This window comes from Entelurus aequoreus, linkage group LG27, assembly GCF_033978785.1.
Source record: "Entelurus aequoreus isolate RoL-2023_Sb linkage group LG27, RoL_Eaeq_v1.1, whole genome shotgun sequence".
Taxonomy (NCBI): Eukaryota; Metazoa; Chordata; class Actinopteri; order Syngnathiformes; family Syngnathidae; genus Entelurus; species Entelurus aequoreus.
Genome location: NC_084757.1, coordinates 27,312,040 through 27,422,039, shown reverse-complemented (window position 1 = coordinate 27,422,039; position 110,000 = coordinate 27,312,040). Strand labels below are relative to the sequence as shown.

The following is a 110,000-nucleotide window of genomic DNA, read 5'->3' as shown; positions in this document are numbered from 1 at the left end:
ACAAGATAAGAAAGGGATAACATTTGGAGATTCTTCATCTTTGCATTAGTTTTATTTTTTTCCAAGAAAATCTTGAAATATATGATTGAATGTGATTTTGGTTTTAATCTGTAACATCATTTCTTACATTTCGAAAACATTAACCTATTTCATATTTCATTAATTGCTAATTATATCACAAACTTTAAAAAATAACTGCAGCTTCTTGCGATTCGGATTTGACAGTTAATTGGAAAGCCCTAATATCTAATTATTATTATATATAATTATTATTATATATAATATTTAATTTATATTTCATATTTGTTATTTATTTTAATTTTACTTTTATTATATATTGACCATAATAAATGTGGTATAAATGGTCTGTATTTGTCTTGTGATTTGTCTTAAATAATAACAATAGTAATAATATTTTTGACTGACAAAAATTGCCAATAAGAAATTAATGGTATCGGTATCGATGAAAAGGCAAGATAAAGTATCGGTATCGTATCGAATCCTAAAAGTGTGGTATCGCCCATCCCTAGCTCATAGTGATGTTACTAGTAGTTGACTGGGAGGTGTTTATTATCATTTGGGGAGAGTCCGCTGCCTGATGCTCACCTGCTAAACACCTATCTGCTCCACGCTGAAGCGCTGACTACATGCGCTCTGAATACACACTGCTGATTGGCTGGTAACGTTTTGAATACGCACTGCTGATTGGCTGATAACGCTTTGTATAACGCTTTGTGTGTACCAATCAGATGGTTGTGTGGGTGGGACAATGCTGCGTGCTGAGACAGAGGCAGCCGCAGAAGGAGCGAAGCAGCTTGTTAAGACTTTAGCAGCTAAAGTTAGCTTTAGCTTAGCAACTCGTTCGGTACACCCCCGTACCGAACCAAAAGCCCCGTACCGAAACGGTTCAATACAAAGCACGTACCGTTACACCCCTAGCAGATACAAATGACACATTCATGTTTTTGTGTAATGATGACAACGTATACTCGCGCGGACGATTGACTAGTTGATGGTTTTCTTTTCAAATGCTCGTTCATAGCCGTTGTGCTGCCTATGCTATGATAGGCCATTTACGCTCGACACAGTGTGCATACAACAACATTATTAGGCCGTGTATTGAAATACTCCCACACTTTTGACCACTTTTGGCGTGATTTTTTCCCCCTCGCTCGCACAGTCTGCTTTGCGCTCCGCCATGACGGTAGTGTGACGTAAATATGCGACGCGTCGACGCACAAAAACGGCGTCGACGTATTTACGTAACCGATGACGTCGACTACGTCGACGCGTCGTTTCAGCCTTAATATTATTGCACAGAATTTGAAGAAATTATCAAATATGGCTTCGGGGTGCAGGTTGCAGCAATGCAACTAATGAAGGTGTCAGCCTGCATACATATCCAAATTATGGGAATGTGAGAAAAGTATGGACCTCTCCAATCAAATTGACTCGCACAAAAATGGGACAAACCAAGCAAGAGGAGTGTAATTTGCATTTTAAAGATTGTGACTCTGACGAAGATGAAGTTTGGATGAAGCTAAATGAGATCCCAAAAGTCAAGAGCACCCTTGGGGGGAGAAAGTCTAAATTACTGTTGGACCTCTGAGACTTACCGTATTTTCCGGACCATAGGGCGCACCGGATTATAAGGCGCACTGCCGATTAATGGTCTATTTTTTCATATATAAGGCATACCGGATTATAGGGCACATTAAAGGAGTCATATTTTTTTTTTCTAAATTGAAACACTTCTTTGTGGTCTACATCAGTGGTCCCCAACCACCGGTCCGTGGATCGATTGGTACCGGGCCGCACAAGAAATTAAAAAATATATATACATATATACTGTATTTTTTTATTTTATTAATTTTTTGTAATTTATTTTCATTAAATCAACATAAAAAACACAAGATACACTTACAATTAGTGCACCAACCCAATAAACCTCCCTCCTCATTCACACTCATTCGCACAAAAGGTTTGTTTCTTTCTGTTATTAATATTTCTGGTTCCTACATTGTATATCAATACAGATCAATACAGTCTGCAGGGATACAGTCCGTAAACACACATGATTGTATTTGTTTATGCCAACCCCACCCGCAGTTACAAAAAGGTTGTGGACCACTGGTCTACATAACATGTAATGGTGGTTCTTCGGTCAAAATGTTGCATAGATTATGTTTTACAGATTATCTTCAAGCCGCTTTCTGACAGTCGATTCCGGATGCGCCGTTTTGTGGGCGGTCTTATTTACGTGGCTCACCTTCGACAGCGTCTTCTCCCCGCCATCTTTGTTGTAGCGGTGTAGCGTGCAAGGACGGGTGTGGAAGAATTGTCAAAAGATGGAGCTAACTGTTTTAATGACATTCAGACTTTACTTCAATCAATAACGGAGCAGCATCTCCTCATACGGAAACAACAACATCGGAAATGTGTCTCGTGAAAAAACGTCCGGCTGGAACTCTCTAATAACTAAAGTTCCTTGGTGAATAATGTAAACTCACTACACCGGTATGTTTTAGCGCTTTCATGACGAGTTACTGACAGATATAAGTAAGAACTTTACACTACTTTATATTAGAAATTGGCAACAGCGGAGGATGAATGTCACATAACAAGAACATAGAGAAAAAGAAGAAGTTTATCGACTACGGTTTCGGCACAGACTACAAATACGGGAACGCGCAATTTTTCAGGATTTATGCAGATCCCAAATACAGATCAGCAAGTACTAGAAGGTAAGAAAAGTTGCTTTTTGCATAATATTGCGAAACAAAACGCCAGATAAGGTCTTACCTTACGCACACACCATAATAATACTCGTATGTTGAAGCACATACAACGGAGCAACCTACATGCATCTCTTATGTGTGACTGCCATCTACTGGTCACACTTATCATTACATCATGTACCAAATAAAATTGCTTCGAGGTGGGAAAGCTCAACAAAACGTATTCCTTACATTAGGCGCACCAGGTTATAAGGCGCACTGTCGAGTTTTGAGGGAAAAAAAGGGATTTTAAGTGCGCCTTATAGTCCGGAAAATACGGTAATTGCAATTGGTGAATTCTACAAACCTGATTCTCAAATCAGGTTTACCGCTCTGTTTTTGTTCAATGTGGTCCTAATTATGTTTGGATGCAGGTCTTATTTATTTCATACTTACAATAGAACATGTGCCGATAAAAATTAAAAAAAATTAAAAAGCAGGTTCGCCACTTTGGACATAATTGCACGATTGGGTGTCAAACGTACGGCCCGAGTTTGCTAAGTATAAAAATTAACCTGAACATTTTGAATGAAGGAAACCGCTGTTCTAAATAAGTCCACTGGATGTCGCAATAGCAATTCTTTGTATCTTTGTAGATGATGCTACATATGCACAAAATAAACCACATGATGTTAGTACATCAGTCGAGGAAAATGAGCAAACTACGTAAATAACATCCTGTAATTTGATTTTGACATTATGTTTTTATCTTGATAGATTGAAAATTAACACCAACGAGTTGACTGATGAACATTATAACATAATTTATTCAGAAAATATAACTACAAATAAGGATAGAATACTACTAACCGCAACATGTAAGTGTAAAACAGCCTCAACATTATAATTTGTACAATTTCAGAAATTGATTGTTCTATTTTTAAACAAAGAAAAGAACCTGAAGTTGTCTTTATTTTTAAGTTATCGTGCCGTGATTTTACCAGTCCGGCCCACTTGGGAGTAGATTTTTCTCCATGTGGCGCCCGATCTAAAATGAGTTTGACACCCCTGCTCTAAGACTATGGAGTTGCAACAAAAAAGCCAGAAATAACATTTCCTATCTTACTAGTCAGTCAATTACAATGCCGGGATGTCTTGTGAACCAAAAATATTCCATATCCGGTCTGTGAGACCTCTACATGTCGTCCCATCCAGATGTCTCTTCCATTCCCCTGGGAGGCGCGTTGGTTTATGGAAACAATTTTCAGACTCTCTGAAATGGTGCCGAGATTTCCCCGATAAAATAATGAGGCAGTTTGTAGCTCAAAGGGCCCCATTTCATGCTATTATTTAATGCCACACAACGGTCTGATGTGGGCTACACGCCGCGTTCTTTCTCAGAAGAACAGCACGCATCACATACAGTAAACACACAGTCAATTGTACTGTTGCACAACAGAATGCCATCCAACATAATAGCTGGAGAGAGATGATGAGCCAAAGCATACCATTTGTCATACACAATGTTACGGCAAGGATAGGGATGAAAAGAAAAGGGTTGGATGATAAATATTGTGAAAAAGGTTATTGTACCGTTTCCAAATACATTTATTGTGTTTACCTTTAAGCCTGGATGAGCGCCTGAGAGTCAAAAGTTGTTTACTCGCTGCCTCGAAATGTACAAACCCCGTTTCCATATGAGTTGGGAAATTGTGTTAGATGTAAATATAAACGTAATATAATGATTTGCAAATCCTTTTCAACTCATACTCAATTGAATGCACTACAAAGACAAGATATTTGATGTTCAAACTCATAAACTTTTTTTTTTTTTGCAAATAATAATTAACTTAGAATTTCATGGCTGCAACACGTGCCAAAGTAGTTGGGAAAGGGCATGTTCACCACTGTGTTACATGGCCTTTCCTTTTAACAACACTCAGTAAACGTTTGGGAACTGAGGAGACACATTTTTGAAGCTTCTCAGGTGGAATTCTTTCCCATTCTTGCTTGATGTACAGCTTAAGTTGTTCAACAGTCCGGGGGTCTCCGTTGTGGTATTTTAGGCTTCATAATGCGCCACACATTTTCAATGGGAGACAGGTCTGGACTACAGGCAGGCCAGTCTAGTACCCGCACTATTTTACTATGAAGCCACGTTGGTGTAACACGTGGCTTGACATTGTCTTGCTGAAATAAGCAGGGGCGTCCATAGTAACGTTGCTTGGATGGCAACATATGTTGCTCCAAAACCTGTATGTACCTTTCAGCATTAATGGCGCCTTCACAGATGTGTAAGTTACCCATGTCTTGGGCACTAAAACACCCCCATACCATCACAGATGCTGGTTTTTCAACTTTGCGACTATAACAATCCGGATGGTTCTTTTCCTCTTTGGTCCGGAGGACACAACGTCCACAGTTTCCAAAAACAATTTGAAATGTGGACTCGTCAGACCACAGAACACTTTTCCACTTTGTATCAGTCCATCTTAGATGAGTTCAGGCCCAGCGAAGCAGACAGCGTTTCTGGGTGTTGTTGATAAACGGTTTTCGCCTCACATAGGAGAGTTTTAACTTGCACTTACAGATGTAGCGACCAACTGTAGTTACTGACAGTGGGTTTCTGAAGTGTTCCTGAGCCCATGTGGTGATATCCTTTACACACTGATGTCGCTTGTTGATGCAGTACAGCCTGAGGGATCGAAGGTCACGGGCTTAGCTGCTTACGTGCAGTGATTTCTCCAGATTCTCTGAACCTTTTAATGATATTACGGACCGTAGATGGTGAAATCCCTAAATTCCTTGCAATAGCTGGTTGAGAAAGGTTTTTCTTAAACTGTTCAACAATGTGCTCACGCATTTGTTGACTAAGTGGTGACCCTCGCCCCATCCTTGTTTGTGAATGACTGAGCATTTCATGGAATCTACTTTTATACCCAATCATGGCACCCACCTGTTCCCAATTTGCCTGTTCACCTGTGGGATGTTCCAAATAAGTGTTTGATGAGCATTTCTCAACTTTATCAGTATATATTGCCACCTTTCCCAACTTCTTTGTCACGTGTTGCTGGCATCAAATTCTAAAGTTAATCATTATAAGTTTATCAGTTTGAACATCAAATATGTTGTCTTTGTAGCATATTCAACTGAATATGGGTTGAAAATGATTTGCAAATCATTGTATTCCGTTTATATTTACATCTAACACAATTTCCCAACTCATATGGAAACGGGGTCCGAAGAAGAACTAGAAAATTCCAGCGGAAAATTTTGATGGGCCTGCTATCTGTGCCCTGGACCTCTGGCCGGGGTTCGCCGGAAGCCGCCGTACCTATTAGATGGTGCCGAGTGTCTGAATCCGGGAGTTTTTGGTGTCACTGTACAAAATGAGCCACAGAGCTAGCCTAAAACAGTAGCATGTTTACACAAAAATGATAACACGTAGCATGTGTGCTAACGATAGCATGATAACAGTTGGCATGCTTCATATACCAAGTTATACGACTCAAAGGTATATGGCTACGGAAATAGAAAAAAAAAAAGTATAATCAGAAGAAAAAGTTAGCATGCTTAAGTTAGCTTACTAGCATGCTATCGTTTGCATGCTAACAGGTAACAAGTGTCACATACCAAGTTTAATGACCCTGGGTGAAACGGTTGCAAAACTAGCTAAAAAAGTTAGCATGCTAATGTTAGCATGCTAGCAAGCTAACGTGAGCATAATAATAGTGACTCTAAGGCAGTGGTCCTTAACCTTGTTGGAGGTACCGAACCCCACCAGTTTCATATGCGCATTCACCGAATCCTTCTTTAGTGAAAAATAAATGTAAAAAATGTTTCACTTTCGTCACTTGATTGACATTCACGGCACCCGAGGGTCTTCTGAGATGACGCTGGCTGCTGCCAGCTCATTATTAAGAAAAAATTACTGACGGGAAGGCGAGAAACACTTTTTATTTCAACAGACTCTGGCGCCGTACCTGTCGTCAAAACTCCAAAGACCGACTGCACAGTTGCACAATAAAAGCCCTGCTTCATCCTGCCTGCGCTAACAAAATAAGAGTCTCAGAAAGCTGGCGTGCACAAGCTAGCAAGCTACGGAGTTTTCCGCCAATGTATTTCTTGTAAAGTGTATACAAAGGAGTACGGAAGCTGGACAAATAAGATGCCAAAAACCAACCACTTTCATGTGGTATTGGACAGAAAGGAGGACTTTTTTTCTCCTGCATTTGAAAATGCGGACGTTATCAGCACCATTGTCTGATTACTATCAATGCAAGTCATCAGAATCAGGTAATACACCAACTTATATTCTTGTCTTCATGAAATAAAGGAATCTATATGTATTAAACATGCTTGTATTATCATTAAACACCTTTAACTTGTTAACAATATTAACTATATGTTTTAAACATGCTTGTATTATCATTAAACACCTTTAACTTGTTAACAATATTAACTATATGTTTTAAACATGCTTGTATTATCTTTAAACACCTTTAACTTGTTAACAATTTTAACTATATGTGTTAAACATGCTTGTATTATCTTTAAACACCTTTAACGTGTTAACAATATTAACTATATGTGTTAAACATGCTTGTATTATCATTAAACACCTTTAACTTGTTAACAATATTAACTATATGTGTTAAACATGCTTTTATTATCATTAAACACCTTTAACTTATTAACAATATTAACTATATGTGTTAAACATGCTTGTATTATTTTTAAACACCTTTAACTTGTTAACAATATTAACTATATGTGTTAAACATGCTTGTATTATCATTAAACACCTTTAACTTGTTAACAATATTAACTATATGTTTTTAAACATGCTTGTATTATCTTTAAACACCTTTAACTTGTTAACAATTTTAACTATATGTGTTAAACATGCTTGTATTATCTTTAAACACCTTTAACTTGTTAACAATATTAACTATATGTGTTAAACATGCTTGTATTATCATTAAACACCTTTAACTTGTTAACAATATTAACTATATGTGTTAAACATGCTTGTATTATCTTTAAACACCTTTAACTTGTTAACAATATTAACTATATGTGTTAAAAATGCTTGTATTATCTTTAAACACCTTTAACTTGTTAACAATATTAACTATATGTGTTAAACATGCTTGTATTATCATTAAACACCTTTAACTTATTAACAATATTAACTATATGTGTTAAACATGCTTGTATTATCTTTAAACACCTTTAACTTGTTAACAATATTAACTATATGTGTTAAACATGCTTGTATTATCTTTGAACACCTTTAACTTATTAACAATATTAACTATATGTATTAAACATGCTTGTATTATCATTAAACACCTTTAACTTGTTAACAATATTAACTTTGTGTTAAACATGCTTGCATTATCTTTAAACACCTTTAACTTGTTAACAATATTAACTATATGTATTAAACATTCATGTATTATCATTAAACACCTTTAATTTATTAACAATATTAACTATATGTGTTAAACATGCTTGCATTATCATTAAACACCTTTAACTTGTTTACAAAAAACATATATTTCATAAATAAGTAAATTAAATTATATATATGAATGAGGTAGATCCCCACAACTGATCAATTGAAAAGTAGCTCGCCTGCAGAAACAGTGTGGGCACCCTGTGCTATACAATACAATCACAACAACTTTTTGGTAAATAAATAAATAAATAATAAATGGGTTATACTTGTATAGCGCTTTTCTACCTTCAAGGTACTCAAAGCGCTTTGACAGTATTTCCACATTCACCCATTCACACACACATTCACACACTGATGGAGGGAGCTGCCATGCAAGGCGCTACCAGCACCCATCAGGAGCAAGGGTGAAGTGTCTTGCCCAAGGACACGACGGACGTGACTAGGATGGTAGAAGGTGGGGATCGAACCCCAGTAACCAGCAACCCTCCGATTGCTGGCACGGCCACTCTACCAACTTCGCCACGCCGTCCCCAAACGTACAGTGGTACCTCAACTTAGAAGGGAACTGCACGAGTTTTGCCTATCGTTCACAATCATGAAAGACAAAAAAAAAAAGTCAATAAACGTGAATAAAAGTCCACTTACAGCGCAGCCATTGGAAGTCCTCTATTGCGCTTATAAAACACAATAGATAACAAGCCAAAACCGCCAACAATACTCCATTTATATTTCGTCAATTGAATATCAACCAAGTTTTAGTGATTTGTTATTATAAGCGCTAACGCAGACACACTATGTATTTATTTATTTATTTTTTGTCCTGTCCAGCTACTCAGGCAAATCATATAGTTGATGTAGATGCCCATATCGGCTGTACAAATTTACTTTACAAAAGAGAAGTGTGGGATACTTCTCTTATTGCCTTATTTGTATTAGACTTAATTAAATGGAGACAACAACAACAGCAAACACAACAATACAACAACAACATCAGCACAATAAGATATGTACAAATATGATGGTAAAAGTGATAACAAAGAAGCAATTCAGTACAGAAAACAACAGAAACAATGACCTTACTAGGACTACAAATGAACAATAAGAAATATCACTATTGATAATGAATGACAATAAGTACCTCTTTATCAACAATACAATTGTTCAAATGCAACAATACATATAATGATAACTTGAAATACAAAAGAATGGAGGGAAGAAAGAGAAGCCAACTATATAACCTTGTAGATTGTTATAGTAACCAAAAGATTAAGCCTTTGTCACCCCAGACCCCCCACCAACATACTTAGGGGACGGCGTGCATCCTTGGCCGAGAGTGACCGTGCCCAACCTGAGGGTTCCTGGTTCGATCGCCACCTTCTACAACCTCGTCACATCCGTTGTGTCCTTGAGCAAGACACTTCACCCTTGCTCCTGATGGGTTGTGGCCTTGCATGGCAGCCATCAGTGTGTGAATGTGGAAATAGTGTCAAAGCGCTTTGAGTACCTTGAAGGTAGAAAAGGGCTCTGTATACAAGTATAACCCATTTACCATATGTTTGTTTGATGAAACGTGATTATATGCATGACAGACGTGATCACAAGCTCGCAAGACATCATCGACTGATAAGCTGCTTCCTCGCTTACTTTCCTGTGGAAGTTTATTGTAGATCAAAAAACATGCACCTAACCTGGATAGTAGAAGGATTAGGACGTAACCCAACAAGTTGGTACAGTTTGACAGTCAATTTAGACTCAAAAATAGCGAAGAACGACATGAAACGACGGGTGAATTATTGGCCATTTTTCATCTAAACGGTACCATAACAAGATTCTATCAGTCGACATCCTAATGACAGCAGACATTGTACAGTATGTGATGTCTCATTATGTTTGTTGGCACTCATGAAGTCTACAGTGAGTTGTAATGCTTAAAATAAGCAAAATACGTCATATCAATGGTATAATAAATGTGCCTTTTACTACATTACATATATACTTACATCATGTACTGTATATAAAACCTTAAAGGAGGTGTTTGGATGTTCTTAAGGGCTTTTATAGGCAGAATAAAGCGATCCACATAGGCTGCATTGAAAGTGGACTTTGGATTGAATTTATTTACTATTTAGAATGCATCAAAACAAGAAAAAATATGTGTTCTTGTCTTACATAAGGATTGTGAATGATAGGCACACAAAAAAAAAAAAAGTGCAGTTCCTCATTAAGAGTGTTTTAAGACAATAGCTGTCTCTCAGCTAACTGTTATGCTTGAAGTTGCAAGCACTAAAAGTCACTTTTCTTATGTTTTGCATGAAAGTACGCATTGTTGAAATATTTGTCATATGAAATGCCTTTACAGTAACACGTTGATAACAAATTGGTACGAGAATGCACAGATGTAATGTTTTAGAGAAAAAACGGACTCAAGACATTGCAACTATCTAGCAACATATTGAAAAATTCAGGCATTTAACACATATTACAGCCAAAGTTCAATCCCGTGCTGTGGATTCCTGGGGCCGTACTTATCAAGCTTCTTAGAATTACTCCTAAGAAGTCTGCTAAGAGTTGACTTAAGAGTAAATAAATTCTTCGCTGAAAGCTGCACTTAAAAGTTAGTTATCAAGCGTCTTACTCACACTTTCAGCGAAGTGTAGGACTGAATCTTAAGTGTCACACTCAGAGCTGAATTACGACATTACTATGTGCCGTAAACGGAATTTTAGGTGACGTCATTTCTGTGTCCATAGAAATGACCAATCACGGAAGGGAATCCCTTGTCTAAGAATAAAGAAATATATTGGAAATATTTAAGTGGACAATGGGAGTGTATATTTTGACAATAAACTACAAAATAATACAAAACAAACTAGTCCCCGCCGGCACTCACGCTACCGCTCCCTCTCTTCTATCGCCCACACACTCACTGACGTCACTCACCTCACGGCCACACACGTACGCTACTGTCATAACATTTTCTTTCCAATTCATTAATTAGGCAACTAATTTGAAACTGGTGTGGGTGGCTCCATATATACTAGCCCACTGCAGCCACATGCAGAAATCAACAAGGAATCGAAAAGTATTAAATCTGTGACAAAAATAATATCCGCTCTGTCTAAACGATACCGTTTGATCAGCTGCTCATCATCAAAAAAAAACAACAACATTGTTCCGTTCCCTGAACGTCCGCGCACGTCTCTCTCGCCTCAGTGCCATCCCCTGCTGGCAACTCCTAACCACTTAAGACACCTCTGAAGGTCTCTTAAATATCGTGGAGAGTAGGAGTGATTCTTAGACTTAAGAACGTTGATAAAAAGCTTTTATTCTTAAGTTTGAGAGTAGGACTAAATTTCGCAAATTCTCAGGACTTAAGTGTAAAATGGCACTCTAAGAAGCTTGATAAGTACGGCCCCTGATGTTTTGCTAGTAAACAGGAGTAAGCAAGTCTAGAAGTGTACAAATGACTAACGTGCATTGTCGATCGTTTACTGCACTTTACTGTGTTTTCACACAAGCAGCAGGCATATAGCACTTTTTATGGGCATCTCAGAAACATGCATCGACAATAGAACCCACATTTTCTATTTCTATTTTCAATGCCCTTTTGAGAGCTGGCTGTAGATGTGAAGAAGAATATGCTAGAAAATGCCTATTGCAAAAAGCTTATTTCACATAGGAAATAAGGTAAAAATAGGAAATGGGAAAAACGCATTAATTGAATTTGTTTTATCAGCCCCTTAAGCTATAAAGTTGTAAAAGGATGTTGCTGAATAGACGATATGTCTATTTATTTTTTTCTTCTAACACACGTAAAACGGAGGCGCAAGCACCAGTCCTTTCTCAGAGCCATGTGCGTAACTGTACATGTTGCAGTTTATAAATAAAGATTTATTTTTAAAAAAATTTAAAAAAATAAAATAAAATATTTAAAAAATAGAATTAAAAAAATATTGCCTCTGCGCATGCGCATAGCATAGATCCAACGAATCGATGACTAAATTAATCGCCAACTATTTTTATAATCGATTTTAATCGATTTAATCGATTAGTTGTTGCAGCCCTAGCGTGATGGTGTTATTGAGGAAAAAAACGCTCAAAACATTGTAACTTTTGCAGTGCATTTACTTGTGCGTCTACATGTGCAAAGCTTTGCAGTCAGTTAACATCTAAATGTCCTCCAATAAAAACACAAGATTGCTCTTTTCTTGTGTTTTAGTCAAGTTATTGACAAAAGGTAAAGATGGAAGCCTATAAGGAACGAGCAGCTACACAACAGCTAAGCACACAAGCTAAACATACGTAATAATTGAAATTACAGCATTAAAAGGGACAAGCTGTGGAAAATCGATGGATGGATCGATGTGTCGAATGCGAATAAGCGTTCTAATTCTTCGCCAAAAAAAGACAGTACAAAATAAATAGATGACGAATGAGCAGAAAACAGGCAAAAATAATATGTTTTAGTAACTCACTTCAATGTTCCATCACTCCTGCCTCCGACTGCTCGCCCACATGGGAGCAGATGTCAACACAAAGGTCCAACAAACTGCGAGAGCCAAAATGCTTGCCCTCTTCTATCTTAATCTTCTGTGTGCGATAATTCAATTCAGAAAATGTGGTCTTTGATTGCACAAAATCCTTGAAATTGCCACAAATGCGGCAAGACTGAGACCTACCACAATTGCAGCCATGTTAACTTCTGTCAGCACTGCAGCGCGTGTGACGTCATGACTAGAGATGTCCGATAATGGCTTTTTTGCCGATATTCTGATATTGTCCAACTCTTAATTACCGATTCCGATATCAACCGATACCAATATATACAGTGGAATTAACACTTAAACGTGTGGACAATGCTGAAGAAACAAGTCCATGTCAGAAAACCAACAAATTTAGATGAACTGCACCAATTTTGTCAAGAGGAGTGGTCAAAAATTCAACCAGAAGCTTGTGGATGGCTACTAAAAGCGCCTTATTGCAGTGAAACTTGCCAAGGGACATGTAAGCAAATATTAACATTGCTGTATGTATACTTTTGACCCAGCAGATTTGGTCACATTTTCAGTAGATCCATAATAAATTCATAAAAGAACCAAACTTCATGAATATTTTTTGTAACCAACAAGTATGTGCTCCAATCACTCTATCACAAAAACATAAGAGTGGTAGAAATGATTGGAAACTCAAGACAGCCATGACATTATGTCCTTCACGAGTGTATGTAACCTTTTGACCACGACTGTATATCGAGATATAGATCGACTTTAAGGAAAAATATATTGAGATATACTTTTTTGTCCATATCGCCTGCAGCCCTAGCATGCAACAACCCTTGAGGAGGCTTGAACGTGCATACACACAAAAAGCTCCTTTGGCCCAGTGCTATCCACGTGTTGCCCAACTCCATGGGGCTGTAAAGCTGTCACATAAACAATTCTGCTAATAGAAGGGGAAAGAAGAAGACAGAAGGGGGGGGGGGGGGGGGCAATCAGCTGGTTCAAGGGCAAAGTCAGGAGACAGAGCAAGTAGTGGAGCTTTACTTAGCAAAATGACATCAGGGGATGGATGCCCTACACCAGGGGTGTCAAATGTACGCCCCACGGGCCGGATCAGGCCCGCGAACAGGTTTTATCCGGCCCGCGGGATGAGTTTGCTAAGTATAAAAATGAGCCAAAATTTTGGAACGAAAGAAACAGCTGTTCTAAATGTGTCCACTGGATGTCGCAATAGCAATTCTTTGTATCTTTGTAGATTACGCTACATATATATGTTAAATGTATTTTTCACACAACTTCGTCTCAAAATTAGCTAGCAAGGTAACTATCTTACAGACTAGCGATCTCATCCTCCAGATAAAAAAAGCAAGGTCCACTTCGCCAAATGAGCAAGGTATTCATGTCTTTAACAAGATTAAGGTGAAATGTTCCCACACTTTACGTTTTCTGCTGCTGATTCGCTTATGTCCGGAAAAACACGAGTGATGACGTCACCGACTATCAAATCAAATCAAATCAACTTTATTTATAAAGCACATTTAAAATTTACCACAGGGGTAGCCAGAGTGCTGTACAATGGGCAGGTTAAAAGATAATACGAGAACCGAGCAAACACAACACAACACAAACAGAACACGATAAAAAATAAATAAATAAAATAAATAAAACATTTTTAAAAAAAACAACAACAACATAAAAACATAAAAACAGGTTCACAGCAGGTGTATTATGGGGCGCCATTGCAGGATGGATATCACTCAGTGTTAAAAGCCATGGAATAAAAGTATGTTTTTAAGAGAGATTTAAAAACAGGAAGAGAGGAGGCTTGTCTAACACTAAGAGGTAGGTCGTTCCAGAGCTTGGGAGCAGCAGCGGCGAAAGCTCTGTCACCTCTAAGCTTCAGCCTTGTGTCTGGGACCGTCAGTAGCAGCTGATCGGCTGATCTTAGGGATCAGGTGGGGCAGTAAGGCTGAAGGAGGTCGGAGAGATATGTTGGCGCGAGGTTGTTTAGACATTTAAAAACAAATAAAAGGAGTTTAAAATTGATTCGGTAACGCACAGGGAGCCAGTGAAGGGACGCTAATATAGGGGTGACTATTGTCCAAATTAATTTCTCAGCAACACATTTTATCGTTGATATTTTTTTCATGTTAAAAGTGCATTTTTAATGTTATCATGTGCATTTACAAGGCGGAAAAAAAAGGTTAGGCAACTACAATAAATTGTTTATTTCAACAATTTTCACCAAAATACGCATTTACCATGAATTGATAACTTAAACAAGTTGAAAAACTTATTCGGGTGTTACCATTCAGTGGTCAATTGTACGGAATATGTACTGTACTGTGCAATCTACTAATAAAAGTTTCAATCAATCAATCAATCAATGAGTTTGCTAAGTATAAAAATGAGCCCAAATATTTGAATGAAAGAAACAGCTGATCTAAATGCGTCCACTAGATGTCGCAATAGCAATTCTTTGTATCTTGGTAGATTACGCTACATATGTAAAAAAAAAAAAAAAACACATGTTAATGCACCAGTCGACGAAAATGAGCAAGCTACATAAATAACATCCTGTAATTTGATTTTGATATATTTTTATCTTGATAAGATTGAAAATTAACACCAATGATTTGACTGATGAACATGATGAATTCAGAAAGTATAAATAACGACAAAGATAGAATACTATTAACTAATACTAACTACTGCAGTTTCTCTTGTTATATTCTTATTTTCACTGTTATATTTGTATTCTTATTGTGGCTTTTTTATTTTTATTCTTATTGTAACATTTTCTCATTTTATTTCCATTTATACCCCCGTTATTTACTTTTTAAATTCGATCTCAACTCTGTACACTACTGCTGGAATTCTAATTTCCCTGAGGGAACTCTCCTGAAGGAATCAATAAAGTACTATCTGTCTATTAACCGCAACATTTAAGTGTAAAAAAACAACAACAACAACATTATGATTCGTCCATTTTCAGAATGTGCTTGTTCTATTTTTAAACAAATAAGACAATATGAAGTTGTCTTTATTTTTAAGTTATCATGATGTGATTTTACCAGTCCGGCCCACTTGGGAGTAGATGTTCCTCCATGTGGCCCCCCCGGTCTAAAATGACTTTGACACCCCTGCCCTACACCGACCCCTGCATGCAAGTTTGTTTACCAAAAACACATTTGCCATTTCTTCTGTCGGTTTACCTTGCAGGGAATGAAGTTTGAAACAGGCCATAAATTACATAAGCTGCAATCAAAGCGCCAACCTCTGACCTTGCCTGACCACCACCTGATTTCTTTTACGACACCCACTGCACACGCAACGACGCTATCAGCGAGAGAGCTGCTGGTTAAAGTCCGGCGAGAGGACGCCATGGCCGGGGAACACTCCTCCGCGAAGTACCCCCCGTTCGCCCGCCCCCTCTTCCAAGAAGAACAAAAGTGTAAATGTGAAAGGCGTACTTACTTAAGTGCACGTACGGATCATTGCCGTCCATAACGGTGCTATTTGGGGCTTCGTGGCTGTCCTGTCGAGTCGGCGGTGCTCGGCATCCCACCACATTCCTCTCCCCGGGGCCGGACTGAGAGTGTGTGCGAGGCGGCTCTAACGCCCGGGGGGCCCGGCCGTGGCGGAGGAGGAGGGGCCGGTCAAAAAGCAGCTTCTCCCAATGACGACGGTGTTCCGTGTCAAGCTCCAACACGATCCGCACCGAACGTCTCTCCCGTTTTTATTTTTTTTTTACTGTCTTTTTTTTTTTTTTTTTTTTTTTTTTTTTGCGTAACGTGTTGGCCTACTTTCCTGTAAGACAGACACAAGAATGTTTTCAAGACAAAAAAAAATTACAATAATTTCCCTTTTTCCAACCAGGCAGCTGACAATGCAGGGATCTGAAGTATAGAGAGGACAACGTGATTATTTAAAACAATGCACTTTTTATGTCCACGTGTTTCATGGGTCGACGTTGTACTATCGACCCGGATATTAAACTTTTTAAGCAAATTATATATTTAAAAAAAAAAAAAATTTCAACTGAAATTATGTTTTTATGACATATTCCTCAATGTAATTGCATTTCTAATTTTATTTTTTTTTTAAATACATTTATTGTGAAATGCTTCTTTTATTTATTTATTTTTCATTTTCTTTCATCATGTGAAGTGAAGTGAATTACATTTATATAGCGCTTTTTCTCAAGTGACTCAAAGCGCTTTACATTGTGAAACCCAATATCTAAGTTACATTTAAAGCAGTGTGGGTGGCACTGGGAGCAGGTGGGTAAAGTGTCTTGCCCAAGGACACAGCGGCAATGACTAGGATGGCAGTAGCGGGGATCGAACCTGGAACCCTCAAGTTGCTGGCACGGCCGCTCTACCAACCGAGCTATACCGCCCCATTATCATAACAATAAAGTCCAAAATACTCTACGGCAGTGGTCCCCAACCACCGGTCCGTGGATCAATTGGCACAGGGCCGCACAAGAAAGAAAAATAAAATAAAAAAATGTTTTATTTTTTTATTAAATCAACATAAAAAACACAAGATACACTTACAATTAGTGCACCAACCCAAAAAACCTCCCTCCCCCATTTACAGTCATTCACACAAACCTTGTTCCTTTCTGTTATCAATATTTCTGGTTCCTACATTGTATGTCAATATAGATCATTACAGTCTGCAGGGATACAGTCCGTAAGCACGCATGATTGTATTTTTGAATGACAAAAAATATACATATATATATATATATATATATTTTTTTTTTTTTTTTTTTTTTTTTAATCACTCCCCCCCAGTTGTAGTCTTTGGTATGACTCGGCCAGGGTTTGAACTCACGACCTACCGATCTCAGGGTGGACACTATAACCACAAGGCCACTGGGTAGGTTTTAAAACTTCCTCACTAATTTGATGAAGAATATGTTATGTACAGGGGGAAGGCGACGACACAGAGAACAGGGGCGTCGTTAAAGCTCTATATTTAGTTATCATATATGCACAATACATAATAATAATCAGGAATGAAGTGTGACTAAATCCAGGAGTGTATGGTGTGCGACTATGTGTAGGAATTAATGAGTGTTACCAGGAGTGTTGAGTGAGAGGTGAGGAAGTCCAAGGGGAGGGGACAAGACAAGCTCGGAGGTCCGTGAGCAGGCAGGAAGTCGGGGCGATAGAGAGGCGTCGAAGGTCCATGTCCAAGCGGGAGGTCGAGATCCAAGAGGCAGCCAGGGAAGCAAAGGGAACGTGGGAAGACGAGACACACAGCTCGTAACGTGGAACGAAGACAGGCTGCAGGGAGGACGGCAAGGAAAGACACAAGACAATAAACACAACGGGTGAGAAAACACATAGAGCAAAGAGTGCGCATAGAGCTTGACGCGTAGGTTTACTGTATGGGAACAGATGACTACGTTCTGGCACGGGATAGCAGGTTGTGCAGGCTTATGAAGGCGGGTCTGATGATCAGCTTCAGGTTTGCTGATTGCCTGTGATTGATTGAAGCTGTGCTCCGGCGCAGCCTCTGCCGGAGTGGCGCACGCAGGTGCGCTCTTGGAGGCGCAATCAGCAGAGCACACAGATGAGTGCGTATTGGAATGCGCCCTGGCCGTGACAGTAGATGTTGCAATAAATGTTTAATCATGGTGATGAATTCAGTCACTTTTTGTAAAAGATTAAGACTTTATATCAGGGGTGTCAAACTCATTTTAGATCGGGGGCCACACGGAGAAAAATCTACTCCCATGTGGGCCGGACTGGTAAAATCACGGCACGATAACTTAAAAATAAAGACAACTTCAGATTGTTTTCTTTGTTTAAAAATAGAACAAGCACATTCTGAAATTGTACAAATCATAATGTTGTTGGGTTTTTTTTTACACTTACCCGTTGCGGTTAATAGTATATACCTGTATACTTCATTTGTCGTTATTTATATTTTGTCGATAAATTAGTTTAGTTTAGTTTATTAGGATCTCCATTAGTCTACACCTGGAGACTATTCTTCCTGGAGTCCAGATTATCACATTAACATTATCACAAATGATGTGATAATGTTCATCAGTCAACTCATTGGTGTTCATTTTCAATCGGTCTAGATAAAAAAAATATATCAAAATCAAATTACAGGATGTTATTTATGTAGTTTGATCATTTTCCTCGACTGATGTACTAACATCATGTGGTTTAATTTGTACATATGTAGCATCGTCTACAAAGATACAACAAATTGCTATTACGACATCCAGTGGACACATTTAGAACAGCTGTTTATTTCATTCATAAATTTAAGGTGAATTTTTATACTTAGCAAACTCATTCCGCGGGCCGGATAAAACCTGTTCGCGGTCCTGATCCGGGCCTCGGCCCATACGTTTGACACCCCTGCTTTATATATTCACTTGGGGCTGTCAAAAATAACAAGTTAACTTATCGCAACAAAAATATCTCATTTATAATGGTTAATATTTAGCACGTTTCTACCTTAAAGGTACTCAAAACGCTTTGACACTATTTCCACATTTACCCACAGATGGCGGGAGCTGCCATGCAAGGCCCTAACCACGCCCTATCAGGAGCAAGGGTGAAATGTTTTGCTCAAGGACACAACGGACGTGACTAGGATGGCGGAAGCTAGGGATCGAACAAGGAACTCTCAAGTTTCTGGCACCGCCGCGCCACCAACCGAGCCACATAACTGCGGATGGTTACCTGGAAGATGTAAGATCAGTGATCTGGTTCATGCAGTGGTTCTCTAACTTTTTTCATCAAGTACCACCTCAGAAAAAACATGTCTCTACAGGTACCACCGAAATGACCAACATTAAGATACAATAGCGTAGTAGGCCTAAGTATTTATCAAAAACATTTATTCAAGAAGTATATTTAATGTTTTTGGCCACTGTAACATTTCACACAGTGAAAGTGATTCTTTGGCGTTCTGCTATGGAGCCTGCATACCACTAGTGCGGGGGTCTGTAACCTGCAGCTCTTTAGTGCCGCCCTATTGGCTCCCTGGAGCTTTTTTCAAAGATGTATGAAAATAGAAAGAGATGCCACAGAAAGACGTATTTTATGCACCTCTTTCTTTGTCTCATTTTGTCCACCAAACCTTTTATGCTGTGCGTGAATGCACAAAGGCGAGATGAGATGAAATAGAATGAAGCAGGTATATTGTAGGTGAATAATAAAGCGTACGAAAACCTCTTTATGCTGCATTTGTGCACTCCAAATGTAATAACAATAACTCTGTATTCCACACAACTGGCAATACAGTCCAGAACATTGCAAACTTCATCTGGAACAATATCGACCGTGGCACGAACGGTCTTTTCCGTCGGATTTAAAACTCCCTTCATCAATCCACAGAGCCTTATGACTGAAAGTTTTGTTTCCATGAGTCTTCATCCAAAAATTCCTTCAAAAAGTTTCTTCCGCCGGTCTGTCTTTGCTTCGGATCTGCATCCACCCCGATACATTCTTGCTAGTAGCGTAGTTTTTTGATGCTGTCTGCTATTTAACATCAGCATATCATCAGCAGATATAATATTTGTAATCTGTGCCAATATTAGAACGGACATAAGTTTAAACTTTTTGTAAGGATCCGCAAATAGCTTGTGTGATGAAAAATAATTAATTAAACCGCGCTAAAATTAAATAAGCGTCCCCCAGCGCACGGGGGCATATGGCATATGACCAATAGTCTCATTAGAGCACACAAACTCAAGGCCCGATGGCCAGATGTGGCCCGCCACTTCATTTAATTTGGCCCTCGAAAGCCTGGAAATAATATGTATCGATAAAGAACTGTAACTTTTCTTACTAAATGTATTATTTCTTTCTATTTTGGGAGAAAAAATATATATGTACTCCATGTAATCGCAAATGATAATTACTAAAATATTGTCTAATTATGCAAAAATATATCATCAAACATTCAAACAATTTTTTAAATAGAAATAAATACTAATAATAATGATTTCAAAGCAAGTTATCCGTCAAATTGTATGTAAAAGTAGCAATAGATTTCATGGTAAAATTGTGAAATTTACTGTGGTTTTTACATAATTTTTCTTTCAAAAATATACAGTTGTTAATTTGAGTTAAAAATAAAAAAAATTTTAAAAATGGCAGCTCGTGCCAAAATTTTACTGTAAAATTGCATTTTTTTATTTACAGTAAAAAACAAATGTACATTTTACAGTAAAATTCTGGCCTTTTTTTTTTTTTTTACCATAAAAACAGCATTACTGTTTTTCCATTTACAGTAATATACATTACATTTTGAGGTGAAATTATTGCAACTTGCCATATTTTTTAAATATCTATATTTTAAAAAAAATATACGAATAAGATGCATTAAAAAATGGTGTAATAATAGTATTCACTGTTAGAAGCGGCCCTCTGGGGCCAAACATAACTGCAATGTGGCCCTCAGTGATAATGACTTTGACACCTCTACATTAGAGAGTGTGCGTGGACACTTGGACTTCACACGCAGGTGTGAAAATACAAAACAAAAAAGTTTTTGAGAAATCAGACTAATTTAGTGCATGGAAACATAAGTCAATGTTATTTGCTAAGAAGTAGGGTTCGCCATTGTTTGAATTCCGATTTTCAATTCTTAAATAGGCAGGGTCATCATTAAAGTTTGCATGTTTAAATGAGGGCGTTAACCAAATGTTTTGAACTGGACACAAACGGGCACTTTAAAAATACATTTGAACGATTCCAGGAGATCCCTGGTTCCCAAGTGGAGCGATGATGTACCGGGGTCCCAGGCACAGGAGGGCTTTTGGGCTTCTGTAAAATTTAAGATTTAAATTTAAATATGTAAACTTTTTTTTTTTTTTTTTAAACAGCTATTAAAATGCTTAATGTTTTTTTCCACCTGCAAAGTGGCATACCTATCTTTGAACACTTTACTCAACATAGTGTATTTATATTTATATTGCCCCACAATTTAAATATCTTTAAATACACATTAAAATGGATCCAGTGCACTGTAGTGTAGTTTATAAACGGCTTAACCTATTGTTACTATAACAATCTACAAGGTTAAGGTTGCTTCTCTTTCTTCCCCTCCATTTTTCTGCATTCTTTCGTATCTCAAGTTATCATTACGTATATGTATTGTTGCATTTGAACAATTGTATTGTTGATAATAAAGGTAAAGTACTGGTATTGTTTATTATCAATAGCACTATTTCTATTGGTATTCATATTGCTCCATTTTTAGTGTAATAATGCTCATTGTCATTTCTGTATTTTTTTTTTTTTAAATTTTCGCTAACTGCTTATTTGCTATTACTTTTACCATCATATTTGTACATGTCGTATTTGCTGATGTTGCTCTGTTGTTGTTGTTGTTGTTGTTGTTGTTGTTGTTTTTGTCTCCCTGTCTAATCCCCCTCTTGTCCCCACAATTCCCCCCTCTGTCTTCCTTTTTCTCTCTTTCTATCCCCTCCTGCTCCGGCCCGGCTGCACCAAATGATAATATAAATACATTTAATAAAGTCAAAATACAAATAAGGCAACAAGAGAAGTATCCTACACTTCTCTTTTGTAAAGTAAATCTGAACAGCCGATATGGGCATCTACATCTGCTATATGATTTGCCAGAGAAGCTGGGCAGGACATTATAAAAAAAATAAAAAATAAAAAATAAATAAATAAATAAAAAATAAAAAAATAAAAAAAATAAAACGGCAGTGGGATGGCTAACCTACTCACTGTACCGCGCAGGTTTAAAATAAAAACATGAATAAATAATTATACCATTATATTCTGGTGAGCATTTAAAATACTAGAGCTAGTTTCCTGGTATCTTTTAACAGTGCTAGATTCTAGTTCCGGATTAGGAATGCTAGTTTTCAGCTTGCAATTAGCAGTGCCAGTTTCTAGATAGCCATTAGCGTCGCAAGTTTCTAGTTCACAATTAGGAATGCTAGTTTTCAGCTAGCTACTACCAGTGCTCATTGCCAGGTAGTGATTAGCGCTCTCGTTGCCTGGTAACGATTAGCAGTGCTAGTTTATAGTTAGCGATTAGCGGCACTAATATTTTAGCTAGCGATTTGCAGCGCTAGTATCTATCTGTGTACTGCAATATTTGATATCTTAGTAATACACAATAACAAGTTTAATTTAAAATATAGGACATATGAATAAGGTTGCATCCCTCCATCAGTTTAGGGGTCCTTGGCCTGGAAAACATTGACATTGTATTAAGAGTGTCAAGGGGCGTCCCGCCTTTCTGCCCGCGTGGGGTGTGGTCTCTCGCTGGCTTGGGGGCTGGCTATCCCCGGGCTCTGTGGTTGACCGGTACTTTTCAGAGGTGGTATAGTACCGAATATGATTCATTAGTATCGCGGTACTGTACTAATACCGGTGTACCGTACAACCCTAGCAGCATATATGCGTCATACCAAAAAAGGTGCTTCAAATTATTATGGCTCGCTTTTTTTGAACCACACATAACAGATATTTGCAGATGTACCTAATGTTGTGGCCGATACTTGTCAATATTCTCCTGTGCGTACATTTTGATATGATATACTGACAATTCCAATGTTTACCTTTTGCTAATGTGAGACTGAGAGTGGGTGGCACCCCCCCCACTCTGGATTACCCTACCCCCACTCCCCTCTCTCTCTCTCTCACACACACACACACAGGCTCCTCCACAGAGCGGGGTCATGCAGGGGTGAAGCTCCCGGTACCTCGGAAGGTTATTCAGGAGTCAAGCCGCACTGAGCCATTCACTGACTTGAACTGTGCGAGCAGCCAGACGCTCCGTCAACGCCGGGCGGCCCGCTGACCACTCAGCTGCGGCAGCCCCCCCACTTAATGGAGGACCAGCACCCCCCCGGCCCCTGCGTCCTTGTAACAGCGACTCATAAAAGAGCTCAGGAGGATGCTAACCAAGATGAATGGCATTTTTTTTTCTCAGCTCATTCTGCGCTAATCAGAGCTTTTCATTTGCGGTGGCCTCGCGCCAGCCCCACCGCCACGGCCTCCATTAGGGGCCAGATAACGTATAAATTCATTAAAGTCAGAGCGGGGACGTTAAAGTGGTCATTTGTCAGATCGCTCTTTGTGTGTTCCTAATGGTGGCACATGGTTCAAGGCATTGAGATGATTTTGGTAGGGCTTTTCTCTGCAACACTAAATGAGGGGACGTGGGAATTTGGATTAAAAAAAAAAACAGTTGGCTTGTTTTTGCTGACCATTTGGTATCTCTTAAAAGTGAGTAGAGCTCTCACTTTTCGAAAGTACATCTTCCAACGGAGCAATACGACTTTACAGTAGTCAATGTACAGCTCAACTTAGACTCAGACTTGGAACAATGTGGAACAATTTCCCTTGTGGATCAATAAAGTTTGTCCGTAACACTTAAGTATGGGGAACGCATATTCACCATTAATTAGTTGCTTATTAACATGCAAATTAGTAACATATTGGCTCTTAATTAGTCATTATTAAGTACTTATTAATGCCTTATTCTGCAAGGCCTTATTATACAACCAGTAAGCCATTAACTCAATGTTTCAATCAATGTTTATTTATATATCCCTAAATCACAAGTGTCTCAAAGGGCTGCACAAGCCACAACAACATCCGCGGTACAGAGCCCACATAAGGGCAAGGAAAAACTCACAACCCCAATGGGACGTCGAACTAAGAGTCTTCCCTCAATAACCTCAGAATTATTGCTTATTAGAAACCCTAACCCTAACCCTTACATGTTCCCCTAGTGTCCAAATAACTCTAAATTAAGTCTTTGTTACTTTAATAAGCAACTAATTAATGGGGAATATGTTCCCCATACTAAAGTGTTACGGACAAACTTTATTGATCCACAAGGGAAATTGTTCCACATAGTAGCTCAGTTACAAAGGATGGAAAGGATGATGCAGGTATAAAGTAGATAAAAAATGTACCATAGTAGCAATATAAAATATAACATATATGTAATATTTGCATATTATATATACAGTATATAGTATATGCTGATATATTATATTATATTTTTATGTAATATATACAATAAATAACAAATCCCAATTACCTTGTACAATATTACAGTATATGTAACAGCTGCAGCTAAAAAAAATAAAATAAATAGAAATAAATAGAAATAAATAGAAATAAATAGAAATAAATAGAAATAAATACAAATGAATACAAATAAATAAAAAATATGTTTAAAAAAAACAAACAAGTAGCAATAACAGATTTAATATCCACTGAAAATGCACAGCTATTATAGTACTAATAGTCACATAAGTGAGTTGTAAAATAGTTGTGTTTAAATTTAGATATTAATAACTATAGTAACCATTATGCGCTGTTACCTATGACACAAAGTTGTATATATTGTCTGGTTTTTGGTACTACATTCACGTGCGTTATAATGTGACCTAAAATTGTAATATTCGTTTGCACATTGGTCTCTTTTTTTTTACCAATAGCCACATACTGAGAAGTCTAACATATGGGGGCCATTACATTTTTTCATTTCAACAAGAAAACCCCACTAAAAACAGGGTGTCGCTATATGCTCGGGTTTTGTTGCTTATTGTCGAAATAAAATCCAAAAAGAAACAGTACAAATGTAAGGAAAAAAGCATCTATGACACGACGTTTTGTCATGAAATATTTATAGCAGGGGTGTACACACATTTTAGCGAGGGCCGCATACGGTACATAAAAATGAAAGGCTGCAGGGCCGCTTTAGAACATGTTAAAGATACTGAAAGCAGTAGAGTGCAGGTTCATCAATGCTAAACTTTCTAAACAAAACAACCACAACTTAGCTGATGATAAAGAAAATTAGTGTCTTCTTTGTTTTTGTTCATTGTTAAAATACAGCTTTTTTTCTCGTTGCATGATACCTTTAGATCTATTGATCTATTTTTGTGCAGCTCTGATGAATTTTATGCCCGAGAAGATTAAAGCAGTGAGATAAAAATGGTGCTCGCACTACTTTGGACATTCACTAGTAGAGATGGGTATCGAATCCGGTACTTTTTGGCAGTGACCGAATCCCGCCGGTCCTACCAGGAACCGATTCATATAAATCCAACTGTGCATTGTTAAGGTACCTGGGGGACTCTTCGTATTTCAGCAGCACTAAGGACAGACTCTACCTCTAGGTGATGTTGCAATTTTCAACGCCAACAAAGAAATTGACTCAAAAAAGGCTCCAACGTAAGGAAAGTAAGACTTCACTTTTCCAAAAATGTGCTAGCTTGATGCTAATATACATTGGTATTAGCGATTTTAGATGGTGATTCCAACACCTCCAATTTTTTTTTATATAAAAACTCCAATAAAGATGCACGTGACAATCAAACAGCTGGTGCGTAAAAAGTACAATACTTACAGTATTATTACTGTCTAGGGCACAACATAAAACGAAAAAACACAATAAACGATACACTGCTGGCATCTAACGTCTTGGACTTGTAACTGTAATTGCAACTTAATATCATACTTGCAAATGAGATAACGAATAAAAACAATAAAAGAAGATATAATAACTGGACAGCAGTTATCATATTCAGCTCAATTTTAAATATTGCAATAAAAATGAATGCGGAAAGATTAAAGAAGCAGATGTTGTTAGCGCTGCCTGCAGGAGCAAAGGTCACCGCATCTGTCCATGGTGCTGAGGACAGAGCACCATCAGACGGGGGGGGCGTGGCAGTGCTGACGGCGAGACACAGCTGGCAGGTGATTAGATTTCACTGGTGGTACGTGTTAATCTAATCATCAGTTGTCTTTAACAGTAAGCGGTCGGGAGCAGAGAAGGAGAGAGGATACGGACGTGGCTGAAAGGTCACGTTCTACTGGAGAGAAAACTGGTGGTGAAGCATTATCATTAAAACTTTGTTAAAACCAGCACGCTGGGCTCCTGTGCCGTATCTGAAAGTGGGACCGCTAGGAAGCTACTTCCACAATGAGATTTTATAATCAAAAACGCGGCCACCGCTGCTGCTCACTGCTCCCCTCACCTCCAAGGGGGTGATCAAGGGTGATGGGTCAAATGCAGAGAATAATTTAGCCACACCTAGTTTGTGTGTGACAATCATTGGTACTTGATTATAGATGTATAATACAACTCCTCATAGGAAGTTGCCATTTTTTATGTTTGTTATAACTTTGTGAACAGATACAATGCACATTAATGAACATTTAAAATATAAATGTGATAGATTGTAGCCAAAGGCTGATTTCCATCTGCATCTCATTGCAAAGAAACAAGCTCAGGGCACCCACTAAGTCAACGTTATAGTGAGTTGTATTTTTCATGCACTTATTTTTGCTGCACAAGTGGAAAGCCGGTCCCTGAAAAGAATGCCTACATTAAACCGGTTCGTGGTGCAAAAAAGGTTGGGGACCACTGATGTAGACCACAAGGGAGTGTTTTACATTTAGAAAAAAAATCACAATATGACCCCTTAATGCGCCTTATAATCCTGTGCGCCTTTTGTATGAAAAAAAACCCTGAATAAACCTACTCATCGGCAGTGCACCTTATAATCCGGTGCACCCTACGGTCCAGAAAATACGGTAGTTAAAGGCCTACTGAAACCCACTACTACCGACCACGCAGTCTGATAGTTTATATATCAATGATGAAATCTTAACATTGCAACACATGCCAATACGGCCGGGTTAACTTATAAAGTGACATTTAAAATTTCCCGGGAAATATCCGGCTGAAAACGTCTCGGTATGATGACGTTTGCGCGTGACGTCACGGATTGAACGGAAGTATTGGGACATCATTGTGTCCCAATATAAACAGCGTCTGTTTTCATCGAAAAATTCCACAGTGTTCTGGAAATCTGTGTTGGTGAATCTTTTGCAATTTGTTTAATGAACAATGGAGACTGCAAATAACGGCTGGCTGCAGCAACACAACCAGGAATACTTTGAGTTGGATAGCAGACGCGCTATCCGACGCTAGCTACCGACCGCACCGATGATCGTGGTGAAGTCTTTCGTCGCGCCGTCGATCGCTGGAACGCAGGTGAGCACGGGTGGTGATGAGCAGATGAGGGCTGGCGTAGGTGGAGAGCTAATGTTTTTAGCATAGCTCTGTCGAGGTCCCGTAGCTAAGTTAGCTTCAATAGCGTCGTTAGCAACAGCATTGCTAGGTTTCGCCAGGCTGGACAGCATTAACCGTGTGGTTACAGGTCCAGGGTTTGGTTCGGTGTCTCCTGATAGTAGAAATAATAATAGTATTGTTGATCTTCTGTCTATCCTTCTAGTCAGGGGCATGTTTCTTCTGTTTCTATCCGCAGTTAAGCATGATGCTATCACGTTAGCTCCGAAGCTAAAGTGCTTCACCGATGTATTGTCGTGGAGATAAAAGTCACTGTGAATGTCCATTTCGCGTTCTCGACTCTCATTTTCAAGAGGATATAGTATCCGAGGTGGTTTGAGATACAAATCCGTGATCCACAATAGAAAAAGGAGAAAGTGTGGAATCCAATGAGCCAGCTTGTACCTAAGTTACGGTCAGAGCGAAAAAAGATACACCCTGGCGTCCTGCACTGCACTCTAATCCTTCACTATCACTTTCCTCATCCACAAATCTTTCATCCTCGCTCAAATTAATGGGGTAATCGTCGCTTTCTCGGTCCGAATCGTTCTCGCTGCATTGTAAACAATGTGCAGATGTGAGGAGCCCTTCAACCTGCGACGTCACGCTACTTCCGGTACAGGCAAGGCTTTTTTATCAGCGACCAAAAGTTGCAAACTTTATCGTCGATGTTCTCTACTAAATCCTTTCAGCAAAAATATGGCAATATCGCGAAATGATCAAGTATGACACATAGAATGGACCTGCTATCCCCGTTTAAATAAGAAAATTTCATTTCAGTAGGCCTTTAATTCAAACTGCCGTACACTCTAACGCAGGGGTCACCAACGCGGTGCCCGCGGGCACCAGGTAGCCCGTAAGGACCAGATGAGTAGCCTGCCGGCCTGTTCTAAAAATAGCTCAAATAGCAGCACTTACCAGTGAGCTGCCTCTATTTTTAAAATTTTATTTATTTACTAGCAAGCTGGTCTCGCTTTGCCCGACATTTTTAATTCTAAGAGAGACAAAACTCAAATAGAATTTGAAAATCCAAGAAAATATTTTAAAGACTTGGTCTTCACTTGTTTGAATAAATTCTTTTTTTTTTTTTTACTTTGCTTCTCATAACTTTCAGAAAGACAATTTTAGAGAAAAAAATCCAACCTTAAAAAAGATTTTAGGATTTTTAAACACATATACCTATTTACCTTTTAATGTCCTTCCTCTTCTTTCCTGACAATTTAAATCAATGTTGAAGTAAAAAAAAAATTTTTATTGTAAAGAATAATAAATACATTTTAATTTAATTCTTCATTTTAGCTTCTGTTTTTTTCGACGAAGAATGTTTGTGAAATATTTCTTCAAACTTATTATGATTAAAATTCAAAAAAAATATTCTGGCAAATCTAGAAAATCTGTAGAATCAAATTTAAATCTTATTTCAAAGTCTTTTGAATTTCTTTTAAAATTTTTGTTCTGGAAAATCTAGAAGAAATAATGATTTGTCTTTGTTAGAAATATAGCTTGGTCCAATTTGTTATATATTCTAACAAAGTGCAGATTGGATTTTAACCTATTTAAAACATGTCATCAAAATTCTAAAATGAATCTTAATCAGGAAAAATTACTAATGATGTTCCATAAATTCTTTTTTAAATTTTTTCAAAAAGATTCGAATTAGCTAGTTTTTCTCTTCTTTTTTTCGGTTGAATTTTGAATTTTAGAGAGTCGAAATTGAAGATAAACTATGTATCAAAATTGAATTGTCATTTTTTTCGTGTTTTCTCCTCTTTTAAACCGTTCAATTAAGTGTAAATATCATTAATTATTAATAACAACATAGAGTTAAAGGTAAATTGAGCAAATTGGCTATTTCTGGCAATTTATTTAAGTGTGTATCAAACTGGTAGCCCTTCGCATTAATCAGTACCCAAAAAGTAGCTCTTGGTTTCAAAAAGGTTGGTGACCCCTGCTCTAACGCATCTCCATTTTATCTTTCATCCCTTGAGATTAAAAAAATTCAATACAAGTTGCTGAAATGTGAGATACTGTATGCATTGTTTATTGTGGCCCTCCAATGCGTTAATCATCCCCAACAAACACAAAGTCAATGAAGCAACCCTCCACACTAATCCCTTTGTATTCACAGCACCATTCCCACCAAACAACATGCAGATCCCAAACCAAGCCTCACACAAACCGGGGCCACCTGCCAACAAGTCACCAAAGCGTATGAAAAGGCCCAAAAACACACACCTGACAACCAGACGCCCATAAGTCTATAAAATAATACATGCGACCACGTTCCTCCGGTTCTTCTTCATCTACAGGACGGAGGTTGAGGTTGTTGCGGTCGTCATGGGAGACGGCACTCTCCATCTGCCGGTGCTCTCATTAGCCCATCTCTAGTACGCTTTATCAGAGGGTGCCCCCACCTTGTTGGATCCTCTTCACTTCTCGGGCCACCCCCTCCCACCTCTATGCATACGCCTGAGATGATAAGTGTTCTCCCTTCTTTGTGCCCGGCCAGGATAAGACAATGCAACACTGCGCTGCAGAGCATCATCCATCTCATAGGCCATCAATCACATTGTACAAAAGATGAAATGTTTTCAAAGTGTTTTTTTGTTTTTTTTTCCCTTTTCACAAAAGAGGTTTCTTTTATTTTGAGCTGGTCTACCATTTCTCTTGCATCTTTTCAGTTGCCAGTTGAGCGCTAGACTGAAAGTTCTGCCACCAGTGTCCGCAGAGGTGTGTTTTTAACGTTAAAAAAAACTTTGTTTTCTTTGCCTTCTTACTAAGTTAGACTAGGGAGGGGGGAAATAAATTATTCCTTGATTGTTGAGAGTTCTGACGATTGTTGGAATTTGATGCAACCAGCAGAGGAACTGTGGTTTCAGGGCAAGCTCACATTGCTGTACAACAAATTTATATATACGTTTAAGACAGGGGTTGGCAACCCAAAATGTTGAAAGAGCCATACTGGACCAAAAATAAAAAAATACAAATCTGTCTGGAGCCGCAAAAAATTAAAATGTAAGTGTCTATATTAGCTATATTAGCCTACTATCAAAGCCTGACGCAAATCTTCGTTGACAGAAATGTTGTATTTAAATTTAAATTCTACACATTTTTGCAACATTGGAAATCATTAGTAAAATGGAGGCTTCTCACAGGATGAGATAACTTCTGGAAATGACTTGCTCAGAATGGCCAAATGTATAGATGTGTGTTTCCAAGTATAAGGAAACGTCTTCTTCTCATGGATTTATTACAATCTTTGCGAGCTGGGTAACGTTTGCTGTGGTCTGGAACAACATGGCACACAAACAACTATGAGAAATGCAGCCGATATTACATACAGATAATGTGTCATGAGACATGCAAATATAAATTAAATACACAGAGGACATAAGTAAAGGAAATTAAATGAGCTCAAATCAATCAATCAAAGTTTACTTATATAGCCCTAAATCACGAATGTCTCAAAGGGCTGATATACCTATAAACGGGGCATAATGATGCAATATGTACATACAGCTAGCCTAAATAGCATGTTAGCATCGATTAGCTTGCAGTCATGGATTGACTGCAAGCCTGATAAGCACTCCAGCAAATCAATAAAATCAACAAAGCTCACCTTTGTGCCTGCTTTTATGCACAGCATAAAACATTTGGTGGACAAAATGAGACAAAGAAAGAGTGGCATAAAACACGTCTTTCTGTGGCAGCATCGGAGAAAGTTGTACATGTAAAAAAACTATGATGAGTTCAAGGATCGCTGTAATTAGTAGGAGAAAACGGTGTGTTCAATGTAAACAGTGAGATTTCTAACAATTAGGAAGGTGTGTGTCACGTTTGGTCTCCTACAGAAAATATATTAAAACAAAAAATAATTTCAAAAAAATGTCATCCTTTTCCATTTTCACACATCTCTGAAAGAGATCCAGGGAGCTATTATGGCGGCACTAAAGAGCAGCATGCGGCTCTGGAGCCGCGGGTTGCTGACCCCCGCCCGGTTTGAGAGGACCCGCAATAGTGTATTGGAACTTTGTTGTCCGAAAATTTGCCTTAATGCTGCAATTTAGACTGTTAAAATAGTTTTTATTAAGCCATACTGAGAATAGTATGGGCCTGATCTACTAAAGTTTTACGTATAATAAAATACGTGCAAACATGATAGCACAAGCAAAGCTGATCAACTAAGTGAGCAAAATAGAGCGCATAAACCATTTAGCTTGTCTGACTTCATGAATATGCAGAATATATGCTGATCATCAGAACGGCAACAATAAAATGCAAATGTAACGACTTAGCACACGCAGTGTGATTTATGAAGACTGAAATTGTATATTAACATATACATTGTATATTCATATTTTTTGATACATTTAGAAAGGACGTGTAAATTGGCAATCACACTGCAACTTTGTCTTATGCAGGCTTGTCAACATATATGAACTGTCAAAGATAGAAATATTGGACCTATCATCTATTCAGCAATAGAATTTTAAATAAATACAACTGTTAGCAAGTATTAATCAAATAAATGACGTGCGTTCAAGTAAAAACATTTTTAAAGGTTTCCTCGCAGGCCGGACTAGAATCATGGCATTAAAACTAAAAAATAAAGACAACTTCAGATTGTTTTCTTTATCTTACTTGGGCCAAAAATAGAACAAACACATTCTGAAAATATTACAATAAAAATATAGAAAAAAATACAGGCAGCGGTAAAGTTTAGATCCATGAAGGAAAGAAGAAAGTGAATGAATGTTTATAACTGAATACATTTACATTTTTTTTTTTTTTTAAGGAATTTTTATGAATTAAGTAACGTTTATGACAACCTTTTTCCAAAACACAATATAAAAATGTGAGATATAACAGGATAATGCATACATTTATCATTCGTTTTCAAAACGGTTACAAGAAAGTGTGACCCCAAACATTTACTGTGTGACCCCATCTTTATGACTTGATGGGGTCCTTGGGACCCCAGTTTGAAAATTCCTAGCGCCAACACTGATGGAGTATTGGTGCGTGCAAAACAGCAGCAGGCGGCTGTGGCCTGTGGGCCGGTTCTAATACTAATCAAATATCATCCCGGGGGCCATAGATAATTGACTTTGACACAAAGGTGCTAAAAGATAGCTATGCCAAGCTTGTGCCATCATACTCAAAAAGACTTAAGGCTCTAAGTGCATCAACCAAGTATTGAGTAAAGGCTGTGAATACTTATATACATGTGATTTTTTTGTTTTTGTTTAAAAAATAAAATAAAATTTGCAAAGATAAAAATAAAACATTTTCACATGGTCATGAAGGGGTATTGTCTTCTGAATTTTGAATTTATTCCATTTTGGAATAAGGCTGTAGCCTGACAAAATGTGGAAAAAGTGACGTCCTGTGAATACTTTCTGGATGCACTGTATGTCTCTAGATTGCACACAAGCTCAGAGTTCAAACATTGGTTTTTGCTTGTTGTGGAGTGTTGTTGAACAGCATTACACGAAAGGCTTTCCAACTATTTGATCCTTTAACCACGATATTAGAAACAGATGCCTGTATAATGCAGTCATAAACATATTAGACTAACGACTCCAGAGTTAAACAAGGGCTCCCAATGAAAATTATAGTGGATTTTTCTATTGACTCTAATAAATTGTATTCACTATAACTAAACTTTGTGTAAATCAATGGGAATGAATAACTCCCTAAATAATCTGGAATCTTAGAGGGATCACTTCAGACTTATAAAAGGAGACAAATTGACAACAGCATTAAACATATCAAAGAGTTCTTCCAGTATATTAGGTTAATCTGCTGTCTATGTCTGGGTTTTACACACAATCAATATGATGAACTGTAGGTCACAGACATCACGTGTTGTACCGCCGTCACGCACAACTTCATGATCATGCGGATACGTGATGATGCGGATTATTGTGTAGATTTATAGGGTCGGATGTAAGGGATGGATTAAGGATTAGTTAACCTCCACAGTCACACTGCACCGACTGTACGCATTTCACGATGTATTTAATAATGTATGTGACATAATACATTATGTGATGCCCGGTTTACTTCCAAGTTGTTCTATTTCCAACTAGTGCTGTAATGAAGTCATAAAGTTTTCATTGCAAGTAGAATTTAATTTCAGAGAGGCTATCCAAAATTCGAAAAGTCATTATATCTGACAACTTCTTTCGTTATTTATTGTTGTATTTACACTTGAGTTGCCAGGGCAGAAGATAAAACCTGGAGTGGGAAGACGTTTTAATGCATTGCTCTTTGAGGCAGCACGGTGGAGGAGGGGTTAGTGCGTCTGCCTCACAATACGAAGGTCCCGGGTTCGATTCTGTGCTCGGGATCTTTCTGTGTGGAGTTTGCATGTTCTCCCCGTGACTGCGTGGGTTCCCTCCGGGTACTCCGGCTTCCTCCCACCTCCAAAGACATGCACCTGGGGATACCGTAGGTTGATTGGCAACACTAAATTGGCCCTGGTGTGTGATTGTGAGTGTGAATGTTGTCTGTCTATCTGTGTTGGCCCTGCGATGAGGTGGCGACTTGTCCAGGGTGTATCCCGCCTTCCGCCCGATTGTAGCTGAGATAGGCTCCAGCACCCCCCGCGACCCCGAAAGGCAGGGGTGTCCAAACTTTTTCCACTGAGGGCCGCACACGGAAAAATTTAAGCATGCGGGGGCTATTTTGATATTTTTCATTTTCAAACCTTAACAAAATATATGGATTTTTTTTTTTTAACCTTTAGGGCTCCCGGGGTAATAAAGGGTCTCAGTCATTAAACTGTTAAAAATAAGTCAAATTATTATTATTATTTTTTATTTAACGCTTACAGTAAATCTCTATATCAACTTGAGGTAGATATAAAGTAAAAAAAAAAAAAAAAAAAAGGTTTTATACCTTTTCTGTCAAAGACAACTTTGTTTTTATAGTAAAACTGAAATATGCAGTATTTAGTAATTAGAGCCCTAAAAGATCAATAATACAGGACAGCATTGATTTTAATTATTTAATAATTTTGAGTAATCACAGTGAAAAGTTAAATAAAATCCTACTAAATATATTATGGATCCAAAAGGTCCCCCACTCATAAAGTGATACATTTTTATTAGTTTTTTTTTTTACTTTTAACACTTAAATTACGAGATCAACTTCAGATATATCTGTCGATTTTACGTTTGAACTATTATTTTGTTTGTATTATGCTCTTTGGTCAAAAAAACTTTGATGTTTTTTTATGGCAACCACACAATATATGCAATATTTTTTCCACATAAAACATTTTAAAGGGATATTTTTTAAGTAATAACTCATTATAACATAGATTTTTAGTCTTTTTTTTTTTTTAGCAATGGCAAAAAAAATAAAAATAAACAAAGACAAAAGAAAAAAAACAGCCTGCATGGCAGCTTTGTGTCAACATTGCAACTTTTTATTGTTAGATTCCACCTCATTCCACTTTTTTTAAATGTTTTTTTTTAATTTTTGCAATATTATCAATTTTGCAATTTTTGCAGAATGTGTGGAGGGCCGGTAAACAATTAGCTGCGGGCCGCAAATGGCCCCCGGGCCGCACTTTGGACACCCCTGCCTCAAGGGATAAGCGGTAGAAAATGGATGGATGGATGGATGGCTCTTTGAGTTGAACTTTGTTTAGTCCCAAAAATAGAACACGAACATGAACATAAACTATTTCAGTCAGGTTATTCAGAGTGAAGATGCAACAAGCATCTTGGTCACACAAAAGCAGCTATATTTTTTTTTAAAAGGAGAAAAAAAAAGATGCCGTTCCTGAGAATTTAAGTTTGTCTTCCCAAGGTTTTTGCACTTATTAGGCCTTGTTTACAGAGCAGATCAATTCCAATTGTTTTGCCCATATGCAAACCGTATCGGATTATTTCATGTTCGTGTGAACAGTGCAGTTCCAAATTTTTCATATCCGACCCAGGCCTCTTTCGTATGTGGACACAAATCCTAATTATTCGCCAAAATAGACGGTTACAAAATAAATAGTTGACTAAGAAGCAGATAACTTTCAATTGAGTAATGATTCAAAGTTCATGGGTTTCACACCAACAGTTGATAGCACTGTTGGATTCTGAGCACTCCATCCATTTTCTGCAGCTTGTCAATGCAGCTACTGCCATCTTGTGGAGTTCATTTTTAAAACTACCCTTCAACTACATCAGGAGGTTGCATACAGCCACAGCTGGTATTGCCAATGTCTTACAAATTTGACAGGTAACCTGTTTTCTCAGCCATGAATAAATCCTATCTCTATATGCTCAACACACCACCAAACATGAGTTGACGTTATACAGCTCATCATATCGCAATTACTGCGTGTATAATAAATATTGTAACGTGTAATATTTGAAAAAAAAAATTGTTACATGCTTTGTATTTGGGGTTTTACTGTTTTGTGATGGATAGCAGACGGTATAACTAAAGTGAAGCGGAGTCATTAAAAACAGACCAGAGTTTTCCACAATGATAAGGACAAGATATATAACATACCCAATTCTTCCCAAAATTAAAGAAATACAATTTAAAATTATTAATGGAATATACCTTTCAAATGATTTTTTTAAACTTAAATTTAACATGGTGGTTGATGGCTGTTATATCTGTGGAGCTGTAGAGGATGTCAATCATCTATTTGTGGAATGTGAGAGTGCTTCTTGATCTTAGCGCTGCTTTCGATACCGTCGATCATAATATTTTATTAGAGCGTATCAAAACACGTATTGGACACTATTGTTCATTTTTTTAAAATTTTTTTTAAATTTTTTTTTTATAAATGTCTGTAATCAGGCCCGGCCCTAACCAATCTGGCGCCCTAGGCAAGATTTTAGGTGGCGCCCCCCCACATCGGCAGTGAAGTGTATATACTCACAAGAAACCGAATAGCTTTGTCTTTGACCTTTTTTTTTACTTAAAGAAAGCAAATTAACAATCAGAATAGTTAACAAGATTAAAAAAAATATGGATAAATAAATGAATACAAAAAATAAAAAATGAATATATGAAATACAATATTTTTTACATACATAAACACAAAATAAAACGTGTCAACAAGTTGCATAAAATACATTAAAAATACAATGTAAATAAGGCACTGCACAAAACAAGATATCAAACCAGTATGACTTTAACAACTATATTACAAAAAAAGGGGATCCTACAGAGTTCTCTATTTGTGCTTTTTAATATTGCATTAACTAGAATGACTTACAAATGACTGTACACCAGGGAGTACTGTAATTACCTAACGTTACATTATTATTTTCCATAACAATTTAGCTCCCTCCACAATATTAACCCGACGTTAAAACAGAACTAGCTATTTATTGATTAGCAATTGCCGAATCATGTAACATTAGCTTAATGCTAAAAAGCCAGGTTACTATCACATTCTGTAACAGACAAATAATTTCATGTAGGCTAACGTTACCTACCTGCTACCTCTGTCTTTTTCTCGTTTCTCCTCTTCTTTTCTCTTTTTTCTTCCCTGGGCACCTGACAGTTTTGGCCGTTTTGACATCTTGTGTTGATTTTTTGATGTGGTGACGTCCAAAAAGAGTCATGATACGGGAAGGGAGGGGGCGCACCGTGCCGGGGGAGGGGGGGCGTAATGTTGTAACAAATAATATTTCTATTAAATAGGCTTTATTTTGCATTTTAATTAACGTGGGATTATTTTATGTATTTAGAAATAATAGTACCAACTTTTTTTTTTCTTTTTTTCCCCTCCAACATTTGTAGCACTGGCGTGGCGCCCCCTGATGGATGGCGCCCTTAGCATTTGCCTATACGGCCTATGCCACGGGCCGGCCCTGTCTGTAATGATAATGTCAGTGAGGGATTTTTAATCACTGCTATGTTGAAATTGTTACTAATATTGATACTGTTGTTGATAATATTCATTTTTGTTTCACTACTTTTAGATTGTTCTGTGTCATGTTTGTGTGTCCTCTCAATTGCTCTGTTTATTATGAATGTTGTTGGATCGAGTTTGGTTTTGGAATTGGATTGCATTACTATGGTATTGTTGTGTATTGTTTTGTTGGATTGATTAATAAAAAAAACAACTAAAAAAAACAAAACACGTATTGGTATGTCAGACTTAGCCTTGTCTTGGTTTAACTCCTATCTTACTGACAGGATGCAGTGTGTTTCCCATAACAATGTGACCTCGGAGTATGTCAAGTTAACGTGCGGAGTTCCACAGGGTTTGGTTCTTGGCCCTGCACTCTTCAGCATCTACATGCTGCCGCTAGGTGACGTCATATGCAAGTACCGTGTTAGCTTTCACTGTTATGCTGATGACACCCAACTCCACATGCCGCTAAAGCTGACCAACACGCCGGATTGTAGTCACAAGGAGGTGTGTCTGGATGAAATTAAACAATGGATGTCCGCTAACTTTTTGCAACTCAACGCTAAGAAAACAGAAATGCTGATTATTGGTCCTGCTAGACACCGACATTTATTTAATAATACCACCTTAACATTTGACAACCAAACCAATACACAAGGCGACTCTGTAAAGAATTTGGGTATTATCTTTGACCCAACTCTCACGTTTGAGTCACACATTAAGAGTGTTACTAAAACGGCCTTCTTTCATCTCCGTAAAATCGCTAAAATTGGTTCCATTTTGCTGAGATCAATATTCATGCGTTCGTTACGTCTCGTCTCGATTACTGTAACGTATTATTTTCGGGCCTCCCTATGTCTAGCATTAAAAGATTACAGTTGGTCCAAAATGCGGCTGCTAGACTTTTGACAAGAACAAGAAAGTTTGATCATATTACGCCTATACTGGCTCACTTGCACTGGCTTCCTGTGCACTTAAGATGTGACTTTAAGGTAAACGGTATAGCTCCATCCTATCTTGCTGATTATATTGTACCATATGTCCCGGCAAGAAATCTGCATTCAAAGAACTCCGGCTTATTAGTGATTCCTAGAGCCCAAAAAAAAGTCTGCAGGCTATAGAGCGTTTTCTATTCGGGCTCCAGTACTATGGAATGCCCTCCCGGTAACAGTTAGAGATGCTACCTCAGTAGAAGCATTTAAGTCCCATCTTAAAACTAATTTGTATACTCTAGCCTTTAAATAGACCCCCCTTTTAGACCAGTTGATCTGCCGTTTCTTTTCTGCTCTGCCCCCTCTCCTTTGTGGAGAGGGGGGGCACAGATTAGGTGACCACAGATAGCTGTTCAAAGTCGGGACCTGGGATGGACCACTCATCTGTACATCAGTTGAGGACGTCTCTGCGCTGCTGACTTGTCTCCACCCAAGACGATCTCCGGCTGGCCCCCCTATGGACTGGACTCTCACACTATGATCTAGATCCACTCGACGTCCATTGCACCGGTCGCCCAGGGGGTCCCCACATCTGTAGTTCCCTCCAAGGTTTCTCATTGTAATCCCATTGGGTTGAGTTTTTTCTCGCCCTGATGTGGGATCTGAGCCGAGGATGTCGTTGTGGCTTGTGCAGCCCTTTGAGACACTTGTGATTTAGGGCTATATAGATAAACTTTGATTGATTGATTTATACATGTGTTTCGGGAGGAGATCAGAGATTGGCTGAGAAACCAGGGTGTGGAGATGTTCCCATTCTCTATAGAAGAGATCAAATTTGGTATTTTTTGCAAACGACTGTAACATAGAAATGTTTGTCAACATTTTATATGCTCCAGGCAAAATGTTTTCTACATAAATGTCGATTTTATGAAAGTAAGGCCTACATTTTCTAATTGGCTTAATGAGGTTGATTGGCAACACTAAATTGGCCCTAGTGTGTGAATGTGAGTGTGAATGTTGTCTGTCTATCTGTGTTGGCCCTGTAATGAGGTGGCGACTTGTCCAGGGTGTACACCGCCCTCTGCCCGAATGCAGCTGAGATAGGCTCCAGCACCCCCTGCGACCCCAAAAGGGACAAGTGGTAGAAAATGGATGGATGAGGGTTACAATCATCAATCAAATCTTGGAGAATGATTAAGAGTACAAAAGCCCTGAAATTGATATCCTTGTTAAAAAACATTTAAAGTGATTTAGGTAGCCCTTTTTTTCTTGTTTTCTTTTTTTTTTCTTCATATTTTTTTGTATAATTATTCTATCTGTATTTGCATTTTTTTATTTCCTTGATGTTGAAAGTGCAACCAAACTTAACCCCCCTCCCCCTCCACATCCCACCCCCCGGATTGTAAATAATGTAAATAATTCAATGTATATACTCTGATGATTAACTTGTGAGATCACTTATTATGCTGATAGTATATATTTGTGACATGAATTGATTTACGTGCACCCCGACTTAAACAAGTTGAAAAACTTATTCGGGTGTTACTGTCACGCCAAATTTCTTCCCTCTACAAAAACCTTCCCTCCCCCATTTACTTCCGTGGTCATGTTTCCTCTTACGTCATTGACAGCGATCGATAGCACTTCGGCTTTGACTGCCCATCGCTGGAAGGATACTTCGTCTTTGATAGCTGCTGGAATCTGAAGAAATCGATTATTGTTTTTTTTTTGTACAGGCGCGAAACAGGACAGTCGCGTGCAGGTTAAGGACCCCCGGCAACTTTGTGATTTTATTGGACGCAGCCCCGGAAGTAAATGGGGGAGGGAAGGTTTTTGTAGAGGGAAGAAATTTGGCGTGACATTACCATTTAGTGGTCAATTGTACGGAATATGTACTGTACTGTGCAATCTACTAATACAAGTTTCAATCAATCAAAAAAACTTGACTTTTGTGCGAAGTATAAATGTATGTTTGTTGTTCAATAATAAAAAAATAATAATAATTAAAAACAACAACAATGATCTTCCGGTACCATTTTGCCCCTCGGCGGGTAATCACAGAAGCATTTTTACCGTCTATGTTATTTATTTTGTCCCTCCTGCCTCGCCGTAGTAGTCCCTGCAAAGTCTGACGTGTGTATTTGTTGTAGGAGTCCGGACGTCATACAAGACTCAACTTCCGGTCGGCTTCCATATGCTATGACAGTAGTAATGTCACGTCGCCTCGCTGTTGTTTCGTAAATAAGTCACTAATGAATTTGACAAAATATGTCGTCCAACTTGACATTAGACCTCGAAGACCATCGACGTTGTTTCACGATGGGCAGCGAAGGAACTGGCTTTTCTATGGACCACGGAGGCGAGTGGGGTAAGTTTGTGAGCTCCCTCGTCACTACATCGGGGGCGAGGAATGGCTCACAAAAATCAACATGCTGTTCATTTATCACAGCGTTATAAGAGAAAGACTAGCGTTATTTTTTATTTAAAAAAATATCGTAAGGTTACCACATTCTTCATGTTAGCCTGTGATTTAGCATTAGCCAGCTGGAAATTACGTGATGATGTAATCGCCTGTGCTTGAACGCAACCACAACAAGCATCATAAGAGTGCTTGTACTGTAGACCTTTCACACTCAAATATTGTTATGTTTTATTTGTTATTTGCCATACGATGCTGCAATGATGAGCATTATTACACTACACATGCAGCAATACAACTACCAATGGAAATAGCATTATTGATAATGGATAATAACAATAATTGTATCTATTATCAACAATACAAATGTTTCAAATGCAACAATACACATGTAATGATAACTTGAAATACAAACGAAAGCCGATAAATGGAGGGGAAGAAAGAGAAGCCAACTATATCAACCTTGTAGATTGTTATAGTAACAATAGGTATAAAGGCCTACTGAAATGAGATTTTCTTCTTTAAATGGGGATAGCAGGTCCATTCTATGTGTCATACTTGATCATTTCGCGATATTGCCATATTTTTGCTGAAAGGATTTAGTAGAGAACATCGACGATAAAGTTCGCAACTTTTGGTCGCTGATAAAAAAGCCTTGCCTGTACCGGAAGTAGCGTGACGTCACAGGTTGTGGAGCTCCTCACATCTGCACATTGTTTACAATCATGGCCACTGGCAGCGAGAGCGATTCGGACCGAGAAAGCGACGATTACCCCATTAATTTGAGGGAGGATGAAAGATTCGTGGATGAGGAAAGTGAGAATGAAAGATTAGAGGGCATTGGAAGCGATTCAGATAGGGAAGATGCTGTGAGAGGCGGGTGGGACATGATATTCAGCTGGGAATGACTGAAACAGTAAATAAACACAAGACATATATACATACTTGCCAACCTTGAGACCTCCAATATCGGGAGGTGGTGGGGTCAGTGTGCCATGTGTTACCCAGTTTCCCCTAGGGCAGGGGTCGGCAACCCGCGGCTCCGGAGCCGCATGTGGCTCTTTGACCACTCTGATGCGGCTCAGCTGCATACTTGCCGACCCCCCGATTATCCCAGGAGATTTACGGATCTCAGTGCCTCTCCTAGATAACTCCCAGGGAAAATATAATCCTATTTTCACTCTAATTAATAAATTAAGGGCGTGCCCTAATTGAACTGCAGTAATTGTCCTCTATGGCATTTACAAACAGCGTGCCAGCCCGGCCACATGTTGTATGTAGCTTTTACTTGCGCACGTAGGAGACAGCAAAGCATACTTAGTCATCAGCCACACAGCTTACACTGACGGTAGCCGTAGCGTATAAAACAACTTTAACACTGTTACGTTACAAATATGCGCCACACTGTGAACCCACACCAAAAAAGAATGAAAAACAAATTTCTGGAGAACATCCCACCGTAACACAACATAACACAACACAACCAATACCCAGAATCCCATGCAGCCCTAACTCTTCCGGTCTAGATTATACACCCCCGCTACCACCAAACCCCCCCACACATCAACACCCCACCCCCACCCCCCACCCCCCGCTCCGTGCGTCAGTTGAGCGGAAGAGTTAGTGCTGCATGGGATTCTGGGTATTTGTTGTGTTGTGTTTATGTTGTGTTACAGTGCAGATGTTCTCCAGAAATGTGTTTGTCATTCTTTTTTGGTGTGGGTTCAAAGTGTGGCGCATATTTGTAACGTAACAGTGTTAAAGTTGTTTTTGTACGGCTACCGTCAGTGTAAGCTGTGTGGCTGCTGACCTAGTACGCCTTGCTGTCACTTACGTGAGCAAGCTGAAGCTGCATTCTACATGTGGTCGAGCAGGTACACTGTTAGGGCAGACTGTAGAGGGCGCCAAAAGCAGTGCCATCACGCTCTGATGTTCTGGAGTCTCCCGGAAATAGTGAGAGAGTTGGAAAGTATGACGCTATCAAGCGCCATTCATTCAAAACTCGCGGGCCGCACTAACATCAAATTTCCATGTTATAGTGCGTGCCGGTGCGTGTGTCAGAGACCCCTGGTTAACATAGCAAAAAGCAATTTAAGCTTTGTATGCGGTGTTTTTCATTTTAAAATTAAATTTTTTTTTTGTGGCTCCCATTATTTTCTTTAATTTGTGAAACTTGCCAAAATGGCTCTTTGAGTGGTAAAGGTTGCCGACCCCTGCCCTAGGGCAACAACGTTAATATATGTTTGATGAAACGTGATTATATGCATGAGTGTATGTATGTATGTATATGTACAGCATGTGTGTATGTTTGTACAGTGAATGTATATGTACAGTATGTGTATATGTATGTTTGTACAGTGAATGTATATGTACAGCATGTTTGTATGTTTGTACAGTGAATGTATATGTACAGTATGTGTATATGTATGTTTGTACAGTAAATGTATATGTACACTATGTGTATATGTAAGTTTGTACAGTGAATGTTTATGTACAGTATGTGTATATTTTTGTATGTTATATATGTACATGTTTGTTCAAATTGTTTTTTTACATACAGACCTCAGTCTTTTTGATGAGCTGGACTCCCTGGGAGATGCAGACGAATTGCTAAAGGCTCTCGACAACGTGGACTATGTAAGTACCGGTACTGATATGATCCAACATCAGCGGTATGACTTGTACAGCAACCATCAAGGAAAATTGTGACGTGTACCCAAAAGAAAACCAGTTTATGCCCTTTAACTAGAAAGGCAATAAAGACATACCGTCATTGCCATAGTAAATGTCAACACAGAGGAACGTCAACTTGGGCTGGACCGAAAAAAACAATATCAATGGATATTGCAATAGAGATGTAATCGATATCAATAATAAATGCATTTGATAAAAAGTTTGATAAATATATATTTTTTGGGTCGGAAGGAGCCATAAGTTACGGAGCAAGGTTGATTGCATGAACAAAGGCACTTGCAAAACAAGAAGTGGTCAGTGAGCAATAGGAGGGACATGCTATCAGCCAATCAGGTAACATGATCAACTGTCAAGTTTGGTTGCACCATCTTGCTGTCTTGCTGTTGATTCTCTGCATGGAGTGAGAAGAGAAAGTGAAAAATAGTGCTGCAGAGAGCTAGGAAATTGTGGATAAAACAATAAAAGTCAGTTTTTGTTGGTGGTAAATATGATAATGACAGGTGTGTTATATATTCCCGCCAAACTTTTGAATGCATGTACCGGTATTTATTTTGCTGACATCCAAACGCATCTTTTGACTGCAGCCCTGTTACTCTGTTGAAGCGGCATCGTCTTGTTTCCAGCCGGAAAAATGCCTGTGTGTAACGCGAAAGCCTGTTGATAATCACATTGTTTACACGTGTGTTCTGCTCCAAAATATTACATTGTTTACATGCCTGTTCTGTTTCAAAATCATCAATCTTACACGTTGGTTTTGTTTTTGTATTTACTGGAACAATCTGATATTTCCAACTTCCCCAGCAGTCTCAAATGCAGCAGTAGCCCGCTAAATAGTAGCATTTTGCTCCAAAGGCGCTAGCTCATTAGCGTATTAGCCGCCTACAACGTTGTATACTCGTCAGTAACATTGCGAAAGTGTGCAGTGGTTGAAGGGGAACTGCACTTCTTTTTTTAATTTTGCTCATCATTCACAATCCTTATGAGAGACAATTTAGCCAGGTTGTAATCGAAGATCGCAAACTGAATTGTGCAGCTGCAGTGTTGACATACTTATTACCTATTACCTGTTAGTTGGTGAAAGTTAATTCTAGATTATAAATCGTGCCTCTCACCTAGATTAAAAAAAAGGTTGTGGACATAAACCGAGAAATTGGGCAACTTGGACATTTATTTTTTACCCGGAGATGGCGAGAAAGACACAAAAAGACACTCGTTTTTTTTATTAACCTTTTGCAAGGATTGTGATTAGTGAGAGCAGACCTTGTACATTAAGTGATTATTCTATTATGTTTGTTGTCCCCATGAAGTCTGTCATGATTAGTGCTGTTGTTGTTGTCGAAGGAAAAAGCCAACGTTGTGATTCATCTATGAAAGTAATGCACCGCAGCCTGTTTAAAATGATCAAAATACGTAAATATTACATGTTATTATGAATGTGCCTGTTACTACATTACATATATACTTACAGCATGTATGTAAAACATTGATGGATGTGTTTGAATGTTTTTAGAGCGCTTTATAGGCAGAAGAGAGTGACTCCCATTGTTAGCTGACTTTCATTTACGTTTGTTTACGTGTTAGAATACATAAAAAAAAAAAAACATATACGCGCTTATCTCACATCATGAATGTGAAAGATACGTATAATTCCCAATAAAAAGTGCAGTTACTCTTTAAACATGGTAAACGCTTAATATACCGTACCCAAATGGAATATCATAAACCAGTAGTGGGTCAAAAACATGTTCCAGTGGCAACATGTCGTTTATAACCGTAATTGACTTCCTGACAGCAAATTATTTGAACACGAGAATGGAATTAGCGCAACTTATTTTTTATCAATAGTTAAATCAATTACACCCACACATCATAATGGTAATAGTGATAATAGAGTATTTTATTTATATAATGCTTTTATAGACACTACTGTAATGGCTGCACGATTTTGAGAAAAAAACTATTTGCAATTGTTTCCTCCAAAATTGCAACTACGATTTGATTTGCGATTTTTATATTTTATATATATATACAGTATATACACTACCGTTCAAAAGTTTGGGGTCACCCAAACAATTTTGTGGAATAGCCTTCATTTCTAAGAACAAGAATAGACTGTCGAGTTTCAGATGAAAGTTCTCTTTTTCTGGCCATTTTGAGCGTTTAATTGAGCCCACAAATGGGATGCTCCAGAAACTCAATCTGCTCAAAGGAAGGTCAGTTTTGTAGCTTCTGTAACGAGCTAAACTGTTTTCAGATGTGTGAACATGATTGCACAAAGGTTTTCTAATCATCAATTAGCCTTCTGAGCCAATGAGCAAACACATTGTACCATTAGAACACTGGAGTGATAGTTGCTGGAAATGGGCCTCTATACACCTATGTAGATATTGCACCAAAAACCAGACATTTGCAGCTAGAATAGTCATTTACCACATTAGCAATGTTTAGAGTGTATTTCTTTAAAGTTAAGACTAGTTTAAAGTTATCTTCATTGAAAAGTACAGTGCTTTTCCTTCAAAAATAAGGACATTTCAATGTGACCCCAAACTTTTGAACGGTAGTGTATATATAAATGCATAAAACTGCGAAAATAATGAGGAAAGGAAGACATGTTACTTTTAGACTGTCAATCAACATATTCTTGCCTCAAGCTGCCACATTAGAACAATATGCAATACTTTACTTTAAAATTATATAATATATTAATATATATTATTATATAATTATTATTTTATTATATATAATATATATTAATATTATATGTATTATATATAATGTATATAATTTATGCAAACAGACACAGAGCTTTTATCCACATCATGCTATAACCGATAAAAACTATATATTGTTTATAATATAATGTAATCATAATATATAATAATGATGCAAGTAGCCATTTTAAAGGATAGACACTTTTATTTCTCATTACTGTAGAATTGTTTACCATTGTACTGTGATTGGAAGGTAAATAACTTAATCTCAAATAAACAAACAAAAAAATAAATTTGACTCTCATTTCTGTAAGCAAAAATGTGACTTAAATATATATTGAACATCTTAAGGTGCATTTTTTTTCCCAGTTGGAAAAACTAGGTCGGACATTGTCGTTTTTTCTTTGTTGCCATCTATCGATCACGGCATTCTGGCTCATTCGTCCATGTTGATGGGCTCATATCGCCCATCCAATTTGAAGCTGAAATTTCCCCACAACAGGACATTTGGCTATGTAGGCATATTTTTTTTTTTTCATAATTTTTGTTACTCTGCGGAACTTTGCACTTCCTCTGGCGGTCTTGCTATCCGCCCACTGAGACAAAGATTGTGGATGACTGAAAAGAGGGCTTACGGCATTCAGTTAATTCTACTGTATAATAACGTGCTCAAGTGCTTGAAGTGATACACAGAGTGAGACGTCTTTCTCCCTGTTTGAAGTGAGAGACGAAGAAACTATTTTTAATTTTTTTTTTTTTTTTTGGGCGAACATGTCTGTCACTCGAATGTAGGTGAAAGAAAAAACCCTCAACCTCTTGCGGTTACGTTATCGCACTAAAACCTCAATTTTGATTTGATGTTGATTAATTGTGGAGCTGTACACTACTGTATAACTTTAAGTAATGTTTTTTAATGCACCATTCTATACTCCAGTCTCCCCCAAAAAAACAGTAGTTTCTGTCACTAAACGAGGTTTTTTTTTAAAAACAATATTGTGTGCTTTTGTGTTTCAGACCAACGGGGTTCCACAATTTGACTTTGATATTGCCATACCTCCATGGACTGAAGGGTACACAAGCAGCACCTGCACAGGTACAGATAAAACTGCAGATGGCACACAGACATAATACACTGCGTAGTATTACATGCAATGTCATCTTACTAACCAAAGATGACTTTGTATGTAAACATCTTATGTACGTGTCTAGCTTCATGTGATATTTAGCTCCAGCTCCAGTCTTGTTGATTTAAATACAAGAAAATTAGGTGTTTTCTATTGATAAAGGACATGCTTGACTTGGTGGCTCAAGGGGACGCCTAATGTAGGAGTCACACATTTGTCTTTGTCCTTGTGCATTCAGATGGTGATGTGAGCGTGCACTCTCTGTCACCTGCTCACACTGTCAGCTCGCTCCCTTCCCCCTCAGCTGTGGAAGCCCGATCACCATACGTCTTACACGTAAGTCCAATGCTTTCACACGTTGAATTTTGTCCTCCTCTCCCTTGATTATTAATGTGAAAATCCAGATGGCACCTCGTACACGGACAGCTGCTCACGGGCTTTGCTGACCGTCACCTACTGTACTGTACACTCCTGAGAGCTACTTATTAGCACAAGCCTTAAACACCTTGTCAACTTTATATTTAGCATCCATCCTAGCGACCTTTTATTTATTTAATTTAATACTGAAAGTGTTGACAACTTCGCATGATTTAAAAGTAAAATGTTTTCTTACTGTTAAATGAAGGACATGTATGCAGGACTTGTATGTACGACTAGGAATATTGATCATTTTAATCTATATAGAGCGGTATTTGTCATGGTGGCGCATGTCACATAATAAAATAAATCACACATTATTTAATGTAGTGGTAGAGGGCGGTTATTTTCTCAACTGCAGACAGTACCTGATGTTTATTAGAGGTAAGGTGTTTGGTAGCGATGAGGCCTTTATTTGTATAAATGCCTGTTAAAGAAATGATCTAGATAATGTGTAAGGTCCATTTAAAGGCCTACTGAAATGAATTTTTTTTATTTAAACGGGAATAGCAGATCCATTCTATGTGTCATACTTGATCATTTCGCGATATTGCCATATTTTTGCTGAAAGGATTTAGTAGAGAAAATCGACGATAAAGTTCACAACTTTTGCTCGCTGATAAAAAAAAACCTTGCCCCTACCGGAAGTAGCGTGACGTCACAAGCGGTAGTGCTGCTCACAATTCCCTGTTGTTTACATGGAGCGAGAGATATTCGGAGCGAGAAAGCGACGATTACCCCATTAATTTGAGCGAGGATGAAAGATTTGTGGATGAGGAATGTTAGAGTGACGGACTAGAATGCAGTTCAAGAGATATCTTTTTTCGCTCTGACCGTAACTTATTTTCAAGCTGGCTCATTGGAATCCACACTCTCTCCTTTTTCTATTGTGGATCACGGATTTGTATTTTAAACCACCTCGGATACTATATCCTCTTGAAAATGAGAGTCGAGAAGGCGAAATGGACATTCACAGTGACTTTTATCTCCACGACAATACATCGACGAAGCTCTTTAGCATGAGCTAACATGATAGCATCTGTCTCAAATGCAGATAGAAACAAAATAAATAAATCCCTGACTGGAAGGATAGACAGAAGATCAACAATACTACTATCAGGAGACAACGAACCAAACACTGGACATGTAAATACACGGTTAATGCTGTGCCGCCTGTCGAAGCCTGGCAATGCTGTTGCTAACGACGCTAACCTAGCAACGGGACGTAGTCAGAGCTATGATAAAAACATTAGCGCTCCACCTACGCCAGCCAGCCCTCATCTGCTCAACACCCGTGCTCACCTCCGTTCCAGCGATCGACGATGCGGTCGGCGGCCCAGAGACGTAGGAAGTCAAGGTGAGGTCGCCGGCGCTAGCGTCTGCTATACAACAAAGTCCTCCTTGTTGTGTTGCTACAGCCAGCCGCTAATACACTGATCCCACCTACAACGTTCTTCTTTGCAGCCTCCATTGTTCATTAAACAAATTGCAAAAGATTCACCAACACAGATGTCCAGAATACTGTGGAATTTTGTCGAAGAAAACAGAGTGTCCAATAGGGTTCAAACACTTCCGTGGACCTCGCGACGTCACGCGCATACGTCATCCTCCAAAGGCGTTTTGAACCGGAAGTTCCCCGGGAAATTTAAAATTGCACTTTATAAGTTAACCCGGCAGTGTTGGCAGGTGTTGCAATGTTAAAATTTCATCATTGATATATAAACTATCAGACTGCGTGGTCGGTAGTAGTGGGTTTCAGTAGGCCTTTAAGTACCCACTTCAAGTTACAGAAATGGTTATTTGCCTGATTGACAAAAAGGTTTAGAATCCAATTGCTTGCCTACTCTTAGAGAAGAGGATGGCCAGATACTGAACGTACATCTTCTTCCTGCAGGATGAGGCTCTGTCTCCACAATCGCAGCTCTCGCCGGTGTCGGTGTGCTCCGAGTCCAGTGGCTTTTCTGAAATCCCTCCCCAGGCCAAGAAAGCCCCAAAGAGAAACAGCCAGACCACAAGAGGTGGATTGTTAGATTTTAAAGCCCTACGGACAGTTCATAGTTTTAACTGTCCTTTCATTTCGCACACTTCATACAGCCAAAGCAGCACAGCCAGTCAAGAGGCCCTTACAGAATACCTCCAAAGTGTCCATCCAGCCTAAACCGGTCATAGCAGCTGTGTCATTGGCTCATGCAGCTGCTACCCTGCAGCCTAAGACCATCATCATCCAGCCCCTCCAGACCACAGTACTGCCTGTGGTCAAGGCAGCTCCAATCAGCATCCAGCCAGCGCCCTCCCCAGGTCAGGGCTTGCTCTGCAAACACACGACATTGCACTTTATTGCAACAGGCAATCACCCCCAAGTGTGTTTTGGATTGAAAAAGCCACATTCAATTGTCTTAAGGGAAAAAAGTATTTAATCCCCAACTTTTGTTGCAATTTGTTTTACTTGTATATACCCAGCAGAGGGTGCTGTTGGCTCACATTTAAAAGTGACTTGACTGCTTCATTGTGATACAATAAGCTTTTTATTACACGATCAAATCAAATTTCCTCATTTAGTGACTTTGTCGTTTGTTTACTTAACCACTTGACCAAACATTTATTAGTGTTAGGAGTTTTAACTGTATTTGCTGTAGAACTTAATCTCTACTAATAGTATGTCATTCTAATTAATATTATTTTGTGGTTTACCAGGCTTGTTCTCGTTGTGTGGTGTATCTTTAACACCTAAACCAGGGGTCGGCAACCCGGAATGTTGAAAGAGCCTTATTGGACCACAAATACAAAAAAGTAATCGGTCTGGAGCCGCAAAAAATTTAAAGACTTATATAAGTGTTATAATGAAGGCAATACATGATGTAAATGGCTAATTATCTATATTAGCCTATTATCAAAATGACTATTTGTCGCAGGCTGATGCAAATCTTTGTTGACAGAAATGTTGAAATGTAATATTTATTCTACACATTTTTACAACATTGGAAACCACTACTAAAACTTCTCAGAGGGTGAGATAACTCCTGGAAATGACTGTCTTAGAATGGCCAAAGGTATAGATGTGTGTGTCCAAGTTAAAGGAAACGGCAGGCTGTTTTCTTCTAATGGATTTATTACAATCTTTGCAAACTGGGTATCGTTTGCTGTGGTCCGGAACAACAACTATCAGAAATGCAGCCAATATTACATACAGATAATGTGTCATGAGACATGGAAAAATAAACTAAATACACAGAAGACATAAGTAAAGGAAATTGAATGAGCTCAAATATACCTACAAACAAGACATAATGATACAATATGTACATACAGCTAGCCTAAATAGCATGTTAGCATCGATTAGCTTGCAGCCATGTACTGACCAAATATGCCTGATTAGCACTCCAACGAGTCAATAACATCAACAAAACTCACCTTTGTGCATTCACGCACAGTATAAAAGGTTTGGTGTACAAAATGATACAAAGAAGGAGTGGCATGAAACACGTCTTTCTGTGGCAGCGTCGGAGAAAGTTGTACATGTAAACAAACTGTTGAGTCACAGTCCACACAACAGTGAGTTCAAGGGCCGCTGAAATTAGTAGGATAAAACAGCGCTCGCCAAATACTCTCATCAGTGAAGCATAAACACAAACAATAAACAGTGGAGCCACCAGGGCGCCGCTAAAGAGCCGCATGTGGCTCTAGAGCCGCCTTAAACCAATGAAACTACTGCTGTTGTCTTCTGAACCCAAGGCAGTATATCTGACCACTTATTGACTTGGATTTGAACTTGGCTTTGTCACTGGCGTGCTAAAAGCCAAGACTGCTAATAGCCAAGTCTAACTTTTCTAACCCAAAATAGAGGTGTTTTTTTGTACTTCTCTTTAGGATTACCTCCTGAATATTCACAACATAGGTGGGCAGTCATTGAGCAGAGTGAAGAAAAACAACAAGAAATGTTCTCATTTGTAGTCACGCTCTGACTAATGTCATTCGTAAAGAACAAACTGGTCTCTAGAGGCTTTTATAATCATCTGACTTTCATCGGCCTAATTTTGACGTGGTAAGTACCATGTGCACTAATTAGCAGGACTGGCAAAATACTTGATTAGCTCTGACTGGCTGTTGCTGGTTTGTTTTGAGGAATAATTCTTGGAAGTCATTGCTCCTGTAGGACTACCGATAGCGTTTGAATTTTAAAAAAAAGAAAAAAAACGGAAATTTTTCGGTTATCATTAAGTCATAAAACTACTTCTCTATATGACAGGACTCTGCAGTTTAAGACCTACTGCAAATAATTATTCTGAATAATAAAAGAAACGTCCTGCAAATATCCTCTATATCAGTGGTTCTTAAACTTTTTTTTACCACCAAAACCACCTCAGAAAACACTTGATGACCAAAACAGTAAATTGCAGTAGTGTAGTAGGCCTAAGTATTACTTAAAAACAAGGCAGAGATTTAATTTAAAAAGTATATTTAATGTTTTTGGCCATGGTAACATTGCACACAGTTTGATTAGCAACACTGTGTTTAAATATTTTAATATGTGATTTTTTGGCATACCAGTAGATGGAACCGCAGTGCTGTGTTGTTTTTAAGGACACACTGCTAAAATTATAGTCAAAGATCCTCTCTATATGACAGGGGTGTGCTGTTTCTAAGGACTTACTGCAACGATCCTCTATACAAATTGTGCAGACAAAATGCTAATCAAAGATCCTCTGCATTCCCAGAGCATTTTGCTGTTTTTAAAGATCTACTGCAAAAATGCTAGTCAAAGTTTCTATAGGACAGGATCATTCTGCTGTTTTTAAGGATCTACAGAAAAAAATATAGTACAGGAGTGCGCTGCTTTATTTAGGGGCCTGCCGGAAAAAAATGCTAGTCAGAGATCCCCTTTTTCAGTGTTTCTTAACCATAGGGCCAGGGCCCATTGTTGGGCCACGAGTGCCTTCTATAGGGCTGCCAAAAAAAATATCTGTTTCTCAGCTGTGATCTGTATGGGCCGCAGTGTTATTCAGTTTGATACACTTTTCCAGCACTTGTAGCAGTAATGACAATCTCAAACAAACAATTAAGTCTGGAGCTAAAGTCTTAGAACAGTTTCTTAAGCACAAAAAATGTGACTAAAGTGGTGAAGCTGTATTTTCATTTGCACTTAAACTTTATTGACTGTTTAGTTTAGAAACATATTAATAATTGATTATTTTTTTTAGCACAGCATAATTTAACACAAAATGTTTGTCTGTTATTTATGATGAATTTCTTATGCAGTATATTTCGTTAGTTTTTTTCTAATCAGCCTGACCTAAGCCTAAGGTTTGTGCTATATAAATAATCATCTTTGTGATTAACATATGGTTTCAAATCATTTGCCAGTGTTGTAAACTGTAAGTAGGTTAGATATACAAAACCCAAAACCAGTGAAGTTGGCACGTTGTGTAATTCGTGAATAAAAACAGAATACAATGATTTGCAAATCCTTTTCAACTTATATTCAATTGAATAGACTGCAAAGACAAGATATTTAATGTTTGGACTGAGAAACTTAATTTATTTTTGGCAAATAATCATTAACTTAGAATTTAATGGCAGCAACACATTGCAAAAATGTTGGCACAGGGGCATTTTTACAATTTGAAATGTGGACTCGGCAGACCACAGAACACTTTTACACTTTGCATCAGTCCATCTTAGATGAGCTCGGGCCCAGCGGAGCCGGCGGCGTTTCTGGGTGTTGTTGATAAATGGCTTTGGCTTTGCATAGTAGAGTTTTAACTTGCACTTACAGATGTAGCGACAAACTGTAGCTACTGACAGTGGTTTTCTGAAGTGTTCCTGAGCCCATGTGGTGATATCCTTTACACACTGATGTCGCTTTTTGATGCAGTACCGCCTGAGGGATCAAAGGTCCGTAATATCTTTGCTTACGTGCAGTGATTTCTCCAGATTCTCTGAACATGTTGATGATATTACAGACTGTAGATGGTGAAATCCCCAATTTCCTTGCAATAGCTCGTTGAGAAATGTTGTTCTTAAACTGTTCGACAATTTGCTCACGCATTTGTTCACAAAGTGATGACCCTCGCCCCAACCTTGTTTGTGAATGACTGAGCATTTCATGGAAGCTGCTTTTATACCCAATCATGGCACCCACCTGTTCCCAATTAGCCTGATCACCTGTGGGATGTTCCAAATAAGTGTTTGATGAGCATTCCTCAACTTTCTCCGTCTTTTTTGCCACTTGTGCCATCTTTTTTGAAACATGTTGCAGGCATCAAATTCCAAATGAGCTAATATTTGCAAAAAATAACAAAGCTTTCTAGTTTGAATGTTAAGTATCTTGTCTTTGCAGTCTATTGAATTGAATATAAGTTGAAAAGGATTTGCCAATTGTATTCTGTTTTTATTTACGATTTACACAACGTGCCAACTTCACTGGTTTTGGGGTTTGTAATTATTGAATATGATTAAAAGCAACAGTAAGATTACTAATTCAGTGTTAATTATTCAGTGGACCCAGGACCCCTCTGTAGTGGAAAAGTTCCGCCCCGGGGTCAAAAAGATTAAGAACCCTGCCCTGGATAACTGAATTATTTTGGGGGGGTTTTTAGGACCTACAGCAAAAATGCTAGTCAAAGATCATCTATATGCCAGGAGCATTCTGCAGATTTTAAAGCCATACTAAACATAATTTTCAAATATCTTCTATATGACAAGAGTTGTCTGGTGGTTCAGGCTTCTGCTGCAAAAATGTCCGTCTTCAGTTTAGAACCAAAAGTGATGTGTTTTTAAACCACACATGCACATTTATGACACACCTCTGCGCTCGGAATGTGGAAGTCAAAGACCACAGGTCAAAGGTAGTAAACAACTCTTCCACCTGTAAACATTGTGACGGTCGTTAAAAAGGCGAGCGGGGTTCATGGAGGTCAGCGGTGGCGAGGGAGGTTCTGTGCCATCTGCAGCTGCAAGAGTGTCTTTAAACATACAGTAACTGACTAATACGGCTTCCAGCTAATATGTTCCAATAACTGCACATGTTTTTGTTGGAGATGACAAGATAGATTACTGTCATCAGTCACGTTAGTGGGTACACATAATGCATCAGTCACTCTATTAGGTTCACACATGCACAATTTAATAAGATTTGATAAAATAAGTGTATTTGGGGTATTGATGTAACACTGTGCCTATTATTGTGATCTGCACATTGTACTGTGTGTGCCTCCATTGGATAAAGAAAAACATTGGCGATGCTTGCTTTTCATTGGACGGTGATCAAAAAAATGTTCTACAGTGTTAGGCCATAAAAAGTGCAGTCTGAAGGCGTCACCCTAACGCTAACTGACGTTACTGTAACACAATGCAATAAACTCACAGCACTAATGCTAACTGTGTGTTGTGGTCTCTTACTCAGGTCAGCCCATCATGTTGTCTCAACCGAGCCAGTTGCTACAGATCAAAACCCCCCAGGCTATCACTGCCGGCGTGGTTGCCATGCCGACCCTGGGCCAGGACAGTTCCATCACTGCTCCATCCATGGTCTCCGTCACGCTTCAAAGCCCTTCTCCGGATGACGACGTGAGTAGCGTTTTATGGGTTTGTGACGCCACGGTTTTACATGACGTTTGCCACGTGTTACTAGGCCGGGGGTCTGCAACCTGCGGCTCTAGAGCTCTCGCGCCGCCCTAGTGGCTCCCTGGAGCTTTTTCAAAAAGGTATGAAAATAGAAAAAGATGGGGAAAAAATATATTTTTGTTTTAATAGGGTTTCTGGAGGAGGACAAACATGACACAAACATCCCTAATTGTTAGAATTCCCACTGTTTATATTAAACATGAATCTCTGATGAGAGTATTTAGCGGGCACTGTTTTGTCCTACTAATTTTGGCGGTACTTGAACTCACCGTAGCTTGTATACATGTATAACTTTCTTCAACGATGCCAGAGAAAGACATTTTTTATGCCACTCCTTCTTTGTCTCATTTTGTCCACCAATCTTTTTATGCTGTGTGTAAAGGCACAAAGGTGAACTTCTTGATGTTATAGACTTATGTGGAGTGCTTATCAAGCATATTTGGTCAGGACGCACATATTTTTTAATTTATTTTTGGTCTAATATGGCTCTCCGACCCCTGTACTAGGCAGAGTTAATCAGTCTCAGTCATTAAATACCATCATACATGTAAGCCGATCGAAACCTGTACTTATCCCTTTACTCATGCTATTCATTAGCTATTATGATCTCAGCTACGTGCTATTTGTGTTAGGTTTCTTCTTGGTAACACTCCATGTCTACTTCTGTGGTTATCGTTGCACATTTTTGTCTTGAATGTGCAAAATTAGTACTCTTTTCTGACTTTCTCACTTTTTCAGTTATGCTCCATCTGTGCACTGACATGCACATCAGCCTCATTGTCACTGTTTGAACTTAAACTACAAATCTTTCGTCCCCCTTGTCCAGGGTATTTGCCTCCGACACACAGACCCTCTGTGTTGTTTCGGGCTCGGGTCCACAGCGCCGCAGCTTTCGATGGCTCGCTCTTGTCTGACCTTTTGTGATGATTTTGAGAAATGTTCTCACAGCTATGTTTGTCGTGTTCTTTCCTGGGAGATGGATTTCCACATTTTGTGTTTTCGTCTTTGGCTGTTTGGCTTGGCGTTTGTGTTGCAAATGCGTTTTTGCGTCTTATTCTAAGGATGTAACAAGAAGTGTGATGGCATATGTAAGACCTGGATCTTTGGCATTACCTGGACAGCAAAAATAACTAATAGCTTGATCTTGCTGTTTGTCTTGAACCATATTTTGACTGACTAAGCTCCAGTGAAATTTCACAAGTAAAGTTGTCTTTTAACAACCAATTCAAGGCTGTGAAAATACAAGTCTACAAGGACCCCCTGAAAGCAGTGTGGAGGAATTCCAATCCCTGGAGGCCAAAACAAACATGGTCCTAAACCATTTGTAAACCTAACCAACTCAATAAAGCATACAATAGAGGGGGGTGGGGGGAGGGCTCTACTCATTAATTATGGACAAACCTCATCTCAGTTTGTAGTGTTTTTTCCTCCCAAAATATATTTTTCATCTTAGCTTTAAAAGTCTTATCGTATATTTCAACAACTTTAGATATGTGTCAGAGGTCCCACAAAAGTGTATTGGAAGTGTGTTGTCCAAAATCAAGCTCTGATGTTGGAATTTAGACTATCTAAAAGCCAGACTGAGTAAACAGTTTAGTGTTTTAGGCTAACGTGTCTGCAAGTATCACTATTTTGCCTCTGTTCTAATTTTTACATATATTTCTGTACAGTGTTTCCCAAAGGACTAAAATCTAATTGTGGCTATGGTGGATTGCGGGGATGGCATAATAAAGTTAAGTTAAAGTCCCAACCATAGTCACACACACACACACTAGGTGTGGTGAAATTATCCTCTGCATTTGACCCATCCCCATGTTCACTCCATGGCACGTGAGGGGAGCAGTGAGCAGTAGCGGTGGCCACGCTCGGGAATCATTTTGGTGATTTAACTCCCAATTCCAACCCTTGATGCTGAGTGCCAAGCAGAGAGGCAATGGGTCTCATTTTTATAGTCTTTGGTATGACTCGGCCGGGGTTTTTAACTAACGACCTTCCAGTCTCAGGGCGGACACTCTAACCACAAGGCCACCGAGCAGGTCAAATAAGTAAAAATAATAATGTACATTTTGTATATACAGTGGAACTCTGGTTTACACACTTAATTGGTTCTTGAACAGGGTACGTAAACAGAAACGCTTGTATATTAAAGCTAATTTCTCTGTATAAAACAAGGTAAACATGATTCATGGGTTCCAGCCTCGAAGAAAGTCCATATTTTAGTAAACGTTTGTACACTCTGAACACAATATAAAGCGTTATACAGTATTGTATAGCAAGCAATCATAATAAGGGGGTGATGGATCAACTTTTTATTTGGTAACAAAGTCAAAACATCAACTAGCTTAACTGTCCTAACGTGCAGCCGCCTTGACGACACACACGCACACACACTGTCACTAGCCCTGTGGTGCACTCACAGTGTGAAATTACAAAGCTCCTTAACTTCAACATCCAGGTCGCTAAATGATTATGAATTTTAAAAAAAATCCACTTTACCTTGTCAGTTAATCTTTTTGGCGTGCTACAGAAAGGAGTGTAAGGGGAAGGGAGCGGTGTCGACACCGCTGTGAATACTTCCTGAATTTTTCAAACCTATTGCTTTCTTTAGACTCACTGGAGGTAGCAAAACTAGAAAAATAATGTCAAAAGGCTGTATAACACTTAAAAGTAGAGATGTCCGATAATGGCTTTTTTGCCGATATCCGATATTCCGATATTGTCCAACTCTTAATTACCGATTCCGATATCAACCGATACCGATATACACAGTCGTGCAATTAACACATTATTATGCCTAATTTTGTTGTGACGCCCCGCTGGATGCATTAAATCAGTGTTTTTCAACCACTGTGCTGCGGCACACTAGGCCGTGAGATACAGTCTGGTGTGCCGTGGGAGATTATCTAGTTTCACCTATTTGGGTTAAAAATATTTTTTGCAAACCAGTAATTATAGTCTGCAAATGACGTGTTATTGTTGAGTGTCGGTGCTGTCTAGAGCTCGGCAGAGTAACCGTGTAATACTCTTCCATATCAGTAGGTGGCAGCCGGTAGCTAATTGCGTTGTAGATGTCGGGAACAGCGTGCAGGTAAAAAGGTGTCTAATGCTTAAACCAAAAATAAACAAAACGTGAGTGCCCGTAAGAAAAGGCATTGAAGCTTAGGGAAGGCTATGTAGAACAAAACTAAAACTGAACTGGCTACAAAGTAAACAAAAACAGAATGCTGGATGACAGCAAAGACTTACTGTGGCGCAAAGACAATCTACATCCGAACATGACATGTCATTCACCAATGTCCCCACAACTGAAATATTCTTGATTGCTAAAACAAAGTAGATGCGGGAAATATCGCTCAAAGGAAGACATGAAACTGCTACAGGTAAATACCAAAAAAAGAGAAAAAGCCACCAAAATAGGAGCGCAAGACAAGAAGTAAAACACTACACACAGGAAAACAGCAAAAAACTCCAAATAAGTCAGGGCGTTATGTGACAGGTGGTGACAGTACACCTACTTTGAGACAAGAGCAATATTGATGCATGCTTGGTTATGCTTTAAAGTCATATCCAACAATTGCGACAACGACTTTTTACTTTCAACTGAGTTTCGTTTTTTTTAATGATTTCTGCTGGTGGTGTGCCTCCAGATTTTTTCAACGCAAAAAAGGTGCCTGGGCTCAAAAAAGGTTGAAAAACACTGCATTAAATAACGTAACAAGGTTTTCCAAAATAAATCAACTCAAGTTATGGAAAAAAATGCCAACATGGCACTGCCATATTTATTATTGAAGTCACAAAGTGCATTATTTTTTTTAACATGCCTCAAAACAGCAGCTTGGAATTTGGGACACGCTCTCCCTGAGAGAGCATGAGGAGGTTGGGTTGGGGGTGGGGGGTATATTGTAGCGTCCCGGAAGAGTTAGTGTTGCAAGGGATTCTGGGTATTTGTTATGTTGTGTTTATGTTGTGTTACGGTGCGGATGTTCTCCCGAAATGTGTTTGTCATTCTTGTTTGGTGTGGGTCCACAGTGTGGCGCATATTTGTAACAGTGTTAAAGTTGTTTATACGGTCACCCTCAGTGTGACCTGTATGGCTGTTGACCAAGTATGCCTTGCATTAACTTGTGTGTGTGAAAAGCCATAGATATTATGTGACTGGGCCGGCACGCAAAGGCAGTGCCTATAAGGTTTATTGGCGCTCTGTACTTCTCCCTACATCCGTGTACACAGCGGCGTTTTAAAAAGTCATAAATTTTACTTTTTGAAACCGATACCGATAATTTTGAAACCGATACCGATAATTTCCAATATTACATTTTAAAGCATTTATCGACCGAGAATATCGGCAGTCCGATATTATCGGACATCCCTAATTAAAAAGCACACAATATAGCAATATAGCAATTAGCGCTTACTGAATGAACAATTGCGATCAATAAGCCCACAAACAATGACTCACCTGCAGGCACACATTAGATGAATGAAACGTTCGTACACAGAGACAAGGTTTGTACAACAAAGCATATTTTTAGTTGGTCTGTGGTTTGTAAATTTAAAAGTTTTTTTAATGGGGGGGTCGTAAATCGAGGTTCTACTGTCTCACTTTCAACAGTGCAAAGTTAAATGTGGCCAAAAACGTCAGTAAAACTAACATAGCAATGTTAGCTACAGTGCCAGCATTACTATCACATTGTAACAGCAACATCATTTTAGGTTAGCCTATTCGCTAATGAAAAACGATCAAACTGACCTCTCCCATGTACCGTATTAAACTAACTGACGGATAGTCAGCAGAACTCCAGGATTCATTTCAAGATGTGTAGCGAAGCCTTTAAAAAAAATGAAAGGGGAAAATGCACTATTATACTGTTAAAATTGAATGACCAATCGTTGGTCATAGTGACTTGAAATGTATTTGTCGTGAAATGCAGCTGAGCTCACTTTACCAACGGGATGGACTTTACATTATAACGTGAGCCGGTTAATAATGCCTGTTAAAAACGGCCTTCCTGTGCCAAGTGTTACCGTCTACTATACATCCAGTTTGTGTTATACTATATTGTGACCTATAGTTAGAATATTGTATCCCTTTAGTGTTAAACGGCTGCTAACGATTACATGCTTCAGACAGGTGTTGTGCAGGATGAAGCGTTTGCGACAGCTGTAAACAACCATCAGGGATCAGGGTCCCTGCTATTTCTTGGTGCTCTCGCACAGCCGGGGGATTTTGCTACTCCAGAATGAGAATGCTCCACAAATCTGCCATTGTAAGGATTAGGGGATTTAGAGACGGAGACCCATAAAAGGTATAAAGTGGCATGAGTTATGATGAACTAAAAAGAGTTTCTTGCTCCCGAATGGCTTTAGTATTGCAAGTGTCTCCAAAGCATATTAGGGGATGCGATTGTGAACATGTTTTGACATTGTTACTGTAAATTTTTTCTGCTGTGGGTCCACTTCTTCAATTTTAAGTAATACAATGACAAGCATCACAAAGTGACAGCGAGGATTGCTTACAAAAGTGTCGTTATTAGTAGAAAATGCATGTATATGTTGGTTATTTTTAATAATAATATGAAAATAATATACCCTACCTTCACCGTTTACTGTAATTGCTTTTGAATGATGGGGATATACAGCATTTTTACAGTCTAGCAGGTTTTCAGGATATTTTTGCACTGAGAAGCTCGTGCAGGCGTACTGATGTTGTAGAGAAAAATAGTCCACCTCCCACAAATTTAGCATGCAAAATTCAAAATTATTTATCAGCTTTAATCAGCGACGATAAATTATGTTTATAATTATTAAGTTACAGCTAACACATTTATTTACCTAAACTACAAAAAGCAAAGTGCTTTAATTTGAAAGCAAGCAACAATTGGTAACAATTGATAATTTTTAACTTTAATGCTGAATTGGAATGCTTGAGAAAGTGTAATGAAAAAATGTAGCTCTCTTTGACCACGTTGTAATAACGGTCAAGAGCAAATTGCTCAGTCAGCATTAACGTAAATTCCAAATGAAAAGCCACTACTTTTTTCGCTACCGGCCTTGGCGAAGTTGGTAGAGTGGCTGTGCCAGCAATCGGAGGGTTGCTGGTTACTGGGGTTCAATCCCCACCTTCTACCATCCTAGTCACGTCCGTTGTGTCCTTGGGCAAGACACTTCACCCTTGCCCCTGATGGCTGCTGGTTAGCGCCTTGCATGGCAGCTCCCTCCATCAGTGTGTGAATGTGTGTGTGAATGGGTGAATGTGGAAATACTGTCAAAGCGCTTTGAGTACCTTGAAGGTAGAAAAGCGCTATATAAGTATAACCCATTTATCATTATTTATTATAATGCAAATAGTTTTCATAAAACACATGCAAAGACACTGAAATGGTGTGTTATTGTTTGTGCTATGGCGCCAATTTTTGGACAAGTGAATGTCTACAGTATTTCCTGCTGTTTTAAAGCTTTGAACCGGAAGTACTAGAGCCGTTCTGTCTTTTAATCATCCATAGCGTTTCTACTCGTATGAATTCTTTATTAATCACTCCCAAGCAACGTTTGTAAGTTTTACAATATAACTACAACAATTCTCTCTTACTAAACCGTCCCAGGTGTGATGTCTGTAGTGCTTCATGCATATTTGTACGTGCTATCGTAATATAACAAATAGGGCTCTGGTTCTTTGGGCACTGCACGATTCCATTCTTGGAGGTAATGATTCGATTTCAGAATCGATTCTTGACTCAAAATGATGCTCGATTCAAAATCCATACTCTTTGATAACGTTGGGTGCTAGTTCTATGGTTAACAAAATTCCTCCGTAAAATAAACACCTCTGATAAATGTCCTTATTACTTGAAAGAAAACTGGTTTTGTCTAAAAAAAATTCGACCCAAAGATTTGAATATTGAAATTCAAATAAAAATAACGCAACAAGAGATATATCCAACACATCTCTTTTCTAAAGTAAATCAGTACACCAGATATGGGCATCTACATCAATATGATTTGCCTAAGTGGCTGTACAGGACAGATTTTTTTATTTAAAAAAAAATAATAATAATAATAAATAAATTTAAAAAAATAATAATTAAAAAAAAAAAAAAATATATATATATATATATATATATATATATATATATATATATATATATATATATATTTGTTTTAAATATTTTAAATACATTTTTGATTTTTTTTTTAATCAATTAAGAATTTTTACAAATAATCACGATTCACTTTAAAATCTTTTTTTTTCTTTTTTACACGGCCAGTAATAAATCTGGCCTCATTAGCATTAGCTAATATGCTAACATGTTTACGAGTGTCTGGGTTTGTATTATTAACTTACAATGGCATTCTGTTTGTATTGTTCCCGTTTCACAAATTCCTCAGTAAAGTCACCAAAACGTCAGCGTGGAGTTATTTTAGTCTTTTTAGTGGATTGAAGAGGTAACTTCCGCAGTTAGTGGGCCCATGACGATAATGTCTGTATTGTTTGATCAGTTACAAAGTTTGGAAACAATTAAGATATGTAAATAAACATTTACAAAATCTTTCGGTGGAAATAACTATTTTCACAACTTGTACCGGTATATCTGTGACTTATATATGAAAAAATATATATTTTTTCTCTAAAATTTATTGGATGCGGCTTATATACCGGTCGTTCTATAGTCCTTCAAATATGGTAGTAACGCTACACAGCAGTACGACAAGTGTAACACGCATGAGTTTCACACCAACAGCCGGGGAGCAACATTATAAAACGCATAAAGAACTACATAAAGTTGCCTTGATGCTGACCACTCATGATTGGAGTAAATACAAAATTACACAGGGAAGTCAAGTCGCCTACAGCCACAGATGTTCATGCCAATGTTTTGGCATCTAGCGCTAATTAGAGACAGCTGCCGTTGTTTGCTTTTGTAAACAAAGCCCTCTGCAGATTTTGGACCAGTTATATCATGTTTTTTGTACTGCACAGGATGACAATCATCTCACCTGCAGCGCACTCAGGCAGGCCACCATGATCGATGTTCATGACCGCCAGTAAAGTCGAGAGACATTTTTGCAACGACTTGTCAAAAGAGGCCCCTCCCCTTTCGATGATCTCATCGCAGCGTCCTCCATCGGTAGCGCTTCATCTGTTTAACACAATAAAACGCACACATATGGGTGCAGGATCCAAGGACAGCTGTTAGCAGCGTGTCCACTGTGTTCTTTAAACGGTAATAGAGGCATTACATCTGCTCATAGAAAAATGTATATATTCCACATTCTATTATTTTCAACAGCAAACAGTGACAGTTTCAGGCCGTCACCTGTCAAAGTGAGGTTGCCTGATAAATGCCGCTGCAGTTTGACGTGAGGTCCCCCTTCCTCCTTTCCCTGGTAACTGCATACTCGCCGCGTTCCCAGGCTCGGCCCGGTGGCACAATTCCCAGATTGAGTGCCGTGAGACTTCAGGGGTTTCTCTGGAGACGGAACACAAATAACTTAATCAGCAGCAGGGCTATTAGTCCTGAGATCTTAGCAGCTTTACCCCAGGGACAGAAGTAGCGGGAACTGGATTATCAAATAAGGTGTTTTGGTAAAGGAGGCGTGTCATTGTGTGAAACTTTTTGTTGTTGTTGCACTTTTATACTCTCTAGGTCAGGGGCTGGAGCCATTTTTTTAAATTTTACAGGCAAATAAATCTGTCCATGGAAAAAACTCCCTATTTTCTTTTGAGATGTTTAGTTTTTGGGACATATTGATGGGGGTCGCACACTAAAGAAGTCAAAGTCTTTCTCATGCAGGAGTCTATGGAGGTTAAATTGTGTCTTTATTACGAAAGCTTTTTTTTGGCACTGAATTTATGTAACCACATTTTTTGCTTTTGAATTTTGTGAAAGTACATTTTTTTCCATTAAATTATGCTGACAATATTATTGAAAATAAATTTGGTGTAAAAAAAAAAGTATGTGTATAAAAAAAATTCACAGTGTATAATATTCAGTGTAGTTCAGTGTAAAGGTGAGATTTTAACCATTTGTAATCATTTCTATGGTTTGAAAATATCCAGTGGGCCGCATTGAAATGTTAATTATGTTGTATTATGCCAAGGTAGCCAAATAATCTGCTTTTTTATTCTGTTTTGCAAGACCCGTGTCACGTGACTTCACATTTGACACCTCATTGGCTGGTTGTTAGACAGGATCGATTGCTTCAGTCTTAATTTACCAGAAGTGAGCCTTGCTTTTGGATTATTTTGATTGATATTGAAATCACGATTAGTCTGAAAACATGATTATTTATTGTACCACCAAAACTCAACTTTAAATATCAATTAAAAAAATAACCAGATATAAATTAGTAATTAATAAACAACCAATTTTAAAAAATCGATTTAAATAATAACAATCGGAAAACATTTAAATATTTTTTTCTGTTTAAATATTTTTTAATTACATTTTTTACATTTTACACTTTTTTACCACCATCGAGTGTGTGCTTTTTCTGTCATAAATAAAATGTAATTAAATGCAAAAATCCTTGTTTTTATTGGTGCAATACATCTTTGGACAATCTTGGCCAGTATTTAAAGTCATAGCAAATAATTTCACATCATATCATCAGTAAGTGCTTTAAGTGCCTACTTAGTGGCCTAGTGGTTAGAGTGTCCGCCCTGAGATCGGTAGGTTGTGAGTTCAAACCCCGGCCGAGTCATACCAAAGATGGGACCCATTACTTCCCTGCTTGACACTCAGCATCAAGGGTTGAAATTGGGGGTTAAATCACCAAAAATGATTCCCGGGCACGGCCACCGCTGCTGCCCACTGCTCCCCTCACCTCCCAGGGGGTGAACAAGGGGATGGGTCAAATGCAGAGGACAAATTTCACCACACTTAGTGTGTGTGTGTGACTATCATTGGTATTTTAACTTAACTTAAGCACTTTTGGCTTGTGTGAGGTGCGTTTTTGAAACCTTTGTTAGCGCAGTCAGATCGGATGTTGCGCACAGCGTTGTTATTATGAAGGGGGGGGATTTGTGCTGCTGCTCTGAGATGACGAGTTTGGAGTCGACTTGAGACTGTTTACAAAAAAAAGGAGAGCCTCTGAAGTTGGTACTGCTGTCCTGTTCATACGTTGATCTTACATCAATGATTTTGTTCACATCAACACAGGCAGATGAGATGTGCTGCGGGTGTATGGATTGTTCTTGCTAATTTTGGTTTTATAGTTTAGTCTGTGTTTCAAGTTGCCGTTTCGACATTGGTCAGTTTAAGACGGGGCGGTTGAGTGTTTCGGGGATGAATGGGCACTACCAAACAATATTTTTTCCAAACAAATGTTCCTTCTTTTCACAATGACAGCATTTCACTTACATTTATGTCAAGTTCCGTGATATTCTGCATTCATCGTGGTTTTTGCATGCACGTTGCAAAGCGCGTTAATTGATTTTTCCGATTTATGATCGTGAGAAGCCAAAATCGAAATCTGGATTACAATTTTATTATTTGTCCAGCCATATGTAATATGATTACATTTGTGCTTGGCTTCAGCATAAAGCTGACAATTGACAATAATTTGTGGTACAATATACACTATATTGCCAAAAGTGTTTGGCCTCCTGCCTTGACTGACATATAAACTTGAAGTGCCATCCCATTCCTAACCCATAGGGTTCCATATGATGTCGGTCCACCTTTTGCAGCTAATACAGCTTCAACTCTTCTGGGAAGGCTGTTCACAAGGTTGCGGAGTGTATTTATAGGAATTTTCCACCATTCTTCCAAAAGCGCATTGGTGAGGTCACACACTGATGTTGATCGAGAAGACCTGGCTCTCAGTCTCTGTTCTAATTCATCCCAAAGGTGTTCTATCGGTTTCAGGTCAGGACTCTGTGCAGGCCAGTCAAGTTTATCCACACCAGACTCTGTCATCCATGTCTTTATGGACCTCGCTTTGTGCACTGGTGCACAGTCATGTTGGAAGAGGAAGGGGCCCGCTCCAAACTGTTCCCACAAGGTTGGGCGCATGGAATTGTCCAAAATATTCAAAGTTCCTTTCACTGGAATTAAGGGGCCGAGCCCAACTCCTGAAAAACAACCCCACACCAAAATTCCTCCTCCACCAAATTTCATACTTGGCACAATGTAGTCCGAAATGTACCGTTCTCCTGGCAACCTCCAAACCCAGACCTGTCCATCAGATTGCCAGATGGAAAAGCATGATTCATCACTCCAGAGAAGGCGTCTCCACTGCTCTAGAGTCCAGTGGCGACGTGCTTTACACCACTGCATCCGACACTTTGCATTGGACTTGGTGATGTATGGCTTAGATAGAGCTGCTCGGCCATTGAAACCCATTCCATTAAGCTGTCCGCGTACTGTACGTGGGCTAATTGGAAGGTCACGTGAAGTTTGGAGCTCTGTAGCAACTGACTGTGCAGAAAGTCGGCGACCTCTTTGCACTATGCGCTTCAACATCCGCTGACCTCTCTGTCAGTTTACGTGGCCTACCACTTTGTGGCTGAGTTGCTGTTGTTCCCAAACTCTTCCATTTTCTTATAATAAAGTTGACTTTGGAATATTTAGGAGCGAGGACATTTCACGACTGGATTTGTTGCACAGGTGGCATCCTATGACAGTTCCACGCTGGAAATCACTGAGCTCCTGAGAGCGGCTCATTCTTTCACAAATGTTTGTAGAAACAGTCTCCATGCCTAAGTGGGCCAAGTGATTAGGACACCTGATTCTGATCATTTGGATGGGTGGCCAAATACTTTTGGCAATATAGAGTATTGTCCCATAATTTTGGTTGTCGGCCCACGTTTACTTTGATACTCGCTGTACTGAGGTCCTATTAGGTATGCTGCGCATGCACGTCGACTGTCCATCATTCAGAATAGGCTGCAAAAAAACAAAGAAAAAGCAAAATGACAGCTTTTGGAACTCTTGCTCTTCCCCAAATTGTTGGTTTGAATCTGAATTGTACTACCATTTTACAGGCAGTGCAGTAGAATGTAGAAAGTGTAGATTGCTCAGCCCTTTTTGACCTATATTACATTTCTCTGCGTGTGTCGTTGCTCGAACAGCTGACACCCTCCATAAACACGTCCGTCCTCACATAGACAACAGAGAAACTGCAGGAGCATCTCGGTGTAAATATTTCCCCCGCAGAAGCTCCATCGCGTGCACTTAGGGGCTCTCTGTGGGTCGAGGGGGGTGTCACGGACCCTCCGACGGACATCTTGAACATGTCTATTTAACACCATCCCGTCATGTGCAGTAAAATTCTCCCACTATCTCGTGGGTCTTTGTTCATGCCAGCTTCTCTGTCACACTTCAGAGGATGAATAACCGCAGAGCAGATGTTTGAGCTTTGTGTTTGGATATGAAATACACGCATGTAGGACCGACTGGGGGCATTAATCATAGGAATGAAAATGTAGTTTTTAAACCAACATATATAAACATGATGTCACAGCAGCATGAGGAGCTAATGATCTATTGCCGAGCAGGTGGCATTCATTGCATTCTCACTCAAATGCTGCCCTATTTTCCCTGTTTGAATAGCTGCTCCCCAAACACATCCAGATGTGATAAATCCTGCGACATGAGTCATCATTTTAAGTGTTATTCTTTTTTTTTTTTTCTAACCCCCCCACCGCCTTTCTGCTTTTTTTCTGTCCCATATTTTTCATCCTCAGTCAAAGTTGTCCCAGCGGCAGCAGCGCATGATAAAGAACCGCGAGTCAGCGTCCCTATCTCGGAAAAAGAAGAAAGAGTATCTGCTCACGCTGGAGGCCCGCTTGCAACTGGCGCTGTCTGAGAACGCGGTGCTCAAAAGCGAGAACGGCAACCTCAAGAAGCAACTGGAAGGCCTGCTGAGTGAGGTGAGCATCGAGAAGTCCAAAGCAGTGTCTCACAAACCTGAGTGCATTTCAGCAAGCATTTTATTGCATCTTCCTATCTTTTAAAAGGTCCAACGGACATCGAATCGGACAAAAACCAAAGCAATTTTTCCCATTGGAAATCATGTAAATCCTATTAATCGAGCTGAAAATATTTATAGTTATAAATTATTATTAAAATTAGAGATGTCCGATAATATGGGACTGTCGATATTATCGGCTGATAAATGCTTTAAAATGTGATATCGGAAATTATCGGTATCGGTTTCAAAAAGTAAAATGTACGACCTTTTAAAACGCCGCTGTGTACACGGACGTAGGGAGAAGTACAGAGCGCCAATAAACCTTAAAGGCACTGCCTTTGCGTGCCGGCCCAATCACATAATATCTACGGCTTTTCACACACATAAGTGAATGCAAGGCATACTTGGTCAACAGCCATACAGGTCACACTGAGGGTGACCGTATAAACAACTTTATCACTGTTACAAATATGCGCCACACTGTGAACCCACACCAAACAAGAATGACAAACACATTTCGGGAGAACATCCGCACTGTAACACAACATAAACACAACAGAACAAATACCCAGAACCGTTGCAGCACTAACTCTTCCGGGACGCTACAATATACACCCCTCGCTACCCCCTACCCATCCCCCCTCAGTTCAGTTCAGTTTCAGTTTATTTTAAACATGCATACATTACAATGTAATTCATCACATATTTCCAGTTGTTTCATAAACAGCACGTCCGAAAAGGAGTAGGAAGAAGCAGAGCTTATTTAATCCTACCCCTTTTCATACCATAGCAATTGTATCCTTTTCCTTGTTCTCTGTAACAGAACAGTGAAGAAATAAATAATTAACAAATAATATACCATAGTAAGTAAACAAATACATAAATAATACTTGTCTCAATAAAAAAAAATAAGGGTTCAAGATGATGATTATTCTTGTTCTGTATATTTTGTGAACACTTGTAATATGAACAGTCTCTTAATATGACTCTCATTTGTGGTTTGTTCGATTTCTTTGGTTAATCCATTCCATAATTTAATTCCACATACTGATATGCTAAAAGTTTTAAGTGTTGTACGAGCATACACATGTTTTAAATTAGATTTTCCTCTAAGGTTATATTTTTCCTCTTTTGTTGAGAAGAATTGTTGTACATTCTTGGGTAGCAGGTTATAGTTTGCTTTATACATCATTTTAGCTGTTTGCAAATGCACCAAATTGTTGAATTTCAGTATTTGTGATTTAATAAATAAAGGGTTTGTATGTTCTCTATATCCAACATTATGTATTATTATAACTGATCTTTTTTGTAACACCGTTAGTGAATGAAGCGCACATTTGTAGTTGTTTCCCCATATTTCTACACAATAACTGAGATATGGTAACACCAGTGAGCAGTAAAGAATATGAAGTGATTTTTGGTCCAGAAGTGGTTTTGCGTTGTTCATTATTGACGTGTTTTTTGGCTATTTTATGTTGTATACTTTTTACATGAGATTTCCAATTAATTTTATCATCTATTTTACTATTATTGAAGATAAAACAAATCAAAGTGAGGCATACGAAAATCAAGGTACCGCCGTAATATTGGACCGAAACTAACAATTATTTTGATAGTCAACGAGTCAGCGATTATTTTTTCGATTAGTCGACCGGTCAAACGATTATTGCTTATATGATCTGCTCTACATGCTTTGAGTCCATTTCCAAAAGTCATTTTAGTAAACTTTACAAAATAAACTTAGATTTCTAAGGAATTAATGGCTTTACTTTACAGTAGTATGTCAACTTATGAGCTTAATTGGTTCTGTGGCGGAGCTTTTAACTCAAAACACTTGTATCTCAAATCAGTGTCTCCCATTGAAAATTATTTAAATCAATTTCATTGGTTCTGGGCCCCAAAACACCACCATTTAAAAATGTAATTCGACATATTGAACATGTTAGCAAGTTTTCACCCACTGTTCATTTTTTTTGGTGTTTATTTTTTTACCTCTCCTAGGATGCAACAATGCCATTATTTGTTTAAGTATACAAGAGGCAAAGGTCGCTGCATTTTGTTTAAATTGTCCTGTGACACCCGCTTGCTTTCTGTTGCAACACTTCTTGCATGTGCCTTTCCTCCATGAGGAATGCAAAACATTATAAAATTGACAATTATATTTTTATCATATTTGTTGCCTTTCATTCAGCAGGAATGAGGTGACTGAAATATTACAGAAAAAGCTCTCACGTCGATGTAAGCTACTAGTGTAGTACCTCAATTTTGTGCAGTCCCAGACCATGATGGTGAGCTTTGAGATGTCACAGTACCTGTTGGAATTTGTGCTCCCCAGTGCCGGCAGCACTTGTGCCACCCCAGACCATGATGCTACCACACCTAAGGGAGTGGGGTCTTCGAAATGTCGTAATACCTGTTGGAATTCACACTTTCCTTTCATAAACCATAGCTGTCTAAGGCCGGCAGCATTCATGCAGCCCCAAATGATGATGCTACAACCTTTAAGGGAGTGGGTCTTCAGACTGTTACATCACTCAATCAATCAAACTTTATTTAAAGACCACTTTTCATATACAGGCAAGTGGCCACACAAAGTGCTTTACACTATAAATAGAAGAAAACACACAAACAGGACTATTGACAATAACAATACAAAACATGGCATGGCACTGAGGATTGAGGAAAAACGCCACCTTTGAGGCGTCCACCTGGAGAATAACTACAATTAACGCCATCTAAAAATAGCATATGCCATATTTTAAAATATATGTCAACTAAAATATAAATAATACAATAATAGATTAATACAAACATAACATTGAGGGAATAATAGTAGTAAAAGCAATAAATAAAATACAAAATTACAGAAAATGAAAATAAAATAGCTGTTAGAATTAACACAGCTCCCCAGTGCTGGCAGCATTCGTGCAGCCCCAGATCATCGCTACAAGCTGAAATTCACGCTTCCCCTCCAAAACCCACAGCTCCCCAGTGCTGGCAGCACTCGTGCAGCTCCAGACTATAATGCTAAATTTCGCCATTTTGGACTCACTTGGGATGTCAGCTATTTAGACAATAACGGCTGTGTGTTGAATTATTTTTAGTGGATGGTAAATATACAGTAATTTATCACTGTTAATCAGTTTCGAACATGACCGCGATTAATTCATTTCCGTGAAGTCATTAGTTATAAATCAAATTGTTTCATAGCTAGATCATAAAATCCTGTTTGCTACCTTCTTAATAAATGTTCCACAATATGAGAGCCTTCTTGACATGAAATAACACCCTTTAGTCACATTTACACCCTTTTAATCCAATATAGTAATGCTGCCTGAGGCTGAGCCAATCAGTGGCCACAATACTTAACAGCTTGATCTGATTGATTTGGTCTCATATAGTGGCCAATACTACTGTAGAATTGATATTTTTAGTTCATTTGGTCATTTTTATGCTTTAAAGTGGAAGGGAAATATTTTTCCTGAAACGTGACTGTACAGCCCTACAAGCTGCACACTGACTACTCTGATACTCTCATATCTATAGTATTGTCTCATGAAAATATTTACTGTGATTAAAAAATGCTTGCTGAAATGTGAGTTACTGTGTAGAAATCACGTTTATTCGCAACTGGCCTTTGACATGCTGTTTGAATTAAAGCAATTTGCCTTCGTCCCCCCTCCTCCTCTGCAGAATTCAGTGCTGAAGTCAACGGCTCCGAAGAGGCGAGCCGTGTGTCTCATGGTGGTCTTGGTCTTCCTCGTGCTTAGCGTTGGACCAATAAGGTAACACTTGAATGAAGGTCTTTTATTTCATGAAAACTGTATTTGGCAGATAGTGTGTAAGCTCCATATTCCTGCTAGGTATAATTTATGGTGGGCTTCACGATAATTTGATCAGCGGAGGAAATAAATGGGAATCCCAATGACTCACTGAGTGAGACGTTATCCAAAGACTAATTGAAAACAGTGTCAACTACTTCCTGTTGCATCAGCTAGTTAACACAAAACCCGCTCATTAAATCAATGGCCAACTTTCAGTTTAGTTAAGACTTTGCGATAATTACAGCCAGCGTGTTGCTATTAATCCAGGAAGCATGTGAATTTAGTGGTACTGTAGCTGTCCTTGTCCAAGGATGAGTCAAAACTGTTCTCACATGAAGAAAACAAACGTTCATTTAGTCTCTCTGATCTTTTGGCCAAGGTTTATAGGACTTTGTGACTAATAGGTGAATAAACCTCAGAACAACCCTACGGGGTTGGGATGGATGTAAACATTTCCTCCTTGTGAACGTCAGAACAAAACATATCACGCTCCACCAGTTGTGTAAATGACACACTGCCCAGTTCCTTTCATCTCTTGCTTATAAAACTATTACCTAATTTGACAAATTAAGACGAGTTATATAAAAGTGCAGCGCAGGAAAAAGAGCTAAATTCCGCCCAGTTTGCAAATTTTTGTAACAGATTCTCTGATGTCACGTTAAAAAAATGTTTGTTTTCTCCTGGAGGATGCGAGTTGGTGTTGTTGGCTTTGAGAAGCTTTTTTCTCTCTGTGTGTGCTCGGAATGTGCACTGCAGCACTTATAAAAACCAACAGGACATTTTTTTTCCTTTACATTTTCTTTTGTAGTTGTGCTCTGCGGGCTGAGGTCCACTTCTAATGTGTCCGTACCTGCTAGCTATGGGTTTGGAGGAATGTAAAATAGCCCCGCACTGAAAATCCCACCCAGTGTTGGAAAAGCACGGAAGGACAGTGTGCTTTGGATCACACGGCCTAGATCAAGAGTACATTGTTGGGCTTGTGGCTTAAAACAAAACAAAAACCTCCCTCCCTGTGTGCACAGGATGAGAGCCACTTGGAATTTCATTTTCTCTCTCAAGTGTCCTAACTTCAACTCTCTGCTCTCCTGTTTCCCTTCATCAGTCAGCTTCAAGGCAACACAGACTCTGGGCTGGAGGTTGTGGCCGTGCAGCACAGCCGACACTTGTTGGGTTTCTCCCCAGAAACGGACACGGAGGCCCCCGGGAATGGCGCCGCCGAGGTGGCCGACAGGTAACATGCTTAACATAACATTGCGACCCAGGATGCACCTGCGCTGGGGCCCTTGCTTAAACTGGCGCGGCTCATTACGACATGTGTAAACATGAGCACGACTCTTTATCCAAACGCCTCCAGGCGCCCCCGTCCCCAAAGTTGTACTTTGAGTAACAAGGTGGGAAATTGGGGTCGTGGCTTGTTTGACATGAAGCTTTACAACATGAGCAATAGCTTATTTTTCTAAGGGCTTATATATTTTTCTTTCTATTTTAAATGCAATTTGTAAATTACACCAATAACATTACCTGTCCTGAAAATGTTGTTTTGCAAGGTGGTGGGAATCTATGCCTGTGTTTTGTCAGACGTACATGTGTGCAGTGTCGCTCGTTAATGCAAGCCAGTCACCTGTAGCATCAAGTTACGCCGCAGCATTAAAACAAATACACGAAGGAAGGAACACATTAGCATTTACAGAAGGGGTGACACGAGAGGGGGAATGCAATCAAATCTCAGGGTCTTTCCTGAATAGGAAGCCGTGTGTACAGAAAGGTTAATATGGGCCCCTCTGTGAGAGTTATGATGAGGCCCCTGTGCTCTGACATGTTGTCCAACAGAACTACTACCAGGACTTCAGAGACAAGAATGTGAGGTTTAGTTAACACAAGAACTTAGATCAGGGAGGGATTTATTTGGTGGCCAACCTTGCAAGTGGCCACTGACTGTAAATCAGGGCTATCCAACTCTTGGCCCGGGGGCCAAATCCGGCCCAGGAATGACACCATACCGGCCCCCGAGTTCAGATCAAAACTTGGTTGACAAACATTTTTGCAGCCAATTCCTAAAAACACTATAGAGTGCTCCTGTTTTATAGAGGAACTTGGACCACTGTAAACACATTTATGTAATTTAATTTGGTAATTTATTTAATAATCGCAAAAAGCCGCTGCCTGACCAAGGCTCAGAAAATCTGTAGCGACTCCTCCCACCCCCACCAAGTACTGTTTTCACTGCTGGACTCTAGAAAGAGGTTCCGCAGCCTCCGTAGCAGAACCTCCAGATTCTGTAACAGCTTCTTCCCTCAGGCCATAAGACTCTTGAACGCATCATAATAATCCCCTCAATTCGCCCCAAAAACGGATTAACTCGCTGGAATATAAAGACAATATAACATACATCCATAAACGTGGATGCATATGTAAAAGTGCAATATATTTATCTGTACAGTAATCTATTTATTTATATCTGCACCTTATTGCTCTTTTATCCTGCACTACAACGAGCTGATGCAATGCAATTATGTTGTTATCTGTACTGTAAAGTTCAAATTTGAATGACAATAAAAGGAAATCTAAGTCTTAATTTCATTTACTTATTTATTAGGACAATGTACAATTAAAGGCCTACTGAAATGACATTTTTTCTATTTAAACGGGGATAGCAGATCCATTCTATGTGTCATACTTGATCATTTCGCGATATTGCCATATTTTTGCTGAAAGGATTTAGTAGAGAACATCGACGATAAAGTTTGCAACTTTTGGTCGCTGATAAAAAAAAGTCTTGCCTGTACCGGAAGTAGCGTGACGTCGCAGGTTGAAAGGCTCCTCACATTTCCCCATTGTTTACACCAGCAGCGAGAGCGATTCGGACCGAGAAAGCGACGATTACCCCATTAATTTGAGCGAGGATGAAAGATTCGTGGATGAGGAACGTGAGAGTGAAGGACTAGAGTGCAGTGCAGGACGTATCTTTTTGTATTGGATACTATGGTGTCCGAATACTTCCGCTTCAACGATTGACGTCACGCGCATACGTCATCATACATAGAAGTTTTTAACCGGAAGTTTCGTGGGAAATTTAAAATTGCACTTTATAAGTTAACCCGGCCGTATTGGCATGTGTTGCAATGTTAAGATTTCATCATTGATATATAAACTATCAGACTGCGTGGTCGGTAGTAGTGGGTTTCAGTAGGCCTTTAAGTTATGCATAAAAGCAGAGATGATTGTACCAGACTGTAGCTTAGTAGCAAATTTCCATCTGTAGTCCTTAGGGGGAGGGACGTGATAAATACAGTGCAAGTTAAAACACTATATAAATGCACCATCCAAATATCATACATACACACAGCATTTAACTTTACTGGTGTCTAAATGTGGGATTTACATAACTTAGGCGTTTCTCAAGGCAGCCCTTTTGGGTTCTCCCTTTTTTTGGAAGCTATACGCATTTATTTCATAATGTGATTTATGTGATTAAAGTGTTGCTGTAGCTTGTTTACTTCAGATGTAGTCAGTAGTCTCAGATGCTGTCAGTAGTCATGTGTTCAACATGTTTAGTTGTAGTAGTAATGTTCCTCATGGTTCTATTTTAGGTTCTCACTAATTAATCATTTGGGATATTCAACTGGTGGCTTGCGAGTTCAGTTACAAAACTTGTAAGAGACTCACATTTTTGCAGCAGATTCTTAAAAACACTAGCGTGCTTTCATAGAGATGATCTTTGACTAACTGCTTTGCAGAAGGTCCTTAAAATTTCCCTTGTGGATCAATAAAGTTTGTCTAAGTCTAAAAACAGCATAGCGCTCCTGTCACTCTGATAAAATAAAAAGACCAAAATCCAATGTCTACTGTAGAGCGCCCTGGTTTTCCGAAATATACAAAATAAGACTGATAGTGAAAGCCGAAGTTCCACCCCGCCCCCTCGGTCCTCAGCTTTCTGGAAATGGTTTAGTTGAATACCCCTGCTTTAGCTGGTCCACATCAACTCTCACAACATAACTCGGGTGTAACAGTCAGAATTAAAGTCTGTGGACTCATGTAGTGTAGAAGCCATACTTAAAGATCGAATGTCATTGATTGCAATCACACTCGCCCTCTAAGCCAAGTCCCCCTATTTCTTGTGATGACACATTTTAACCCATAAGGGCCACTGTAATGTCTGGATTTGTACACATAAGTCTCATAGACAGAGACTCTAGAGCAGGGGTGTCAAACTCATTTTACTCAGGGGCAGCATTGGAGGAAAATGAAGAGGATTTACAGTGTTAAAAACAAGAGAAGGAAAGAAAACTCACATATGGTCATTTATAGACACAGATGTGGCACAACACACCAGCAGCAGAACCACTGTTATAATAGCAGTGAAGAGCAAACTGCTCAGCTACTTACCATACATATTAATAAATATCATATACATCACAGGTGTCAAACTCAAGGCCCGGGGCCAGAACTGGCCTGCCATATCTTTTTATATGGCCCGCAAAAGCCTAAAAATAATATGCGTCAAGAAAATACTAGTATCGGTTCTTTCCATTTTGACAGCAAAAAAAAAAACATGTACTGCATGCAGTTGCATATCTTTTAAACTTTAATATTATCTAATAATTCCATCCATCCATCCATTTTCTACCGCTTGTCCCTTTCAGGGTCGCGGGGTGTCGCTGGAGCCTATCTCAGCTTCAACATAATATTATTGTCATACATTTCAAACTCTTTTTTGTTAAAAAATAATAATAATACTTGAATATCTGCTTGTCTATGATGTCAAAGTAAGCTATCCATCAAATTGCACACTGTAAAAATTACAATAGATTGTATAGTGAAAAAATGGCAACTCAATCGCCAAAGTTTTACCGGTAAAAAAAAAAAGGGATATCATTTTCCCATTTATATTAATACACTGTAAAAGCGACAAACAAACCGCAAAAAACAGTCAGCTGAGTCGTCAAAATTCTACCATAAAAACATTTTTTTCTATTTACAGTAACATATTGTTTAAAGGCCTACTGAAACCCACTACTACCGACCACGCAGTCTGATAGTTTATATATCAATGATGCAACACATGCCAATACAGCCGGGTTAACTTATAAAGTGCAATTTTAAATTTCCCGCCACACTTCCGGTTGAAAACGTCTAGATATGATGACGTATGCGCGTGACGTTAATGGTTGATACGGAAGTATTCGGACCCATTGAATCCAATACAAAAAAGCTCTGTTTTCATTTCATAATTCCACAGTATTCTGGACATCTGTGTTGGTGAATCTTTTGCAATTTGTTTAATGAACAATGGAGACTGCTAAGAAGAAAGTTGTAGGTGGGATCAGTGTATTAGCGGCTGGCTGTAGCAACACAACAAGGACGACTTACTTGGATAGCAGACGCGCTAGCCAACGCTAGCCGCCAACCGCATCTGTGATCGGGTAAAGTCTTTCGTCGCGCCGTCGATCGCTGGAACGCAGGTGAGCACGGGTGTTGATGAGCAGATGAGGGCTGGCTGGCGAAGGTGGAGCGCTAATGTTTTATCATAGCTCTGTGAGGTCCGGTTGCTAAGTTAGCTACAGCGTCGTTAGCAACAGCATTGTTAAGCTTTGCCAGGCTGAGAATTATTAACCAGTAGTTACATGTCCATGGTTTAATAGTATTGTTGACCTTCTGTCCATCCTTCCAGTCAGGGATTTATTTATTCTGTTTCTATCTGCATTTGAGCCAGATGCTATCACGTTAGCTCAGTAGCTAAATAGCTTCGCCGATGTATTGTCGTGGAGATAAAAGTCACTGTGAATGTCCTTTTTGCGTTCTCGACTCTCATTTTCAAGATGATATAGTATCCGAGGTGGTTTGAAATACAAATCCGTGAGCCACAATAAAAAAAGGAGAGAGTGTGGAATCCAATGAGCCAGCTTGTACCTAAATTACGGTCAGAGCGAAAAAAGATATGTTTGCACTGCATTCTAGTCCGTCACTCTAACGTTCCCCATCCACAAATCTTTCATCCTCGCTCAAATTAATGGGGTTGCGTTGAAAACAATAGGAAAATATGAGGAAGCAAACAACTGACTACGTCACACTACTTCCGGTAGGGGCAAGGCTTTTTTTTTATCAGAGACCAAAAGTTGCGAACTTTATCATCGTTGTTCTATACTAAATCCTTTCAGCAAAAATATGGCAATATCGCGAAATGATCAAGTATGACACATAGAATGGATCTGCTATCCCCGTTTAAATAAAAAAAATTCATTTCAGTAGGCCTTTAAAAAACATTGTATGGTAAAATTCTGGCAACTGAGCTGTAAAAAAATGTGTTGGCTATTATTTAATATCATCATGAGGCAAATCCTTATACTGTACAATATTATTCATAGATCATATGAAGGCCCTCTGAGCACAGCCATAACTGAATAATGAGTCATACCAAAGACTATAAAAATGGGGCCCATTACCTCCCTGCTTTGCACTCAGCATCAAGGGTTGGAATTGGGATTTAAATCACCAAAATGATTCCTGGGCGCGGCCACCGCTGCTGCTCACTGCTCCCCTCACCTCCCAGGGGGTGAGGGTGATGGGTCAAATGCAGAGAATAATCTCACCACACCTAGTGTGTGTGTGTGACAATCATTGGTACTTTAACTTTAACTTTATAACTGGGGGCCTCAATGAAAACGAGTTTGACACTCTTGAACATTATGTGTAAATATGTCAGATTCTAGCCAATGGCTAATATCCGTCTGTTGTCTCGAGGCATGTTATCATGCTGTACAGTGCAGCAACATACTGTACGCCAGCTGACTGGACAATACGCACAACTGAACACTAGACATAGTAACATTCATAACAAACAGGATGTGCACCTCCTTCAATTCATAGTAAGTTGCGCAATAGATATTTTGTGATATCCAGGGCCATAGTTAATACCTAATAATTTCGAGTCATACCAAAGACTATAAAAATGGGACCCATTACCTCCCTGCTTGACACTCTGCATCAAGGGTTGGAATTGGGGGTTAAATCACCAAAATGATTCCCGGGCGCGGCCACCGCTGCTGCTCAGTGCTCCCCTCACCTTCCAGGGGGGTGGAACAAGAGGATGGATCAAATGCAGAGGACAAACTCACCACACCTAGTGTGTGTGTGACTATCAGCGGTACTTTAACTTAACTTTAATAGTAACCGCACCCACTGAATTTGTAAAGTACTTTAATTTTGCACATACTTTAGCCGCACACGTTTATGAGCGGAAAATGTATACATAAAACTTTGTATTTACACAAGCGCTTCTCTTTATTCACTAATTTAACAAAAGGCCTGTTTGTGGTGGTGGATTTCCATTCTGTTCCACATGGTCTTCTTGACTCAAAACATGATGCTCTTTTAGTGTAAGTCAATTAAAATAATTGAAGTGAAGTGCACAATTTCTAATGAAGGATATTGGCTGATTACACACCTGATTGGGCATGAAACGGTAGCAAAGCTGGTGGAGATCTCTTATACTGTAGTAGTATTCTATTAGTAGTATTTCAGCGTTCTAGTTTTCATTCCATTTTTCAATTATGTTAACTAGAGATGTCCGATAATATCGGACTGCCGATATTATCAGCCGATAAATGCTTTAAAATGTAATATCGGAAATGATCGGTTTCAGTTTAAAAATTATTGGTATCGGTTTCAAAAAGTAAAATGTATGACTTTTTAAAACGCTGCTGTGTACACGGACGTAGGGAGAAGTACAGAGCAGCAATAAACCTTAAAGACACTGCCTTTGCGTGCCGGCCCAGTCACATAATATCTACGGCTTTTCACACACACAAGTGAATGCAATCCATACTTGCTCAACAGCCATACAGGTCACACTGAGGGTAGCCGTATAAACAACTTTAACACTGTTACAAATATGCGCCACACTGTGAACCCACACCAAACAAGAATGACAAACACATTTCGGGAGAACATCCGCACCATAACACAACAGAACAAATACCCAGAACCCCTTGCAGCACTAACTCGTCCGGGACGCTACAATATACACCCCCCGCTACCCCTATCCCCCCCACCCCCCACCCTGCCTACCTCAACCTCCTCATGCTCTCTCAGGGAAAGCATGTCCCAAATTACAAGCTGCTGTTTTGAGGCATGTTAAAAAAAATAATGCACTTTGTGACTTCAATAATAAATATGGCAGTGCCATGTTGGCATTTTTTTCCATAACTTGAGTTGATTTATTTTGGAAAACCTTGTTACATTGTTTAATGCATCCAGCGGGGCATCACAACAAAATTAGGCATAATAATGTGTTAATTGCACGACTGTATATATCGGTATCGGTTGATATCGGAATCGGTAATTAAGAGTTGGACAATATCGGAATATCGGCAAAAAAGCCATTATCGGACATCTCTAATGTTAACTTCTTTTTTTTTTTTTAATCCTAAGTATTGCAGGTGTAACATGCATGAGTTTCACACCAACCGATATTTTAAAGCGTAAGCAAAGGTCGATGAAGCTGCTGGATGCTCACCACTCATGATACTTCAAATGCATTTATTGCCATTTTGTTGGGTTAGTACAAAGTTAGGTTGCCCACAGCCACCGCTGTTAATGCCAACGTTTAGTTAAATATAAGTTTGTTGAATAAAGACCACTAAATGCAGGTTTATAATAATGTCGTGTGACTCTGTCGTCCCTTGACTGAGTGACAGACGCCCTGCCAGCTCTACACTTGGTAACCATTAAAATGTAATCAATGCAATCCTGAAAAGTACCCAATAAAAACAAAATCCATAAATTTCCCAGCTGGGCCCCCCTTGTAGCCATGCAGATTTCTCCTCGCTTGTCATGGCCGTTTGACGACCAGCCATCTTGGCTCCTGCTTTGCACTTAAAGCATATTTTCTAATGAGAAAAAGGTTGTTTTTTTTCAACGGGTCATTAAATGTGAAATTGTCGCATATTTTTTCCCAGCCTTTCCACAAGTATCAAAATCTCATCGGTGTTTGATTGTAATGTTGCAGCTCTGAGGACAAGGCCCTGATGGTGGTGAAGGAGCTGAACTTCCTCCGGCCACCGGCGCCATGCCAGCCTCCTGTTAATCGGACCAAGTGTTTAGAGTGAGTGTTTCTTCCTCTCCTAAAGATCACACATGAAACACCTCAAATGGTATTTAAAAAAGTAAGTATGTGCTGACTTTGATTGACAGGTTGGCCCATGATTTGAAGGGGTGGGTCCACCGTCATGAGGTAGAGCTGACCAAATCCAGGCGCATGAGTAACAACCACCTCAAGCACTCCAGGACCATTCTGGTAATCTTCATGTTTAAAACCTCATTGTTTTTATTGTGAAGTGTTTTGTTTCACCTCCCCCTCTTCCTCTCATTCCTCTTATTTTGAGCTGGATTTAATCTGGCAGCCATGAGTAAGTAAAAACTACAATACTGCCCAAGCTCCTCCCCTTTCCATCATTATCGGATTTTTTGTATTGTATATGTATTTGTATATTTATTTATGTATCACCTCTTTACAATAAACCAGAAACTTGACAGTTCTTTAGGGACAAACTTCAGGTTTTGTAAAAGTACTTGAATTTTTTTTGAATTTTTTAACCATTCACACATTTTAAACATACACTTTGTGTCATTTAAAAGATGCTTGATTGGTTGAACAATACAAAGATATCTTTTAAAAAAAATGGGTCATGCCAAGTCGGATACTTTGCATTTGTTTTTGTTTGATACAAGTCTTAGTCAATATGTTTTAATGGATTTCCCCTCTCCCCAACAGAAAACCGAAAATAAGGATGCAGAGAGCTCCCAGATTGTGACCGTTAGATACACAAAAACAGACGAAGACAAGTGAGTTGATGCGTGATATCATTCTTCTTTGTACAAGCAACTGCATTTCATGATGAGAGACGCAGTACGCGATGCAGCTGTTTAGAAGTTTAGAAGGTGTTGACATGCGAAACGCAACTAATCTGTTTCGCAACATGAGAGGAGTCCTGGCTGGTCCAACTGCTAAAGTAAGCGATGAGGGGTCGCCATGAATGACTGCTCTATCCTTCTTTTTACAAGTTAGTGTACCATCTACAGTCATGGTCAAAAGTTTACATACACTCGTAAAGGACATAATGTCATGGCTGTCTTGAGTTTCCAATAATTTCTACCACTCTTATTTTTTTGTGGTAGAGTGATTGGAGCACATACTTGTTGGTCACAAAAAACATTCATGAAGTTTGGTTCTTTTATGAATTTATTATGGGTCTATTGAAAATGTGACCAAATCTGCTGGGTCAAAAGTATACATACAGAAATGTTAATATTTGGTTTCATGTCCCTTGGCAAGTTTCGCTGCAATAAGGTGCTTTTGATAGCCATCCACAAGCTTCTGGTTGAATTTTTGACCACTCCTCTTGACAAAATTGGTGCAGTTCAGCTAAATGTGTTGGTTTTCTGACATGGACTTGTTTCTTCAGCATTGTCCACACGTTTAAGTCAGGACTTTGGGAAGGATATTCTAAAACCTTAATTCTAGCCTGATTTAGCCATTCCTTTACCACTTTTGACGTGTGTTAGGGGTCATTGCCCTGTTGGAACACCCAACTGTGCCCAAGACCCAACCTCTGGGCTGATAATTTTAGGTTGTTCTGAAGAATTTGGAGGTAATCCTCCTTTTTCATTGTCCCATTTACTCTCTGTAAAGCACCAGTTCCATTGGCAGCTTTTCAGGCCCAGAGCATAATACTACCACCACCATGCTTGATGGTAGGATGGTGTTCCAGGCCTGGGATTAAAGGCCTCACCTTTTCTCCTCCAAACATATTGCTGGGTATTGTGGCCAAACAGCTCAATTTTTGTTTCATCTGACCACAGAACTTTCCTTCAGAAGGTCGCATCTTTGTCTGTGTGGTGTCAGATGCTACCAAAAGCGCCTTATTGCAGTGAAACTTGCCAAGGGACATGTAACCAAATATTAACATTGCTGTATGTATACTTTTGACCCAGCAGATTTGATCACATTTTCAGTAGACCCATAATAAATTCGTAAAAGAACCAAACGTCATGAATATTATTTGTGACCAACAAGTATTTCCTCCAATCACTATCACAAAAAAATAAGAGTTGTAGAAATTATGGGAAACTCAAGACAGCCATGACATTATGTTCTTTACAAGTGTATGTAAACTTTTGACCACGACTGTACATGAATTTGAAGTATATTGTTTTAACAACCCTTAGATCAAAGGCTGACTTTTTGTACTTATAAGCAAATTTTTGCTTTATTTTGGCCATATTTTTTGTGGTTACTCTATAATACAAGATTTTTCTTAAGATGTTGTTTTTCAAGTTATATTCAAAAATGTCAATGTCCAATTCTATCACATGGTGTTCAATACACTGGCAGTTATTCAACAATACCCCAAAGCCTAGCAGGACATGAACAGTAATCTCTTGTTAGTCGCTTTTAATTGGTTCTGAGACTGATTGTGGAAAATCCATTTCCGTGATTATATATCTAATATTTTCATAGCAAGAGCATATAAAACTTTGTAAATACGAGTTTCAACATTATGAGAGCTTTCTCGACTAGGGCTTGTACGGTATACCGGTATTAGTATAGTACTTTTCAGAGGCTGTATAGTACCGAATATGATTCATTAGTACCGCGGTACTATACTAATACCGGTATACCGTACAAGCCCTAGTCGAGAAAAACATTTTTGAATATATACAGCCTCTGAAAAGTACAGATTCGCCGCGCCCCCGTCGTCGTCACGTCATGACATTGCTGGTTTACGAGCAGACGAGCATGTTCCGTAGTGCACAATCACGGAGTACTTACAAGCAGACACAGTGTGTAGACAGAAAAAGGAGAACGTACGCATTTTAAAAATTAACGATAAAGGTGAAGTTATAACACTGAAAGGCCCGCCGTAAGAGGTGTTTTTTTAAGACATGGCTAGGTAGCTCGCGGCTGAAGTCCAGCCCCAGTCGGCAGTGTTTTAGCTACTTCTAAATCACTAATCCTCGTCTTCGTGGCAACAAATAAAGTACGTTTCCTACAAGTATCATCCCTGCAGGACGAGGAATAGCTAAACATGCTTCACTACACACCGTAGCTCACTGGCGTCAAAATGTAAACAAACACCTTTGGTGGATCTACACCTGACGTCCACTGTAATGATACCAAGTATAGGAGCGAATCTAGTCGATACTACTATGATTACGTCGATATTTTTTGGCATCACAACATCCTCTTTCGTTTAAAAAAAATGTATGTTATGTTTATAAATACATACTCGGGAAATATGTCCCTGGACACAAGAGGTCTTTGAATATGACCAATGTATGATCCTATAACTACTTGGTATCGGATTGATACCCAAATTTGTGGTATCATCCAAAACTAATGTAAAGTATCAAACAGAAAAATAAGTGATTATTACATTTTAACAGAAGCGTAGATAGAACATGTTAAAAGAGAAAGTAAGCAGATATTAACAGTAAATGAACAACAATTGTCTACTAATTGTCCTTAATAATGTTGACAAAATAATAGAATGATTAATGACACAATATGTTACTGCATACGTCAGCAGACTAAATGAGACAAGTAAAAGACAAGTTGTCTAGTATGTTCACGATTTTATTTAAGGACAAACTTGCAATAAGAAACATATGTTTTTTTTGTTAAAATAAAGCCAATAATGCAATTTTTTGTGATCTCCTTTATTTAGAAAAGTACCGAAAAGTATATCGAAATAATTTTGGTACTGGTACCAAAATAATGGTATCGGGACAACACTACTCTAGACATGAAATAATATCCACATAGTCGCCTTTACACTCGTTTAATCCAATATAGCACTGTAATGCTGCCTGAGGCTGAGCCAATCAGTGACCACAATACTGAACAGTGCACTCTGATTGGTTTTGTCTCATCTAGACTTAGACTTAGACTTAGACTTCCTTTTTATTGTCATTCAAATTTGAACTTTACAGCACAGATAAGAACGAAATTTTGTTACATAAGCTCATGGTAGTGCAGGATAAAAAAGCAATAAGGTGCATATATAAATAAATAAATATATATAAATAATATATAAATATATATATAAAATAAATAAATATATATAGATAAATAAATAGATTACTGTACAGATAAATATATTGCACTTTTTCACATGTGTCCACGTTTATGGATGAATGTTATATTGTTTTTTTTATTCCAGCGAGTTAATCCATTTTGGGGGGAGTTGATGGGATAATTTAAAAGGGCAACTGTTACTGTAGTAGGGATATTTTCGTTCATTCAGCTTTTTTTTATGCTTGAAAATGCTTAATTTGCTCAATTTAGTCTAGTCGGTCTCCAGTTCTGGCAAAAAGTGCAAGCGTTTTGACTCTCGCAGTTTGCGGGACATTTGCTTTGATGTCTGCTCCAAAGAGCGTGTTTGCCAACAGTCAAAGACGCAAGAGTGGTGGAACATTGACGTAAGTTCATAAACATTATTTTTGCCTGTTTTCTGCTCTTATGTCAACTAGTTATTTTGCAACCGTCTATTTTGGCGGAGAACTATGACGTTTATCGCTTTTTTGATGACGTTTTGGTCGGAAGAACGAGACCCAAGCGTTCACACTGCAGTCGCATCACTTACATATCCGTTTTATATTAACATATAAAAGAGGTTTGGGTCGAATGTGAGAAATTCGGAAATGCACTGTTCACAATCCGGATTGACATGCAGAGTGAACAAGGCCTATAAGCCCTTCATTTTGCAAAGGGCATTAAAACTTTTTGGATTCATATTTTTCTTTTCTTTTTTTGCTCAAAGCTCTCAATCAACATCAGCATTTTAACCTTTTGATCAAATTATGTCACAGTTTTCAATTAATATACATTTTAATTAGGTTTTTTTTTTACAAATTTTAACCTGTGACATTATCTGATCAAAAGTGTAAAACATTACATGTTTGATATTTGTGTTTAAAACTGATTTTTTTTTTTTTTAATCAATTTGACCATAAATGTTTTTACAACCTTAACATACTTAAATAGTGTCATGTTTGGCTTTAAAGAGAATGAAAATTAACACAAATGGATGGATGAATGTCCTTTAAAGCAGTGGTCCCCAACCACCGGGTACCGGTCCGTGGATCGATTGGTACCCGCACAAGAATTGTATTTATTTTTAAATTAAATCAACACAAAAAACACAAGATACACTTACAATTATTATGCACCAACCCAAAAAACCTCCCTCCCCCATTTACACTCATTCACACTTATTCGCACAAAAGGGTTGTTTCTTTCTGTTATTAATATTTCTACCGTTCAAAAGTTTGGGGTCACATTGAAATGTCCTTATTTTTGAAGGAAAAGCACTGTACTTTTCAATGAAGATAACTTTAAACTAGTCTTAACTTTAAAGAAATACACTCTATACATTGCTAATGTGGTAAATGACTATTCTAGCTGCAAATGTCTGGTTTTTGGTGCAATATCTACATAAGTGTATAGAGGCCCATTTCCAGCAACTATCACTCCAGTGTTCTAATGGTACAATGTGTTTGCTCATTGGCTCAGAAGGCTAATTGATGATTAGAAAACCCTTGTGCAATTATATTCACACATCTGAAAACAGTTTAGCTCGTTACAGAAGCTACAAAACTGACCTTCCTTTGAGCAGATTGAGTTTCTGGAGCATCACATTTGTGGGGTCAATTAAATGCTCAAAATGGCCAGAAAAAGAGAACTTTCATCTGAAACTCCACAGTCTATTGTTGTTCTTAGAAATGAAGGCTATTCCACAAAATTGTTTGGGTGACCCCAAACTTTTGAACGGTAGTGTAGATCAATACAGTCTGCAGGGATACAGTCCGTAAGCACACATGATTGTATTTTTTTATGACCAAAAAAAAATAAATTGACCGGTCCGCAGTTACAAAAAGGTTGGGGACCACTGCTTTAACACGCGAAGTCCCAGAGAAGGGTCAATTGACATTTTTACCTAGAAAACACACAAGAGGGTCATTTGACCCCTAGTCCCCCCTGTGGACACTCCTTTTGTTATGAAAATGTGGCTGTTAGTGGCACACGGCAGGGGGCCACTTGAGCCTGTGTGGGGGAGGGGACCTTACAGCTCAAGCTTTAGTTCTGAGGTAGGTTGTGTGTGTTTTTGCAAGGATCAACAGAATGAAGGGATCAACACTCTGACATTTATTGTTAAAAAAAATACAAAACAAAACATATTTACAAAGAATGAAAAAGCAACTGTTTTCCCAGTTTTGGTGTGGAGGGTTGTTGCAGAAGCAATTGTTATTTTTGTGTGCCAAAAATAGTTAAAAAAAAAAAATTTACAAAGAAAAAAGCATATTTACAAAGAATGAAAAACCATGTCCATGTAAACGTGACTGACATACATTTGAGCAGTCACTCACAATCCTGGCACTGCCATTGCTCCTTTCGGCATTTCCCACATGTATAATTTTTCTGTCTACCTAGACAAACTGCCCCTAACAGCCTCATTACCATAACAAAATGAGTGATTAGTGTATTCGGGAAAAGCGTCGGGCCAAATGACCCCTCTCTGGGTCTTCTAGGTAGACAGAAAAATGCTGGGACTTCTAGTGTTAAAGGGTTAAGTACAGCATATATGTAGTCAGTAAACTCCCCTTTTAAAATTGCCTTGTTTTACAAATGTATTGCAGCCTCCTTCAACACAACACCATTACGTAAAGCCACTGTTCATATAATAGTATTTGACTTAAGTGGCTCTTTAAATGGAACCATAATGAGAGGTAAAATGTTTTTCTCCTTTTTTGGAAATTGTCCCCCCTCTTGCTATTTTTTTAATGAAGCACAGATTGTCAAGGATGACCCCAGTACTTGACTTCAGAGTTTTGGCACTCAAAACCTTTTCCTGAGCTGCACTCAGATCAGAACAGATGGAGTCAATAGGTTTTGCTGGCCCCCTATAGTTTCTCCCCCCTCCCTGGCAAGGAAATGTGAAGGACAAAGGGGAAACTGTTTAAACAGGTCTAGTGGCCTAAGTTCAAGTACATTTTTTCCCTGTATTCATATCTTCAAGGATTGTATGGGGAGGTTATAATGCATAATGCATGAAAATCTAAAATACAATAATACACGTATTATTTGGCAGTCCCCTCAGGATTTCACAGGCTGTTTTGTGATTGTTGCAGCCATGGTCAATGATTTTTCAAAAAGGTGCAGCAAAAGCTGCAATGTTTTGAGGCTCATTTTTAACATTGAATCAGCTTGTGATTTTATGAACTTGTTATCAATAATTTCAGTGTTCCTTGTAATCTTAGCCTCAAGAATCACAGGATCGCAACAAAAACTGGAAAACTACTTTATTGATGTTTTACTCATTTCATACCGCACAGACTTAAAAGTAGATACTAGATAGCAGTAAAAGTACATACTCTGAGCTCATTGTCAAATTTATGTCCTGTTTTATTTAATCATAACTAATAATTAATCATAATTATAGAGAAAACACCACCAATGACTTACTTATTGTCCTCAGTTTGAGTTTGAGTTTATTTTGAACATGCAAGCATACAACATGATACATCACAATTTCCAGTTTCTCTTTTCAACCTGTTCGAAAAGGAGTAGGAAGAAGCAGAGCTTATTTAATTCTACCCCTTTTCTTTTACATAACAGTTGCTAAAACTTTTGTTCACTTCCTGTTCTCAATTTATTCACACTATACTCCATAAGTAATCACAATAAAAATAAATAAATAAATAATATTCGGTGAAGTAAGTTATATTTCATATGATGAGATGAGTAAGATTATTTTGAGAATGAATGAATGGATGGATTAAATTAATTCAGAATGTTTATCATGGTTCTTCAATCAATCAATGTTTATTTATATAGCCCTAAATCACAAGTGTCTCAAAGGGCTGTACAAGCCACAACGACATCCTCGGTACAGAGCCCACATACGGGCAAGGAAAAACTCACCCCAGTGGGACGTCGGTGAATGACTATGAGAAACCTTGGAGAGGACCGCATATGTGGGTAACCCCCCCCCTCTAGGGGAGACCGAAAGCAACGGATGTCGAGTGGGTCTGACATAACATTGTGAAAGTCCAGTCCACAGTGGATCCAACACATCAGCGGGAGTCCAGTCCACAGCGGGGCCAACAGGAAACCATCCCGAGCGGAGACGGGTCAGCAGCGCAGAGATGTCCCCAACCGATGCACAGGCTAGTGGTCCACCCGGGGTCCCGGCTCTGGACAGCCAGCACTTCATCCATGGCCACCGGACCTATGCGACTCCCCCTCGCAAGGGACAGGGGAGAAGAGGAGAGAAGAAAAGAAACGGCAGATCAACTGGTCTAAAAAAGGGGGGGTCTATTTAAAGGCTAGATTATACAAATGAGTTTTAAGATGGGACTTAAATGCTTCTACTGAGGTAGCATCTCTAACTGTTACCGGGAGGGCATTCCAGAGTACTGGAGCCCGAATAGAAAACGCTCTATAGCCCGCAGACTTTTTTTTGGCTCTGGGAATCACTAATAAGCCGGAGTTCTTTGAACGCAGATTTCTTGTCGGGACATATGGTACAATACAATCGGCGAGATAGGCTGGAGCTAAACCGTGTAATATTTTATACGTAAGTAGTAAAACCTTAAAGTCGCATCTTAAGTGCACAGGAAGCCAGTGCAAGTGAGCCAGTATAGGCGTAATATGATCAAACTTTCTTGTTTTTGTCAAAAGCCTTGCAGCCGCATTTTGTACCAACTGTAATCTTTTAATGCTAGACATAGGGAGGCCCGAAAATAATACGTTACAGTAATCGAGACGAGACGTAACGAACGCATGAATAATGATCTCAGCGTCGCTAGTGGACAAGATGGAACGAATTTTAGCGATATTACGGAGATGAAAGAAGGCCGTTTTAGTAACACTCTTAATGTGTGACTCAAACGAGAGAGTTGGGTCGAAGATAATACCCAGATTCTTTACCGAGTCTCCTTGTTTAATTGTTTGGTTGTCAAATGTTAAGGTGGTATTATTAAATAGATGTTGGTGTCTAGCAGGACCGATAATCAGCATTTCCGTTTTCTTAGCGTTGAGTTGCAAAAAGTTAGCGGACATCCATTGTTTAATTTCATTAAGACACGCCTCCAGCTGACTACAGTCCGGCGTGTTGGTCAGCTTTAGGGGCATGTAGAGTTGAGTGTCATCAGCATAACAGTGAAAGCTAACACCGTACTTGCGTATGATGTCACCCAGCGGCAGCATGTAAATACTAAAGAGTGCAGGGCCAAGAACCGAACCCTGGGGAACTCCGCACGTTACCTTGACATAGTCCGAGGTCACATTGTTATGGGAGACGCACTGCATCCTGTCAGTAAGATAAGAGTTAAACCAAGACAAGGCTAAGTCTGACATACCAATACGTGTTTTGATACGCTCTAATAAAATATTATGATCGACGGTATCGAAAGCGGCGCTAAGATCAAGAAGCAGCAACATAGATGACGCATCAGAATCCATCGTTAGCAATAGATCATTAGTCATTTTTGCGAGGGCTGTCTCCGTAGAGTGATTTGCCCTGAAACCGGATTGAAAAGGTTCACAGAGATTGTTAGTCACTAAGTGTTCATTTAGCTGCTGTGCAACAGTTTTTTCGAGAATTTTGGAAATAAACGGAAGGTGGGAGACCGGTCGGTAGTTTACCATGAGGTCAGGATCGAGGTTAGGTCTTTTGAGCAGAGGATGAATAACCGCTTTTTTGAATGCTAGGGGAACAGTGCCGGAGGAAAGTGATAAGTTTATAATATTTAACACTGATGGACCTAATAATACAAACAGTTCCTTGATAAGTTTCCCAGGAAGTGGGTCAAGTAAACATGTTGTTTGTTTTATCCCACTTACACGCTGTAATAATTCCTCTAATGTTATTTCATCAAAAATAGAGAGACTATTTTGGAGGGCAGTGTCCGTCGTATATACAGTCGTATTTGTGTTAATAGAGCCCAGTTGTAGCTGGGATGCGTTGTCTTTAATCTCCTTTCTAATGAGTTCAATTTTCTTATTAAAGAAATTCATAAAATCATCTGCCGAGTGGGTGGAGCTACTGGGAGGAGTCCCTTGTTGGGTTAGCGATGCTACTGTACTAAACAGAAATTTAGGATCGTTTTTGTTGAGGCGGATGAGATTTGAGTAGTATTTAGCTTTAGCTAAGGTAAGCATGCGTTTATAAGTTATTAAACTATCACTCCATGCTTGATGGAAAACCTCAAGTTTAGTCGCGCGCCATTTGCGTTCCAGTTTTCTACATGATAATTTATGAGCTCTAATTTCTTCTGTAAACCATGGGGTGCGCCTTTTAGGGGCCCTTTTTTGCTTTAGCGGTGCTATACTATCAATAATTTCGCGCAAGGCATCGTCAAAGTTGTTAGTGAGTTTATCAATAGAGCCGACATAATTTGGGAATGGTGCTATTACCGAAGGCAGTAGGTCAGCAAGAGTCATCGTTGTGGCAGCATTAATGTTGCGGCCGCTATAGCAGTTATTATTATTATTAGCTTGTTGACAAAGAGTCAAAACTTCAAATTTTATAAGGTAATGATCGGACATTACTTTAGTATATGGAAGTGTCATAACTTTGGAGGTGGTGACACCCCTGACAAGCACTAGATCTATTGTATTACCGTTGCGATGCGTGGGTTCATGTATTATTTGTGTAAGACCACAGCTATCAATTATGGTTTGGAGCGCCACGCACTGAGGGTCCGATGGGGTATTCATATGGATATTAAAGTCCCCCATTATGATTATATTGTCGGCGTGCGTCACTAGATCAGCAACGAACTCTGAGAATTCACTGATAAAGTCCGAATAGGGCCCAGGGGGGCGGTAGATAACAGCCAGGTCGAGAGGTAGCGGTGTGACAGACCTCATAGTAAGCACCTCAAACGATTTATATTTATTATTTAGGTTAGGGGTAAGGTTGAAATTTTCATTGTATATTAGTGCGACACCCCCTCCCCTTTTAAGAGGGCGGGCAACATGCGCATTCGTATAGTTAGGAGGAGATGCCTCATTGAGCGCAAAAAATTCGTCCGGTTTGAGCCAGGTTTCGCTAAGACCAATGACGTTAAGATTGTTGTCTCTAATGACCTCATTAACCAATAACGCCTTGGGAGACAATGATCTTATGTTTAAAAAGCCCATATTATAGGTATTGGGCTGTTTTGACGAGTTTTTGTTAAGATTATCCGTAGTGGCAATATTAACAATGTTGCGTTTATTATGCGTAGTGCACTTTAAATAGTTTCGACCATATCTAGGAATTGATATGACGGGAATTTTCCGATTGTTTGCTTGGTGCTGCAATAGACTGGACATATCATAATTTGCCACCTCAGTAGAATGCATGTCCACCTCTGACACAGACACAACAGAAAAAACATTATGTGAATTGTGTATTATTCTAAGAGAATTGCTATGCGTACATGGATTATCCAGCCTGGCGCTGGCTAGTTCTAGCTTAACTGACTCCTCACCCGGACTAACAGACATTGTAATTGCCTGTGACCGGGCTTGCTCTAGTGTAGTCAGTCAAGTGAGACTTAAATAGTAGTCTATGTTTCTAGACAGGATGATGGCGCCTTCCTGGTTAGGGTGAAGGCCGTCTCTCATCAGCAAGCCTGGTTTGCCCCAGAAAGAGGGCCAGTTATCAATAAACGTTAGTCCCTGCGTCCTACAGTAGCTAGCCAACCACTTGTTAAGCGAGACTAATCTGCTATATCTCTCATCATTGCCTCTCGCAGGCAGGGGGCCAGAGACAATTACTCGATGCCTGGACATCTTTCTGGCGAGATCACAAGTCCTGGCTATGTTTCTCTTTGTAATCTCTGACTGTCTCATTCTAGTGTCATTGGAGCCAACGTGTACAACTATATTCGCATAATTAGTGGTGCGATTAGCCTGTCGTACGTGTTTACTAGGCCTGTTGCGAGTTAGCTCCCTAAGATTAGCTTCAATGTCAGGTGCTCTGGCCCCGGGGATACACTTTATTGTGGCTGGTTTGCTAAGCTTTATGTTTCGGGTGATGGAGTCCCCTATAACTAAGGTGTGGTGCCCGGTAGACTGGGGTGTAGGACTAGCTAAAGAGCTAAATCTATTATGCGTCTCAACCGGTACACCGTAGCTTGTAGGCCGCTTAGGACTGCTACAAGCTGGGCTAGTTAGCTCGCTACAGCTAACGCTAGCAGATGTGTCCGCAACATCTAAAGTTACGACATTACTCTGCTCTAACTGGCGGACACGGCCCTCTAGCAGAGCCAACCTCTCCGTGAGTATGGTGCAAGACGCGCAGGAAGCCATTACTCACAGTGTTTTCTGTCACCGAGTGAAGTTCCTGCTGTCCTCAGGGAAGTGGTCGCGGTCTGTAGGAGTAGCTTCTTACTGACCGGCGCTGCCTTTCTCCGCGCTAGCTTAGCAGCTAGCTAGTTGATAAGGCATGAAGTGCGCAGAGGTGAACAGAGTGATGTCGCCAGGTTCTTCTTCTTTGTACTTTGTAAACACTTTAAATTTGAAGAGTTGCACTCATTGGGAAAGTGTTTATCCATCTTAAACAAACATAAATTTATGTCATATACCCGCAAATGTCAATACCATTTATGAACAGTTGAAAGTGATCTGTAGCAGTATTTTTTGTTGGTAAAGGAGAGTTGATAAGAGATTCTCATCACACTTAAACATATTTAACATGTAAATACTGCCTTTTTTGGTAATTTTTGCAGATGAAAATATGTTTTTAATTGTCTTACTATGGATACATTAGAATTAAATAAATATATGAATACATGCAAACTGTGAAATCAGGACGCTGGTGCAATGCTCAATGTTTATATGCGACATTACCCAGAGGGCTTAGCGGCGTAGACGGGATTGATTTGACAAATGTAATTGCCGATAATGACGCTTATTACCCAAAATAAGTTGCGTTCTTTGGACAAAGTTTTGAGGTCGCACGTAGTTTGCAGGGATTGGTTGAATTGCTGACATCGGACTGATTAGGGCAGAAGATGTGTTTTATAGTCAATGCAATCAATCTTTTCACCAGCTATTATTTGTAACTACCTCATTAGAAACCACTGAGAAGCTCATTTCACCTAGCAAGGAAAGTTGCTGTATTACAGAGTTGTATCATGAAATGATGGTCCAATTAATGTAAATAAATATGGATTAATAGTAACACCCGGAGTGTTTTTTAATGCATTATTCTCTTTTTAAGGACCCCTGGCCGTGAGCTACAAGTGTACTACGCACCCCATCACACGTACAACGACTTCTTTGGCGAGATCAACAGGCGTGGTGACACTTTTTACGTAGTGTCTTTCCGCAGGGTAAGTTTGTCCTCACGGAACCATATGTTGACAATCAACACGTAGTAATGGTTTCACTGCTGTAGCTTTTCCTACAAACTGTCCATAAAGTGACTAAATAAAGAAAATAATGTGTAATGAATGAATCATGAATAGCCTGTAAATAGGTTCCTTAACGTAAAAATTTCATGTGAAAGCAGGGCGGAGGTGGGGGTGATGTGAACACACCCAAGGGTTCCGTTTTCCCGGCCCATTTGCAATCATCCGGGCCATGTTTTTAAGATTTCAAGCATGACTACATGTCATTTCTCATCTTCTCACTCTTTCTTCATTAGAGTTTTTACCTCAGTCTGGGCTCTGGATCTGCTTTGGATTTGCTGTCTTACCATGATTAATAGTGGACATCACTTTCAGTAAAACTTCTTTGATCACGTTGGGTTTTAGTGCTGTCTTTTCTTCCCGGAAAGATATTTATAGAGGGCCCCAGTGTAACGTTATGGTGTAAAGTGCTAACCAAATAAAACAGATTTTCTTTTTGAATGACTCCAGCGCCTGTCAGACAGTACAATGAAACAGCCCAGTAAAGCTCCATCGTGCTTTTAAACAAAAACATTGCTAACAAAATTAAAGGGATATTTAGCTTCTTTCCCCTTGAGCGCTGCAATGCATTCAATAGTCTTGCTGAATGAGGTGGGAGTCCTAACACATGATGGTCAAAGATTAAGGCCCCCCTGTCACCAAGTCACACGGTACTTAGCTAAAAATAAAAAATAAAAATGTATATACAAGGCACAGTTATGTTACTTACTGTGCCTTGTATATACATTTTTATTTTCATTTTTTATTTTTAGCTAAGTACCGTGTGACTTGTTGAAAGGTGGACTAGCAAAGTAAGATTTTCATTGTACGGCAAACTGTCTGTTTAAAGGCCTACTGAAACCCACTACTACCGACCACGCAGTCTGATAGTTTATATATCAATGTTGAAATCTTAACATTGCAACACATGCCAATACGGCCGGGTTAACTTATAAAGTGCAATTTTAAATTTCCCGCTAAACTTCCGGTTGAAAATGTCTATGTATGATGACGTATGCGCGTGACGTCAATCGTTGAAATGGAAGTATGCGGACACATTGAATCCTATACAAAAAACTCAGTTTTCATCTCAAAATTCCACAGTATTCTGGACATCTGTGTTGGTGAATCTTTTGCAATTTGTTTAATGAACAATGAAGACTGCAAAGAAGAAAGTTCTAGGTGGGATCGGTGTATTAGCGGCGGACTATAGCAACACAACCAGGAGGATTTTGAGGTGGATAGCAGACGCGCTAGCCGCCGAACACACCTTAACTTCCTCCGTCTCCGGGCCGCCGACCGCATCTGTGATCGGGTGAAGTCCTTCGTCGCACCGTCGATCGCTGGAACGCAGGTGAGCACGGGTATTGATGAGCAGATGAGGGCTGGCTGGCGTAGGTGGATAGCTAATGTTTTAAGCATAGCTCTGTGAGGTCCGGTTGCTAAGTTAGCTTCAATGGCGTCGTTAGCAACAGCATTGTTAACCTTCGCCAGGCTGGAAAACATTACCGTGTAGTTACAGGTCCATGGTTTAATAGTATTGTTGATTTTCTATCTATCCTTCCAGTCGAGGGGTTTATTTCTTTTGTTTCTATATGCAGTTAAGCACGATGCTATCACGTTAGCTCCGTAGCTAAAGTGTTTCGCCGATGTATTGTCGTGGAGATAAAAGTCACTGTGAATGTCCATTTCGCGTTCTCGACTCTCATTTTCAAGAGGATATAGTATCCGAGGTGGTTTGAAATACAAATCCGTGATCCACAATAGAAAAAGGAGAGAGTGTGGAATCCAATGAGCCAGCTTGTACCTAAGTTACGGTCAGAGCGAAAAAAGATATGTCTTGCACTGCATTCTAGTCATTCACTCTAACGTTCCTCATCCACAAATCTTTCATCCTCGCTCAAATTAATGGGGTAATCGTCGCTTTCTCGGTCCGAATCGCTCTAGCTGCATTGAAAACAATGGGGAAATGTGAGGAGCCTTTCAACCGTTGACGTCACGCTACTTCCGGTATAGGCAAGGCTTTTTTTATCAGCGACCAAAAGTTGCAACTTTATCGTCAATGTTCTATACTAAATCCTTTCAGCAAAAATATGGCAATATCGCGAAATGATCAAGTATGACACATAGAATGGATCTGCTATCCCCGTTTAAATAAAAAAAAATCATTTCAGTAGGCCTTTAACTGTGCATATGACAATAAACAATCTTGAATCTTGAATCTTGAATCTTGAAGTGGGTCACAGGGGTGTTGGCATGGTGACAATGGTGACCGTGGTGGATTTCAAATAGCTGCTTAATATATATTTTGTCGCTGTAGGGTTGTTGGTGCCCGAGTGGTTAGCATGTCAGTTTCACATTCTCTTGGGCATCTCTGTTAATTTTGCTCATTATTGCCATGTGTGTGTGGGTTTTCTCCGTAATTTCAAAAACGTGCATGTTAAGTTAATTGGACTCTCTAAAGCAGACCTGGGCAAAATATGGCCCGCGGGCCACATGCGGCCCATTAAGATTTTCAATCCAGCCCTCCAGACGTTGTACATAATTATTTTTAGACCTTTAAAATCAAAACTGTAGGCGCCATTATGATGTGCAGTGCTGTTTTTAAATGACCGTAAGTCTTAAACTATAGAAAGTATTTCAATGGTTTAAATCTGCACTTTTGAGGGTAATAGGAGTTATTACGCTATTCTACATCACGAGGAACAAAGTAATATTTCAAAAGTGAGAAATTTGTTGTCAAAATTGGATCTCGAAATGATTAAAAGATGAGATTTTATTATTAAACAATCTACATTAACACCCACAAAAGTAGCAAAAATTGGTACCGTCAAATGCGAAAGGTACTAATCCCTATTACTGTTACATCATTGCAAATCACTTTTGCAATGGTGTGATTCCAACCTGACAAGTATAAACGCACCATTAAATAAGTTCTTATTATAGAGAAAATGTCACGTTGTAATTTCTGCCTTTATTTTGTTTCCTGGGTTTCAGGGTGTATATATTTGGTGAAAACGGGTGGGCTCTTGTTCCACTCAGTATGATGTGATTACAAAACTAGCCAGGCTTCTGGATTGAATTTGAAACCAATCACAATCAATTTGAACGTCTGTCTTTGGGGATTGTCCATACCTTTTCTCGTCCTCTCCCCGGCAGTTCTGCTCTTTGTGTCGTTGCGACACATTCCTATTGAAACCCAGATCACCTTTTAAGCCCTTAGCAGATACACAAGCACCTGTGGCCTTGAGTATGAAAGCAGTTGAGGTGATGGAAAATGTACCTCCTTGACAAAGCCAAAAACTGCTCTTACTTTTTTGTGTTATGGCACCTTCCGCTTGATGTAAGCGTGCATGTTTTGGGGTGACGTGGTGGAAACATTGCATGATTTCACAGAGGACCTTATCCAAAATGTTTCGAGGAAAATGTACCTGTCGCCATGGCAGCAACGGCTCTCATGTCAGCTTGTCTAGCCTGTAGGTCCCTTGATGATGAGCAGTAATGTACTTGATGTTTTCCTACATCGTCAAGAACCCTCTCATTGGGGGGAACATTTAATACTCCCATTGGTAGGGTCCAGCTTTTTCTTAGTGCCTTGCAGTGCCAGAAGCATATGCCAAACAATAAACTCTTTTAATTTTAACTACTAGTTGCAATCATCCGGACCATGTTTTTGATTAATACTCAATTGGTAGTATTGCCTTTGGTGAATATAAACACTCTCCTTTAAGTGATTGACAGTGCACTTAACACAGCATTACTGCACATTAAATCTCAATTATATTTTAATAAGTGGAACTTGCTCGCGCGATTTCAAATTCCACCAACATTTCCAAGAAAAATATGCCTCCAAAGTTGGAGAAGAACTTGGAGGTCCAAGCGTAGAGGCGTACAATTTATTGAGACCTCCGCTTGGTGAGCGTCTCAAGGATTAAATGGCGGAGAGGAAAAATACAGAGGTACCTCAATTTAAGACCATGAATTGATTTACGTGGACCCCGACTTAAACAAGTTGAAAAACTTATTCGGGTGTTACCATTTAGTGGTCAATTGTACGGAATATGTACTGTACTGTGCAATCTACTAATACAAGTTTCAATCAATCAATCAATCAAGAGTGTTTTGAGAGAAGAACTATCTCTTGACTAATTGTTATGCTTTAAGTTGCAAGCAAAAATTTGAGTTACAAGCATCATCCCAACAGTGAAACCCTTAAGGTCGGCCCAAAACATCTGATCTTACTCGCCAGCTAGAGATGGAAATAATTGTTTTCCAAGCATGGGAAGGAAGAAAGCGAGTGTGAAGGACAGTGCTGAGAAGAAGTGGATGATATTCATTGAATTAAAAAAAGAAAATTTCCAAAATGACTGAGCCTGCAGCAAACTTGGTAAAGCCATTTGAGCAGATCACTTATCCATGAAAGAGTGGACATTTATCCATGAAAATAAGGAGAAACTGCTGATGTTGTTTGATGAACAAGCAGCTAGAAGGAGGGACAGTAGTCCACTCTCCAAGTTAAATGATGTACATTATTATTACATTACTACTGTATTTGTTAGAACATTCTATTCCTTTGTTTTTATACAATGTTTCTTTTTAAAGGCTTGTTTTTCTTTTAAAAAAGACATGGTACACGTTAAAATTGTGCTGTTTTGTGGGGACCAAGCACCAATTAAATTAGTTGAAATTAATTTAAATGGGAGACATTGATTTGCGATACAAGTGTGTTGAGTTGAGAGCTCTGTCACAGAACCAGTTAAGCTTGTAAATTGAGGTACTACTGTACAATAAAAACCATATATCCGGAAATTATGCACAACTTTGGACAGTAGTACAGTACCGTTCAAAAGTTTGGGGTCACCCAAACAATTTTGTGGAATAGCCTTCATTTCTAAGAACAAGAATAGACTGTCGAGTTTCAGATGAAAGTTGTCTTTTTCTGGCCATTTTGAGCGTTTAATTGACCCCACAAATGTGATGCTCCAGAAACTCAATCTGCTCAAAGGAAGGTCAGTTTTGTAGCTTCTGTAACAAGCTAAACTGTTTTCAGATGTGTGAACATGATTGCACAAGGGTTTTCTAATCATCAATTAGCCTTCTGAGCCAATGAGCAAACACATTGTACCATTAGAACACTGGAGTGATAGTTGCTGGAAATGGACCTCTATACACCTATGTAGATATTGCACCAAAAACCAGACATTTGCAGCTAGAATAGTTATTTACCACATTAGCAATGTAAAGAGTGTATTTCTTTAAAGTTAAGAATAGTTTAAAGTTATCTTCATTGAAAAGTACAGTGCTTTTCCTTCAAAAAAAAGGACATTTCAATGTGACCCCAAACTTTTGAACGGTAGTGTATACGTACAGTATCTCCGTTCAGGCTGTAAAGTACAATATAGCTAATAGGGCTGTGAATCTTTGGGCATCCTACAATTTGATATGATTCGATTCTTGGGGGTAACAATTTGATTCAGAATGATTCTTGATTCAAAATCCATACTTTTTAATAATATTGGGTGCCAGTTCTATGATTAACTACATTCCTCCATTAACTAGACAAACAGCTGTGATAAATGTATATATTACTTAAAAGAAAACTGGTTTTGATTAATGAAATTCTACTCAAACATTTAAAAAAGTTAAATACATATAAGGCAACATGAAAAGTATCCCACACTTCTCTTTTCTATGGTAAATCTGTACAGCAAATATGGGCATCAACAATATGATTTGCCTAAGTGGCTAGAAATGACAGATAAAAAATAAATAAATAGAAATTTAAAAAAATAATTTTATATATATATATGTATATATATATATATATATATATATATATATATATATATATATATATATGTGTAAATATATATCTTTTTTTATATATATATATATATATATATATATATATATATATATATATATATATATATATATATATATATATATATATATATATATATATATATATATATATATATATATTTTTTTTTTTGATTTATTTAGAATCGTTTAAGACAGAATGTGTGCAGGAAGTGAAGGACCTTTGTTTAATCCCTGGCTTTGTTTTGTATTTAAAAAAATATGTTTCTGTCCAGGCTGTTCAGCGCTGTGTGGCTATAAATCTACGGTAATGATGGATATGGACAGGGTATTAATTGAAAGCATGATGTCTGTGTTAATAGCACTTAAGACATTTCGCTGGACAATATATTGTCCCACAAATTATTGCCGATAAACAATATTGTCAGCATTATTTTAAGACCAAATTAAGCAGTAATTTAATTACAAAATTAATGCAAGTTACCTTTTTAACCAATAGTTTTGTTTCTAATAAACGTTTTTTTCAAAAGCTTTTAATTATCCTAAATAAGGGAGGAAACACAAATAAATACAATAAGTGTGAAAATAAAATAGACTTTCAAACTCTCAGTTATCTTTTGCTGGCTTTTTGTTGTTGTTTTTGCAATCACTTTGTAACATCTTCAGCACCCTTTTGATGGACTCATCTCTGTCATTCACTTTGAGGCTGAAATATTCCCACACATATGGCTTTGCAATAATCTTTTTTCCTCGTGTTTTTTACGTCTCGCTAGCGAGGCTCTGTCCTTTCGTGTGTGTAAACAAGCGGTCCTGCCACCGCCCACCGAAACAAAAATGTTGGATGGATGACAAGAGCATTTACTGTAATTGTTTAATCCTGCTATTTAATAAAAGCTCTCAAGTGCTGAGAGCGACGCACAGAATGAATCCTCTTGTACCCGATTTTAAAGCAAGAGAAAGAAAGAAAGCTTACACATGGACAATCGGACATGGAAATGTCCATCCATCTATCCATTTTCTAGCTGTTCCTATCGGGGTCGCGGGGGTTGCTGGAGCCTATCCCAGCTGCACTCGGGCGGAAGGCGGAGTACACCCTCGCCACCTCATCGCAGGGCCTACACAGACAGACAGACAACATTCACACTCACATTCACACACTAGGGCCAATTTAGTATTGCCAATCAAACTATCCCCAGGTGCATGTCTTTGGAGGTGGGAGGAAGCCTGAGTACCTGGAGGGAACCCACGCAGTCACGGGGAGAACATGCAAACTCCACACAGACAGACCCCGAGCCCGGGTATGGAACCCAGGACATTTGCATGTTCCACCTGTATGTATAACATAATGACTGGGTGGGAGGAAAACATGCAACTTTTCGCTGACTGCAATTGAACATTCACCTACCGAATATCAGGAGCATTGTGGCAAATCATGCAAGATTTTGACCACAAACTTAGTCACTGCTCAGTGATATTCGTGTAGCGCAGAGCTTATCAATAATTTTCTGGAAATGTATTCATAATTAATTCTGCAGAATGCTATTTCTTCAATTTGTGAAAATGTATAGTTATGTAGTACAACTTCATTATTTTACTCAAAGTGGCCATATTATGATTTCCTTGTGGTATACATGACATGTAATGGTGGTTCTTTGGTCAAAATGTTGCCTAGATTATATTTTCCAGATTTTTTTCAAGCCGCTTTCTGACCGTCTCTTCAGGGCGGTTTTATTACGTGCCTCCACTTCGACGCGTCTTCTCCCCCTCAGCCATGTTGTAGCAATAAGCGCTTCCACATCAAGTCTAAGTTAGAACTTTACGCTACTTTGTATTAGAAATAGCTACAGCGGCGGATGTATGTGCATGTACGAGCCAGTATTTTCCCACAACAAGAGGATAGAGAAAAAGAAGTAGCTAATTGACTGCAGCGCAGACTACAAAGGCAGACTTGTGCAAAGCTCTTCGAGTAAAACTTTACCATAGGTGGAGTGTCAGGTTCAAACACTGATGACATCTATTAAACAAGACAAGAAGCAAGGAATTAAACAGACAAAATTCAATTTGGCTCAATTGAGGAGAAACCCTTACACCTGTACCCTTGCACAGTGTCACCACGCTCTGACGAAAGATTGTACGCCTCCTCTTTTATTTGGACTTTCTCTGATTACATGGCAACAGTTGTTTCTAAGGGAGGGGGGTCGTAAACAGCCATCACCTTTGATTAAAACCAGTTTAAAAAAAAGGTTGTAAAACAGTTCAAAGAAAAGGTGCCTGGAGCTTGGGCAGGTCCTGCTTTCTCTCGGCTTTGTAGATCTCGGGTCAAGACAAAATCTTTCTGCGGATTACAATACATCAAAGAAACAGAACCTTCATGTCGCTCCCCATCCTACACAGTGGAGTTTTACAAGCCTTTTGTTTGGTAGGATCAAATACAGCTTTTGTCCTCTCGCCGGGAACTCATTGAAACACAAAGTTTTGTGATAACTTAGATACAATTATTCTGACATGGAGATTGGAAAAATGTCACAAATTGGGTAAATTCCAAACGGCTCGTTTGGAGGAAGTATGAAAGAAGTTTTATAAATATCTCCGTTTGCCAAATAGGTCCCCTTTAAATGCTTAGTAACATGGAATGCTTAGTAACATGGAAAGGATCACATAACTCTTTGACCACATTGTTATTTGATAAAAAGTATATCGTACTACACAGCGGTGAGGAGCAAACTGCTCAGTCAGCATTAATACCGCTGATGAGTTCATTGTAAACAACAGTACACATATGAGTTTCACACCAACAGCTGAGCAGCCCAACATTTTAAGTTTGCGTGCAGAGGTGGAAACGGCTGTTTCTGTTGTCCATCTGCTGTCATCTTGCTAACCAGGAGGTTGCCTTCAGCCACGGTTTCTTAAATTCCACTGCAGGGTGGCCTGGCGCTAATTTGAGAACACGGTAGTCATTGGCTGTTTAGACCAGTGTTTTTCAACCACTGTGCCGCGGCACACTAGTGTGCCGTGAGATACAGTCTGGTGTGCCGTGGGAGATTATCTAATTTCACCTATTTGGGGTATAACATTTTTTGCAAACCAGTAATTATAGTCTGCAAATGATGTGTTGTTGTTGAGTGTCGGCAGAGTAACCGTGTAATACTCTTCCATATCAGTAGGTGGCAGCAGGTAGCTAATCGTGATCACAATTTTTCAGACGACAGCGGGAGGCAGTGTGCAGGTAAAAAGGTGTCTAATGCTTAAACTGAAAAATAAACAAAAGGTGAGTGCCCCTAAAAAAAAAGGCATTGAAGCTTAGGGAAGGCTATGCAGAACGAAACTACAACTGAACTGGCGACAAAGTGAAGAAAAACATAATGCTGGACGACAGCAAAGACTTACAGCGTGTGGAGCAGACGGCGTTCACAAAGTACATCCGAACATGACATGACAATCAACAATGTCCCCACAAAGAAGGATAAAAACAACTGCAATATTCTTGATTGCTAAAACAAAGCAGGTGCGGGGAATATCGCTTAAAGGAAGACATGGAACTGCTACAGGAAAATACCAACAAAACAGGAAAAGCCACTAAAATAGGAGCGCAAGACAAGAACTAAAACACTACACATAAGAAAACAGCAAAAAAGTCCAAATAAGTCAGGGTGTGATGTGACAGGTGGTGACAGTACACCTACTTTGAGATAAGAGCTATAGTGTTGCATGCTTAGTTATGGTTTAAAATCATATCCGACGACTTTTTATTGTTAATATTGAGTTTCATATTTTAATGATTTCTGCTGGTGGTGTGCCTTTGGATTTTTTCAATGAAAAAAATGTGCCTAGGCTCAAAAAAGGTTGAAAAACACTGGTTTAGACGACCCACCAAGTGACTACAGGAAACTTGGTGGTTCATTTGCGGGATTTTAACGTTTTTTTTATTAACATTCTCATTGTCTTCGCCGTAGATTACATGGCAGTTAAGAATGTTGAGATGTTTCTTAAGACATGAGTTATTAAATAATAGCCAGGTTTTGACCCAGGAACAGATGATTTCCAATATTTGTGTGCAAATGCACGAAGCAAGAGAGAATTTATTGTTGACACATTTTGTTTTGTTTCGTGGCTCCTGTGGTTTTCAATTAGAATTTAAGTGGTTTGGCTCCAAATATATACCATTGTCCCTTAATTCTCATATGTGCTGTAGAATTTCTCTCAACATTGCGTCACGCCCTAGCCCTGCGCTTGACGAATATCGCCGAGCAGTGACTAAGTTTGTGGTCAAAAGCTTGCACCCATTTGCCACAATGCTCCTGATATTTGGTAGGTGAACGTTCTATTGTAATCAGAGAAAAGTTGCATGTTTTCCTCCCACCAGATTGTCACTCAGCCATTATGTTATACAGGTGGAACATGCAAAGGTCCTGGGTTCGATCCCCAGGCTCTTGGTCTTTCTGTGTGGAGTTTGCATGTTCTCCCCGGGTACTCCGGCTTCCTCCCACCTCCAAAGACATGCACCTGGGGATAGGTTGATTAGCGACACTAAAATTGGCCCTAGTGTGTGAATGTGAGTGTGAATGTTGTCTGTCTGTCTGTCATGGGCACTCCACTCATCTTTCTCAAGAGGATGTACTCGGATTTAAGCCTTTCCTCTCTGTCTCACAGAACCATTATTTACAGCGCCAATAACTGAATTACTTTGCAATTATCATCTCTTGGGGATTAAGGACAAAAAGTGCTTAGTTAGCCTTGAGGGAAAATGAAATATTTTGATTATAGGCTGCTACATGGAAACTGGGCTTAGTTTGTAAGAAACAAACACCGTTGACCTCAGCACGGATCGTTTCACCACCCTAAAATTGAGGAATCCTAGCCTCCTAATGTAGTTTGCCTCTACCATATAATCTTTGAACGGTTTGGTTTTGGCCAAAGAAGCGAGCGTCACATCTAATTTACAGCCGACTTTGCTGCCCAGTGAGAATTCTCCTGTTTGTGTGTTCTTAGGATCATCTGCTACTTCCTGCCACCAACCACAATAAAGGAAGTCGCCCCAAGATGTCTGTGGTGTTGCCAGCCATGAACATAAACGGTAAGTAACTCTTGTTATTATTTAACAGTTGTGGAAAATGGATCTGTCAGCACTGCAACAGATGAATGGCACCAACACACTGTTGTCATATTCAGTACGTTACGGTGATCGAGTGCGTTTTGGTACCAGTTGCTGCATCAATTCATCTTCCTCCTTACATCTGGTGCCCTTTTTGTCACGTCCTCAGGCTTCTCCCTCTCAGCTACATTAAGCCGAGCTGCGACGTGGCTGCGCGGCCACCGTCCAAACCAAATACAAGCACGCAGGCCCAAAGATAAAGAAATGCTTTGTCAGTATTGTGATTTCCTTTTGGCTTGGGTGCTTCATAACTTGCACTTCAAATCATTTAGACAAGTGCCAGGCCTGACATGTTGATAGAATAAAAATTAAATCTAAAAAGCATGGGGTGTTCAAAAACTAGAAAAAGCACAACTTTTGTGAGACAGTTTGCTTTTAACCCCAATCTTCCCTAAACAGTTCTCAATACTTGGCCATGACACTGCCAAACCCACGGAGTTCTGTGCCAGTCTTTCCACTTTTTAACAGCCCAGTACTTTGAAAATGAGAATATTCTTCCAATGCCCCATTTTTACGGCAAGGTACATTAACTGCATGACTGTAAATCACATTTGAGCGCCTTCCATAAGTTGTGGTTAAAATTATTTGTACCTTGTTAGCATCCATGTAATACAGATATCCTGAAGGTTTTATATTCATTGGACAAATAGTCAGTGACTTACGGATAGGGATGGGTACCGAATCCGGTACTTTTTTGGCATTGACCAACTCCCACCGATTCACGCGAAATCTAACGGTGCCATGTTTTGGTACCTGGATTATGTGTGAGGTTACGCCCGACTCAGCTGCCAACTGCGATCACTCCAGCAGCATTGACAGTGGACTCAGCCAAACTACCTCTCGGTCGTGTTGCAATATTCAATGCCAACAAAGAAATTGACTCAAAAAACACCCCAACGTAAATTAAGTCAAGCTCCAGTTTTCCACAGATGCGCTAGTACATTGGCTTTGTTATTGACATGCGATTTTTATTTTTTAATATCAACACTTTCAAATGTGTTAATGAAAACTACAACTAAGATGCACTTTACAATCAATCAGCTGGTGTTTATTTAGTACAATACTTACAGTAATAACCCTTTGGGAGGGCGCAACAGACAGCAACGACTGAAATGACACACCACAAACTATACACTACTCCCATTGCTATTACTTTATTCATTATTTTATTAACACACACAATGTACTGAAAAGTGGTACTGTTGAGTACCGTTATCGATTCCCAGGTACCGGGAATTGGTTCAATTGTGAATGGTACCCATCCCTACTTATGGACAATTAGTTACCAAGTCCTGCAAAGATGTTTTGTCAGGTAGCAGTCATGTTTTTCAACCAACCGTGCTCAGATTTTACGAATATGTGCATGTCAGTAGGGTTGGGTATCGTTTGAATTCGTACGATTCCGATTTCTTTGTTTCGATTTCGATTCTCGATTCCGATTCTTCTTGTACCTGTGTTTGACAGGGAGTCCCTGGAAGGTGGTATGTATTTTGGGTTGAGAGTTTTCACCATATCCCTGCAAACATAAACAAACATGTAATGTTGCTGTTACTGTTTAGCCCAGTATCAATTAGCTTAGCTCTAACGTTATTGCTTAACTAACCTAAATGTTGGGGATTCCACCTCTGAAAAGGGATGCAGTCTTTTGACTATGTGTGCAGTGACCTTTCTGTGGCACTCTTCCGTCTGTGGCACCGACATCTTCCCCATTGCCGCTACGGTGAACGGAGTACGCTGAGCACATCGCGGAGCCTGGCTAGCAGGTTGTAAATTGTCTATGAAAAAATATGCGGGCTAATTTGTTAGCTGCCTCAACGTTGGCGCAAAACACATTATTTATTGCATATATATTCTTTTACTTACCGGATTCGGACTGCAGTGCAGTCACCGAGGTGCCAGGCTGGGCGTCGGAGCCAGAGGAGGACGGTCGGCGCAGCGCGTCGAAGGCGGGACACGCATTTATTTGTACTCCATGAACTCGGAGGTGCTTCATCATGTTCGACGTGCACCCTCCTAAGCACGAAACAGTCCTGTCGCACACGTTACATTTCGCCGATATTTCATTTTTTTTAGTAAAATAAAGCCACACTTTCGACCGCCGACGCCCGTTATCCATGCTTGACTGACTTGCTCGGCTACATAGGCTCGGCTATGCTAACACTTCCGGCGGTGGGCGCTTCTTCGTTGGTGTTCAGCGGCTTCTTCTTCCGGTCGGCGGACTTATTCTTTTTTTCCGGTCGGCGGACTGGGTATTGAAACTAGGAATCGAAATTTTAACTTTTGAACGATTCCAGGGGAATCGGAAAGTTAGTCCCGGTTCCAATCGATACTCGATACCCAGCCCTACTTGTCAGTTCCCTAAAGGTGTGTACCAAATTTTGTGCTGATTCAGCTTAATGTCTTACATTGACTATGTTCACATTCTGCAGAGTATGATGCCCATTTTTCTTAGAAGTTTTTTGTTTTTCATGTTAAATTAGAAAAAAAATCAACGTCCAATTCTTTCACATGGTGTACAATACACTGGCAGTTATTCGACAACACCTCAAAGCCAAACTGAACATATACAGTAATCCCTTGTTTATTGCTGTTAATTGGTTCTGGGACTGATTGTGGTAAATTAATTTCTGAGATTATAAGTTTTAATATTTTTATAGCTAGAGCATATAAAATTTGTTTACGACCTTCTAAATACGGGTTTTAACATTATGAGAGACCTCTAGACATTAAAAAATACCCACATAGTCACCCTTACACTTGTTTATTCCAATATACCGTAATTTCGGGACTATAAGCCGCTACTTTTCCCCCTCGTTCTGGTCCCTGCGGCTTATACAAGGGTGCGGCTTATTTACGGCCTGTTCTTCTCCGACACAGACAAAGAGGATTTCGGTGGTTTTAGTACGCAGGAGGAAGACGATGGCACAATGATTAAAGACTGACTTTTCATATACCGGTAGGCTGGTTATTTTGATAACGTACAGGCGAGCACTTTGTATTACTTTGCACCGTTGTATCATTTGTACTCTGCCGAATGCTGTTCGCCATGTCAAAGATGTGAAAGTTTGATTGAATGATTGAAAGATGTATTGTTAATAAATGGGACGCCTTGCGTTCCCAAACAGTCATCTCTGTCCCGACAATCCCCTCCGTGGTAACAGGAACCCCTATATACTACGGTAATTACACATCAAAACCCTGCGGACTTATAGTCCAGGGTGCGGCTTATATATGGTTGCATTCTGTAGTTTCTACATTTTCGCTGGTGCGACTTATACTCGGAGTGACTTATACTCCGAAAAATACAGTAAATAATAATAGAACTATTTCACAATGGGTTACAAAGACTCCTAATTTGGCTGTGGACGAATGCGGTAACATATTGCATCATTTCCAGTTGTATTATTATCTCAAAACTATTATTAATCTACTTTGCTGAATTACTGTTAATATGTGGTTACTTTCTGTTGTAACATGGTTCTATCTACACTTCTGTTAAAAAGGGATAAGCACATATTCTTCTTTGTTTGGATACGTAACTTTAGTTTTGGGCGATACTACAAATTTGGATATTGATCTAATATCAAGTAGTTACAAGAACAGTACTATTGGTCATACCAATGCTGGTATTTAAAATGTACATTGTTAAGAATTGATTAGCTTTGTTTGACCACAATTATAACCAGACAAAAATACAGGATGGCGAAAAATATTACAATTATTATTTTTTTTGTATTTATTTCATAAGTTTTAAACATTAACAAAAACAACAAAACATTGTATGGTAGTAAAACATATCAATATAATCACTGTAGTATTGACTATATGCTGATATATTACTTGGTATTGTTATCGATCCGCCCACCTTTGTTTACATTCCAGAGCGCTAGTTTAGCAGTTAGCATGGCTTATTGTATACTCCTACGGTGTGTAGTGTAACTTGTTTAGCTATTACTTATTCTCAAGAGATAATTATACTTGTAAGAAATATAGTTTTTTTTGCTGCCATAGAGGCCAGGATTGCTGACTAAAAAGTGGCTTTGGCGGGATGTTAGCCGCTTGCTTGTTAGCGAGGATGCTACATTGCGTTGAGGACGCGGTCGTTCTCTTGTCGCTGTGAAATTTGCGGGGTCGCAGGTAGAATGTGTCAACATGCATTATCACGATGTAACAATAGTATTAAAAGCTGTTTCGTCTGCCAAATATTTATCATTTATATCGTGTATCGTCAACCGTGTAT

At 39.0% G+C, this 110,000-nt stretch overlaps 2 protein-coding genes across 3 annotated transcripts in view; one reads left to right on the top strand and one right to left on the bottom strand.

The window, feature by feature from the left end:
* Positions 1-16,412, bottom strand: part of LOC133644513 (retinoic acid receptor RXR-gamma-B-like) — a 142,141-nt gene extending 125,729 nt beyond the window's left edge. The window contains exon 1 of one of the 2 annotated variants that reach the window (XM_062039044.1): positions 16,158-16,412. Coding sequence is in view for 1 of the 2 variants with exons in the window: in XM_062039045.1 (XP_061895029.1) it covers positions 16,158-16,188 (31 nt within the window). In the remaining variant the exon portion in view is untranslated. The remainder of the gene's footprint in view (positions 1-16,157) is intronic. The other variant, XM_062039045.1, reaches the window with a different exon arrangement.
* Positions 16,413-40,780: 24,368 nt separating this feature from the next.
* On the top strand, positions 40,781-106,922 carry LOC133644733 (cyclic AMP-dependent transcription factor ATF-6 alpha-like). The gene is made up of 16 exons (XM_062039450.1): positions 40,781-40,983; positions 43,595-43,671; positions 47,454-47,532; positions 47,802-47,899; positions 49,875-49,998; positions 50,075-50,278; positions 55,383-55,546; positions 68,292-68,477; positions 72,212-72,303; positions 73,445-73,573; positions 81,350-81,445; positions 81,535-81,637; positions 82,115-82,185; positions 94,617-94,728; positions 105,598-105,682; positions 105,870-106,922. The coding sequence occupies exons 1-16, from the start codon at positions 40,884-40,886 to the stop codon at positions 106,055-106,057; spliced, it is 1,908 nt and encodes a 635-aa protein (XP_061895434.1). The 5' UTR covers positions 40,781-40,883; the 3' UTR covers positions 106,058-106,922.
* Positions 106,923-110,000: the final 3,078 nt, after the last annotated feature.

Coding starts and splice junctions, on each gene's coding strand:
- LOC133644733 (XM_062039450.1), top strand. CDS start 40,884: ATGTCGTCCAACTTGACATTAGACCTCGAAGACCATCGACGTTGTTTC. Junction 47,900..49,874: donor GATCACCATACGTCTTACAC/GTAAGTCCAATG, acceptor TTCTTCCTGCAG/GATGAGGCTCTGTCTCCACA. Junction 49,999..50,074: donor AAACAGCCAGACCACAAGAG/GTGGATTGTTAG, acceptor CACTTCATACAG/CCAAAGCAGCACAGCCAGTC.